Source organism: Benincasa hispida, chromosome 4 (assembly GCF_027475165.1).
Source record: "Benincasa hispida cultivar pf3 chromosome 4, pf3_genome.v1.1, whole genome shotgun sequence".
NCBI lineage: Eukaryota > Viridiplantae > Streptophyta > Magnoliopsida > Cucurbitales > Cucurbitaceae > Benincasa > Benincasa hispida.
Genome location: NC_143481.1, coordinates 10,148,265 through 10,292,443, shown reverse-complemented (window position 1 = coordinate 10,292,443; position 144,179 = coordinate 10,148,265). Strand labels below are relative to the sequence as shown.

General features: G+C 34.8%; 3 protein-coding genes, 1 non-coding gene and 1 pseudogene across 4 annotated transcripts; 4 read left to right on the top strand and 1 right to left on the bottom strand.

The window, feature by feature from the left end:
* The first annotated feature begins 56,081 nt into the window (after positions 1-56,081).
* Positions 56,082-59,791, top strand: LOC120075345 (uncharacterized). The gene is made up of 2 exons (XM_039028647.2): positions 56,082-58,871; positions 59,247-59,791. The coding sequence occupies exons 1-2, from the start codon at positions 56,201-56,203 to the stop codon at positions 59,627-59,629; spliced, it is 3,054 nt and encodes a 1,017-aa protein (XP_038884575.1). The 5' UTR covers positions 56,082-56,200; the 3' UTR covers positions 59,630-59,791.
* Positions 59,792-83,121: 23,330 nt separating this feature from the next.
* LOC150036468 (uncharacterized) lies at positions 83,122-91,462 on the top strand (annotated as a pseudogene).
* TRNAG-GCC (transfer RNA glycine (anticodon GCC)) lies at positions 83,186-83,256 on the bottom strand. Its single transcript has one exon. It is a non-coding gene; the product is annotated as a tRNA-Gly (tRNA).
* A 24,510-nt stretch (positions 91,463-115,972) lies between the features above and the next one.
* Positions 115,973-120,451, top strand: LOC120075290 (uncharacterized). Its single transcript, XM_039028514.2, has 2 exons — positions 115,973-118,708; positions 119,942-120,451. The coding sequence occupies exons 1-2, from the start codon at positions 116,035-116,037 to the stop codon at positions 120,286-120,288; spliced, it is 3,021 nt and encodes a 1,006-aa protein (XP_038884442.1). The 5' UTR covers positions 115,973-116,034; the 3' UTR covers positions 120,289-120,451.
* A 10,908-nt stretch (positions 120,452-131,359) lies between these two features.
* On the top strand, positions 131,360-133,740 carry LOC120075959 (putative cyclin-A3-1). Its single transcript, XM_039029720.2, has 8 exons — positions 131,360-131,959; positions 132,097-132,329; positions 132,427-132,502; positions 132,588-132,664; positions 132,785-132,818; positions 132,911-133,060; positions 133,138-133,272; positions 133,362-133,740. The coding sequence occupies exons 1-8, from the start codon at positions 131,609-131,611 to the stop codon at positions 133,425-133,427; spliced, it is 1,122 nt and encodes a 373-aa protein (XP_038885648.1). The 5' UTR covers positions 131,360-131,608; the 3' UTR covers positions 133,428-133,740.
* Positions 133,741-144,179: the final 10,439 nt, after the last annotated feature.

Sequence of the window (144,179 nt, the reverse complement as noted above, 5' to 3'; positions counted from 1 at the left end):
ATTATAACGTTTATAAAAGAAATGAAGTAAATTAAAACCAATTATTGCATGTTAAAGCATACTTAGGTAAGTTATAACGATTATAAAATTACCTAAAGTAGTGACATGCTTCATCTAGTTCCATTTCTTTACTTAACATACATAACACTTATATACTAAAGTAATGAAATAATTAATAACATACATCCATGCATGCATTCAAACGACACATATTATAACATTTATAATATAAGTGATGCATGACTATGTTATTAATGCATGCAAATATATATTATAACATTTCTATTATATGATGCATGAGCATGCTATAAAATTTAATCATGCAACTATATATATAACATTTATAATATAAATGTTGCATAAATAATGCATAACCTATAGTGGGAATTTACTATATGACATACATTGACATATAATTATATACCCCTGTTGAGCTATAGAGGGGACCTTATGAACCTATAGATTGAAACTCCAACAGTACATGAATAATCAATGAAATTCCTTTAATTAAATTATTCAACATCCATTAACTGTCGGTCACTCCACCAAAGATCGACAACTGCACTCTTGCACTATAGATATATTTCTGTGTCCACTAAATATAACCAGTCAATAGTGTGATGACCCTTTCACAAATTGCTCATAAGTACAATGAGACCAAAATTACCGTTTTGCCCCTCTAGTTACATCTAACACTTTAAGCACCACTAACCCCCCTAATGAACAATAAGTCATAGTCCAACTATGATCAAACCCCTCTCGGTCCAAAAGAGGGTGTGACGCCACATTATTCAAGCCCCGAAATCATCCTTTAAGGGAGCAATTTATCTACTTACCCCGACATTAGGGAATGAGTGAATTTCGTCTTTTGTAGCTGTGTTCCCAATTCCCCAATCCAAACAAATCCCCAAAACGGTAGGCTTATTGAGTCGACGATCTGGCCACTCTCACCCATACAAACCAAAGGACCATCTTCATAGGCAGGAGTTCCCAACTCACTCAAGATTCAGTCATGTCACTTATGGTCATCCTAGTAAAATGTAAGTCTCTATTATTAATGGTGTTATATAAGGAGACTAGTCATTTCGTGGTTCGGTCTTATACAAACTCTTTTGTATAAAATACCCCCCGCTCACATGTCTCCACATGAATGATCAGGATCAGATCATTTGTAGTACTTTACAACAATTGTAACATCTACAAAACAGACCGTATTCGTAGTGTCACTAGGATAAGGTACCTAGCCTTATCCATTTACTACAGATCATTGAGGTTATCACTTAAACATGATCCACCTGTATGTCTCTACATATATGTTTAGCTAAAGAAGATAACCTTGGATGTTAGTTTATTGGTTTGTGAGTTAATGTTACTAAATGTTGAATAAAACATCTCATATTTTATTAAATAAATAAAAAGTTTGTACATTACAATTACAAACTACAAAACCCACGAGTTTTAGGGCATCAACTCCAACAAAAACAACTACTAAACAATTGAAGAAAAATATTAGCAATCAGTAGGCAATCAAGGGACTCAACATTATTCAACAACAAAATAGGTAAACAAGATAAGCCTCCTCCAGATAAGCCTTTGTTAATATTTTACCAAACGATGAGGACTCATTTTTATGGGGACTAAATTCTAATTAAAATTAGAGACTAATTTTTAACTTTGTCTAAATCATAAAGACAAAATTTGCAATTTAAACCAGAAATATATATATAAGAGCCTATATAACACTGGTTCCACCATGTACATGGAAAACTAAAACAACAATATTGGCTCACTCTATTTCAAACTCAATCCCAATTTGTTCAAAATAAACAACAATGAACTCAATTAGGCATCAATTCATTTCAATCAACAATACAATGGGTACCAATTTTAATGTTTCACTTGCCAAAGAATAAATACATATAAATGAGAGAGTATATTTGAATGGAGTGAGAATCATTTCACACTTCCTTTGAACCATTTTTTTTTAGCCTTTTTAATCCCATCAGTTTGTGGACTAAAAAATATTAAGGGGAAAAAGACACTGGCATAGTATAATCATATCCAACTTCATTTCAACTCAATACAAACATATATCTTAACTTAACTCAATTACCGGTAAGAAAACTATAAATGGTGGAAAAACAATCCAATCAAGACAATGCATGCATGAAATTGAAGAACTATTTGGCAAAAAACATATATCTTAACTTAATTTAACTTCCAACTAATGCAATCAAAGAATTACTAAGAATCTTAACAATAAATTTAAATGCATGCAAAAAATGAGAAGAATGAAGCTTTGGGTAGAAATTTAAAAATCTAAAAATCGCACATCATTCTTCTTTGCAACTTGAAGCAAGAACAGCGACCCTAAGCAAGAAAATTGAAAGAGGAAGAAATTATAGGAGAATGAAGAAGAAATCAAAGAAGAATTCGTTGAAGAAGAAGGAATCCGTTGCAACAAACCCTAATATTTTATGAAAGTGAAAAAAGTTAGGTGCGAAGAGATTTTCAATCGTGGGGGTATTTTCGACTTTTATTTATTAATCTATTAGTGAAATTGGGTTGGGCTTATGTATTTTGCCTTTTTTGAAAATCCATATAATTGAGACTATAGGCCTAATTTTAATAATCTTTTTTGACATGGCTGCAATTGATCTAATATTAAACACTATAACAAATAAATGTTTGAAATAGTAATATTATATTTAATTATATCTTTTTAATAGTATAAAACACCAACTATTATAATTGGAGCCTAAACATGAAGTGAGACTATAATAACCCACTCCATCCACTTGAAGTTGGAGGTCCAAACATCCCGAAAAATTGTGTAGGATGGCCAAAACGAAACACTCAATTAGAAAAATGATCATTTTTTTAATTGTATGATTTATGATAAAAAAAAAATGATGTGTAGGGTTCATCGCTATACTTTATTTCCCTATTTTACCTTCATAAAATCCCATAGTAGCTTCAAAAGTGGAGGGTGTATACCTCTCCACAAATTTAGGTAATTTTTTTGGGTTTTTAAATTTGTTCAAGTAGATTTTGTTGGGATTTGCTTGTTTACTTTTTGTTTTTTAAATATTAGGTGCGTTTTAAACCCAATTAAAATATTTTTGCTTTTTATTAAAAAAAACTTCTAGTTTTATCCCCTTTTTATGATTGACTCTATCATTGTTGACGATAGATTATTATTATTATTATTGTTATTGTTATTGTTGTTGTTGTTATTATTATTATTATTATTATTATTATATATCTAATGAAAAATTGACTTTTTAAGATTGAATATACTGCTAGTCTTGCGTGAGATCGTTAATGGAAGTGGGATTGTTTGATCTTGATCATTGGATTGACATTCTCAAAATAAATTCAAACTTAAGGTATCTATTATATATTTTTTATAAGGGCTTACAGATTGATTTGGGGTGTTTTTGCATAGTAATTTGTGAAATTTCTAAATCAATGGCGATTGGAATGAAAGATGAGTCAAAGATTTTAAGGGAATTGGAGTTTCTATGGAGGAGTTGTAGAGGGGAAGGAAATGAGAGTTTGTGAAGGAGAAAGGCTATATTTGGTGGTGGTGAATATATTGTACAGAGTAAGTAATATGGGAAGTTAAGAAAGAGAATAAGTTGTTTAGATTTTGGCATTGATTTTAGGTTTTTAGTATAGAGTATTTGCCATATTTGGTAGATGGTTTTTAAGATATAGTATTTGCATTTGCAGAATATTTCAACTATTACAAGTATGTATGTGAGATTTAAGTTATTTTTAGCATAAGGGGTATAATAAAATAAGATAGATTCTTGATATTACAACGTATTTGCTTGGTCTAGACTAACGAAGACCATAGCCAATATTAGTATTTGTGACAACATATGACAAAAATGTTTATGAGTATAAGATATTTGTGAGGATTATGAGTCAAAGATATTTGTGGGGCTCAATAGGTCCATTTGATAATTATTTCGAATACCATATATTTACTTAATTTGTGTCTAAGTTTTGAGTTATTAATTATAATTCTTGACAATTAACTAGTGTTGAAGGAGAAATTTTGGACCAATCACAAATTGCCACGTCATTTACTAAATTAATGACCAAATTTCAAATCATGAAATTTGTGACCAATTAAGAGTGAACATATGTCTTGAATTGAAGTTGAAGACAAAGTTCAATGATGCACGTGGTTTCATCGTGACCGTTGAATCAGATAAGATTAATTTGGCCAAATTTGATATTATTATTTGGGTTAAAATTAAACTAAGCCCAAAAATAGGTTGAATTTGACCCGAATGTCAAATCAAACCCAAATCCAATTATTTGGGCCGAAAGGCTAGGTCCATGAACCAACCAAGTCCAAACCCATGGGCTAACCAAGCCCAAGCCTATCAGAGAGCCCTATAAATAGATGAGTTCTTCTCATTTCAAAGGGTCAACAATTCTACACTCCAGAGAGCTTAGAGAGAATTCTCTACAATTAGAAGACTCTTTGACTCCTGAAGCTGACCATGCTTGAAGTCTGAAGCCCTTTGAAGATACAAGCATTTTGACCACACTTGAAGACTGAAGTCCTTTGAAGATACAAGTATTCTTCCAGGACGCCAAGCTCAAGAACATCAACATGCTCTGCTTCTATACATTAAGCGTACGCATTCAACCGAGAGAGAATTAGAGGATCAAGTACTAGAGATCGAACCACATCGCATTAAATCAACATCAACATCAACACCAACTCAAGTTCAACTTTACAAAATAAGTTTCTCTAGAAGCCTCATGTGAACACTAATCCCCTAGAAAGATCAACAAGCCCAAAGGCCGATCATCCAAGAACATCAAAAAGTCTAAAGGCCGATCCTCCAAGAAGATCAACAAGCCCAAAGGTCGATCATCCAAGAAGATCATCAAGCCCAAAGGCCGATCACCTAAGAAGATCAACAAGCCCAAAGGTCGATCATCCAAGAAGATCAACAAGCCAAAAGGTCGATCGTCCAAGAAGATCATCAAGCCCAAAGGCCGATCATCCAAGAAGATCAACAAGCCCAAAGGCCGATCATCCAAGAAGATCAATTAGCCCAAAGGCCGATCATCCAAGAAGATCAATTAGCCCAAAGGCTGATCATTCAAGAAGATCAACCAGCTTAAAGACTATAGCTTATTATGAAAGCATCAAAATATTATGTATTAGAGATTGTACTCACTTTCCACAAAATTAATACAAACACGAAGTTCAAGTTCTACGAAATAAATTTCTCTTAAAATCTTGTGCGAACAAATTAAGCCCAAAGGTCGATCATCCAAGAAGATTAATAAGCCCAAAGGTCGGTCATTCAAGAAGATCAACCAGCTTAAAGACTATAGCTTATTTTAAAAGCATCAAAAGATTATGTATTAGAGATTGTAGTCACTTTCCACAAAATTAATACAAATACAAAGTTGAAGTTCCACGAAATAAATTTCTCTTGAAATCTCATGCAAACAAATTGGCACACCCGGTGGGACATCTCTACCTCTCATCTCTCTCTCGTCATCTAAGTCAATAAATCTATAAATGGCACACTGATGTAGTATAAATCTATATCGGAGAAAATCCCTTGTTCGACAGCTATCTTTCTGCTACTGATCCATCAGATAAAGAATTGCAATCTGATGTAGTATATGTCATGGTGACTGACATAACAGCTGAGTCAGGCTAAAGTATCCACCGCATACCATTCGTAAACGAATGGTCAGGCTGAAGTGTCCAATCGAGAAATTAAGCTGATACTTGAGAAGGTAGTAAGGCCTTCACGGAAAGATTTGGCAACAAAGCTTGACGATACGTTGTGGGCATACCGGACTGTATTTAAAACACCAATAGGTATGTCCCCATATGCGTTGGTATTTAGTAAGGCATGTCATTTGTCTTTGGAGCTGGAATATAAGGCACTGTGGGTGGTAAAGAAGCTGAACTTTGATTTGAAGAAGGCAAGAGAAGCACGAAAAATGCAACTGGTCGAGCTAGAAGAATGGAGGATTAACGCATATGAAAATGCGAAGATTTATAAAGAGCGCACCAAGCGCTAGCATGACAAACGCATGCGCGGTAAGAACCTCCAAGTCAAGCAAAAGGTCTTACTCTTCAACTCACATCTGCGGCTCTTCCCGGGAAAATTAAAGTCATGTTGGTCCAAACCGTTCATAGTTAAACAAGTATTCTCGCATGGCGTGGTAGAATTATCAAATGATGACGGAACCAATATATTCAAAGTTAATGAGCAGCAAGTAAAGGCATATCACGGGGAAGGATGGCATCGCCAAGTCAACTCCGTGGAATTAAAGAACTTTCAATAAAGAATGAAGTAGGTGGTCCCTGTGTTATCAAATGATCGCAATTCATCAGGGACACAAGTTTTGGGAAACATCAATTCTTCAATTCTTCTCTACTATTCAGAACTCTCATTATATCTTTTCAGTCTTTATCTATCCTTATTTTATTTCTACAAAAAAAAATGGAGATTGCGATAACAAATTTAATTTTTTTTTTTTTAAATAACTTGACCCTCTCTCTATTTTTCTTGCAATGATCGAGGCGCTGTATTGCGGAGATGTTACGCGAAGAAGCAACTTATCTCACTTCATCACCGTAATCTAAAGAAGAGAGATCGCCGCAAAGATGGATGCGTCAATACACAAATGCGGGCGACAACGTAAATTTGGGGGGTGTACTCTTTCTTATCTTTATTTCAAATTTTGCATGATCACATCGCATTTTAGCTTTAAATGTCTTATCACCACATCCTTTTTTATTACCACAATCATGTGACATAGATAAATTTAATAAGTTACCGCCTGTTGTTTCTTTGCCAAGTATGATTTCAATGATGAAAAACATGCTTCTATTTCTTTCATATGCACTCGAGCCATCTTAACCTTAAGATAGTCACCTCATAAAATATTTCTAGAAGTTAGGGGTTTGCTAGCTTTCTTTCAAACTCTCTTAACAACGCATTCTAAGAACATCGCATGACTTATATCAATCTTTTGGCAATGAGGACATTGCCGCATTTTAAATTTGAAGGTGAGGCATTTATTTTCGACGTTGCTATATTTCTAAAAAAAAAAAATTTGAGAATAACAACTCCACTGTCAACGCAATGGGAAACCCATATTGATAAGAGTTAGGTTGTGAAATGCACTTACTCGTAGTTGGATGTTCGCATGACACACGTGGGGGCAAGCCAAAACGAAAGTAAGTCACCAGGATCAATGCATAAATAAATGACCGCAACTCCACTGCCAAATAGGTATGAGTTTAGTCTGAGAAAGAGCACATTGCTCGTAGTTGGATGTTCGCATGACACCCGCGGGGGCAAGCCAAAACGAAGGCAAGACACTTGGATCAGCGCTAGGTCAGAAAAAAAATTAAAAATTATAATAATGTCAAGAAATATGCAAGGATAAAATCAATTGACACCCCGGTGGAAAATTTTCTTTTTGAAATAAATCATGCGATGTTCCGGAAATTAGTAAAGTCCTTTTGAAGGTTAAGCTTGCAGTCCTTAGGTCTTAGAAATTTTTTAAGAAGAGACTCGAATAAGACTTAAGGAAACTTTGGTATATAGGAAAAGAACATTGCGGTTGACTTGCTAAAGGAATCTTTAGCTTATGCTTGAAGACAAGCATTGTTTAAATTTTAGGGTGTGATAATGGGCAGAAATGCACATTATCATAGTGCTAAGTTCTTAAACAATGTTGGATTGTGTTGATAAAACCTATTAAATTGCGTCCATTAAGCATCAAATTCATAATATTGCGGTCGCATGCGTTCATTGCATAGGAACAGTTGATTTTAGTGTTTTTATGTAGAATATGCATTGGCGCAATGCAAGAATTGCGATCATAGGAAATCATTGGTCGAGCGTAGCATCACCGCAAGGCTTTGCGATGATCGGGTTCACAAATATTCGCTCGAAAAGGATCGCTGCAACTTGGTCAACGCAACATGGTAGGCGCATCTAGGTGAAAGGCTAATTAATCGCGATGGGACAGAAAATTGATGACAGTCGAATCCGAATTAAGTTGACAGCCGATAACAATCACAAGTACATTCAGATTTTCGGTGACAATTATTCGTTACATCAGTCAAGAATTAAAGTCGTCCCATCTGTACAATCATGAAAGAGAAGCCGCCTTTCACCATGGATGCTTTATAAATACCAAGGGTGACCTTCAGAAAAGAGGTTAACCAGTTCACGAGTTCAGCTATTCTTTGATCCACAAGTTTGTAGTTTTCTTTCATTTTAAGGTGGAGCAAGAGAAGAGTGTTGACGCCAGAGATCGCTCAGGGCAACTCGAGAGAGAACCTTGGGGTGTAGAAGTAGAGAGCGGGCCGACTCTTGCGAAAGCGAGATTATCTTTTGAGCACGAGTAGAAAACAATGTAAAAGCCTGGGCAGCAAGAGATTGCTACCAGGCCCCTTTATTCTATACTTGCATTGTTATTTTGTACTTCATCTTCATGAAGTTCTATTTCTATATCTATTCACTCTCTTAGCACGCATGAGTAGCTAAACTAGTCGAATGGGTTGAGAAAAACTAAGCTAACATGACCTAGGAAGTTCTTTGCTTGCGATTGTCTTGTTTTATGTTGTGCCAAATACCCTTTAGAGCTACTCGAGAGAGAGTCTAAAGAAAGAACCTAATGACTCGAGAGAGCTAGGTTAGAATCTAGACTCAAGAAAGTAAGTTTAGAACTGCATAAACAAGAGATAGGGACTTATAGATGTCAACCTGCATCGCATGCATCCTAGAGATGGGAATGATATTATGTGATCGCCTTATTTGTGTATGTGTCATTTCGTCATCGCATAAATAAGAATAGAGGCTTATGTGTAGGTCCTATAGACTTAGCGCATATATCACATGTGTTCTAACCTTAGAAGCCTTGGCATTCGCACTGAGAGGTGGTTTACTGTTGTATGCATGTTGCATGATCACATAGCATGAACGCATCCTAGAAAGTGTTAGCCGAAACTTTTCTCAACCCGTTCACCGCATACTCATTGCATCTTCCGTTTACCAACTCTTTTCAAACTCCGCCGCATTTATTTATTTTTCATCAATGCAAACAACAAACCCAACAATTTATTTATTTATCCGGTTATCGCAAAGTTTTTCCTAAAAATTAACAACGCAATCTGTTTTCACAAGTTCCTATGATCGATCCTGGACTTACCAGGAAACTCAGAGGAATTTACATTTGGATTCCGTTGAGGAAACTTGAGTGCACAACGCAATTTCATCAATGCATATCATCCACATTTCCACTTCATAAAACCAAGCATCAAGTTTTTGGTGTCGTTGTTTGAGACTTCGGCAAAATAGAGTGCTAACGGTAATTTTTCTGATTTCTTTGCAGACTCTCAATCTCTGGTGAATTACGACTCGAAGATTGAGAGGACATTTAGAAGGAGACTGACAGACCGCCAATACCAACCACAATCAGATAAAGAAGAGATGGCAGAGCAGCCTGAAAATGGAGCATCAAATGATAACAATGTCATGGCGAATCCAATTCTGTTGGCAAACGATCGTAATAGGACCATTTGGGACTATGCATTGCCAAACCTCTATGATTTCTCTCCAGGAATCATGAGGCCTGCCCTCGACGGAAGCCGATTCGAAATGAAGCCAGTGATACTGAAGATGATCCAGACTGTAGGACAATTCGGAGGAAGGCGTGGCGAAGACCCGCACGCCCACCTCTAAAGCTTTATTGAAATCTGCAATACTTTTATGCTCCTGAACATCTCTGTCAAAGAAGTTCGACTAACGTTGTTCCCATTTTCTCTCTGTGGTCACGCTAGGAAATGGGCGTATTCTCTCGAGCCGGGAAAGATCACTTCTTGGGAACAAGTCGTGGAGAAATTTATGAAGAAGTATTTTCTACCGACTGAGAATGCCAGACGAAGGAAACTTATCACACATTTTGATCAAGACATGGACGAATCGCTCAGCGATGCTTGGGCGAGGTTTAAGAGGTTGGTCCGTGACTATCGACACAATGGGTTGCCAGACTGCCTTCAAATGGAAATTTTCTATCATGGTTTGAATCTCACTTCACAGACCGCTGTCAATGCTGCAGTCGCTGATGGTCTGCTTGATAAACCATATGACGAGGCATTGGATTGCATCTCTAAGAACCATGAAGATTGGAGAGAGAGTGACCAGAGATTGAGACTCAAAGACATAGACGCAAGTAATGGTGCTATTGCTTCACTACAAAACCAGATGACCGCAATGATGAATTTGATCCAAGGAATTACGATCAGCAGTCCAACACCACAAACTGGGCAAATCAACGCAATCAATCAAAATACCGCAAGGTGTGTGACTTGCAATGATGGGCATGCGATGGAAGATTGCCCCAAAATCCACAATCTGTCCACTTTGTAAAGAATAACCCTTTTTCGAATACCTACAATCTCGGGTGGAGAAACCACCCCAATTTTTCTTGGAAGAATCAACAACAAAATTTCCAACTTGTAGCGTAGGAAGAAGGGCCACCAGGATTCTTCCCACACAAAAATGGTCAAACGAGCAATCAAGCAAGTAGCTCACCACCGCAATCCTCTTCTTTGGAAAGCCTACTAAAGCAATACATAGAGAAAAATTAGACCGTGCTTCAAAGTCAGGCTACGTCCATCTGCAATCTAGAATTACAGATGGGCCAGATTATGAGTGAGCTGAAGACTGGACCGCAAGGGGCTCTGCTAAGTTCAACTGAACTTCCATGCAACCCAGGGGGATCAGGTAAAGAGCAATGTCAGGTTGTGACATTGCGCAATGGGAAGACTGTGGAGGGAGAAAAGAAGGAGCTTAGTAAAACAACTTCCATTGCAGTTGAACCTGAGATTGTGGTGACGCAAGAAGAAGAAAGAGAAAAAGAAGCAGTAGAATCGGAGGTGCGTCGACCTCAAAGCCAACTGAAACGGGAACCGTGAAAGTTCAGTTACCCCCTTTTCCGCAGAGACTAAGGAAGAAAAACAACGAGGAGGTACAGTACCAACGCTTCTTAATATTCCTTTCAGTGAAGTGATTGAGGAAATGCCTGCCTACGCCAAGTTTCTGAAGGATATGGTAACTAAGAAGAGGGGGGCTGGAAAATTTGCCATGGTGGCATAAATGCAAAGTTCCAAATCAATAATTCCACCGAAGATGAGCGATCCTAGGAACTTTACTATTCCTTGCTCCATAGGAGAATTGTACATTGAGCAAGCCATGTATGACCTGGAAGCCAGCATAAATTTGATGCCTCTGTCAATCTTTAGACAATTGAATGTGGAGCAACTTGTGCTCACAATAGTGACTCTCCAACTGGCCAACAGATCTCTGGTACATCCAAAGGGAAAGATGAAGGATGTGCTGACAACCATTGACAAATTTATCCTGCCAGCTGACTTCATCATTTTAGACTATGAGGCCGACAAAGATGGCCCATCATTCTGGGGCGACCTTTTCTATCAACGGGTCGTGCCCAAATTGATGTGCATAAAGGGGAAATCACTTTAAGTATCAACGGATAGAATTTTAAGTTTAATATAATTCATGCCATGAAGTTTCTGGATGAAGAAGACCTGCATGATTCAGATGATGACCAGAATGTGATTGAAGAAGAAAAGTTTGATGAAGAGAATGAAGAAGAGGATGCCAGGGCATCCGTTGCTGCCTATAATACGATCACAACAACAAGAAGTACGGAAGAAGAAATGATCGCAAAGTAAAAAGAAGAGCCAACAGAAAAAGATCAAAGAAAAACAACGCAACCTTCCCTAGTAGAGCCACCAACTCATTTAAAATATGCATTGTTGGGGCAAAATGAGAAGCTGCCAGTTATCATTTCCTCTACGCTCAACGAAGACCAAAAGAATGCGTTGATGTGCATTCTTAGGAAGCATGTGCGATCAATTGGCTGGACTCTCGCCAACATTAGAGGAATTAGCCCTGCGTACTGCATGCACCACATTCGTCTTGAAAATGACCACAAAGCAACAATTGAACATTAACGTAGACTCAGCCCTATGATGAAGAAGGTCGTCAAGAAGAAGATCATTAAATGGCTAGATGCGGGCATTATCTATCCCATAGCAGATAGCACGTGGGTCAACCCCGTGCAGTGTGTGCCAAAGAAGGGCAGAATTATGGTAGTCCCGAATGAAAAGAACGAATTAATACCGCAAAGGACCATCACTGGATGGCTCATATGCATGAACTACCACAAGTTGAATGCGGCCACAAAGAAAAATCATTTCCCTTTGCCATTCATTGACCAAATGCTAGACCGTCTAGCTGAAAATGATTTCTACTGCTTCTTGGATAGTTATGTCGGATACAATCAAAGTATGATAACTCCAAAAGATCAAGACAAGACCACATTCACCTGCCCATATGGGACATTTTCTTTTTGCCACATGCCATTTGGCCTCTGCAATGCGCCAAGCATGTTCCAAAGGAATGATGGCCATCTTTTCAGATTATCTCGAGGACTCTATGAAAATATTTATGGATGACTTCTCTGTTTATGGGAACACTTATAAGTTTGTTTAGCCAATTTGGAAAAGATACTGAAAAGATGCAAAGAGACGAATCTGGTGCTCAACTGGGAAAAATGCCATTTCATGGTGAAGGAGGGCATAGTGTTTGGACATAAGGTCTCCCGGGATAGGTTGGAGGTGGACAAAGAAAAAATCGAAGCAATTGAAAAGCTTCCACCTCTAACAAGCATGAAGGCTGTACGAAGCTTCTTGGGGCACGCTGGATTCTATAGACAATTTGTCAAAGACTTTTCTAAAATAGCACGACCACTGAGTGCGTTATTAGAGGCTGATAGAAAATTTGAGTTTGACAACAACTGTCTCAACGCATTCAGAGTTTTGAAGGATGCGCTGATTACCGCACCCGTATTGATTGCGTCGAATTGGACATTTCCTTTTGAAATCATGTGCGACGCAAGTGGGTATGCGATGGGAGCAGCTTTAGCGCAAAAAAGAAAAACAATCTTGCATCCCATCGCATATGCAAGTAAAACATTAAATCCTGCTCAAACTAATTATACCACTACAGAGAAAGAGCTCCTGGCGGTAATTTTTGCGTTGGAGAAATTTCGAGCATATCTGTTGGGAACAAAGGTACTCATCCATACTGATCATTCGGCAATAAAGTACTTAATGACAGAAGGACGCAAAGCCGAAGCTGATTAGGTGGGTTCTTCTCCTTCAAGAATTTGATAGAGAAATAATTGACCCAAAAGGGACAGAGAATCAAGTTGTGGATCATTTGTCTAGACTGGAAAATCCTGAGGTTAACCGTACCGAGTCGGAGGTGAGTGCCGTATTCTCAGATGAGCAGCTGTTCCATATAGAAGAATTAACCTGGTATGCAGATATAGTCAGTTATTTGGTTTGCGAGCAATTTCCTGAAGATTACACCTACCACCAACAGAAGAAGCTCAAACATGAATGAAGACATTATTATTAGGTGAGTCGAATTTGTATAAAAGAGAGGCAGACCAGATTCTTCGAATATGTGTACCAAATGCTGCTCAACAACGCATATTATCGCAATGTCACGACTCACCATATGGTGGGCACTTTGGAGGGCAGCGCACTGCAACCAAATTTTTGCAGAGTGGATTCTTTTGGCCTACATTGTTCAAGGATGCAGCTGACTACGCAATGAAGTGTGATCGGTGCCAACGCACAGGTAACATTTCATGGAAACATGCAATGCCAATGAACACTATCTTGGAGCTTGAATTATTCGATGTATAAGGGATTGATTTCATGGGACCATTCCCTTCTTCGAATGGGGAAACATTACATTTTATTAGCCGTCGATTATGTCTCCAAGTGGGTAGAGGCAATAGCATGTGCCACAAGCAATGCGGTGGTCGTCTCCTAATTCCTGAAGAAACACATTTTCACTCGTTTTGGCACTCTCTATGCCATCATAAGTGATGAAGGGTCCCACTTTGTCAACCATAATATCAAGGAGCTACTGCGCAAATACAACATCCTCCACAAAGTGGCCACCACATACCATCCGTAAACGAATGGTCAGGCTGAAGTGTCCAATCGAGAAATTAAGCTGATACTTGAGAAGGTAGTAAGACCTTCACGGAAAGATTGGGCAACAAAGCTTGATGATGCGTTGTGGGCATACTGAACTACATTTAAAACACCAATAGGTATGTCCCCATATGCGTTGGTATTTGGTAGGGCGTGTCATTTGCCTTTGGAGCTGGAATATAAGGCATTGTGGGTGATAAAGGAGCTGAACTTTGATTTGAAGAAGGCAGGAGAAGCACGAAAAATGAAATTGGTCGAGCTAGAAGAATGGAGGATTAACACATATGAAAATGCGAAGATTTATAAAGAGCGCACCAAGCGCTGGCATGAAAAATGCATGCGCGGTAAGAAACTCCAAGTCGGGCAAAAGGTCTTACTCTTCAACTCACGTCTGAGGCTCTTCTCAGGAAAATTAAAGTCACGTTGGTCCGGACCGTTCATAGTTAAACAGGTATTCCCGCATGGCGTGGTGGAATTATCAAATGATGACGGAACCAACATATTCAAAGTTAATAGGCAGCGAGTAAAGGCATATCACGGGGAAGGATGACATCGCCAATTCAACTCCGTGGAACTAAAGAGATTTCAATAAAGAATGAAGTAAGTGGTCCCTGCATTATCAAATGATCGAAATTCATCAGGGACGCAAGTTTTGGGAAACATCAATTCTTCAATTCTCCTCTACTATTCGGAACTCTCATTATATCTTTTCAGTCTTTATCTATCCTTATTTTATTTCTAAAAAAAAATGGAGATTGCGATAACAAATTTCATTTGTTTTTAAATAACTTGACCCTCTCTCTGTTTTTCTTGCAACGATCGAAGCGCTGTATTGCGGAGATGTTACGCGAAGAAGCAACTTATCTCACTTCATCACCGCAATCTAAAGAAGAGAGATCGCCGCAAAGATGGATGCGTCAATACACAAATGCGGGCGACAGCTTAAATTTGGGGGTGTACTCTTCCTATCTTTATTTCAAATTTTGCGTTTTTAGTTTTAAATGTCTTATCACCACATCCTTTTTTATTACCACAATCATGTGACATAGATAAATTTAATAAGTTACTGCATGTTGTTTCTTTGCCAAGTATGATTTCAATGATGAAAAACATGCTTCTATTTCTTTCATATATACTCGAGCCAACTTAACCTTAAGATAGTCACCTCATAAAATAGTTCTAGAAGTTAGGGGTTTGGTAGCTTTCTTTCAAACTCTCTTTACAACGCATTCTAAAAACATCGCATGACTTATATCAATCTTTTGGCAATGAGAACATTCCCGCATTTTAAATTTGAGGGTGAGGTATTTATTTTCGACCTTGCTATATTTCTAAAAAAAAAAACTTTTTGAGAATAACAACTCCACTGTCAACGCAATGGGAAACCCATATTGATAAGAGTTAGGTTGTGAAAGGCACTTACTCGTAGTTGGATGTTCGCATGACACACGTGGGGGCAAGCCAAAACGAAAGTAAGTCACCAGGATCAATGCATAAATAAATGACCGCAACTCCACTGCCAAATAGGTATGAGTTTAGTCTGAGAAAAAGCGCATTGCTCGTAGTTGGATGTCCGCATGACACCCGCGGGGGCAAGCCAAAATGAAGGCAAGGCACTTGGATCAGCGCAAGGCCAGAAAAAAAAATTATAAATTATAATAATATCAAGAAATATGCAAGGATAAAATCAATTGACACCTCGGTGGAAAATTTTCTTTTTGAAATAAATCATGCGATGTTCCAGAAATTAGTAAAGTTCTTTTGAAGGAGCTTGCAGTCCCTAGGTCTTAGAAATATTTTAAGAAGAGACTTGAATAAGACTTAAGGAAACTTTAGTATATAGGATTTGAACGAAGTATCCTTGAGAAATCTAGGAAAAGAACATTGTGGTTGACTTGCTAAAGAAATCTTTAGCTTATGCTTGAGGACAAGAATTGTTTCAATTTTAGGGTGTGATAACGAGTAGAAATGCACGTGATCATAGTGCTAAGTTCTTAAACAATGTTAGATTGCATTGATAAAACCTGTTAAATTGCATCCATTAAGCATCAATTTCATAATATTGCAGTCAATGCATTCGTTACATAGGAACAGTTCATTTTAGTGTTTTTATGTAGAATATGCGTTGACACAATACAAGAATTGCAATCATAGGAAATCATTGGTCGAGTGCAGCATCACCGCAAGTCTTTGCGATGATCGTGTTCGCAAATATTCACCCGAGAAGAATCGCCGTAACTTGGTCAGCACGACATGGTGGGAGCATCTGGGTGAAAGGGTAATTAATCGCGATGGGACAGAAAGCTGATAACAGTCAAATCCGAATTAAGTTGACAGTCGATAACAATCACAAGTACATTCAGCTTTTTGGTGACAATTATTCGGTGCATCAGTCAGGAATTAAAGTCGTCCCATCTGTACAATCATGAGAGAGAATCCGCCTTTCACCATGGATACTCTATAAATACCAAGGGTGACCTTCAGAAAAGGGGTTAACCAGTTCACGAGTTCAGCTATTCTTTGCTCCACAAGTTCGCAGTTTTCTTTCATTTTAAGGCGGAGCAAGAGAAGAGTGGTGATGCCGTAGATTGCTCAGGGCAACTCGAGAGAGAACCTTGGGGTGTAGAAGCAGAGAGCAAGCCGACTCTCACGAGAATGAGATTATCTTTTGAGCACGAGTAGAAAACAATGTAAAAGCCTGGGCAGCAAAAGATTTCTACCAGGCCCCTTTATTCTATACTTGCATTGTTATTTTCAGATAGGCTCTTCCCTCTGTTGTCACAAAGATTTTTGACTTAGCCGGGTACTTCATCTTCATATTTATACAATGGAAGTTCTATTTCTACATCTGTTCACTCTCTTAACACACATAAGTGGCTAAACTAGTCGAATGGGTTGAGAAAAACTAAGCTAACATGACCTAGGAAGTTCATTGCTTGCGATTGTCTTGTTTTATGTTGTGCTAAATACCCTTTAGAGCTACTCGAGAGAAAGTCTAAAGAAAGAATCTAATGACTCGAGAGAGCTAGGTTAGAATTTGGACTCGAGAAAGTAAGTTTAGAACTACATAAACAAGAGATAGGGACTTAAAGATAAGCTCTATTTGTCAACCTGCATCTCATGCATCCTAGAGATGGGAATAATATTATGTGGTCGTCTTATTTGTGTGTGTGTCATTTCGCCATCGCATAAATAAGAATAGAGCCTTATGTGTAGGTCCTATAGACTTAGCGCATATATCGCATGTGTTCTAACCTTAGAAGCCTCGGCATTCGCACCGAGAGGTGGTTTACTGTTGTATGCATGTTGCATGATTGCATAGCATGAATGCATCCTAGGAAGTGTTAGCCGAAACTTTTCTCAACCCGTTCATTGCATACTCATCGCATCTTCCATTTACCAACTCTGCAACAAACCCAACAATTTATTTATTTATCCGGTTACTGCAAAGTTTTTCCTAAAAATTACCAACGCAATCTGTTTTCACAAGTCCCTGCGATCGACCCTGAACTTACCAGGAAACTCAGAGGAATTTACACTTGGATTCCGCTGAGGAAACGTGAGTGCACAATGCAATTTCATCAACGCATATCATCCACATTTCCACTTCGTAAAACCAAGCATCAGGTATCAACCTCCAATTCCAGCAGTTCGATGGAAAGAGCAATCCGAAACAACAAGTTACTCACTTCACTGAAACCTGCGAAAATGCAGGAACTAAAGGAGACCAGTTAGTCAAACAGTTCGTCCATATCTTGAAAGGAAAGACTTTCGATTGGTATATTGATCTAGAGCCAGAAGCGATTGACAGTTGGGAACAGTTGGAAAGAGAGTTCCTCAACCGCTTCTATAGCGTAAGGCACACTGTTAGCATAATGGAGCTAACAAACAAAAAATAGCGGAAGGGAGAGTTGGTCATCGATATCAACCGATGGAGAGCTCTGAGCCTAGATTGCAAAGATACACTCACTGAATTATCTGCAGTGGAGATGTGCACCCAAGGCATGCACTGGGAACTTTTCTACATTCTGCAAGGGATAAAGCCTCGTACATTTGAGGAGTTGGCAACACGAGCTCATGATATGAAGTTTATCATCGCCAACAGGGGAACTAAAGATTTGCTAGTCCCTAAAGAAAGAAAGAATAAGGAAGAAATTAAGGGCACTGAAAAGATTATGAGTAATGCCACAAGAGAATCTATGGTCGAAACGGGGATTTGCAATGTTTGTGCGACAATGAAGTGATATATGCGATCGTAGACAAATTAAGATTGTGAAGTGCTAAAGAGTAAAATGCGATGATAAATGAACAAATAGGTAAATAAATCTGAAATTGTGCAAGGTGTGCGTGAGTGAATGAGATGGCAAGTCTTGTGGATAAAAACACAGAGTGAAAATGGGTTAGGGGAAAATATTATCGCAAGTTTGTCAATCTTGTTGAGGACGCAACTAAGGTTTCGTCTTCCCTTAGCTTACACCTCTTGGTGATCGCCTTCGTCACCATATTTCTATGATGATAGGGATGAATGTTTCCAAACGTAAGGTTGTTTCCATCTCTAGAAATACTTCTTCCTTTAGTTAACATATTCTATCAACCTTCTTTCGAGAGGTGGATTAACATCTTCACTTCTGCTCTCGCAGATGAAGATGTCATTGAGCATACGTTAAATAAACTTAGCTGACTTCTTCAACATGGATTGACTCACTCGCTCAATCCTTCCCCCACACCCTGGAGGTTTAGTGACTCATGGTGAAAGAAATGAAGGATGAATGCATAATGGTGAACATAGAGATGAAGATGAACATGATAGTGATATTAATTGGTAAAGATAAAGCGTTTGTTACAGAGATATGAATGAAAGACATAAAATAAACAACAAACGATGAACATAAATTAAGAACAGTCAAGAGCTGCGTATCAATGTCTTGGTACGGATCCCGATCAGAGCTGCTTGCTTGCCGGCGCGATAGAGGAATGAGGTGGAGAACTTCCTTCTCATGAGAGTTCTTGGGGGAAGAATGTTCCTTGCACAGAACTTCTTTTTTGTCTATTTTTCCGTGTGTTCTCCTTGTGCTGAGTGTTGCTATTTATAGACTTTAGCACCTCTTGCCTCAGTGGTCCTGCTCTGAAAAGTTAGTTTTTCCTGTCGAGGCTTGGTGGGAATGTCCACTCTGCTCCACGTTCCATTTTTCAGGCTGTACATCAGAAAAAGTTGTACAATTTCAGAAATTCCTGAGAATGCGTTGATCTTTTTTTCCACGAGCAATCGTCGCATGCAGTGATACCTATTACCTGCAAAACAAAGGTTTGGGCATCCTTGTTGCCATCGCAATGCGGTCATCGAGTGTGTTTGCTATACTTTACAATCTTTGTGGTCCTAAGCCAATTTTACTACATTCAACACAACTTTTCCTTCCTATTGCCGCACATTCTAAGTAAGATGATATAAATAACTTGTATTTCTACCAGTTATCAAGGACTTTTGAGTCTATAGTCATTCAATTCCAACAAAAAATTCTAATAATAGATTTCCAAAGCAAAGCAAAGATGATCCTATTGAAGATGACAATGAAAGATGGATAGTTGTGACTCATCGAAAAAGAAGACAGTCAAATTCCACCCAAAAGAGTCGCGCTTCTATCAAAGCTATAGAAGAAGGAACAAGACTCATAAAAAGAAAGGGAAAAAAGAGGCATGGAAGCCTAAGCCTGCTAAGGAAGAAGACGAAGACTTTCCTCAATTTCGACGACCGGTAACTTTGGCAGAATTTCTCCCAAAAAGCTTTCTTAATAATCATTCAGAGGAAGTATTAGAAGTTATTGGATGTCATGCCGTTAGCATAGTGAAAGTTGACAACAACCATATAACTATTAAAGAAGTCAATGATTCAAAAGAAACCGAGCAAAGAGTTTCTATCTTCAATCATATCAAGCCTTCAATTACTCGATTTCCAGTCTTTCAAAGATTGAGTATGGCCACGATAGAAGAAGGAAACCAATGTCCAATGTCTACTGCAACTCAAACTTCAACTTTCAAAAGGCTAAATATCTTCACATCAAAGAAAGATCGGCCTTCAACATTTTCTTATGATCGTCTCAAGACAACAAGCGATCAACATAAAGGAAGGATAAGATTTTTGAAGGCAACATCATTTCATGAAAAAAAAAAAAAAACAACGAAAAGATTCACAGTCGTGTTTCTTCACACATGAAGAGAAAATTGTATGTTGATATAAATACAGAAGGTTCCCTGATAGTGAAGCCAAGACTCATCATATTGATGAATCCTACAAATAAAGAGGATGATCAAAGCCATGATGAAATAAGAGCTTCTGAAATTTAAATGTAGAAGCTCTTTATTGTAAGAGCCTAAACTGCATGGTGCTCCTGGCCTGCATGAGCTTAAAAGGTGAACGGCCCAAAAAAATCTCTTTATTAAACTACGTTATGACTTGATCCCTGTCATTGTAAAGGGTACGTAGGCAACTTGAAAAAAACTCCAAGTTCAGTCCAGCAAACAAAAAACATTTAAACTACGTCATGACTTAATCCCTTTCTTCAAGGGTACATAGGCAACTTAAAGAAATTTAAGTTCAGTCCATAAAAAAAGAGTACCACAATCACCCTACGTATAACGCTACATGACAGATTGAAGATGTTCATCCCTGATGGGGGCAACACAACAAATTGAAGATGTTCATCACTTTAAGGAGCTAACATAGTAAATTAAAAGCACACACTTGGAATGGCGCTTTGATTCCTCTTCAAAGTCAAGTTCGAAGGCTTCACCACTTCCTCTTTGAAGCCAAATTTAGATGTTTTGTTTCTCCCTCTTTGAAGTTCAAGTTTGGTGTGACTTCCCTGCTTCCCCTAAAAAATATTATTCCCTACAGCTTCATTCCTTCTCTAAAAGTTGTTGCAGTTCTACCTCCTCTACAAAGATGTTGGCACTATTGTTTCTTCATCTTCAAGTTCAAGGATCAGGCTGTTGCTTTGATGGTTGCACTGCTATTTCTCTATCTCCGAATTTATAGTCACACTGCAGCTTCCCTGTCTCCAGGTTCAAGGGTTTCACTATTGCTTCTACAACTCTAATTTTGTTGGTTGCATTGATGCCTTTCCATCTCCAAATTCTATGTTTGCATTGTTGCTTCTCTGTCTCCAAGTTCAAGGTTTGGATCGCATGCCCCACCATCTTCAAGTTCATAGGCTTTGTCGATGTTCCTCCATCTTCAAGTTTAGAAGTTTCGTCAATTTTCCTCCATCTTCAAGTTCAGAGGCTTCTTCGATGCCCATCTACAAATTCGAAGGATTCATTGATGCTCCTTCATCTTCAAGTTTAGAGGCTCCATTGATGCTTCTTCATCTTCAGGTTCAGAGGTTTCATCAATGCTCTATCTTCATGCTCAAGTTTGGAGGCTTTGCAATGCCATCTTCATGCTCAAAGTCGCAAAGTCAAGCCTACTACCAAAGATTCATTAGTGCTTTTTCAAACTTAATTATGGAGAATTTGTCGATGCTTTGTCAAACTCAAGCACGAAGGTCTCATCGATGCTTCTCCATCTTCAAGTTCAAGATCAGTGTACAGGGCTCACTTCCATCTTCAAGTTAAAGATTTGTGTGCATGGCTCCGCTTCCATATTCAAGTTTAAGATTGGTGTACAGGGCTTGCTTCCATCTTCAAGTTCAAGATCAGTGTACAGGGCCCACTTCCATCTTCAAGTTCAAGATTGATGTGCATGGCTCCGCTTCCATCTTCAAGTTTAAGATCAATGTGCATGGCTCCACTTCCATCTTTAAGTTCAAGGTCAATGTGTCTGGCTCCGTCCATCTTCAAGTTCAAGGTCGGTGTGCGTGGCTCTGCTCCATCTTCAAGTTCAAGGTCGGTGTGCATGGCTCGACTCCATCTTCAAGTTCATGGTTGGTGTGCATGGCTCGATTCCATCTTCAAGTTCATGGTTGGTATGCATGGCTCGACTCCATCTTCAAGTTCATGGTCGGTGTGCATGGCTCGACTCCATCTTCAAGTTCATGGTCGGTGTGCATGGTTCGACTCCATCTTCAAGTTCATGGTCGGTGTGCATGGCTTGACTCCATCTTCAAGTTCATGGTCGGTGTGTATGGCTTGACTCCATCTTCAAAAGTCTCCATCTCCAAAGCCTGGCATGGCTCGATTCATCTCCAATGTCTGGCGTGGCTCACTTCATCTTCACAAGTCTGGCGTGGCTTCATTTAATCTTCACAAGTTTAGCGTGGCTCATTTCATCTTCACAAGTCTGGTGTGGCTCGCTTCATCTTCACAAGTCTGGCATGGCTTCGCTTCATCTTCACAAGTATGACTCAGGCACGACATCATCTCCACAATTTAGGCGCGACTTCACTTCATTTCCACAAGTCAAGTGCGGCTTCGCTTCATCTCTAAAATTCAAGTGCGACTTCGCTTGGAAGAAAAAAAGGGAAGTTGAAAAAAAAACAAAACAAAACAGAAAAAATCAAAAGAAAGAAAGAAAGGAAAAGAAAGAAAGAAAGAGAGAGAAAGAAAGAAAGAAAGCCGAAAGAAAGAAAAAAATGAAGGAAATTTGAAAGGAAAAAAAAAAAGAAGAAAAAAATGGTGGAAAAAAAAGAAAGAAAGAAAAGATCAAAAAAAAAAAAAAGAAGAAGAAAAAGAAAGAAAATGTTGGAAGAAGAAGAGAAAATGAGAGAAATGAAAGTGTAAAAGAAGAGGAGGGGATAAGGATAATGAAGGGGTTTAGGGTCCTGTTTATAGAGGTTCCAGGTTTAGTAACAAATTAGGAAATTCAAATCAAATAAAGATTTAATTTAAAATATTAGATTTTTGTTAGATTTCCTAATTTGATTCTATCCTAATCTCAAATTAAATTTTAAAAAATTAATTTAAATAAATTTCCTATTTATTTTAATTTTATTATATTTTGTCATCAAATATATCTTAAAAAGATTAGGACATATTCTAAATTTTATTCAAAATAAAATTAAATTGGGGATAAAATTTGAATTTTTTTCTTAAATTAAAAATTTGGCCATAATCTAAATTTCATACTAAATTCAAATTTCTAAGTTTTTATCTCCTAACCAAATTAAATTGGAGATAAAACTCAAAAAATTCCCTTAAATTAAAATTAAAATTTGGGCATCTTCCAAATTTGATATCAAACTCATCTAAATTTAGGTTCTTATCCACATTTCCAAATCAAATTGTAGGAAAGATCTAAAATTCATCCCAAATTAAAATTTGGTCATATTTCAAATTTTATTCAAAATTCAAGTTGTCCAAACTTGTTTTTATCTTCAATCTAAATAAATTGTGGATAGAAAAATCTCGATTGATTTTTTATTAAAATTTGGGTATATCCCAAATTTTATCTCAAATCCAAATGAAATTGGAGTAAAATCTCAAATTAAAATTTGGCCATATTCCAAAATTTATCCCAAATTTGAGTTAAACTTATGTACTAAATTCATAGTTTGACTAACACACTAATTGAGGTCAAATTCAAGAACATATATATTTGAATTTTGATTCCAACTTTATATTTTTCGAGATTCATCCACCCATATATGTGCATAAATCTCGAAAAGGGGCATTTATTGAAGGAGAAATTTTGGACCAATCACAAATTGACATGTCATTTACTACCAAATTTCAAATCATCAAATTTGTGACCGATTAGGAGTGGACATGTGTCTTGAATTGAAGTTGAAGACAAGGTTCAATGACGCACGTGGTTTCATCATCACCGTTGAATCAGATAAGATTAATTTGGCTCAATTTGATATTATTTTTTAGGTTAAAATCCAACTAAGCCCAAAAATAGGCTGAATTTGACCCAAATGTCAAATCAAACCCAAATTCAATTAATTGGACACAAAGGCCAGGTCCATGAATCAACCAAGCTCAAACCCATGGGCTAACCAGGCCCAAGCCCATCGGGATGAGTTCTTCTCATTTCAAAGGGTCAACAATTCTACACTCCAGAGAGTTTAGAGGGAATTCTCTACAATCCTGAAGCTGACCACTCTTGAAGACTGAAGTCCATTGGAGTTACAAGAATTCTGAAGACTGAAGTCCTTTGAAGATACAAGCATTCTGAAGACTGATGTCCTTTGAAGATACAAGCATTCTGACCACGCTTGAAGATTAAAGTCCTTTGAAGATACAAACATTTTTCCAAGACTCCAAGCTCAAGAACATCCACATGCTCTGCTTCTATACATCAAGCATACACATTCAAACTGAGAGAGAATCAGAGGATCAAGTACTAGAGATCGAACCACATCGCATTAAATCAACATCAACAACACCAACTCAAGTTCAACTCCATTAAACAAGCTTATTGAAATTAGGATATTTGTAATAATAGTAGAATAAGAGAAAAAATCTAAAAATATATTATATCTTTAAAATATTTGCAAATATGGATGAGTTGACTACTCAATCTTTGAGTTTTTTTTTAATTTTCAATTTCGCCCTCTCTTGTCTTATCTTATTGTACACATTTTTTTAGTCTTTTTATTTTATTTCTCTTCTTCAATTTTTATTTCTTCCCTCCCTATTTTCATTTTTCATTTTATTTTCTTTCTCAGTTTTTGCTTCTTCTCTTTTTTTTTTTTTCTTCTTTCCTTTATCTGATTTTTGCTTCTTTCCTTTATTTTTTATTTTCTTTCATTTCCTTCTTTTTTTTCCTTTCTTTTTTTTTTAATTTTCTTTTATTTCTTCGGTTTTTGCTTATTCCTTTTTTTATTTTTATTTTCTTTCTTCAGCTCTTACTTTTTTTTTTTCTTCCCTTTTCCGATTTTTACTTCTTCCCTTATCTTTTTTTATTATTTTATTTACTTTTCTTTCTCCGATTTTTTTTCTTCTTCACTTTCTTTTTCTTTTTTTAGTTTTTCTTTTATTTGTCCAGTTTTTGCTTCCTTTTTTTTCTATTTAATTTTCTTTCCTTTTTTTCAGTTTTTTCTTATTCTCTTTCTCTTATTTTTAAAATTTTTCTTTCATTCTTTTTCCCCTTTTTTTCACAAGAATTATGAGGCTGGGTTCCATACGCAAGACTTGAAAATACTCAATTCATAAGTGACTTAACATCAACAAGTCAATCATCAAGTATTGATTATTATAACAAATAATAAATATAAATAGCAAATGAAAGTCTATCAGTGATGACCACTAATATTTTCTATCATTGATAGCTTAATCTTTGATTATATTTTCGTAGTTAATAGTCACTTATAGAAATCTATCATTGATTGCCAACTTAGTGCATTTAATTAATAAAATTGAATCTCGATCTAAAATGTAAGTGGAATGCCTAGAAGTTATCACTAATAGCATATTTATCAGTGATTGAAGCTATCATCGAAAAGAAAAGAGACTTATAAATGTTTGGGAAGGACAAGAAAGAGGCAAAAAGGTGTTTAGTGGCTATGATTGATAGAAACTACTACTAATAACATGTTACCAATGAAAGAAGCTAATACTAATAGCATGTTATCAATGATAGAAGTTATCCGATAGCACGTTATCGGTGATAGAAGCTACCACTGATAGCATGTTATCGATAATAGAGAACTATCACTGATAGCATGATATTAGTGAGATCATTGATAGCATCTTATTAGTGATGTTATCAGTGAAAGAAGCTATCACTGATAACCACAATATGAGTGATGTTTATCGAGTTTCTTTCAAAGGTGATAACCAGTTATAGAAGTCTATCATTGATATCCTTAAGTGTTAATATTTCAAGGTTGATTCTAATTGATGAAAGTCTATCAGTGATAACGACTGATAGCTGCTATCAGTGATAGCCATAATAAAAGATTATTAGTGATAACTACTATGATAATCAAAGTTGTTGGTCTTCTTTCAAAGTTGATCACTATTTATAAATCTATCATCGATAGTCACTGATAGCCTTAAGTAGTAATATTTCAACGTTGATTCCAATTGATGAAAGTGAATCAATGATAGCTACTAATAATTGATAGCAGATTAAAAGCTAATATTTCAAGATTGTATTAATTTTTCTCGAATTGAAAGCTATCGCTGATAGCTGCTATAAATGATAGCTTTTAATTTGAGAAAATCGGGGAGAAGCGAACAAAATGGTGGCCAGGCATGGATTTTCTAGTCTTTTACCATTTTTTGTTCTATATATGCAATTATTTTATCCTTGTACTACATATTCTATTATTTTGGGCTTGAATTCTATTTATACAACTAGCCCTTGAAATTAAAGTTATTTCATTCATTTTATTTTTATTTTAATGATTAAGCTTATTTAAATTTTTTGGAATTAAATTATTTGAAGAATATATACTTGGTTGGTAGTCTTGAAATTTGTTGATTATTGATTGGTGTGGTTCAAGTGTTATTTCATTAATTTTATGTTTTGTTCCAATAATTAAGCTTCTTGAAATTTGTTGATGTTGGAATAAAATTAGTCGAAAAATATGTACTTGGTTGATAGTCTTGCTTGGTGTGGTTCAAGTATATATCAAAATCCTTTTCTTTCAATTATATATAAACTAATTTGGTCGTACTTGGATGATTAAGTTTGATTGGTGTGGTTCAAGTGTTATTTCATTAATTTTATGTTTTGTTCCAATGATTAAGCTTTTTGAAATTTTGAAATGTTGGAATTAAATTAGTTGAAGAATATATACTTGGTTGGTAGTCTTGCTTGGTGTGGTTCAAGTGTATATCAAAATCGTTTTCTTTCAATTATATATAAACTAACTTGGTCTTACTTGGTTGATTAAGCTTAATTGGTGTGGTTCAAGTGTTATTTCATTAATTTTATGTTTTGTTCCAATAATTAAGCTTATTGAAATTTGTTGATGTTGGAATCAAATTAGTTGAAAAATATGTACTTGGTTGATAGTCTTGCTTGGTGTGGTTCAAGTATATATCAAAATCCTTTTCTTTCAATTATATATAAACTAATTTGGTCGTACTTAAGATGATTAAGTTTGATTGGTATGGTTCAAGTGTTATTTCATTAATTTTATGTTTTGTTCCAATGATTAAGCTTCTTGAAATTTTGAAATATTGGAATTAAATTAGTTGAAGAATATATACTTGGTTGGTAGTCTTGTTTGGTGTGGTTCAAGTGTATATCAGAACCAATTTGTTAATGTTTTAGGTCTTATTGTTGATTATGGTTAAATTTACAAGCTTACGGTTACATACTTTTTCCTTGTTATTGTTTGTCTTTTTTGTAGATTAAGTTGCATATTTTACAATCATGAATAAGTCATGGATGAAAATGAATAGAATGTCAGCTGAGTATGGTTTAGGGGTTGAGATGTTTATTAAAAATGGTCTACAACATTCAAATATATCGAATGTCATGAGTTGTCCATGTTTGAAGTGTGTGAATGTAAAGACTCTAAATGTGAACATAATAAGAGATCACTTTTTTTTTAATGGTATAGATCAAAGTTATCAGACATGGATTTTTCATAGTGAATCATTACCGATTAAGAGAAATAATGAAAATGTGTCTGCTAGTGAAAGAGACAAAGTGGATGAGGATGATGTTGATGTTGATGACATAATTGGAATGTTTGAGGCTGCATACAACTATTTTAATGAAAAACCGATAATTTTGAAGAATTATTAGATGATGCGAAGAAACCATTGTACCCAAATTGTAAAGCTTTTTTCAAAATATCTACATTGATAAAGTTATATAATTTGAAAGCTAAATTTGGATGGAACGATAAGAGTTTCACTGAGTTGTTGGAATTAATTCATGACATATTACCTAGTCATAATGAAATTCCAACTTCTACTTATGAAGTAAAAAAGATGTTGGGTACTCTTGGAATGAAGTACGAGAAGATTCATGCATGTAGCAACGATTATTGCTTGTTTAGAAAAGAACTCTTTAATGCAAATGTATGCCCCATTTGTGGTACTTCAAGATGGAAACTTCATACAAATTTAAAGGAAATGGCTAAGAATATCCCAGCAAAAGTCATGTGGTATTTCTCCCCAATTCCAAGTTTGAAAGAATGTTTCAAAGTAAGGAAACATCAAGATTATTGACATGGCATGCTAAAAAAAAAAAGAAACAGATGGTTTATTAAAACATCCCAAAGATGCCCTATCGTGGAAAAAAATAGACAACTTGTGGCCAGAGTTTGGGTCAGAACCTAGAAATCTTTGTCTTGCTCTTTGGGCAGATGGGGTAAATCCACATGGAGATCTTAATAGTAGATATAGTTATTGGCTAGTGATGTTAGTGACGTACAATCTACCTCCATGGTTGTGCATGAAGTGAAAAAAAAATTTATGTTGACTGCACTAATATCTGGTCCTAAACAACCGCAAAATGACATAGATGTTTATTTAGCTCCGTTAGTAGATGATTTGAAAAAAGTTTGAAAAGATGGGGTAGAATGTTGCGATGCATATGAAGAACAATGTTTCATGCTTAAAGCTATTTTATTATAGACCATTAATGATTTTCTTGCTTATGGTAACTTGTGTGGTTGTACGGTTAAAGGATATCATGCATGTCCAATTTGTGGAGAGAAAACTTCATCTGCTTATTTACCAAAAGGGAAAAAGATGGCATATCTTGGGCATCGCAAGTTTCTACCACGCCATCATCCATATAGGAAACAAAAGAAAGCTTTTAATGGCGCACATGTATTAGAATTTGCTCCAGAACTATTGAGTGGGGGGAGAAATTCTTGCAGAAACAAGTAAGTATCAATATTCATTTGGTAAGAAAACTATCAAGGAAAAGAACAATGGAGATAGCCCTTCAATTTATTGGAAGAAAAAATCTATTCTTTTTTAGTTAGAATACTGGAAGTATCTTGACGTGCGACATTGTTTAGACGTGATGCACATTGAAAAGAATGTATATGCAAATCTTATTGGCACATTGCTTGATATTCCTGGTAAAACAAAGAATGGAATAAAAACTCGATTAGATTTGGTGGAACTGAACATTAGATTAGAGTTAGCCCCTCAAGTAGGAGAGAAAAAAAATCTTTTTACCTCCCGTATGTTATACATTAACATGAGTTGAGAAAATGAACTTTTGTAAGATACTATCAGAAATTAAAGTACCTGAAGGCTATTCATCGAACATTCAAAGTTTAGTGTCACTCACTTGGGCTTCTTCTTTAATGCTATATGTTGCAAGGAGATCAATTCATCTCAGTTAAAGGGTATGTAAGAGGATATAGTTGGCACTCTATGCCTCTTAGAGAAGTATTTTCCACCATCATTCTTCACAATAATGGTACACCTTGTAATGCATCTCGTAAGAGAAGTTGAGTTTTGTGGACCTGTTTATTTGAGGTGGATGTATCCTTTTGAACGATACATGAAAGTGTTGAAAACTTATATACGGAATAGAAATCGACTAGAAGGATGTGTTGGAGAAAATTATATTGCCGAAGAGACTATAGAGTTTTGTTCTGAATTTGTATCCAGTGTTAATTTTATTAGGCTAAACTCATCAACAAAGAAAGCGAACTCAAACATTGATAGAGCATTGTCAACTGCTTCTTTTATTAAACCAAGTAAGGATGAGTTGGATCAAGCTCATCTTTATGTTATTCAAAATGTAAATGATGTGCTTCCTTACGTTAAGTATGTAGATCTCCATCTTATTCTCGTTTTAGGTTACTTGATTATCCAATGATCTACTAATTTTTTTATTTATAATAGGCAACATATGGATATTTTGTCTAAGCTCAATTCTGGTAAAAGTAAAAGTAGAAAGTGGCTTCAAGAAGAGCATAATCGTACATTCAGTCGGTGGTTGTCCACACGGGTAATCTCTAGAGGCCTACTATTTAATGTATAATTAAATATTAACTACTAAACTATTATAAAATATATTGTAGGTTGCACTAGCTCTCAAAGTTCCCAAAAATTCCATATAGCCTTCTTTAAGATGGATAGCTAATGGACCTTGTCCAACTGTGGCAAAATATTCTGGATATGTAGTCAATGGTTACTACTATCACACAAAGAATCATGATGATATTAGGAGGGTTCAAAATAGTGGAATTAGTATAACGGCTACCACAATGCAAGTCTCTAGTGCTAAGGAAAAAAGTCTTGTCATGTCAAATATGACCTTTTATGGTGTAATACAAGAAATATAGGGGCTTGACTATAATGGATTATCATTTATTTTATTCAAATGTAATTGGGTTGAGAATGGAAATGGAGTCAAAACAAATGAGTTTGGGTTTACTATTGAGGACCTCAATCGTATTGGACATAAATCAAATCCATTTATTTTAGTCTCTCAAGCAAAACAAGTCTTCTATGTAAAAGACCCCACAAATTCGGGTTGGTCAATTATTTTAACATCTCCACAACGAACAACTAAAGATGATTTTTATGAAGATGAAATAGGAGATATGCTACAAGAGTATGGTTATGGAGATATGCAAAGAATGCCCAATGTTGATACATCTATTGAGATTGATATACAACATCCACATACATTAAAAATGATTGTGAGGGTAGATGGGTTGATAAATAATGTATTAAACATAGTATGTCATTTTATATGGTTATGTATTTAAATATTAAGATTATATGTTTTTTGTGTGAGTAATTTTTTTTTTTTTTTTTTTTTGTAGAGTGACATGGAAAATTCAGCAAGTAGCAGCGAGGATGATAGAAATATGATCCCACAAAAAACTAGTAGAATAAGTATTCCATGTGGCCCAACTACTATGTCTGAGTTGGCACAAATAAGAACATATGGGCAACGGTTGGCCCTTGATTATATGAACATGGACAACCGATTGGATTTGGTGCAAAGAAGATGCAAAGTTATATAGGAGTTTGTGTTCGACAAAAAATACCTATAACGTATAATTGGAAAAAAATTTCAAACCATCTAAAAGATAAACTTTTTGATTGTGTAGCGGTATGTTTTCTAAAACTTTAATTCATGTGCATAGTAATTTATTAGTTTATTGTTTTCTACTTTTTTCATTGTGCAGATGTCGTTCGATGTGGACTCTAAGTTCAAACATGGTATACTCATGTCTGCATCTAGGAAGTTTCGGACTTTCAAGACCACATTGACTCAAAATTTCATACTTCCATCTAAAGATGAACCCTCAGTCTTGCAATTTCCAACCCAACAATATTCTCATATAGAGCAAGCTCAGTGGACATCGTTTATTAATGAACAATTGAGTGAAGAATGGGATGTAAGTCATTCTAAATAAATATCAATATTATCATTGTTTTGATAGGTAACTTCAACTAGATTTGTTGTACAAGAAATCAATCGTATTTAAAAAGAAAGAAAGTCGAAATGTGTATATAATCATCACATTTTTCGGAAGGGTTATGCAAATCTTGCCCAAGAATTAGTAAGTTTTTTTACTTAAATTAATTATTTTATTCTAATATATTTATGCTAATTAAATATGTATGTTCATGTAGAATATATCGAGTGATCCTTCTTATCGGGAGACTTTATGGAAAGAAGCACAAAAAGGAAAAAAAATAATGAATACTTTGATGAAGCCACTCGAGAATGTGTCAATCGAATTGTAAGTTTATATTGTGCAAAGTTTAAGATGGCATATATATAATGTCTGAAACTTGTGATGATATAGATATTGTGTGAAAATTATAATATGTTTTACAAGATAAATGGGTCGAAGTCTATGAAGGTGAAGATGTTTTGACCAAAGCATTGGGTACAGATGAACATTGGGGACGTGTTAGAATAGTGGGTGATTTTGTTTCCCATTCCCAATATTTCAAATTAGTAAAACCAAAGTCCTCAGTGAGCCAAGAAATTGAAAGAAGCTCTAATGAAAAAAATATTCGACATGGTAAAGTGTCAAGAGAAAGAACTCATAGCAGACAATCTCATCAGTCTAAATCATCTGTTGGAAGTGTAGCACAAAGTGCATCTGAAGAAGAAGATACTGAGAAGATGTCTAAAGAAGATTTGGAGGTAATTTATTTGTTGTGACTTTTAAATTTTAATCATATTATGCTTAACCATGCATGACATTAGTTTTTTTTTTATTTGTTAAGGGACACTATGCCACTTGGCTATAGGAACTGTAGATAATATTGTTGTAGTAACTACATCATTTGATGATGATGTGTCAATTAAAGTTCTAATTGACATTGTCATGGGAGAAGATTTGCCAATACCAATTCTTGTAAAGGAAAAAATAGAGTTCTTAAATCCAAGCAATGAGCAACTTTGTAATATGGCCTTGTGAACTTGTAATTATGGTTGACAAGAAAAAAGTATGCCTCTTTTTCAATAAATTAGTTTGGTTATTTATTATTTTTCATACTTTGAATTTTTGTAACTTTGGTTATGGTAGGACTATTCAATGATTAAGAGCTTCGGCCATTCCTCCAAATATATAGATACTAATGGTACCATCAAACTCTTGAACGGACATGCCATGCATAATATGAACGATGTAGACATGATCCTATCAATTTGAAAGAGCATATATTTGGAAGAGACAAATTTGTTTATTTAGGCTGTAATGATTTGATCCAATATTGCAATATGGTTGAAATAGATTATATGTGTATTTTGACATACATTGCGTAAGTATTACTCATCTACATTCACTCATGTATATTTTGTTTCATGTTTAAATAATAACTTTTCCTTTGTTTAGGTATCTGTGGGATGAATGTGGTCGTGATATTACGAAGAATTTTTTTATAATTGATCAAGCAAGAATATCGCCACATGTGAAGTCTCAAGTTATTCGATCTAGAAATTTAGCCAACCAACTAGACTTGGCTAATTTGGACCAATTAGTCCTTATTCCATATAACATAGGGTAAGTAAATACAAGTTCTTTAGTTATTTTTAATTTTCATTATACGCGTACTAATATTTCAAAATTGTTGCTTATTATAGTTATCATTGGATATTGATTGTAATCAATCTACAAGAAAATTGTGTTTATATTTTGGACTCTATTCGAAGTAAGGTTCAAGAGAATTTTCATGGAGTTATAAATATGTAAGTGTGATTGAACTTTCTTACCTCTTAATTGAAGTATTTATGTTTAACTAATGTTTTCAAACTATTTAGTAGATTGAAAACATGGCAAGCCAAGCACATCTCCAACACCATCGGTCTTCTCCAAAATGGAAACCTGTAAAAGTAAATTTGCATTCATTTTTTAACAATTTATGTTCATTCAAACGTAAGAATAACTTTTTTCAACTTCTTTATATGCAGTGCCCCCGTCAATTAGATTTTGTAGGATGCGGGCACTATGTGCAAAAGTATATACACGAAATAGTGCATAATCCTACTACTCTCATTACTAGCCTCGTACATAAATTATTTATTTTTTATATACTAGCTTTAATTTAATAAATGATGTAAATTTATGTTGAGTTTATCTTCTTTTTTTTTTCTTTTTGTAGTTCAATACAAAAAATGCATATACCCAAGAAGAGATTGATGTAATTCGAACCCAATGGACAAGTTTTGTTGGCCGATTTGTGTAAGGATGTACTTCTTGTTTTTTGTCTTAATAGAATGTAAATGCTAACTTAGAATGAATCTTGACGAGTTTTGAGTAAAATGTGCAAGTTTAGAATGAATCTAAAGTACTAATCGTTGGTTAGTGGATAGACGAATTGTTATCTAACCATGATCTATTTATTGGAAGATTTATATATAGTTTTTTTGTTTATGGGGTATTTGGTGTAAGTATTCATGGAAGTACTAAGTGATATTTGTGAATGAGAGAAATGATTATTATAGAGGTGGTTGATAATTATAATTATTATTCTATGAAAGTGTGTTATCGATATACAAATATTGGTTAGTGTGTTTATTTCATATTTGATGAGTACTTAAAGAATGGATTGGAAATATTAATTCTTGTTTGTGGATAAATTATTATAGAAGTGTCCTTCATTACAAGTAACTTTGTATTTAGGTTTGTGGTAGAGTATTTTGTTCTGTCTATTGTTATATTTCAGGTTTGAGTTCAGTGAATTCATAGATGGAAGACAAATATTGTTGGCTTGCCATGCAAAATTTTTTTATTTTTTAATAAAAAACAATGACGAACATTTCCTGACCCAACACGAGAAATATATTATCGTTTTTAACTTTTTGACCGATATTAAAAATGGATTCGACAATGAAATTTAAAAAAACGGACAATAATTGAAAAAAAACGGACATGAATTCTGGGCTTCAATGTCAGTTTAAAGGGTTTCAATGGATTCTAGGCTTCAGTTGACAAACAACATTAAAGGACTTTAATGTCGGTTGCAACCGACATTAAAGATAGTGTTATTAAAGCCCTGTAATATCGGTTGCCTTTAATGTCAATTTAAAATCGACATTGAAGGCTTTTAATAACACTATCTTTAATATCGGTTGTCAACCGACATTAAAGCCCAGAATTCTTGTAGTGAATCTAAATCAAATTTTACACAAAAATGTATAATTTTTCGACTTGGTTTTAGTTCAACAGTATATGAGGTATAGAGGTTGGCATCTCTAGTCTTTTGGTTAAATGTATGTCTAAAATAATTGAAAATTCTATTCAAGTTGGTTTTACTCTAGTTTTTCAATTTTATTATTTGTTAACTTTAACTTTGATAGTTGTTACGTGTTACCTTACACTTAGATCACTTCTCATTTTTTTTTTCGTTTTTTTTTTTCTGTTTTATAATTGTGAAACTATGTTCAATAATTTATAAGATATATTCTTACAACCAAGTTGAACAGTGATAAATTCATTAAAAGTAGTAGACTTATTCAAAGATCAATCTTTTTCATTAGTCGGGTATAATTTTGTTCAAAACCTAGAGTTTCAATGAAGTTAGGGGCTCACCAACTTCTTAAGTTGGTGTAAAAAATTCAATTTTAATAGTAAACATTATTGAAGTTGTACATTTATAAAATAACTCCATCTTTCTATTTTATTATACTATTTACATTTACCAATGTCGACCAAGTGTTTTGACAAAGCTTATCTCATCATCTAAATATAAAAGATATTTTTTTATTGGGCTCTTTAGTTATTAAAAAGACTATATGAGTGGCCTTTTGACTTATTAAGCCCAAATATTCAAACATTTGTACTTCAAAGTTTTTTTTTAGACCAGCAGCTTAAAATTGTGGGTATCTGCATCTCAGTTTTTCAGAAGTTACTGGAAGCAGTTTTGTATGTCTGAAATCGTAGGTTTCTGATTGTTGAAGGTAAAAGCGTGCAAACTGAAAATTTCTGGGTTTATAGCCTCTTTTTGGCTCTGGGTATTGACATGGTAATTTCTTAGTTTGGTGGGAGAGTTGCTGAATATTGTTTGATCTCATCTGGTTCCTTCTGGGTTGTATTTTGTTTTTGAACATTGAAGTTAATACAAAAGTATTCATTTTGCAGGGTAGATGTAGACCACACTGATCGAACCATTCTAAATATTTGTGTTCTTCTCTCTACTCTTCTATTTTGATTTAGTTTGTGGAATGATTTAGATAGGTATAAAAAACTGATGTTTGATGTTTGCTTTACTGTTTTACATATAATAGTGGGTTTTATGAGGTTTTTCACCTCAAATGGTATCGGAGCTGTGGTTGATAAAGTTTTTCATCTCAGACTTTGTAAGTTTCAGTTTGTGTTGGGCAGCCTGTGAGTATTCTGTTTTTTCACTGTTTTTTTATCTATGGTCTGAAATATTTTGATTGACAGATTTGTTCGGTTGGTCAGGCTGATTTGTACTGTTGGTTGGGCTGTTTTGTATACGTTACTGGCTAATCTGAATTTTTGTTAGATTGAATTGTATAATTTGTTCTGGGTTCATCTGAAATTTTTCGTTAAACTGGTTTTTTATCATTTGTTTGAGCTGATTTGTTGATTATTTCCTTTATTGTGAAATTTTATATTGTATTTATTGTATTATATTTGTTGTGATTATTCTTTTCTTATTTGTAGTTCTTTCCTTATTTGTAATTGGATACTTCTATTTAAGAAACTCTTTCCTCCTAAGAGAAAAAAGACAAAAAATATACTTTTCTACTTAGTATCAGAGCTGCAAAGGGTTTCTTTTACCTAAAAACCCTAATTTTCTGAAACTCTATTTTTTGTCAATCTCGCCACCAGTCGTTCACTGCCGCTTCACCGCCGGATGTAGTGTGATTGGACATGCTAAGATGATTGATGGTCTCTATTACTTTGATGATGTTTCTGCTAGTCATAAAAAAGTTCAAGGCTTGAGTAGAGTCTATTTTCCTTCTATTAAAGAAACTATAAGGCTTTGACATCGTAGATTAGGGCATCCAAATTTCTTTTATTTAAAATATCTGTTTCCTGATTTATTTAAAGGAGTTGATTGTTCAGTTTTTCAATGTGAAAGTTGCATTTTTTGCCAAACATCATCGATCCACCTATTTGCCTAACCCGTACAAGGCTTCATCACTTTTTCCTTAATTGATATTGATATTTGGGGTTCGTTTAAAGTCTTAACTCATAGTGATAAGCATTGGTCTGTTAGTTTTATAGATGACCACACTCGTCTAACTTGGCTTTATTTGTTAACAAAAAAGTTAGAGGTAAAAGAGGTTTTTGTCCGGTTTTATAATATGATAGAAACTCAATTTCAAACTAAAATTTGAATTCTTCACTCTAATAACGACTTGAATATTTTAATGCACAATTAACCATTTTTTTGCAAGATAAGGGTATTTTTAATCAAGCTACGTGTTGTGACACGCCTCAACAGAATGGCATTACTGAGCGAAAGAACGGACACTTACTTGAAGTTGCTCATGCCCTTATGTTCTCTATGAATGTTCCAAAATATTTATGGGGCGATGCCGTTCTCACAACTACATATTTGATCAATTGAATGTCGTCTAAGGTTTTGAATTTTAAGACTCCTTTGAATCACTTCAATGAGTTTTTTCCTAATAACAGTTTGTTTTCTAATTTACCAATTAAATTGTTTGGTTGTATTGCTTATGTCCATACTTTTCCTCTTCCTTAAACTAAGCTTGATTCTCGAGCCAGTAAATGCATTTTTATAGGCTGTCTCTCATAAGAAAGCTTACAAATGTTTTGATCCGTTAACCAAAAAGTATTTTAAGAGTATGGATGTGTCTTTTTTAGAAAATCAACCTTTTTTTTGCCCAAATTCTCCTCAACGGGAGATATCAAACCTGGAAGATGATTTTCGGGACACTTCATCTTTCTCAAACATCAGTGGTCCTGATTCTAGTCCTTCGATGCCAAATATGGAGAGTTCTTCTTCAAGGAGAGAAACACTACAAAATGACTCTACTAGTCAAAATCCTGAACTTCAGGTTTATACTAGAAGAAACTTGACTCAAAGAGATCAGGCAATTGACTTATCACATGACCAATCAAATACTCCGAGGAATGATCCTGAAGATCCAGGTATTAGACACTCTACTTCTATTTCTCCTAGTTCTTCATCTCCTTCTAATTCTTTACCTGATGTCTCAGATCTTGATATTCCAATTTCCCATAAGAAAGGTATTCATAAATGCACCAAATATCCCATTGAAAACTATCTTTCTTATCATTGCTTGTCCGATTGTCATAAAGTCTTCAGATCCAAAATAACCAACCTTTTTGTTCCAAGGAATATATAGAAAACCCTAAATGATTTAAATTGGAAATTAGCAGTGATGGAAGAGATTAATGCACTGAAACAAAGTTGCACATGGGACATAGTCGAACTACCCAAAGATAAGAGAACAGTAGGATGTAAATGGGTGTTTACTATAAAATGTAAAGTTGATGGTAGTATTGAAAGGTACAAGACAAGATTAGTTGCCAAAGGATTCACTTAGACCTATGGCATTGATTATGAAGAAACATTTGCTCCAATAACTAAAATTAATTCTATTAGAATCCTCTTGTCTATTGCAGTTAACTTTGATTGGCCTTTTTATCAACTTGATGTCAAGAATGTCTTTATCAATGGAGATCTTGAAGAAGAGTTTTTTAAAGACTTGTCACCAGATTTTGATGTGGATCTCAGAATTAACAAAGTGTGCAAGTTAAAGAAATCATTATACGAGCTTAAACAAACTCCTAGAGCATGGTTTGAACTGTTTGGAAAGGCAGTCACAAGCTATGGATTTAGTGAAAGTCAAGTTGATCATACTATGTTCTATAAACATACTGGAAGTGGTAAGTTGGTTGTTTTGATAGTGTATGTTGATGATATCATTCTTACAGGTAATGATGAGACATGACTGAATATCTTGAAGAAAAATCTTGCTAATGATTTTCAAATCAAGGACCTAGGAACCTTAAAGTATTTTCTAGGCATGGAGTTTGCTAGGTCTAAAAGTGGTATTCTTGTCAACCAAAGGCACTATATTCTTGACCTACTAAATAGGATAGGTTTACTTGGTTTCAAGATAGTAGAAACTCCTATTGAGAAAAATATAAAATTGGTAGCTACAACTAAAAAAGAAGTAAAAGAAAAGGAAAAATACCAGAGACTTGTGGGGAGACTTATATACCTCTCTCACACACGTCCTGACATTGCTTTCGCAGTTAGTATGGTAAGTCAGTTCATACATGCTCCTGGGGTAGTTCACTTTGAAGCAGTTTATAGAATCTTGAGATATTTGAAAGGTACTTTAGAGAAAGGTATATTATTCACGAAGCATGGCCACCTAAATGTTGAGGTTTATACTGGTACTGATTAGGGAAGTAGCACGACTAGCAGAAGATCTATTTCGGGTTATTGCTCTTTTGTTGGAGGAAATTTGGTTACTTGGAAAAGTAAAAACAAAGTGGAGTTGCAAGAAGTAGTGTTGAAGCAGAATTTAGGGCATTAGCTCATAGTATATGTGAGGGCATATGGATAAGAAGACTATTGGAAGAATTGAATTTCTCTCAAACAATGCCCATATGCGTTTATTGTGACAACAAATTAGCAATTTCCATTGCCCATAATCTAGTCCTTCATGATAGGACAAAACATATTGAAGTTGGTAAACACTTCATAAAGGAGAAGATTGATGCAGGAATAATATGCACTCCCTTTCTTCCGCAACAGAGTAAATTGCAGATGTGTTAACTAAAGGTCTTCCAAGATGGCAATTCAACAAGTTGATTGATAAACTAACGGTGAATGATATCTTTAAACCAACTTGAGGGGAGTGTTGATTATTTCCTTTATTGTGAAATTTTATATTGTATTTATTGTATTATATTTGTTGTGATTATCCTTTCCTTATTTGTAATTGGGTACTTCTTCTATTTAAGAAACTCTTTCCTCCTAAGATAAATAAGATAGAAAATTATAGTTTTCTACTTGATCTAAAATTTCTATTTTGGTTGGTTTGTATTTTTTGTTTGTTGTTAAAATCCCAATTACGGCGGCTAAATTTGAATTAGATAAATTTGATGGAAAGGGGGATTTTGGCCTTTAGATATACCAGAAACATGGCATGCAGATTAACCAAAGAATAACAAGTTGAGATGGAAGAAATAGTTTATAGCACAATGATCCTTTATTTAACTGATAATGTGCTTCAACAGGTTAATGATGTTGAAGATCCAAAAGAATTATTGACCAAGTTGGAATCACTTTATTCAAGTAAATCTTTTCCAAACAAGATTTATTTGAAAGTGAGGTTCTTTAGATTTATAATGCAATCATCAAAATCCTTAGAAGAAAACTTAGATGATTTCAACAAGATATATGTAGATCTATCAACTATAAGAGTAAAACTAGATAATGAAGATCAAGTTGTTATTCTCCTAAATTCATTATCTGAAAGCTACAAAGAAATTAAGGTTGCAATAAAGCATGACAGAGATTCATTGACTTTAGAAATTATCTTAAATGCTTTGAGATCTAAAGACCTTGAAATCAAAAATGAGAAAAAAGATGTTGAAGCTTTAGTGGTTAGGGGAAGATCGGAATCTAAAGGAAAATCACAAATGAAAAACACTAAACATAGTTCTAAATCTAAGAGTAAAGAGAAGAGAAAATATTATTATTGCCATAAGGAAGGCCATTTGATGAAAAATCGCTTCAAATTAAAGAATAAGAAAAAGGAAGATGAGAAAAATGAAGAACAAATTGCTGCAAATGTGCATGAGTGGTATGATTCAGCTGGAGTGTTAACTGTGTCTGAGAATGCAGTTAGAGATAAGTGGATACTTGATTCGGTATATTCCTATCATATGACACCTCATAGACATTACTTTCAAGACTTTGAGAAACTTGAAGGTGAAGGTTTTGTTGGGCAATAATCAATATTGTCTTGTAAAGGGTATAGGATCTATCAAGTTGAAACTCTTTGATGGAATGGAGAAGTTCCTGCCTGATGTTTGGATTGTTCCTGATTTAAAGAGAAACTTTGTTTCTCTTGGACAACTTGATAAAGAAGGTTTTACTGGCAAGTTGGCAGGGATGTACTTATTTATAAAGGTTTTCTTTTAGAAATCAAGGGTACACTTAGAAACGACCTGTATATTTTGAATGGATCCTCATATGATGCTTATTGTGCAAATGTTGTTTTAGGACCATGTGATTTTTTAAAAAAAAAAAAAATTATCCTTTGGTGCAAGAGAATAGCTCACGTCTCTTAAAGAGTCTTAAGTGAATTACACAAATAATGTTTGTTTGGTAATTTCAAGCTTTCATAATTACCTTTATGTGAGAATAGTACTCTTGAAAAATCTACGAGAGTGAAATTTTCAAAAAGCACATAGTTATCCACAGGGATACTAAATTATGTTCATTCGAACTTGTGGGGACCACCAAAGATTACTACCATCAGAGGAGCAAAATACTTTATGAGTATTATGGATGGTTTCTCAAGGAAGTTGTGGGTGTTTACTTTGAACAATGAGAGTGATTCATTCGAAATCTTTAGACATTGAAAAATCCTAGTTGAAAATCAAACCAGGAAAAGAATTAAGGTTTTGAGAATAGATAACAGTCTAGAATATGTAAATGTTAGTTTTGTAAATTTTTGTAAAGAATCTGGCATTAAGCATCATCACACATGTCCTTAGACACCACAACAGAACGGTCTTACAGAACATTTCAATAGGACTCTGCTTGAGAGGGTGAGATTTATGCTTGTAAATGCAAAGCTTCCTAAATGTTTGCGGGTGAAGTTGTATCTACAACAACATATCTCATAAATAGTAATCCTTCATTGCTTTGAATATGAAAACTCCTCAAGAAGTTTGGTCAAGAAAGCCTCCAAATCTTATTCATTTGAAGGTGTTGAAGGAAATCGGAATCAAGATTTCCACGAGCAGTGGAACAAGACTATTCAAAATTACAATCATAAATGAACAATACATTTACAGTCGACTTCAAACAAATGGTTATATAATTCATACAGAGAAATTACAGCATGAATAAACTTAAATGAATAGAGATCAAACTGTACGCACATACGAGGATGCGTCTCCACGCTCCATTGCACGACTGCTCGAACAATCAGCAACCTCGAATGCTCTATCTACACGACCGCAACACAACACGAACACTTCACGCTCGTCCTCAACAATCTCCTCGGTCACCATCTCCTTTGCAACATTAAACAGCCTCCACAACACCACGAACAACCTCCAGAAAACCTCGACGGTGTCGAGTTGAGTCTGACACCACCAACAAGGTGACCTTGGTATTCTCGGTGTGAGAATCCAAAGGGTGGGCTCTGTTCAAACTTGGTATGAGGCAGACGAACGGAGGAAATACAGATCGTGTATACGACTAGGCAAGTGGGAGATGGCAGAGACCTATCATATAGGTCGATGCCCAATCATTTAAATAAAGCTAAGCGATCGTCTAGCAAAAGCTATGCGATCATTTAGCTCGTTCTGTCGCCTACAGAATCTACACGATCGTTTACCTTGGGCCAACGATCGTCTAGCAAAACTATGTGATCGTTTAGTAAATACTGCACGATCGTTTAGCTCTACTCTGCATGATCGTTTAGCTTGCCTAGTCGTCATTTAGTAAATCCGAATTTACCTGACGACTTCATGAGTTTCTTTTGCGCGAGAGAAAAACTCAAAACCTTTTCAATCTTTTGTTTATAAAAACTTCTTTTTGAAAATAGGAAACCACTTTCCTTTTAAACTCACGGTTACCATGATCCAATAACCACCCACTACTTTGGTTATTTAAAAGGAAAAGAATTAATTATCCAATAATTAATATTATTATAAACATAAATGATAACCAATTTATCATACTATATAACCTATAGTTTTAATATTTCATCTCATGAAACACATAAACCATAGTTCTTTTTCTATTCCATGGTACTTAATGTAAATCTCATTTACATCAATCCTTCACTAGATGTATCTCATACATCATACCAATTATATCATATATAATCACAATACCTATTGTCAATTTGAACATTTCAAATCAACAACAAGAACTGATCCTCAACTAAATCCATTGAGCTACTAAGGGAACCTCATGGACCTGTAGCTCGAAGCTCCAACGGTACATGAATAACTGACTAAACTTTTTAGTCATAGGATCCACCATCCGTTAACTGCCAGACACTCCACTAAAGACTAATAGCTGAACTCTCCTTACCACAGATATATTATGTGTCCATCTTAACCAATGAGCAATGCAACAACCCTTCACAGATCGCTCATAAGTACAGTTGGGCCAATAACCGTTATGCCTCTATAGTTACATCTGTCTCCTTAAATACTACTGATCCCTCTAATGAACATAAGTCATAGTCCTATTATGACTAATTCTTCTCTTCCAAAGAGAAGTTGTGGCCATTCTGTTCAAGCCCCGGAATCAGCCCTTAAGGGAGCGAACTCTCTACTTATCCCTACTTTGAGAAAGGAGTGAATTTCATCTTGTGGAATGAGTTCCCAGCTCCCAGATCAGACAAGTCCCCAAAAAGGTAGGCATGTTGAGTTGGCAATATGGCCACTCTCACACATACTAATCAAAGGATCGCCCTCAAAGGCAGGAGTTCCCAAAACACCCAGGATTGAGGTCGTGTCACCTATGGTCATTTAGGTGAGATGTAAGTCTCTAGTATCAACGGCGTTATATACAAAGTCTAATCATCTCGTGGTCCAGGTCTTATACAAACTCTTTGTATAGGACACCCCCGCTCCACGTCTCCACATGAATGGTCAGGATCTACCATCAGTAGTAGTTTACAATACTTGCAAACTTCTACAAAGTGAGCCGTATCCGTAGTATCACCAGGATCAGGTATCCCACCTTAATCCTTATACTACGGACCTATTTAGGTTATCACTTAAGGCATGATCCACTTGTATATCACATATACATGCTTAGGTTCATATACGATAACCAATGAGCTTTGTTTATTGGATATGAGTAAATGCCAAAATTAAATAACACTTATTTCAATTCTGTCTGGGATCTTGTAGATCAACCGGAAGGGGTAAAACTCATCGGTTGCAAGTGGATCTACAAGAGAAAATGAGACCAAGCTGGTAAGGTACATACCTACAAGGCTAGACTTGTGGCAAAAGGGTTTACCTAAAGAGAGGGGTTAGATTTTGAAGAAACCCTTTCTCCAGTTGCCATGATAAAGTCTATTAGAATACTTTTGTCCATAGCCACATTTTATGAAATATGGCAAATGGATGTCAAGACGGCTTTTCTGAATGGCTATCTTGAAGAAAGTATCTATATGTCTCAACCAGAAGGGTTTATATAACAGGGTCAAGAGCAAAAGGTTTGCAAGCTTAATTGATCCATTTATGGATTAAAATAAGCTTCTAGATCCTGGAATATGAAATTTGACGCTGCGATCAAATTTTATGGCTTTGAACAAAATATTGACGAACCCTGTGTCTACAAGAAAATCGTCAACAAAATTGTCGCTTTTCTAGTGTTGTATGTTGATGATATTCTACTCATTGGGAATGAGGTAGAATATCTAGCTGACGTTAAGAGATGGTTGGCTTCACAATTCCAAATGAAATATTTGGGAGAAGCACAGTATGTTCTTGGAATCCAAATAGTTCGGAATCGCAAGAACATAACATTGGCATTATCTCAAGCATCTTATATAGACAAGATGTTGTCTAGGTATAAAATGAAAAATTCCAAGAAAGGATCTTTACCTTTCAGGCATGGAATTCACTTGTCTAAGGAGAAGATTCCTAAGACACCTCAAGAGGTTGAGAAGATTAATCGAATTCCATATGCATCTGCAGTTGGGAGTTTGATGTATGCAATGTTGTGTACTCGTCCCGACATATGCTATGTCGTAGGAATTGTCAGCAGATTTCAGTCCAATCCTGGTCATGACCATTGGACTGCTATTAAAAACATTCTCAAGTATCTTCGGAGAACGAGAGATTATATGTTCGTGTATGGTTCTAAGGATCTGATCCTTACTGGATACACCGAATCTGACTTTCAGACCAATATTGATTTGAGGAAATCAACTTCAGGTTCAATATTCACTCTGAACGAAGGAGCAGTTGTATGGAGAAGCATCAAGTAGAGTTGTGTTGTGGGCTCCACAATAAAAGTTGAGTATCTTGCTGTTAGTGAATCGGCAAAAGAAACATAGTTGGTCCATTTATGAAGACCCTCTCGGCTAAAGTGTTCGAAGGTCACCTAGTAGGACTACGTCTACGAGCTTTGTATCACTAAGGTAAGTGGGAGAATTGATGGGTATTGTGATGCCCTAGCTTATTGTATTTGTACATTTTATTCTCTCCATGTAAACTCAACATTGTATATATTTGTATGTATTGATCCACTGGAGTTTTAGTCCAAGTAGGAGTATTGTTGGGTTTTATGTCCTAAAAACTCGCAGTTTGTAAAATGATAAACATTTTCTATTATCAATATACTTGTTATTGATCTCATAAATTGTATGAAAGTCTAAATCTAATAAACTAAGACCCATGACTATCGTATGAGTACTTGAACTTTATGTGGAGACATAAAAGTGGATCGGGTTAGAGTAAATAGTCAAAATGATCTATGGTACATGAATGAGGTTGGGTACCTTATTCTGGTAACACCATTGGATGCGGCATACTATGTAGTTGTTACAAAGAGTTGTAAAGTACTACATACGATGTGATCCTAATTCGTACATGTTATGACATGAGGAGTGGGGGCGTCCTTTGCAATTAGTTTGCATAAGATCAGGACTAAGAAATAAGTCAATTTTACTTTTTAACGATGTTTACTGTTTAAGACTGACTATTTTACCTAGATGACCTAGATAACTCGATCTTAATCTTGAGCTAACTATGAACTCCTGTTTATTCGAGATTGCCCTTAGATTTGCATAGTTGAGGGTTGGCTCAACAGCGCCGGCTCAATAAGACTCCCATTTCAGGGGTAAGACTGGATAGATAGCTGGAGACATAGGGTGAAGGACAGAGTTCGTGCCTACCCGATTTAGGGATAGGAGAAAGGTTAGTATTGAATCCAGGTCTTGAACAAGGGGCCCCACCCTCTCATTAGGCTGAGAGAGTTTGGCTTGGTGATTGGATCACAAACCAATTGTTCATTAGAGGATCAGTAGGGACTTGAGAAATAAGACGTAATCTCGGGGGTAAAACAGATATTTGACCCAACCGTTATTACAAACAACCTGTGAATGATCGACTTGCTGATTATGGTTAAATCATGTGAACATAATATATTTACAGTGAGGGGAGTGCAACTATGAGCTTTAGTGGAGTGACCCATTAGTTAACGAATGGAGATTAATTTGGTCTAATAAGTTTAATCAATTAATCTCGGATCGTTGGAATCCATGATCTGTAGGTCCACAAGGTCCTCCTACTAACTCGTAACGAACTAGCTCTAGAATAGCGTGATAAGTTAATTTGAAACGTTCAAATTATAATTAAGGGAATTAGTGATTATATGAGATATAATTATGTTTAATTTTAGAATTAAACGGAATAGGAGAATTTATATATTTAAATATGATTTAAATATATAAAGATGGATATGTGTTAAAATTAATTTAATATTTGATATTAAATTAATTAAGTTTTATTTAATAATTAATTTATGAAATTAATTAATTTTTCATTTTTAAAATAAAATAGATTTTTTAAATCAAAATTTTATTTTTAGATAAAATCAAAAAAGGAAAAGAAAACTAAAACAGAAAATGGAAATATGGGTTTTTCCATTATCCATCTTTGAAGTACCTCACACATGAAGCAACTATTTGCCTTGTCTTCTCCAAGCATGAGTTGCAACTCATGCAGCTCTTCTCTTTGCATGTATGAAAGATATCCAAACCTTGAATAATCATCTATGAAAGAGATGAAGTATTCATACCCACCTCGAGCTCTAACACTCATCGGACAATAGAGGTCTGAATGTACAAGCTCCAAGGTTTCCATGGCTCTGTAACCTTTTCCAGTAAAAGGTCGTTTGGTCATCTTGCCTTCGAGGCATGATTCACATACCAGCAAGGAGTTTTCTTCTAAACTCTTTAGAAGTCCACTTTGCACCAAATTCTCAATCCTATTGAGGTTGATGTGACCTAACCTAAGATGCCAAAGATGGGCGTTTTCCTTTGGAGAAACCTTTGGTCTATTAGTTGTTGTTGTCGTACTGAACATTTCAGTGTAATGACTAACGGCCTTAGTACATATAAGTTATTTCCCATTGAACCATAATCAATCTCCATTCCATTCTTGAAATAAACAATTTATTCTCAGAAAAGGAGACGGTATAGCTTTGTTCAATGAGACAAGAAACCGAGATTAAGTTCCTCTTAATATGGGGAACTACAAAAACATTATCCAGTAACAGATAACGTTTCTTGTCAACAAATAACTTCAGCCTACCTACAGCAGCAGCTGAAATAACCTCACCAGTACCAACTCGAAGAGTCATCTCTCCCTGTGGCAACGTTTGCTAGGAACTAAATCCTTGGTAAGAGAAACTGACATGATTGGTGGCACCTGAATCAAGGATCCAGGCAGAACCATCATTCTCTACCATACATATCTCCAAGACCAATAAATCATATTTACTGTCTTGTCTCCTCTTTTGGAGAGTAGTGGGATGAGGGTCGTTTGCCACGAAATTCATTTCACATGATTCTTTCAACTATAAGTAATCGGTCAATTTTAAAAGCTTTAAACGAAAATACTAACAAGTTGCTGAAAAGAAAAACACATTGACCTACATTAGGTTTTAAGCAAATGCACGTTGTAAAACAAAACAACATCCAATAAGGTTTTAGCAAAACTAACAAGAACCCCGTATGACATCTAGTTTTGCAATGAAGCTTCAAAGGTTTAGGATAAAAGCCGTCGAAGGGAGGTCAGTTATCCCTCCTTTGAATTAAGAAGTTCTCAACCAATCATTAATACCAGAACAACTCTTGTTCCTATAACGACAAGCCATCATTGAATTGGCCAAGAGATCAGTAACTTACTTAACAATCTCCCGTAAGTGTGACCCACCATTTTAAGCCCTAGAGGTCCATCCCAAAAGGCCAATCCGAAGGGAAAAATCTGATTGGGGTAAAACCTAAAGTGACCCTATCCATTTCTAGAGTTCACCTTGATATTGACCAACTGCACAAAACCCATCTGAAGGGGAATGCTCTGAAGGCGACACGAGGGCATATAGAATGATCTCACGGTGTAAACCAATGACAGAGACCATAGGACGTGTTGACACATACCCTTCACCCACTTACTATAAATACTCTCTCCGTCCACCTTGATATTGACTCATGCAAACACCATCCGAACGGGGGATACATCCTGAGCATCTCGAGGCCAAGCATAAATCTCACGGTGTGAACATACAGGGAGAAATGTGAGTGGAATCATAGACATATCTGATACGCCTCTTTTTCCCACTGAGTATTTTATAATCTAGGGTTTAGCTTACTTAGAAAAAATAGGCTAAGGATTTTAACTAAGTGACTTTTAGGTTTTCCCAAGAGTAACATTTATCTTGGATAGCTGAACAACTTTTGATCATCATCCATTAAACTCTTTAACGGAGTCTTTGACTAAAATGTCGCATGCTTGTTGAAAATCTATCTAATTCATCTTTCTAGGTAGATTCCTAGGTAGGGGTGTTACGTTTCCGTCAACTTAAGAACCCAGCCTAGCCAGAACCCGCCTTAGACAAAAGGTCCCTTATAGATAGGTTTACAACAAATTTAATCTTTTATTCCATCCAATTTAATCCTATTAAACCGATTTTAAAAGATTAATCTAGGTTGCTAAACTTTTTAGAACCATTTGCACTTAGGTCTATCTCAATTCAATTTTAAAACCCTTTTAAAAAACTTGAGTTCACCCTAAGCCCGCATGCAACTCTGAATTATTGATTTTAGGTCTAATTTCTTTTATAACACTTATAAACGGAAACAACCACAATGCTAAGCTAACACATGCAAGGCATTCATAACGATTATAAACAGCCTAAGTGTCATGCTCAATGCATTGTCCATTCATTGCTACTTCTTTTATATAACGCTTAACAAAACCGCAATGAAACAAGCAAAATATGCTTCCATTCACCCTTAGACTATAACAATTATAATAAAAGGATGATGCATGATAATGCTCACTGCATGCAAAATACAACTCTTATATTTCATGATGCATGCGTATGCTTTCAAGTAATGTCTTCATGCTCGATTATAACATTTATAATACATGATGCATGAGTAATTGCACAACCTAAGGTGGGTTTTTAACTATATAACAAACACTTTGGCATATAAGTACCATACATCACATGTATAGGCAATAAGAGTTGATGAATCGGATAAAATTACCTTAAAACACAAAAAGGAAAGCTAACTATTACAAAGACAAGGAGTCTCAAGTTCAAATAGGCGAATTGGGTCTTGAACTGCTCGGCAAAGCATCGCTTTTCCTACCATCCATCGTGTACTAAGCACCCCATGATCGTCTATACGATAAAACAAACACTTCCTTCTATCGCCTACCAGCGCTCCAGAGTTAAACAATCGTTCAGCATTTACTATACGATCATCTAGAAAAATCCAAATGATCGTTTAGCTATTACTACACGATCCAACCAACGCTTGGTCTTCTTCTTTGTTGAGAACTGCATCGCCATGCGCCGAAGCTTCATCACGAACGACTCGACAAACTCGAACTTTTCGAAATACAGACTTGATTGCAAAGTTAATTCCGTCCAAAAACATAGGGCCTTACAGTTAACACTTTGTAATACTGAAAGCTTTAACAAAAAAGCAATTTAAACCTGAAACATTCATCATATTCATCCACAAATGCAGAAAACGGTTAACCACAAATGCAGAAACCCACCGCGACTGCAAAATGCATTCAATTCAGATCTGTAATTTGGAATATCAGAGAACTTGGCTTTGATACCAATTGAAGGAAATCGGAATCGAGATTTCCATGAGTAGTGGAACAAGACTATTTCAAATTACAATCATAAATGAACAATATATTTACAGTCAACTTCAAACAAATGGGTATTCAATTCATACAGAGAAATTAAAGCATGAATAAACTTAAATGAATAGAGATCAAACTCTACGTATATATGAGGATGCGTCTCCATGCTCCGTTACGCGATCGCTCAAACTATCAGCAACCTCGAACGCTCGATCTACACGACCATAACAAAGCACGAACATTTCACGCTCGTCCTCAACGATCTCCTCGGTCACAATCTCCTCCACAACAACGAACGGCCTCCACAACACCACAAACGGCCTCCAGAAAATCTCGACGGTGTCGAGTTGAGTCTGACACCACCAACAAAGTGACCTTGGTATTCTCGGTGTGAGAATCCAGAGGGTGGGCTCTGTTCGGACTTGGTATGAGGCAGACGAATGGAGGAAATACAGATCGTGTACACGACTGGGCAAGTGGGAGATGGCGAAGACCTATCGTATAGGTCGATGCTCAATCATTTAGATAAAGCTAAGCAATCGTCTAGCAAAAGCTATGCGATCATTTAGCTCGGTCTGTCGCCTACAGACTCTAACGATCGTTTACCTTAGGCCAGCGATCGTCTAGCAAAACTATGTGATCGTTTACTGCGCACGATCGTTTAGCTCGCCCAGTCATCGTTTAGTAAATCCGAATTTACTTGACGACTTCGTGAGTTTCTTTTGCACAAGAGAAAAACTCAAAACCTTTTCAATCTTTTGTTTATAAAAACTTCTTTTTGAAAATAGGAAACCACTTTCCTTTTAAACTCACGGTTACCATGATCCAATAACCACCCACTACTTTGGTTATTTAAAAGAAAAAGAATTAATTATCCAATAATTAATATTATTATAAATATAAATGATAACCAACTTATCATACTATATTTATTACCTATAGTTTTAATATTTCATCTCATGAAACATATAAACCTTAGTTCTTTTTCTATTCCATGGTACTTAATGTAAATCTCATTTACATCAATCCTCCACTAGAAGTATCTCATACATCATACCGATTATATCATATATAATCAAAATACCTATTGTCAATTTGAACATTTCAAATCAACACCAAGAACTAATCCTCAACTGAATCCATTGAGTTACCAAGGAGACCTCATGGATCTGTAGCTCGAAGCTTCAACGGTACGTGAATAACTGATTAAAATCTTTAGTCACGGGATCCACCATTCGTTAACTCAGGCACTCCATCAAAGATTGACAGCTGAAATCTCCTTACTACAGATATATTATGTGTCCATCTTAACCAATGAGTAGTGCGACAACCCTTCACAAATCGTTCGTAAGTACAGTTGGACCAATAACCATTATGCCTCTATAGTTATATTTGTCTCCTTAAGAACCACTGATCCTTCTAATGAACATAAGTCATAGTCCTACTATGACTGATTCTTCTCTTTCAAACAGAAGTTGTGGCCATTATGTTCAAGCACTAGAATCAGCCCTTAAGGGAGCAATCTCTCTACTTATCCCTACTTCGGGAAAGAAGTGAATTCCATCTTGTGGATTGAGTTCTCAGCTCCCAGATCAGACAAGCCCCCAAAAAAGTAGGCATGTTGAGTTGGCAATATGGCCACTCTCACACATACTAATCCAAGGACCATCCTCAAAGGCAGAAGATCTCAGAACACTCAGGATTGAGGTCGTGTCACCTATGGTCGTTTAGGTGAGATGTAAGTCTCTAATATCAACGGCGTTATATACAGAGTCTAATCATCTTGTGGTTCAGATCTTATACAAACTCTTTGTATAGGACACCCCCGCTCCATATCTCCACATGAATAGTCAGGATCTACTATCTGTAATAGTTTACAACACTTGCAAACCTCTACAAAGTGGGTCGTATCCGTAGTGTCACCAGAATCAGGTATCCCACCTTAATCCTTATACTACAGACCTATTTAGGTTATCACTTAAGGCATGATCCACTTGTATATCACATATACATGCTTAAGTTCACATAAGATAACCAAAGAGCTTTGTTTATTGGATATGAGTAAATGTCAAAATTAAATAACACTTATTTTATTCATTGAAGAATGTGTATCTTTACAAAACAACGAGACTCCAGAAGAATTAGGACACCAATCCCAACAGGTGTTTGGTTGTGCAGCATATACACATGTTAGACAAGACAAGCTAGAGCCACGTGAAAGGAAATGTATCTTCCTTGGTAATCCGTCTAATGTAAAGGGTTATAGATTATGGCTTCTACAACCAGGTGAGGGACAATGTATTATCAGTGGAGATGTAAAATTTGATGAATTGGATATGCCTTGGGAGTTGTCAGGTAGTATGAGTTTTAAGAAATTTATTGACAATATATCTTCAAACTCTTTTGAGATTGAGTTGGGAAAAACACACATTGTTGGATCTTCAAGAGAACAATTTGTTTCGAATCATAAAGCAATAGGGGTTGATGATCAGATGACTAGTGAACTATCTATTGAGCAACCTGAGTCTATGAGTACTGAAGATCATCAATCACAATCTAGTTTGGTTGACTACCATTTAGTTAGAGAGAGACAGAGAAGATTTATTAGACCACTAGTGAGATATAACAAAGCAAGTTGTGCAATAGAACAGGAGAAGGAATCGGCTCATGTCTTAAATTGTGATGAAATCTCATTAAATCATGAACCTTCCAATTTTGATGAAGCAATGCAGTCTAAAGATAGTGATAAATGGTTAGTTGCTATGAATGAAGAAATGGCTTCACTGGTAAAAAATGAGACTTAGGTGCTAACAAAAAAACCATTAGATCATAAACTTGTTGATTGCAAATGGTTGTATAAAGTAAAACCTAATATTAGTTGTGAAAATAAACCTAGATTTAAAGCTAGATCGGTTGCAATGGGTTTTAATTAAGAATATGGATTGATTATATGGGGTTTATTCTTCTGTTGTAAGACATTCTTCAATTCGTGTTTTGTTGTCTTTAGTTGCATATTTTAATCTTAAGTTGGAGCAAATGGATGTGACAATTGCTTTTTTACATGGAGAATTAGAAAAAGCAATCTATATGTCTTAACCACTTGGTTTCATTGAAAAAGGAAAGGAAAAATTGGTGTGTAGATTGAAAAAGTCACTTTATGAACTTAAACAATCTTCAAGACAATGGTATAAAAAGTTTGACACTTTTATTGTTAAATCTGGATTTTGCAAAAGCGATTATGATAGTTGTGTTTATGTTGAATATGTCTCGAAAGATGTATATGTGTTTTTGTTATTATATGTGGATGATATGCTTTTGGCTTCTCTTGTATATTCTGAAATTGTTGAATTGAAAGCCGAGTTATGCAGAGAATTTGATATGAAAGACTTAGATCCAACTAGAAAAATTCTAGGTATGAAAAATGTTAAGGACAGAAATACTAATAAACTCATAATTACACAACAGGGTTATCTTGACAGTGTGGTTAAGAGGTTTAATCTTGATATTACAAAGCCAGTGACTGTTTCGTTAGCCTCTCATTTCAAATTGCCAAAATTTCATATCAGCCAATAACAGATACAAAATTTTCAGTTATGGCAAAGGTACCTTACTCTAATGCAATAGGATGTTTGATGTATGGAATGATATGTATTCGAGCCGATTCGTCTTATGCAATGAGTGTTATTAGCCATTTTATGAGTTGTCCAAGTAAAAGTCATTGGAAAGCTATAAAATGTGTAATCATGTCTGTAAAAGGTACTAGGTATTATGGTTTAATTTACACAACTAGTGATTCTAATGTTCAGTGTTTAGAAGGTTTTGTTAATACTGATTTTGCTTCAGATTTAGATAAGAGAAGATGAACAACTGGTTTTGTATTTAAAGTGTTTGGCAATATAAATAGTTGTGTTACAGAAAGAACCGAAGACAAAGAAGTTATAATCAGTTTATCGTTGTCACCTCTTTCTGTTTTGTTTGTTGTAACCACCAGAGCTTCTTCCAAGAGCCTGTATAAAAAGAAAACCAATGATAGAATAACGAGAACGAGAGAGAGAGAGAGCAAGACATTCATTCTGTAAAGAAGTTTAAAGAAGAAGTAATAAAAGAAACTCTCCCTATTTGCACAGTGGACGTAGGCCTTTGGCTGAACCACTTAAATACTTGTGTTCTTTCTTTCTCTATGATCGTCAAATTTTTACTTAAGTATCGTGTACATGATCGCTTAGCTCTTCTTGCATCATTTACACGATTATCTAGCTCCTCTTTTCATCGTTTATACGATCGTCTAGTTCTTCAGCTATCATTTGTACGATCGTATAGTTCCACTCAACTATCGTCTACACAATCGTCTAATGCTTCTTAATATTGTTTACATAATTGAACTATCATCTAGTTCCTCAGAGCTTCGTCTACACAATTGAGTTGTATTCAGGTAAACGATTGAAGAGTTTTGAAGCCTAAAGGATACAGTCTTCCCTGAGTCTTGAAGTGAAGTTGACCGTTTATGTTGAGTAGTTTGGACATGCAAACAAGGAGAATTATAGTTATCTGGGGCCACAAGTTGGAGACCTTCTCTTCAATATGTGGTAGCTTTATCTACTACATAGTAGGAATATGTTGCCTTATGTGGGTATGTGAAAGAAGCAATTTGGTTGAAAGGGTTAATATTTGACATGTTTGAAGAGATAGCAGAACTTACTATTTAATATGATAGTCAGAATGCTCTTGCACTTTCGAAAAATCCATTATACCATGATAGAACCAAACATGTTGATGTGAAGTTTCATTACTTGAGAGATGAAGTGAATAAAAAGACAATGAAGCTTGAGAAGATTGCATCTGAAAATAATTTTGTCGATATGTTTACAAAGTCTTTATTAGGAGCGAAATTTGAATTTTTCTATGGCCTACTTAAGTTAAGGTAACTAATGTTGCTTGTTTGTGATTAAAGTCCAAGGTAAATCAAGACTGTGTTTACATTTTTATGTGAAGATACACTTGATTCAAGCTCATCTTCTCATCTAATTTACATCTAAATTTAAAAGATCTTTTTGTTGGGCTTTTTAGTTATTAAAAAGACTACGTGAGTAGGCTTTTAACTTATTAAGTCCAAATGTTCAAACATTTGTACTTCAAAGCTTTTTTGAGTCCAACTGCTTAAAATTGTAGGTTATGCATCTCAGTTTTCAGATGTTATATTTTGTTCTTGAAGATTGAAGCTAATACATGAAGCTAATACAAGAGTATTCATCTTACACCATAGATGTAGACCATATTGATCGAACCACTATAAATATTTTGTATTTCTCTCTCTACTCTCTTCTATTTTAATTTAATTTGTGGAATAATTTAGATATGTATAGAAAGTGATGTTTGCTTTACTGTTTTATATATAAGCAATGGGTTTTTTTTTGAAGTTTTTCACATCAACCAATAAACTCTATCTTCATCCTTATATCTACTTTTTACCTTTGTCGAATAACTCTATCTTTCCTTCTTAATTTACTTTTCACAATTATCGAAGAACTCAATCTTATAATTATGAACTTGAACCAAAATTAAATTTATTAGCTCCAACATATTAATTTCAAATTTATTAATCTCAAATAGTGGGCCAAATTTATTAATCTCAAGTAGTGGGCCAAACTGAGTATGTTGTAGACTTTATTTGTTAAAATTAGTTGTTAGTCACCAAGTTGTAATTTAACCTAAATAACTTGCATAGAAATGCTCAAATTCTTTTCTAAGAACAGTAAAGAATTTCCAACCATAAACACAATCTTTTCCTTAAATCATAAATTGGGTCAAAAACAAAACGCACTCAATTTTCTTCAAATCTTATTTTCTCAGTCACCGATTGCAATAAACAGCACGGGTGAAACAGCACTACCTTTCTTACACATCCAATATTAATCGAAGGCTTAGGTGGCGTGTTTGAGAATCCAAACACATGTTTGGGTTGAATTTAGGAAAAAAAATATTTTTCAAAACAATATTTTTATTAAAAATCTTTTGATAAAAAGATTTAAAATAAAAGTATTTCTAAAATCTGTCAAATACTTTAATTCTTTTCAAAATTAATATCTTGAAAAACTAAATTAGTAGTACCATAATTTATCCTAGCAAATTAAAAACTCTTTACCAATTAACTAAGGACTTGTTTGGAATGGTATTTTACTGGTTTAAAGAATATTATTTCAACACTTAACAACTTTTTTTGGAACTTTTTTTATATAACAATAATAGAAATGGGGATCGAATTTTCAACTTTAAGAGGAAAAATGTATGTGAATTAATTGATTTTTTTAAAACTATTTGATAAGTCATTCTAAACGAATTTTAATTAGTCACATAAAATGGTTGGACTTTGGACTAAACTTCAATAGTCATATTGTGACAATAACCGTTGTAGAGTAATTCTTAAATCTCACGCTTCTTAATAATCACCACCATAAGTTAAAAGAAATGACTTGGTCTTGGGCATAAAATTCACACTGGAAGTTCTCATCTTCAACTATCATGCTAAGCATTTTGACCGTCAAATGGTGCCTTCTCTACTGAATCATCTTTTTCAAGAAGCTGGGCCCTCCATTCATGGCGAACTCTACACTATAAATTCGTTCATTCTCTTCCGCCATTCAAGTCCAACCATCCAGGCATGGCTTCTCACTCCACCCACTTCCAATTTGCCATTTTCACTGCCATTATAGCTTTGAAATATTCTTCATTTCCGGCCGTTGTGTCAGCCACTCTGAATCTTGACACAGACAAACAAGCTCTGCTTGCAATCAAGTCTGCATTTCAAAACATTCGGCCTCCAAATCCCCTGTCTTCCTGGAGTAACGATCAAACTTCATCTCCCTGCAAATGGGTCGGCGTTAGCTGCACCAGAGATGGCAAACGAGTTGTTGGCTTGAATCTCACCGGCTTTCAACTCTCCGGCTCCATAGATCCTCATCTTGGAAACCTTTCCTTCCTTCATTCACTCCAACTTCAAAGCAATCAAATAACAGGGATAATCCCACATCAAATCACCAATCTTTTTCGCTTGAGAGTTTTGAATATGAGTTTCAACACTTTACAAGGCCAATTACCCTCCAACATCAGCAAAATGGTTGATCTTGAGATCCTTGATTTGATGTCAAACAAAATCAATGGGAAACTCCCTGACGAGCTCAGCCGCTTGAACAAACTCCAAGTTCTGATTTTGGCACAAAACCAACTCTATGGTGAAATTCCACCATCTTTTGGTAATCTTTCTTCCCTTGTTACCATAAATTTAGGCACAAATTCAATAACTGGCTCCATTCCCACCCAACTGGCTGCCATTCCAAACTTGAAGCACTTGATTATCACCATTAACAACCTCTCTGGCACTGTTCCTCCTGCCATATTCAACATGTCTTCCTTAATCACTCTGGCCTTAGCCTCCAACCAACTTTGGGGAACATTTCCCAAAGATATTGGAGAAAAACTCCCAAATCTTTTAGTATTCAATTTTTGTTTCAACAAGTTTACAGGAACAATTCCTGAGTCGTTGCATAACATTACAAGAATACAAGTCATACGGTTTGCCCACAATTTACTTGAAGGGACAGTCCCACCTGGTCTCGAGAAGCTTCACGATCTCTTAATGTACAACATTGGATACAACAAATTTGTGGGTTCAGATGCAAATGGAGGCCTCAACTTCATCACCTCCTTGACAAACAGCTCTCGCCTTGCCTTTCTAGCTCTTGATGGGAACAATTTCGAGGGTGTGATTCCGGATTCCATTGGGAATCTCTCCAAGGATCTTTCTAAGTTGTACATGGGAGAGAATCGTTTTTATGGGAATATACCTTCCACCATTTCTAATCTGCAGGGGTTGTCTCTCCTGAATTTGAGTGACAACTCGTTATCAGGTGAAATCCCTTCTCAAATTGGCAAATTGGAAAAGCTTCAAATGCTTGGTTTGGCAAGGAATCAACTTTCTGGTAGAATTCCAACTTCTTTGGGTGATCTTAGAATGTTAAATCAAATTGATCTGTCAGGAAATGATTTGGTAGGTAACATACCCACCTCTTTTGGGAACTACATGAATCTGCTTTCCTTGGATTTGTCCAAAAATAAGCTCAATGGACGTATTCCAAGAGCCACTCTTGCCTTGCCTGGTTTAAGCAAGGTTTTGAACCTTTCCAATAACCTTTTCAGTGGGCCACTTCCTGAAGAAATTGGATCTCTAGAAAATGTTGTTACTATTGATATCTCTAGTAACCATATCTCTGGTAATATTCCTCCTTCAATTAGTGGTTGCAAAAGCTTGGAGGTATTGATAATGGCCAACAATGAATTCTCAGGTCCTATCCCAAGAACTTTTAAGGATCTTAGAGGCCTCCAGCATCTGGATCTCTCCTCAAACCATCTTTCAGGCCCCATTCCTAATGAACTTCAACAACTAAAAGCTCTTCAAACTCTGAACCTCTCTTTCAATGATCTTGAGGGAATTGTTCCAATAGAGTTGGAAAATATCACTAATCTTTACTTGCAAGGCAATCCAAAGCTTTGCGATGAACTCAATCTCTCATGTGCAGTGACAAAGACAAAAGAAAAGGTGATTAAAATTGTGGTCGTCTCTGTTTTATCAGCAGTGTTCGCAATATTTCTTATATTTGGTACTGTGGTTTACCTCATGAGAAGAAAATCAAAGGATAAATCATTCCAATCAAGTGAATTGCTAAAGGGGAAGCCTGAAATGATCTCGTATCGTGATCTCTGTTTGGCAACTCAGAACTTCAGCCCAGAAAATCTGATTGGAAAAGGGAGCTTTGGGACTGTATACAGAGGCTATTTGGAACAGGGGATTGCCATTGCTGTCAAGGTTATTAACATGGAAAGGGCTGGTTCTGTGAGGAGCTTTCTTGCAGAGTGTGAAGCTTTAAGAAACGTAAGACATCGAAATCTCGTTAAGCTAATCACTTCCTGCTCCAGCATAGACTTCAAACACAAGGAGTTTCTTGCTCTGGTTTATGAGTTTCTGAGTAATGGAAGCTTGGATTCATGGATTCATAAGCATAAACTTCATGCAGACGGAAGTGGGTTAAATTTAATTGAGAGATTGAACATTGCCATTGATGTTGCCTCTGTGTTGGATTACCTCCACAATGGTTACGATGTTCCAATTGTTCACTGTGATTTGAAGCCCAGCAACATTATTCTTTCGGAAGACATGACTGCAAAAGTTGGGGATTTTGGGTTAGCTCGTTTACTGGTGGAAGGAGGAAATAACCAGTCTTCGTCCATAACTTCCAGTCATGTCTTAAAGGGTTCCATTGGCTACGTTCCTCCAGGTTAGCTGACATTAAAGCTTTGTTTTTTTTATTCAAAAGTTAAATTTAAAATATATTGCAAAAGTCAAACATCATAGTGTAACATGATAACTCACGAGCAAAATAACTTAAAATCAAATAATAATAATAATAGAGATGGAAAGAAAATTAAATACGAACCCAAAAAAGAAGATAGAGACATTTGTAACTTCAATACAATATTACCTATTCTTTAGTTTATGTGCTCAGTGAAAAAATATTCTTCAATTACGACAAAATCCTTATCTAATAGATTTCATCTTTAGTAACTCATGTAAAACCTACTATTCAGTTTAACTTGATATTTTCTAGAATTTTTTACTCTAAGCAAGCAAGTTCTCCGTTTTGATAATGCAGAATATGGAGTGGGAAGAAAGTCTACAACAGCTGGAGATGTGTACAGTTTTGGAGTAACATTGATGGAGCTATTTACAGGGAGATGTCCAACCTATGAATATTTTTCAGGAGATCTCAATTTGATCAAATGGGTTCAATTGGCTTATCCAAAGGACATATATGAAATAATGGACGCTACATTATTAGAGTTGGGCACCAATTTATACTATCAAGAACAACAGATTGACTCAACTAAACAGTATGATTGCTTCGTTGATGTAATGGGCATTGGACTATGTTGCACTGCAGATTCGCCTGAAAAGCGCAGTTGCATGAAAGACGTCTTGTCGAAGCTCAAGACGATAAGAGCCACTCTTATCCAGCCTTCAAATGGGAATGATTGAGCCATGGAGTAAAAGCATCAATTGTGAGAGCCTTGAGAATGGGCGGTTTTTTATTTTAGGGTTTGAGAGTGAATGAATGATAGAATGATTATTCTTTTAGATGTAATCGCAAAAGTTGAAATTTACTTGGCCTAGTTTCAATAAATATTAAATTTACAAAAATCACTCCTAAAATATATTCGATAGTTGTAATTATATCTTCAAGCTTGTGATTATAAAAATTGACCTTTAAATTTATATAAATGTTAAAATTGGACCCTCAAATTTATACAAATTATTAGTTTCAATTGTACAATTTTTATAATCATGTAAGTTTGAGAGTCCAATTTTAACACTTATATAAATTTAAAGGTCAATTTTTATAGTGAATAGTTATTTTTTTTTAGATGTAATTGCAAACGTTGAAATTTACTTAGCCTAGTTTCAATAAATATTAATTTATTGTTAACCTTTAAAAAATATGCAATTTACAAAAATCACTCTTAAAATATATTCGGTAGTTGTAATTATATCTTCAAGCTTTCAATTATAAAAATTAACCCTTAAATTTATGTAAGTGTTAAAATTGGACCCTCAAATTTATACAAATTTATTAGTTTCAATTGTACAATTTTTATAATCATGTAAGTTTGAGGGTCCAATTTTAACACTTATATAAATTTAAAGGTCAATTTTTATAATTGAAAGTTTGAAAGTGTAATAACAACTATCATCATACTTCATAGATGGTTTTCCTATTTGCTAAAACTATCATCATACTTCATAGATAGTTATTCTATTTGCTTAAAAAAAAAAAAAAAGTATAGTCATACTAATTGATAAACTCTATAAACATAGTCGTCGTCATTCATTCCTTCTTCTCCTTCTTCTCCTTCTTCTTCTTCTTCTTCTTGCATAAAGCATGGAAGAAATGGACACGTGATATGTGTGTGGCATTGTATGAAGCATGGAAGAAATGGACACATGATGTGTGTGTGGCATATACCATTTGCATGAGACATGGAATGAAGCATGGAAGAAAAGGAAGAAATGGACACGTGATGTGTATGTAGCATGAAGAATATGGAGTAGATAGAGTTAGTGGAATTATGCATGATTGACACATGGCAAAGAGAGAAGTGAAATGATGATTCTTATGGAATGAAAAATTATGATGATTGAATGGAATGAGTGTGTTGGTATTGATGAGGCAAATGTTTAATATAATATGTGTGTTTGAAATGATAATAAAACTTTATGTAAATTGAAAGTTAATAAAAGAAGACTAAATTAGTGGTTGAAATTATAAAAATTGATAAAGAAAAATTGATGTAAATAAAGTAGGTATTGGAAATATGAATTTACTTGAATTGTTTGGGAGAAATGAAGAACTTCTTTATTTTTCTACACAAGTTACAAGTTCTCTTTATTTTCTCTCAAGGCAAAAACTAAAAAGATGCGGAAGGAAAAACTTGTGTCCCTAGATTCTGTTGGAAACGGCAGGGCCCTCAAAATGCCTAACTGAAAACCGTCAAGGCACGGCGGTCAAGCGAAGAGAAAAACCTGCAAAACAGAAACTCGTTATATGTTGAGTCGCGGAGCTCACTCTCTTTAAGATGTTTCGCGGCTCTGCCCAAGTATGCAAGCAGGTCTGAAAATTGCCATGTCGTCCCCAAGATAAAATAGCCAAATCAAGCCGATCGGAAATGCACCGTTACTGATCGGAACGTACACCTTTTCTAAAATCACTGCTCGGAAAGCTAAGATGGGGGAGGAGAGGAAAATGAAGTGGGAATTAAGAAAATGAATTCTTTGTCATGAACTGCTGAAGGCCTCGCCTTTTATAGGCCTTCAGCATCAAAACGGATCGTTTTAAAATTAATCAACGGACCGTTTTAAAAATTAATCAACTGACCATTTTAAAATTAATTAATGGGCCATTTTAAATATAATCAATGGACCGTTTTAAATATAATCAGTGGATAATTTTAAATATAAATTTGTACCCAACAATCCCCCACTTAGAAATTTAAACAAAACGAGAAGAGAGGAAAGATTTTCATCGAGCAGTTTCAGTCTATACAATACTGTGCATAAGCAAAGGTGTCTTACGACTTGAACCCTTACATAGTGTATATGATTCAAAATATACTAGAGTAACCCTTGGTTTTGAACTCTATCTCTAACAGCATCTCACACAAAGTGTTATTAGGGTGTAGTACGAAAGCCCGTGCTTTTAAGGTCTAGCACATGAATCCCGGTTTAGTGAATGCTCTAGAGAGTTTGCTTATAAACTTCATAGGAAGCGGCCTTCACTTCCACATTCACACAGGTGAGTCTATCAAGGGTACTCTTGTAGCTGGGTACCCCACTTGTCATTAAGTATAGATCTCATTAAGAACTGAGTTCAATCTTTCTTACGTTTCAGGATATCATGTTCAGACTTTAAGTCATAGGAATGGAACTCTGTATTTGGTTTAGCATGATTCACTATATATCACTCGTGATCAATTATTACCCGTTGAACCTGTTTCTTGGGATCTCTAATCTACAGGTTGGGTTTTCCTCACTGTGATTCATTTTTCGATAGGCATGAGTCCCATCCTTTCAGATGTTCTGAAAACCTTTTCTCTGGCCAGTCCTTTCGTCAAAGGATCTGCCAAATTTTCATCAATCCGTATGTGATCTACTCTAACTGCACCAGTAGTGAGAAACTCTCTAATGGTACTATGGTTACGACGTATTTGACGTCTCTTTTTGTTTTCATAACGGTTCTGAACTTTTGCGATTGTTGCAATACTATCGCAATAGTTCAATATGGATGGTACCAGCTTTTCCCATAAGGGAATCTCTGATAGCAGACTTATAAGCCAGCCTGCTTCTTCACTAGTTGTCACTAGTGTGACGATGGGCAGAAATGCACGTCATCTTAGGCCTTTTATTTAGAATTATGAGGGTTGTTAAGTAAAATATGCGGCGAATATGTTAAGAATTCATAAGAAAACGAGTTTGCATCGATCAGCATCAAGAATCTCAGCTAACCCACTATTATGCGTTATTATGCGTTCAATTGTCTATCTTTGTAGGTAACGCAGGAAGCAGGCGCATATGCGAAAGCCGGGCTATCGCAAAGACAACCGCCTATGGGGAATCTCCCAATCGCAAAGGCGAACACATACGTTCGACACATGGATGTTGCAGCCATCAACCACATGCGTCCATCGCATAGAAGTTACGGTCGTCAAGCGAATGTGGTCATCGCAGAGAAGTTGCAGCCATCGAGCGAATGCGGTCATCGCAAGGAGATTGCGGCTATATAATGATAACCATAGTAGAGGGATGAACGCAAGGTTGGTGAAATGCAAGCACCAACGTATACCTCGTGAGAATCAAAAGATGATGTTGACATTTCACCTACTACGCCGTTAGCAACAGAGATTCAGAAAAGGACTATCACGCTGTGAATGTCAGAATCAGAGCAAGTCTATTAATGTTGTCGTCGATCAAGCTCTATAAATAGAAGCCGATGAGCATAATTTCAAATCATCCAAGGTTTTTCGCCTGAGGCTCCCTGCCTTAGGGCGGATCCTTGTGATCCAGACGAAAGCGTGAGAAGATAACTTGAGAGTTCTTCATTTCCTTCATCCATTCCGAGTGACGACCGGAGCCTTCGCTGGAGTCAGAGCTCGAGAGAGTCTACTCCACCGCCCTTCCATGGCACCACCGGCAACCTTGACACACATCTGCTGGAAGCAAGACATTGCTTCCAGCTAGCTTTTCTATTTCTCTTATTTCCTTATATTGTATTGTATTACATTTTGGCTTAAGGAATTAATACATTTTGTGATCAATGCATTTCTATATTTCCTTCAATTCCATATCCATCTTCATTTACTTAGTATCCTTAATTTTCATTGCATCATTGAGTAAGATTGTTAGAGTATCGCATACTTAATCATGCGGCATAGGAATATGAAGCATGTAGCAAACCATAGGAGGTGTGCGTTGCGTGAATGTTGTGAGAAAACCTTAAGTGTGAAGTTGTAGCAATGTTTGTCTATAAGCGGATGCAATGCTTGTCTATGAGTAAAATCAGCAACAACTAACTGCCCGATAGGGTAAGTGGTTGGTCGCATTAAGCAATATAAGCAAGTGTTCACTAGGAATAGGAATAATCTTACATCATCCAGGTTTATACGATTACCTTGTCTTATGAGTGCATCATTCATCATTTAGGCATACTTGGGAGAGTAGTCTAAAAACCAAATCTAAGACTCGAGAGAGCGGATTAGATCGCATAAGCAAGAATGGGGAACTTAGAGATAAGCTTCATTTGCTATTACACAGTGTATGCACCCTACGGATAGGATATTGCATGCGTCCAGAAGTAGAATACGGTGGTATGTGGTCATCACGCTTATGTGTGAGAGATGTGAGCGGGTTATGGAGGCTTAGAAATAGGTTTCTCGACACTATCGCATATACATCGCATGCGTCCTAGAATTAGGCGCAAGGGTGTGTAGCATCCGTTGCTCATCACTTCCTGCGTTACCTACAAAGATAGACAATTGAATGCATAATAACGCATAATAGTGGGTTAGCTGAGATTCTTGTTGTCGATCGACGCAAACTCGTTTTCTCATGAATTCCTAACATATTCGCCGCATATTTTATTTAACAACCCTTATAATTCTAAATAAAAGGCCTAAGATGACGTGCATTTCTGGCCGTCATCATATTACTATCATTTCTGACTCCATCGTAGATTGGGCTAAAATAGTATATTTCTTGGACTTCCAAGAGACAGCTCCGCCAGCTATATTAAACACTTGTAGCCTTTGAATCATCCGAAAAAGAGTTCCAATCAGCATCGTTGAACCCTTCCGGGACAGTGGGAAACTTTTGATAATGTAATCCTAGGTTTTGGGTTTTCTTTAAATATCTCATAACCCTTTCTATAGCATTCCAATGCTCTTTACAAGGTCTGCTTGTAAACCTGCAAAGTAGTCCTACAGCATAAGCTATGTCAGGCCTAATGCAGTCGGCAACATATCTAAGACTGCCTATGATGCTCGCATACTCAGATTGATTAACACTGTCACCAGTGTTCTTGAACAACTTGACACTAGGGTCATAAGGAGTATAGACTGGTTTACACTCAAAGTAATTATATTTCTTTAGAATCTTTTCTATATAGTGAGATTGATCTAAAGAAATTCTCTTTTTAGACCTATTTACTTTTATGCCTAAGATTACACTAGCTTCTCCTAAGTCTTTCATGTCGAAGTTCGAACTCAATATTGATTTTACATCATTTATGACGTGTAAGTTCGACCCAAAGATCAATAAATCATCTACATATAGACACAAGATAGTGCAGAGGTTATTATCAAACTTATGGTAGATGCATTTCTCACTTTCATTGACCTTGAAACCTTTAAATAGGATAAGGTTGTCAAATTTTTCATGCCATTGCTTAGGAGCTTGTTTTAGTCCATAGAGAGATTTTTCTAATTTACACACCTTATTTTCTTGACCATGGACAACAAAACCCTCAGGTTGTTCCATGTAAATCTCTTCTTCAAGTTCACTATTTAGGAAAGCGGTTTTCACATCCATCTGATGTACTACAAGGTTATAAAGGGCAGCAAGAGAGAACAGGACACGAATAGATGTAATTCTAGTGAAAGGGAGAAGGTGTCAAAGAAATCTATGTTTTCTCTCTGTCTAAAGCCCTTCGCTACTAACTTGGCTTTAAATTTTTCGACAGTCCCATCAGGTCTAAGTTTCCTCCTTAAGATCCCTTTGCGACCTATTGTCTTACATCCTGAGGGTAGATCTACTAAGTGCCAAGTTCTATTTGACTTAAATGAGTCCATCTGATCATTTATGGCTTCTTGCCATAGGTTGCCATCTACTGAGGATAGGACAGCTCTTAGATCTTTATGGTCTTCTTCTACATTGTAGGTCAGGAAGTCATTTCTGAAATCTTTGGCGATTCTAGCTCTTTTGCTTCTTCTAGGTTCTGGATCAGTTTCCTCTCTAGGGTTAGGATTTCTAAATAGGGTTATACCATTTGAACCAGAGCCCACTATTCCTTGATTTAAAAGGAAACCTATCTTCAAAGTGAAGGATCTCATACCGAGAGTTCCATGAGCGAGCTTAGATCGCTCCGATTTCACAGTGACTGAAACATAGACGATATACATTCCATACTAACAGTTATGCATATTAAACTCACCAATGGCATACTCAGAATATAATAAAACATAGGGAAAAGAGATTCATACCAAAGGAAGACTGTCTTCATATGTGTAAACCCAAAGCAGCAGAAAAAACTTCCCACCGATCTATCAGCACCCGACGAGTTTTTCAACTATTACTGCACGATCCAAATGTACACGAACAAGGCCGCGGGGAGAACACCGCTACAAGGGGTACCCGAGTATCCTCGGCATCAAAAACCCAAAGAGTGGGCTCTGGTGAGTTTGGTAGAGGATGGAGGAAAAGACATCGTGTAGACGATAAGCGCGTGCGAGAAGAACTCTGCTATCGTATAGCGGAGACACTTATCGTATAGTAGAGCTACACAATCATTTAGGAAAAACTGAACGATCATTTAGGAAAGAGGTATACGATCGTTTAGAGAACGTGTGAACTAGACAATCATTTAGACGAATGAGCTTATATCGTATAGGCTCTCGTGATCGCTCTTTCACAGATTCTTTTTGGGTTCGGGCGATTAGAATGCACGACTCAATTATTTCATCAAATGAAAACGATTTTCAAAACTTTAACCCGCCGGTTACCATAACCTTCGCGGCCCCATCTTCCCACGTACGAACGTGGATTAATTAGTTAATTATTAAATAATTAATCAATTAATTTAATTAATAAATATAATTATATTATATTTATATCTTATAGTTTGATATCATATATCTACTATAGTATTTTTCCTCTACTTGATATAAATCATATTTATATCTAGTATCTCATACATTTAGCCAATTATATCATATATAATTAACCAGTCCAATTATATCATATATAATTGAACTTCTTCTTGTCAATTTGAACATTTCAAATTAACCCAAACACTGGTTCTCGACTTTATCCAAGCTATCCAGGTGACCTAATGGATTAGTGGCTCGAAGCTCCAACGGTACATGAATAATTGACTAAACTCTTTAGCCACGAGATTCACCATTGGTTAACTATCAGTGATTCCACTAAAGACCAATAGCTAAACTCTTCTTACCACAGATATATTTCTGTGCCCATTGGATATAACCAATCATGAATACGATGACCCTTCACAGATGCTCGTAAGTAAAGTTGGGCCAATTTACTGTTTTGCCCCTGTAGTTACATCTCACTCCTTAAGTACCATTGATTCCTCTAATGAACAATACAACATAGTCCAACTATGTGTGAACACCTCTCGGGCCAAGAGAAGGTGTGTAGTGCCACATCGTTCAAGCTCCGAAATCAGCCCTTAAGGGAGCCATCTATCTACTTATACCTCGGGGAAGGAGTGAATTCCATCTTGTGTAGTTGAGTTCCCAGCTCCCAAATCAGACAAATCCTCAAAATGGTAGGTTTGAATCGGCGACTTGGCCACTCGCACCCATACAAATCAAAGGACCGCCCTCAATAGCAGGAGTTCCCAACTCACTCAGGATTGAGGTCATGTTACCTATGGTCATTCTAGTGAAGTGAAGTCTCTGTCATGAACGAAGTTATATAACGAGATATTAACACTTCGTGGTCAGGTCTTATACAAACTCTTTGTATAGGACGCCCATGCTCGCATGTCCCCAACATGAATGATCAGGATCAGATCATCTGTGGCAAGTAACAACACTTGTGACCATTCCACAAAGTGGGCCGCGTCCGTAACATTACCAGGATAAGCTTTCCCTCCTATATCCATATACTATCAATCATTTTGGTTATCACTCAAGGCATGATCCACTTGTATGTCACCACATACATGCTTGAGTCACATACAGATAACCAAGGGTTTTATGTTTATTGGTTTGTGGTAAAGCAAATAAAATAAATAACCGAGCAAAACAACAAGATGTGAAATAAATATCATATATTAACAATCATAGGTGTTCGTATATACTGTTTACAAACTACAGGACATGAGACTTTAGGGCATCAACCCCAACACAAAGAAGTCGACATCATTTGACTTAATAATCACTTAGTTCACTAGATCATAGAACCTGTAGGCTTTTGATGACATGCAGAAATGCATGCCATCTTAGTCCTTTTACTTAAAATTATGAAGGTTGTTAAGCAGAATATACGGCAATCATGTTAGGAATTCACGAGAAAAAGAGTTTGCATCGATCATCATGTCGAATCTCAGCTAACCCGTTATTTTGCGTTAATTATGCGTTCAATATTCTATTTTTGTAGCCAATACAGAAAATGAATGCAAATGCGGAAGTCGGACCACCGCATAGATGACCGCATGTGGAGAAACACTCCATCACAAAACCGAACGCGTCGATCAACACATGATGTTGCGGTAATCATCCATATGCATCCATCACATGGGAGTTGCGCTCTTCAAGTGATTGTGGTCATCATGTAGAGTTGCGGTATTAAGCGAATGCAGCCATTGAATGATTACGGCTACGCGACAATGCAAACTAATGGGATCAATGCAAGGTAGGTGGAATGAACACATCAATGCATCTACCTCGAGAAAATCCAAAAGATGATGTTGACATTTCACCTACCACGCCGTTGGTGGTAGAGGTGCAGAAAGAACTAACGCGTCGAACGTCAAACTCAAAGCAGTCCAATTAATGTTGTTGGCGATCCAAGCTCTATAAATAGAAGCTGATGAGCAGAAATTCAAGTAATCCAAGGTTTTCGTCTGAGGTTCACCTATGGCGGATCCTTGTGATCCAGGTAAAATGCGTGAGAAGACATTGAGAGTTATTCACCTCCTTCATCCATTCTGAGTGACGACCGGAGCTTTCGACCGAAGCTAGATCTCGAGAGAGTCAGCTCCTCCGCCCATCCATGGCACCATCGGCAGCCTTGACGCACATCCGCTGGGAGCAAAGTTTTGCTTCCAGCCGGTCATTTCTTTTTCCTTTCTTTTCCTATATTGTGTTATATGACATTTTGAATTAAGGAATTAATACAATCAGTTTCAATGCATTTCTCTGTTCTTTTGACTCCATCTCCATCTCCTTTTCTTAGCATCTTTACTTTCATTGCAACACTTAGTGGGAGTGCTTGAGTATTACATACTTAGTCATGTAGAATAGAAATATGAAGCATATAGCAACCCACCGAGAGGTGTGCGTTGCGTGAGTGTGTGAGTAGCCTTATTTGCTTAGTGTGAAGCTGCTGCAACACCTGTCTATAGGCTAATGAATTGCTTGCCTATGAGTAAAGTCAGCAACAATCAACTGCCCGAGAGGGTAAGTGGTTGGACGCATTAAGCAATGTATGCGTTTTTCATTAGGGATAGTAACAACTTTGCGTCAACCAAGTTCAACGATTGTCTTATACTATGTATGCTTCATTCGCCCATTAGGGATACTCGGGAGGGTAGTCTAAGGGTAGGATCTAGGCTTGGGAAGGTCAGGTCAGAATCTAGGCTCAAGAGAGTCAGATTAGAACGCATAATATAAAAGATAGGAGCTTAGGAATAAGCACTGTTTGCTATTAACCCATCGCATACATCCTAGAGATAGGATACGATTGAGTGCGGTCACCTTGCTTTTATGCATTTTGCATCATCGCATAGGACAAGAGTAGAGACTTAGGAATGAGCTCTATGGACATTTTGTATTCAACACATGCGTCCAAGACTTAAGAGCACCGCATTTCCATTGGAAAATGATTTGCAGTGCATGAGTGTAGCATGATCGCATTGGCTTCCATTGACTAGGGTTTCCCTCGCAGTCACTCTTAAGGATTGCAATGAAAACATCTCCGCATTTTATCTATTTTCCCATACATTTATTTCATGTCAAGGTTTGTCGCATCTCTACCTTTCATGCATATTCTCATTGCGTTGTCTGTTAGATAGGAGTAAGAGTAGGATTAACTTAGCAACATCCCCTCCATCCTTTTATTTATACCGCCGCATGCACATCACCGCAAACATATAGTTACAAGTCCCTATGTTCGATCTCGGATTACCAAAGAAACTTACGTTGGAATTATACTTGTTCCAGCGCCAGAAAACTGGTGGCAGGACGCATGGTCATCACATACATTCATTAACACAATATCAGTCCAACGCATGACCATCAACGCATATCTTAGGAACATCAATCGCATAATGCTACCACGGGATTTTGGTTGTCGAGTAGAATTGACTTCTAATTTCCTGCCATCAAGTTTTTGTACTATTTAAGGCATAACCTATAAAGACACAGTCGTAAGCTCTACTAGTCAACTTTCTCCTTTTTAGGTCTGGAATCCTTACAAAGGCTAGACAACCCATGTTCTAAAGTAGGACAAGTTTGGTTTCTTATTCTTGAGAATTTCGTAAGATGAAGTTTTATTTTTAGATTTCGTAATTTTATTTAGGACATAACATACGGTAAGGATGATTTCACCCCACCAATAAGACGCAGCTCATGAACTAAGTAAAATAACAACTACTAGCTCAGCTAAAGTTCTATTTTTCCTTTCGGCTTTTTCGTTCATTTCAGAAGAATAAGGTGCGGTCTTTTTGTGTATTATTCCATGTGAGTTAAAGAATTCATTAAAACTATCCGAGTCGTACTCGGTTCCCCAATCACTACGAAGTCTTTTAACTTTTCTATTAAACCGATTCTCTATTTCATAAACAAAAAGTTTGAAGGCATCAAAAGTATCACTTTTGTTTTTCAGCAGGTATACAAAAGTAAAATCAGAGCAGTCGTCAATAAAAGTAATGAAATATCTTTTACTGTTCCTAGTCAATATGCCATCAAATTCACAGACATCAGAATGAATCAAATCTAGAGGCTCAGAATTCCTAAGTACAGATTTATGCGAAGGTTAGTAATTTTAGCCTGACTACAATACTCGCATTTATCAAAATCATTCGTGGATAACTTAGGCATCATATCCAGCCTAATCATGTTACTAATTAAATTCTTATTCACATGACAGATTCTAGTATGCCAAATATTCATAGAACACAGCATATACACAAAAGATTTCATTTTATTAAGGTCTAGATTTTATTTGAACATTCCCTCAGTTGCATACCCTTTCCCTACAAATACATTATTTTTGGAAATGGTATATAGGTCTACCCCTATAGTTTGAATAAACCCGACATTGTTTAGGAGATAGCCCGAAACCAAATTCTTTCATATCTCTGGAGTGTGCATAACGTCCTTCAACGTGAAGGTCTTCCCAGAGGTAAACTTCAGTTCCACCTCACCGGTTCCAGCAACTTTCGTGGAGTGATGATCTCCCAACAGAATATTCTTATCCTTAGTTTCAGTATAAGTTTTAAATAGACTAAGGTCGTGGCAGACATGGCGCATCGTGCCAATGTCTATCTACCACCCTTCACAACCACCGATCACATTTACTTCTGTGATCATGGCAACTAACGGTTCTTCTGTCAGGTTCGCCTGACCAGAGGACAATGCCTGTTCCTATAATTCCTAGCCATATGCCCAGGTTTATTACAAATAAAGCAGAGAAATTGTACCATTTCTCCTGAAGGGGGCTTCTGTTTTTTCTTTGGTTCTGGTTGCTGGAGCCACGGTTCTGACCTTTCCTCTTTGTCCCCTTAGGTTTTTGGTCAGGTTTTACCACGGCAGAGGCGGTTTCCTAGATACTGCGTTCACCTCTTCCCTCTAGTCCTGCTTCCTGGCTTCCTCCTTGATCCTTAGTCAAGTTATAAGACTCTCCAAGAAGAACTCCTTGGTCTTATGCCTCAAAGTGTTCTTAAAGTCCTTCCACAAGGGGGGAAATTTATCAATAATAACAGCAACTTGGAATTGTTCATCTAGAAACATACCTTCAGTAATTATCTCGTGGGCTATCTTCTGGAGTTCATGGAATTGGGCCTGCACGTATTTTTCATCTGTCATCTGGAACTTGAGATAACGGCTAACCGCATATTTCTTCGACTCTGCCTCCTCGGTGTCATACTTCTTTTGCAGGGCATCCCATACCTCATTCGTTGTCTTCATTGTATTATAGTAGTCATATAAATCAGTCAAACCACTTAAATTGAAATTCTTACATAGAAAGTCTTTCTTCTCCCAGTCAGTAACTTCTTTTATCTGTTGTTCAGTTGGTTCTTCTAAAGGGACGATCGGCTTAGCGCTGGTACAAGCTTCGGCAACTTTCTTGGCGGTGAGGAAGAACATCATCATTTGCTTCGACCGCTTGAAGTTCGCTCCTTCGAACCAGAATGGATGGTTGAGGTTAGATATCTCATTGTTGCTACTGAGGGCCATTGATGATGTGGAAACATCTTAAAATTGTTGGAAACTGTAGGGCCCTCAGAACACCGAACTATAAACTGTCAAGGTATGACGGTCAAGCGAAGAGCAAAACCTGCAAAACAGAAACTCGTTATAGGCTAGGTCGCGGAGCTTGCTCTCTTTAAGACGTTTCGTGGCTCTACCTAAGTGTTCAAGCAGGTTGAAAATTGCCACGTCGTCCTAGGATAAAATATCCAAATGAAAATCGATCGAAAATTCACCGTTACCGATCGGAACGTACACCCTTTCTACACTCATTACTCGAAAAGCTAAGATGAAGGAGGAGAGGAAAAGGAAGTGGGAATTAAGAAAATGAATTATGTGTCACGAACTGCTGAAGGCCTCGCCTTTTATAGGCACTCAACATCGAAACTGACTATTTTAATATTAATCAACGGACCGTTTTAAAAATTAATCAACAAACCGTTTTAAAATTAATTAACGGACCATTTTAAATATAATCAATGGACCGTTTTAAATATAAATTTTCACCCAAGAAATTCATACTAAGTCTCCTTTATAAAGATAGGAAGCTTACCATGCATTACATTGGGTGGACACGTTATAGGACACATGACTCCTAAAGTTTAAAAACCAAACATTTGTACTATACATTGAAACTAAAGTTTGACACGCATATAGCATTTTGTCTTCAATTGGATTTTGTCGTCTACTTATTTGGATCAGTGAGTTGAGTTGGCGTATGGATGTGACGCATAAAATTTGCAAATTCTTTGTCATCCTCTTCTTTTTGAATGTTGGATGTATTTTCTTCTTGATTGGTAGTGGATGGAGACGAAATTTGTTGAAGAATAATATTGAACTCTACTTCATTTGGTACTTATTCCATTGCTGCTATCAATCTTGATTTTTGAGTAAAAAATTGTTGATTCTTTTGTAGGTTTGATTTCATGTTGTGGAGATAGATGGAAAACCATTTTTCCACCACATGTTTTGAAGCAACAATTGTATTGAATTTGTCCCACCATTTGATTCGATATGATCGAGATAGGCGGGAGATGCCATTTGATTCTGTAATTGAATAATTCTAATAAAAGATCCATGCTAGTTGAAAGTAATTTGAAAAACGTAGAGTTAAGTCAAAAGAATTTAAGAAAATATTATTTGAAAAGTATTTAAAACTTTCAAGAATTGGGTATGGTAGGATAGCCTCATTAAGACCAAATATATCCCACCAATCATTAGACCATAATGGAAAATTTTGAATACATGTTTTGTCAAACATTATGAACCAAGAATGATTAAAATTGTTTAACCAAAACATATTGTACCAAGCATTTTGATAATCGATGTATGAATAAGTTTTTGGAGAAAATTGATGAGAAAATCTTTTTTGGGTATAAATACTTTGATTCCATTATGTTGGAGTTAGAATACGAAGAATTCTAACTTTTGAAAAGGCAATTCTATTGGGGTCCTCTTTATTCTTATTATGGGTGATTTCAATTGAGTCGGTATCTACAAGAATAAATTTATAGAATAAACAAGTTTTTTGTGGATTGTTTGGAATAAAATGGAAATTTGACGGAAATGTTTTTTGAATTGTTTCAAGCATAGATTTATCTATGAATTCTGGCTTAAGAGTTGTAATATATGACGTCTGGGTTTTATTATGGTAAGAGAAAGATGAAGGTGATCGATAATTAAAAGTTTTGTTTGAGGGTATAATTTCTGAATTTTCAGAATTTGAGTTTGTAATGGCTTGGATGTAAATGGTTGGAGGAGTGGATGACTCCTTAATTTTAATAGGGGAAGAGTTGATTGTTAAGACAGAAGGCCTTGAAGGGATGGAAGATCCCAAAATTTGAAATTTATTTGATAATGGCAATGCTTGAGGAGTTTTCCCTTTTCGATCCTCCATTATTGGTGATGATTCTCCTTTGAGAAATTGATACGCTTGAGAGTATGAGGCTTTGGTTTGTGGAGGTGTTGATCGTTGTTGTTGTTATTGATCACGGTCATGTTTTTCTTCTTTTTTCGCAGGTGAAATTCATTCATTTTCTTCTTTCTCCCTTTCACTCTCTTCTTTAGTCTTGCCTTGAAGAAATTCTCGAGTGAGGTAATCAGGAAGAGAGTTTGCACTTCCTTTTATAGCTTCAATTTTGAAATCAAAACAAGTACTGCTTGCCATCTGGCAAAAATTTATCGAGAAACCAAATTTTTAACATCCTTTTGTAAAACATATGTAGTTGCTTTGTAATCCATGCGTATTTAAAAAAATTGTTAATTAAATCACTTTGAAATTTGTTGGTACATAAAACAATTGATAAAATCTCTTTTTTGATGGTTGAATAATTTTTTTGAGATCCTAGCCAGATACTCGAATGATATCTAACTAGTTGCTCGTTACCATTGATGGACTGTATGAGAATGTCTCCATATCCTATATATGATGCATCTATTTCTACAATGAGTGATGCATGTGGATTGATGATGGATAAACATGTAAGACTCTTGACTAAACCTTTGATGGTTTTAATGATGCATGTATGTTAATGATTCATGGAGGGGGGTTTTTTCTGAGTCTTTGATATAGAGAATCACATGTTTGTCTTAAATTTGGAATAAAGTCTGATATATAATTTAAGCAACCTAAGAATCTTTATAATTGATTTTTATTGGTGATTTTTTGTTAGCAAATTCTATTGATCTTTGAATTGGTTTTATTTTTCCTTGGAAAATATCTAAGAACCTTATTTTTTTGTTGAAATAATTTTATTTTGGGTAAAGAAGCAACTAAACCATTTTGCTTAATTATTTTGTGAAATAATTTTAAATGTTTAAAATGTTGTTCTAGTCATTCATAATATTTTGAAATTCAGAAGGGGAATTTTTTTAGTCCAAACAGCATTACATTCCATTCGTATTGTCCAAATGGAACATTGAATATCGTTTTATATTTATCTTTCTCAGCAATTTGTATTTGCCAAAATCCAGATTTCATATCAAATTTTGAGAAGATTAAGGCATTTTGTATTCGGTTAATTAGATCTTTTTTGTTTGGTATGGGGTAATGTATCCATTCTAGGACAGAGTTTAAGGGTTTGTAATTGATTACTAGACAAGTACTCCTCATTCAATTTCTACTTGATTATTTACATAAAAAGCAGCACAACTTCAGGGTGATTTGCTAGGTCGTATGAGTCCCTTTTCTAGAAGTTCTCGAATTTCTTTATGGCAATGTTTTAATAATTCAGCGTACATTTGTATAGGTCTTGATTTTGTGGAATTTTTTATTCATGAAAATTTTTAATATATAGTAGGTTAACGATGTGTTGCTTTCTTTCCCAAAAAGCATTAGGAATTGTAGCACATATATCTTTTTCAATTAATTCTTTAAAGTGATTAATTTGATTTTGAATATAAGGGTCATCTAATTGTTTTTTGATTCTTGTATGACCTATTCTTCTTTTAGAAATTGTATTTGTTATGTCTTTGTTTTTATGGAGTTAATAGTTTTAAATATTGAGGAATTTTGAATAGAATTTATTAATTTAGTAGATATTGGATTTATAAATTTGAAAGTAATGTTTTGATTTAAAATTTTTTAATTTATTCCTTTCTCATTTATGAGAATGGATAAAGTTGAGATAGGAATGAGGTTCCTAATATTATTTCTTCATCTAAGTCTTTAACTAATATGAAGGTCTTTTTGAAATAATATCCTTGATTGCAGATATGTGCATTTGAAAGTTTGTAACGAACTTTGAATCGTTTACCATTGGCACCATGTAATTTTTCTGATGTTTTTTTAAAGTATTTGGTAGGTATTAAGCCTTCTCATATACAGTTTTTGATCTGCTCCTGAGTCAATTAAAACCTTAAAAGTTAAATGGTATTCCTTATTTATGACAAGATCAATAATAGAGTACCATTTTTGTATTTGAACTTTATTGATAAGATTGATAAATGATTCATGTGAAATTTTATCGGCTTTGTTATCAATGTCTATGTTTTCAGGATTTTCAGAAGTGGAAGGTTGATCAATTATTTGTTGAGTTTGAAGTAATAAGAGTTCGAATTTTATTTGAGAATTTTATTTTTTAATGTTAGAAATTTCTTCCTTTATTGTATTTATTTCTTTTGAATGTCAGAAATAGTTACTGGTTTTGTTTTTTATTCGAAGCGATAAATTATCTCTTTAAGATTATAATGTTGGAAACTTTGTTGTTGAGGTTCTTCTATAATAAGATCTTTAAGTTTTTCAAAATATTCTCTTTTAATTTCGGGGTCTTCAATTTGGCAAATGGCTTCAAAAAGAATCTCTTGGTCTCTTGAAATAACATTTATAGTTTGCTTGCATGTACAGTCTCGATTTGATTATCACCAAAGGATATTGATATTTCAGAATCAAAATTATCAGTATTTTCTTTTATTTCAAAAATTTGATCATAGGAGGATTCTTCATTGTCATCTGATGAGGAGGAGTCTGAATGTGTTAACAAATTTAATAATTGAACTTTTAAATCTTCATCTATTTCTAAACTATTAATTTTTGTTTCATGGGACAATTTGGAGCTATGTGTCCCTTTTGTCTACATTTATAACAAGTAATTTCTTTTCTTTTAGTAGTTTTGTAATTTTTAAATCTTATTTTTGGTTTTGATTTATAAGTTTGTTTGTTTTGATTATTTTGAAAATATCATTGGGTTCTATAAGGTTTTTAGTAAAATTTTCTTTTAAATTGCTTGGGTTGTTTCCGTGCTAAGGGAGCTTATATTTTCTCATAACCATATTGAACACAAAAAGATCCAAGTTCCTGTTTTTGCTTATGAAATTCATTTTTCATTTTTGCTCTCAATTTAAGGTCTGTGCATAAAGCTAAACCTTCATTGTTTATAAAGTTAATTAATTCACCGTAGGTTAGATTATCAAAAGGAATGTACCGTGATGAGTTTGTCTTATTGTTTGGCGTACTTTTTCAGCAAATAATTTTTGCAATCCTGAGAATAATTTTTCTTTCCAAAATTGATTATTGCAATCTGTGCGGGTGTAGACTTTTCTCAAGAAAACATCTTTATACCATCTGAAATCTTGAAGTTTTGGACAGGTAAGGTTGGAAAGAATTTCAGAACTTCGTTCTTGGAATTGAACGGGTTCTCCTATAAAGTTTTTGGTAATAATGTAAATAAAAGTTGCAAGGCATCTTGTGTTTGACTTATTCCTGAACCACTTGGTTCAACTTTAATGGCAGTTAGTATTTTTGTTTTGTCATTTAAAGATACACAATTATCCCACCATCCTTTTAAATTGCCATTGAAACCGGAAATTATCATTTGAGCAATTTGGTGGTCTGTATTTTGGTGTATTTTATAAGCAGTGGCTGCTAAGGTCGTTTCATGCATTAAATTTAGAATTTGATGTTCAGTCATGTCATCTATATTCTATTCATAGATGCCATTTCTGCTATATTGAGCCTAGGTTAATTGATGTATCTCTTCGTATTGCATATCAGAGAGAGATGGTCTGGAATAATAGTTTCTAAATTTTGGATACCTGGAATTTATTATCTTTTGAAGAGTGAGGTTATCAAATTGTTCTTCCAGGTTATTTTGTAAGTCATCAGGATTATCTTTTATTTGATTTTTACCAGAAGTTTCATTTATAGTATTAATTATTTATGTTGAGGTTGATGTATTAAATTCTTTTGTGGAATTTAAATTCAGGTTTTGTAATTGAAGGTTAATTTTGTCTAAAATATTATTAGATTCTTTACTTGAAAAATTAATTAATTTTAAATCTTTATCGGATATTTCAAAAGGTTTAAACAACGGTTTTGTCTTATTGATTAGATGAGGTTGTGATGGTTGACTTTTTGGCCCTTAATCTCAAATTAATTAATTTTAATTAATTAATTAATCAATATTCTGATGATAACAAATTCAATTTTTAATTACTAAAAATCTTTTGTTTTAATATGTCCATAGCGTAGAGCTCGGAACAACGATTCCAACATCTCTTGAATCACTCAAATCGAAGCTAAAACGAAGACGATATGACCGAAATAATTCTATAGAGAAAATACCGTGGTGGATGATGTGGCATAACCAGTCCATTTGCATGTAGACATGTGGTAGCATATTGGTTGAATGATGGATCATTAAGAGATTAACATATTATTTTATGTTTGTGTCTAACAGCTAGTTTTTTTACACATGGTATGTTTTTTATTTTTGGATTGACTTTAAAGAGAATAAATTTTAAAAAAAAATGAATTAAAAGAAAAATGAATTTAATATTATTTAATGTTTGTATCTAACGGCTAGTTTTTGGCACATGGTATGTTTTTTTTATTTTTTGGATTAATTTTAAAAAGAAAATGAATTTCAAAAGAAAAAGAATTTAATATTATATTTTGTTTGTATCTAACGACTAGTTTAGTTTAAAATCTCCACCATTGATTTTTCTTTTCCAAAATCTAATGATCCAAATTAATTGTGGTTTCTAAAAATTTTTACATCTCTATATAAACCATCTTCCTCCCCAAATTTTAAAGCAACAAATTTTACATTTCATAATCCTCCAAAACTCAAAAGTTCCATTGTTGCTCTCTCTAAGTTCCCAATTTTTTTCTTTTCATCTTATTCTCGAGAGAGTATTATTGTATTGTGAGGATAAACTTGTTAAGTGCTTAAACTTGTAAATCCACTCTAGTGAGAGTTATATTTTGTTCTTCAAAAATTCCAACATTTGTAAAGGTTTGATCCTAAACTGTGGAAAGGATTGGGTTTGCTCTTGAACCCGTAAAAGGAGCATGGTGTAACGGTTGGGCTCTAATCCGTGGAAAGAGTCAGAAAGATTTTATTCAAATTCCCAAGAGGCGCTTGGGGGTGGAGTGGGTCGAGTTTGACCGAACCACTATAAAAATTACGGTGTCTTATTCTCTAACTCTTTCCTTTTTATTTTTGCAATTAATTTAAGTAATTTATTGTGTGTTTTAGTTTATTCTTATTTATTTTCTAAAATTTGATAGAATTAAATTATCACATTTTTGTCATCTTATTTGTTGCATAAATTGAATTTTTCTTATTATTTATAAAAAAAATGTATTAATTAGGTTAATTAGGTTAATTTAAAAAAAAAAAAAGATTAATTAAACTCTATTCACCCCTCTACGGTTGCCATATTAATCCAACAATTGGCATCAGAGCGGATTGTTCTTCTTGAAATATTTATTTCTTGATAAACTTAATTATTTTTTAGCTATGGCAACTTTAGGTTTTATCCCTTTTACCGATAGTCAATCTATTACAAAGCTTCCTTTCTTTAATGGTACTAATTATAGTTATTGGAAAAATAGAATGAAATTTTTCTTGCTTTCTATTGATTATGATTTATAGGATATTGTTGAGGAAGGTTTTAAAATTCCAACAAAAGATGTTGATGGTGTTAGCACTATAAAACCTAAGGAAGAATGGTCAATAAATGAAAAGAAAGCATGCTCTTTAAATGCCAAAGCAATTAATTGTTTATTTTGTGCTTTGAATGAAGTTGAGTATAATAGAGTGTCTATTTGCAAAATCGCTAAAGAGATATGGGATAAATTAGAAATTACTCATGAAGAAACTAGTCAAGTAAAAGAAACAAAGATTGACATGTTAGTTCATCAATATAAAATGTTTAAAATTGATGAAAAATGAAGCTATTTTCGATATATTTATTAAATTTACTAAAATTGTCAATGCTTTAGAAGGACTTGGGAAAAAGTACTCAAATCTGGAGAAGATAAAGAAGCTATTGTGGTCTTTGTCTAAACAATGGGAGCCTAAAGTCACCACCATTCAAGAGGCAAAGGATCTCAAATCTTTCTCCATTAATGAACTCATGGCCTCGTTGTTGACGCATGAGATAAAGATCAAGAAAAACATGGAGGATGAGAAGAAAAAGAAAGAAAAGAGTATAGCTTTAAAGACCATCTCTTTAGAAGTTGACTCCCAAGATGAAGATGACCTTGATGAAGATGATGTTGCCTATCTTTCACATAAGTATAAGAACTTCGTCAAGAGAAAGAAGCAATTCAAGAAGCATCTCTCCAACCAAAAAGAGTCATTTTATATCAAATGACTCTTTTTGTTGTTTACTTTTGCTTCTTATAAGAATTTCATTTTGTATCAAATGGATGAGAAAAGTGCATTTTTAAATGGTTATATCATGGAGGAAGTTTATGTAGAACAACCTCTGGGGTTTGAAAGTTTTGATTTTCCTAATCATGTCTATAAGTTGAAAATGACTCTTTATGGCTTAAAACAACCTCCAAGAGCTTGGTATGTTAGACTTAGTAATTTCTTGCTTGAGAATGAATTTAAAATGGGTAAAATTGATACTACTCTTTTTATTAAGACTAAAGAAAATGATATGTTTTTAGTACAAATATATGTGGATGATATTTTTTTTTGTTCTACTAATTCATCTTTGTGTGAAGAATTTTCTAAGTGTATGCATAGTGAATTTGAGATGAGTATGATGAGAGAAATTAGCTTCTTCCTTGGACTCTAAATCAAACAACTCAAGGATGGTATTTTCATAAGTCAAGAAAAATACACAAGGAATTTGCTCGAAACAGCATATTTAGATGCAGCAGATAGGGATGCGCCTTATTCTTATCCTCTTTCTTCGGCTGCTTCAGTGAATGCTTCAAATTCAATGAAGGTAAAATTGCAAAAACTCCTATGAGCACATCTAATAAGCTTGACAAGGATGAAAAAGGTAAGTGTGTGGATATAAAAACTTATAGAGGTATGATTGGATTTTTACTTTATTTAACCGCTAGTAGACCCGATATCATGTTTAGTGTATGTCTTTGTGCTAGATTTCAATCTTGTCCTAAGGAATCACATTTACATGCCGTTAAAAGAATTTTTAAATATTTGCTTGGTACTATTGATTTAGGCTTATGGTATCCTATAAATGTTGAATTTAATTTGGTAGGATATTCCAATGCGGATTTTGCGGGTAGTTTACTTGATCGGTACTAGTGGGACTTGTCAATTTCTTGGTAGTTTCTTAGTTTCTTGGTTTAGTAGAAAGCAAAATTTGGTTGTCTTATCCACTACCGAAGCGGAATATATTGCAGTTGCTAATTGTTGTGCTCAAATTCTTTGGATGAAATAAACTCTTTGTGATTTTGGATTAAAGTTTGATAATGTGCCTATATTTTGTAATAATACTAGTGCTATTAATTTGACTAAAAATCCTATCATTCTAGGACTAAGCATATTGATATTAGGCATCATTTATTAGAGAGCATGTGCAAAATGATAATATTATTCTTGAATTTGTAGGCTCTAATAATCAATTAGCGGATATTTTTACCAAGCCTTTGAATGAAGAAAACTTTTGCAAAAATAGGCTTGAGCTCGGTATTAATCGTTGTGATGTCTCTTGATTTTATAATTTTACTTGTTAAATCTTTTAGAATGCATTTTGATAGAGGGAGATATGGAAAGCATGTATTAATATTCTTAGGGGGAGTTGTGCTAAATTTATGTTCATGTTTTTAAGGGAAATATTTATGTAGTTCTAAATTTTTCTTAATTATTCTTTTTGATGATTCCAAAGGGGGAGAAGTTTAAGAAAAATATGCTATAAATTTGTTATGATTTTGATTGTATTAATTAGGAGGAGAATTTATTTTTTTGAGTGAATTTCAAGAATGATCTTTATGGTGATATGTTGAATTTTATTATGTGCTACATATGGTTTACATGTATTTCAAGCTATTTTTCTTGAATGGTTTGTCTTCATCAAAAAGGGGAGATTGTTAGCTTTTTTGCCCTTAATCTCAAATTAATTAGTTTTAATTAATTAATTAATCAATGTTTTGATGATAACAAACTCAATTTTTAATTACTGAAAATCTTAGTGTTTTAATATGCCCATAGCGTAGAGCTCGAAACAACGATTCCAACACCTCTTGAATCACTCAAATCGGAGCTAAAACGAAAACGATATGACCGAAACAATTCTATAAAGAAAATACTGTGGTTGATGACGTGGCATAACCAGGCCATTTGCATGTAGACATGTGGCAGTATATTGGTTGAATGGTGGATCATCAACCTATGATGGACTTTTGATTTTTGGATTGATTTAAAATAAAAAAAATAAAATTTAAAAGAAATTTAAAAGGAAAATAAATTTAATATTATTTTATGTTTGTGCCTAACGGCAAATTTTTTTACACATAGTATGTTTTTTATTTTTGGATTGACTTTAAGAGAATAAATTTAAAAAGAAAATGAATTAAAAGGAAAATGAATTTAATATTATTTTATTTTTGTGTCTAACGGCTAGTTTTTGACACATGGTATGTTTTTTTATTTTTTTGATTAATTTTAAAAAGTAAAGGAATTTAATATTATATTTTGTTTGTATCTAACGACCAGTTTAGTTTAAAATCTCCAAATTAATTGTGGTTTCTAAAAATTTTTCTATCTCTATATAAACCATCTTTCTCCCCAAATTTTAAATCAACAAATTTTACATTTCATAATCCTCCAAAACTCAAAAGTTCCATTGTTGCTCTCTCTAAATTCCCAATTTTTTTTCTTTTCATCTTATTCTTGAGAGAGTGTTCTTGTATTGTGAGGATAAACTTATTGAATGCTTAGACTTATTAATCCACTCTAGTGAGAGTTGGATTGTATTCTTCAAAAATTCCAACATTTGTAACGGTTTGATCTTAAACCGTAGAAAGAGTCGGGTTTGCTCTTGAACTCGTAAAAGGAGCGATTGTGTAACGGGTGGGCTCTAATCCGTGAAAAGAGTCAGAAAGATTTTATTCAAATTCCGAAAAGGCACTTAGGGAGTGGAGTAGGTCGAGTTTGACCAAACCACTATAAAAATTACGAAATAATTTACACGAATTCCTATAATTTTAAAAATAATTTTATGATTTAAATAATTTTCCTATAATTTATTATTAAATAAAAAAAATAAAACGAAAATATTTTATATGAATCCCTTAAAAATCAGAAGGAAAAGGGAAAATACCGAAAAGTATTTGTCTCAATGGAAGTAAGAACTAACGGCCCAAAAGAATTTACACGTGGTTCAGCAAAAATCAAAGATAAAATGCACCAGCCGGGAATCGAACCCGGGTCTGTACCGTGGCAGGGTACTATTCTACCACTAGACCACTGGTGCTATTGTTGAGAGAAGAATTCTCAAAATTATACAAACTTTTTATCTTAATTTCATAACAAAATAAGATACGTAAATAGAAGTCATACATCATAGTGCATTGTTGTTTGGACTTCATATTCATTGATGAGCCATTTGGTTTAATGTTTTATAGATACTTGAGAATAAATGATATCTAGGAATAAGATATTTGAAAATAAGATGTCTGAAAATCAAAGATTATTATGTTTGATTGTAGGGGTGGATAGCAAAGCCGCTTAAACCGAACCGATTTATAAGAAAAACCAAAAAAATCAGTTCGATGCGGTTCGTTGGAATGTTAAAATCGAATTTAAATGGTTTGGTTCGGTTCTGAGATTGAAAATCGATTTCTAAACTAAACCGAACCGTTTAAATATAAATATATATATATATAATATTAATATATCAAATATTAATAAAAAAGTTTTTAAAAAAAACGAGCATTTCCTTTCTTCTACGCCCGGCCCTTCGTCTCTGTCTCGTTTCTTTCTTTCAGTTGTTCCGCTTTCGTTTCTTTCTTTCGTTTTTAGGGTTTATGGCCGTCGCAGCCCGCAACCGCTCTTCACTCTTCAGTTCGAGTCCGTCAGTCCACAGCCGCCGCAACCTACAACCGCTCTTCGTCTTCATCTTGACTCTTCACTCTTCATTTCAACTTCAGTTTGAGTTCAAATCTGAGTCTTCATCTTCGAGTTCCAAATCATTTATAATCTTCGTCTTCGAGTTCGAGTCCCAATCTTCGTCTTCGTCTTCGAGTTCGAAATCGAGGTTTCGTCTTCCCATCCATGAAACCAATTCATGAAACTGAACCGAACCGAATGGAACCAATTCGGTTCGAACCACACAAACGGTGCGGTTCGGTTCTATATATGAATAATATCGGTTTGAAGGTCAAACCGAACTGAACCGAACTGATTCCACCCCTATTTGGTTGTACATAGAAAGTGCTATCAGAATTTTGTGAACAAAAAATATATTTGTATTTAATTTATGAAATTAAGTATGACAATTTCATGGAATTGTAATAGATTAATTAATTAAATAATAAATATCATTCATTTTATCGAAGTTACTTAATTAAGAATTAATAATAATTTTAATTATAAATATTTAAAAATTTATTAATATATAATTAAAATTAACCAACTAATATGTTAAATGAACGTCATATTAATTATAATCTAATATTTAATCATTTTTATAATTAATTAAGTTCAACATGAGTATTTTTAATTTTAATTAAATAAGATAAGAAAATATATTTTAATAAATAAGTATATAAATAGTGAATAATAGATTAAAAAAATATGATATGATAATAAAGAATATTAAACAAAAATAAATTTTTATAATGAAAGATCAAATTAAAATTAATCTCAAATAATTGCTTGATTATAAAAATTTAAAAGAAAAAGTAATCAGTTATTATTATGATTGAAGATAAATTTTTGTACTAACTAAATTAATTCATCCTAGTTTACTAATTAAATACATTTTAAATATTCTTAGCTAATTAATTGATTTTTTAGGTACAAATTAGTTGTATTCATTTAATAAATTTTTATGGTAAAAATAAGTTTTATGGAAAATTTGTAGCAGGTATTTTTTTTATTATAACTAAATAAATATATATCCTTTTTTTAACACTAATGGCATATATAGAATATTTTTTAAAGATACGTTTACCTTTTTTTTAATTCCTAAAATAACATTCTTCTCCCATGTCTTCTTTTTCGTTTTGGATCTGTTTTTTCATCGTGCCGCTTCATCATTTTTTTTCATCTATTTCAACTATTCAGTCTGTCATTTCTTTTTCATCTATCTTCTTTTTGGTCGACCTAATGTGCGTTTTCCAGGTACGTCTTCTTCATTCTTCGTCACTCAATTTTGAGAGGAACGATCGATCAGTTTTCTACTCACGATTTCGTATTTCTACTCACGATTTGGTATTTCTTACTCATGATTTGAATTGTTTCATCCTTTTCTCGTGCGGTTCTTTCTCCCATGTCTAGGTCTTCTTCCTCAGTTTTTTATTCGATTTCTTCCAGGTTTTTTAAAATTTTTTTCATTTGTACTTTTTCAGGTTTCATTGATTTTAATCGAAGTATGTGATAGAATGTAGAAACATGCAACGGAAGCAATTAGAATCAATAAGCACTATAATTACATTTAATTTGAGTTCTAAAAGCATGCAAAACATAATTTTCAACAAGGGGTTTTCAAGAATATCATACCTTTGAAGAATCCTCCAAATCCGAGCTGCTCTCCACGAATTCTCCACTTCAACACCTCATTCGAACTACTAAGAGATATTCTCTAGTATTCTCAGCTTTGAATTTGAGAGGTGGAATTCAAGATTGAAGTGAATTGTGAATGGATTTTCTGAGGGTTTGAGTACTTGAGAGAGAACTTCAGAAATTTTTTCAAAATTCTACAACTCACCCCTCAATCCCAGAAAATTGAGAGTTTTGTTCATCAAAACCATGCAAGCACAGATTAGACACTTCAATTGGATAAGTTTAGTGGGCTAGGTGGAAGTGTATTATGAAAACACATCAAGATTTCTAAAATTTGGAAATCTCCACTATCAACCTTAATTTCAATCTTTTTATTTCTAATTTTAGTTAATTCAAAAATAACTAAATTCAAAACAAAATTCAGTTTCTGAAATTGAATAAAAATGAAAATTAATTTGATTTTAATTAATTAAATAAATTTAATATCAAATATTAAATTAGTCACACACCTAATTTTGAACATGAATTTTATTCATGTAATTGAAATTTAAATCAATATTTAAATATTATAAACTCTCCAATTTAGTTTAATTTCGATAAGTTAAACGTTTAATTATATCGAATATAATTCAAACACTAATTGCAATTTGAACACTTCAAATTGAAATCATTTCAAATTCACTCAATTTACCAATTCAAGGTATTCATGTTTTACAAGCTAATAGAAAGACCTTATGGACCTACAGATTATGAGCTTCAATGATTTGAGATTAATTGGCTAAAACTCTTTAGACCGGATTAATCAATATTCATTAACTACCGAGTCACACTACTATAGATCGATAGTTGCACTCTCCTCACTGTAGATATATTTGTGTCTACTTGATTTAACCATAATCAGTAAGTCGACCCTTCACAGGTTGTTCATAATAACAATTGGGTCAATATGCTGTTTTACCCCCGAAATTACATTTTGCTCCTTAAGTTCCACTGATCCTCTAATGAACAATTAGTTTGTGATCCAATCACTAAATCGGATCTCTCTCGGGACAATGAGAGGGTGGAGCCCCTCGTTCAAGATCTAGATTCAGCACTTAAGAGAACAACCTTCCTCCTATCCTTAATCGGGTAGGCGTGAATTCCATCTTGCACCTTATGTCCCCAGCTATCTATCCGATCTTATCCCTCAAATAGGAGGCTTATTGAGTCGACGTTGTTGAGTCAACTCTCACCAATGCAAATCTAAGGATAATCCCAAATAAATAGGAATTCATAATGTTGGAATTGGTATCCTAATTCTCCCGGTGGTCTCGTAATTTGTAAATATTTTGTATACACGTTATTAATAAAATAAATATTATTTTATAAGCATTTACGTCAATCCAATAAACTAAGATCCTTGGTTATTTCATATAATTTAAGCATGTATGTGAGACATACAAGTGGATCATGCCATAAGTAATAATCTAAATGATCTGTAGTAGATGGATAAATAAGGGATACCTTATCCTGTTGACACTATGGATACAGCCCGCTTTGTAGATGTTACAAGTGTTGTAAAGTGCTACAAATGGTCTAAACTTGACTATTTATGTGAAGAAATGCGAGCGGGGGTGTCCTATACAAAGAGTTTGTATAAGACCGGACCACGAGATGATTACTCTCTTAATATAATGCCGTTGATAATTGAGACTTACATTTCACTAAAATGACCATAGGTGACATGACATTAATCATGGGTGAGTTGGAAACTGTGCCTATGAGGGCAGTCCTTTGATTAGTATGGGTGAGGGTGCCCAGATTGCAAACTCAACAAGTTTACCTTTTTGGGGATTCGTCTGATTGGGGAGCTGGGAACTCAGCTACACAAGATGGAATTCACTCCTTCCCCAAAGCAGGGGTAAGTAGATAAATTGCTCCTTTAAGGGCTGATTCCGGATCTTGAACATAGTGGCCACACTCTCTCTTTGGAAGAGAGGACTCAATCATAGTAGGACTATGACTTATTGTTCATTAGAGAAATCAGTGGTACTTAAGGAGTTAAATGTAACTATAGGGGCAAAACGGTAAATTGGCCCAACTGTATTTACGAGCGATTTGTGAAGGGTTATCGCACTGTTGATTGGTCATATGGATACAAAAATATATTTGTAGTGCGAAGAGTGTAGTTGTCGGTCTTTAGACTGACCAACAGTTAACGGATGGTGAATCTCGTGACTAAAGAGTTTAGTCAGTTATTCACGTACCGTTGGAGCTTCAAGCTACAGGTCCATGAGGTCCCCTTGGTAGCTCAATGAGTTCGAGTTGAGAATCGGATTTTGGGTTGATTTGAAGTATTCAAATTAACAAGAGGAAATTCAATTATATGTGATATAATTGATTTGATGTATTAGATACATTAATTGGAGGAATTAACATAAATATAATTTATATTAAATACCAAAAAATATAAAATGAACTATAGTTTATATGTATCATATGATGAAATATTAAAACTATAGGTTATAAATATGATATGATAAGTTGGTTATCATATTTATTTATAATATAATATAATAATTAATTCTTTTTCTCTAATAAGCGAATTGAGTGAGAGGTTATTGGAAGTATGGTAACCGTGAGATAAAAAGAAAAATTAATTTTCAAAATTGGTTGTTGATTCATTTGGGAAAATCTAACGAAAAAGGCTATCAAGTAAAAAGTGTTTTTACTAAGCGATAGCATTAAGAGCATACACGATTGAGCTAAGAGTTGACTATACAATAGTTGTTCCTTTGATCGTTGCTACACGATCGAGTAGCAAAAGTCTATACAATAGGCTTCATCTTCTAAACGATCGAGTACATCGTCTATACGATAGACAATTTTCATTATCTCTCACTTACTCGATCGTATACCTCATGTCTTCCTCAATCCAAAATTATACAGAGCCCACAATTCCTGGATTCTCACACCGAGAATACCAATGTAACCATTGTGGTGGTGTTCTAAATTCGTTTGTGGATCGAGTTGGACTCAATTGTGTTTGAGGAGCATCTAGTTGTTCGTGTTGTTGGCTGTTCCGTTTGTTGCGTTTGAGTGCATCGTTGGATGCATTGGACAATGATTGAGGGATACTTAAAGAAGAGTTCTTCAAAGATACACATACTCTATCTTTTGTATCTTCTTGTAGCCTGCTGTAATTTCGATTTATGCATAATCTGTTTGTTTTCGTTTAAGTCTGTAAAATGTTTGTGTTCATTTTGAATGGGATTTGGAACGATCCACTTCTGCTGCTCATGGAGATCTCAGATTTTCTTCACATAGTTAGCTCAAGATTAAGATCGAGTTACCTAGGTCATCTAAGTAAAATAGTCAGTCTTAAACAGTAAACAATGTTATAAAGTAAGAGTGACTTATTTTTTGTCTGATCACACGCAAACTCATTGCATAGGATGCCCCCACTCCTCATGTCTGTACATGAACAAATCAGGATCACTTCGTTTGTACCACTTTACAACAAATTGTAGCAACTACAGAATGGACCGCATCCGATAATGTTACCAGAATAAGGCAACCTTATTCGTATACTATAAACCGTTTTGGCTATTTACTCAAACTTGATCCATCTTTATGTCTCCATATAAAGTTCAAGTATTTATATAATAGTCAAGGATCTTAGTTTACTGGGTTTAGTCTTTACAAGTGCAATTTACAAAATTCAATAACAACTTTATTGAAAAAATGATGAATAACATCTTTATTGATAATAGAAAATGCTTAACTTTACAAACTGCGAGTTTTAGGACATACAACTCAATAGTATGCTGATGTTAGTAGTCGATTTGATGATTTCTACACGTTTGATCTACTTTAATTTTTCCTTTCAGTCTTCATAACTTAATTTCTGTTTTATTTATATTTAGGTTTTTTTTTCAATCAGTCATGAACTTCCTATCACTGATATTAGTAGTCATGAACTTCCTATCGCTGATATCGTTAGTCATGAACTTCCTATCACTGATATTAGTCTACTGATGATAGGTACTTATCATAGTGTATCTATTATATTAGTCTATCACTGATAGATATTGTTTTCTATTTATTCTACTAGGCTATCAATGTTATGAGTTTAATTGTCGTTTCTTGCAGTGATTTAGAAATATGATTAAGTGTGCAGTAGTGGTGTTTTCATAGTGGACAGTGGGATGATAAACATAATTACTTGAATTATAAGACTAAAAGCGTATTGGTCAATGAGATTATGTGTTTTGAGAGTTTTTTTACTTTGATATTAAAGAAAATTCATTTGGATGTATCTATTTCTTCAATACAATTATCAATCTTATTGGATTTTGGTATCAATGACATTCAAATTGTGATTAAAATTCATGAAGATAATGATATTGCTTGGTTTTTTAATTTAGTTAAAGAGCAAAGTACAAGACCCCATGCCATTGATATTCTTTTAGAAGGAGTTTCCAACAGTGGAGTTGATCATTTTTTATGTGTTGTGTCTTCTTCTTCTCCTATTAATGATGATTTTAACATCCTAACGAATGTTCATATTAGTAGCTTGTCTTCTACATTTGATTTGAAAGAGAAGGATATGTTTGCTAGTAAGGAAATAGTATCAAAGTCCTTTAACTACATAGTTATAAAGAACAACTTTAAGTTCAAGACTGTGTGATCAAATTCTAAATCAAGTGTGTTGAAATGCTCACAAGAAGATTGTCAATGGTACGTTCATGCATCTCGTTATAAGGGTGGGGAACTATGGGAACTTAGGAAGTATATTGCTAATAACAGTTGTTCTATAAATGTTATTCAAACTTCTCATAGACAAGCATTTTTATCATTGATTGGTGATTGTATGATAAAAAAAATTTAGCCCTTGCGGCCGTTTGACTCCGGATGATATTATGATTCACATGCATACTAAATTTGGGGTAAAGGTTAGCTACTATAAAGCTTGGAGGGCGAAATAATACATTATGAAGTCATTGAATGGTGGTGCAAAGGAATCTTATGCCTTGATCCCATATTTTTTTACAAAGCTAAAAGAAATTAATCCAAGTTTGTTTTTTTCCTCTTATCCTTTATATATCATCAATCAAGCTTTCAATGAGTACGTAATCATTATTTGATAGACTTGTTTAACTGATATGGTCTATCAATGATATTGGTCTATCAGTGATAAATCTATTGTAAAACAACATGTAATTATTCTTTTATATATCTTTTTTTAAATCTTATTGTAGGTTCATTCACTATGAATGAAACTAATTCTGAGGGACATTTTAAGTATTCTTTTATGGCAATTGGATTATGTATTGAGGGGTGGAAATATTGTAGGCAAAAGATATCAGTTGACGACACCTTTTTGAAATGTAAATATGGTAGAACTCTTTTGATGGCGTTAACAATTGATGGTAACAATCCGATTTTTCCTCTTTCCCTTAGTATTGTAGACTCTGAAAATGATGCATCATGGAGATGGTTTTTTTATAATATAAAGAGAATTTAGGGGACCGAAAAGGTTTAGTTATTATATCTGATTGACATTTAAGTATTCCAAAAGGTGTTCAAAACATTTTTCCAACAGCTGGATATTGTGTTTGTTTGCAACACCTTTTGAGAAGTTTGAAGTTGACATATAAGGACTCTTCTATTGATAATATGTTTTTTTAGATGTGGAAAAGCATATACTATTGTTGATTTTGAGCTAAATATGAGATGGATGGAGGCTATATATCCTTGCATACAAGACAATCTTAGTAATGTTGGTTTTGAGAAGTGGGCTCGTGCATATTGTAGAAGGGGAAGATACCAGATGTTGACTACAAACATTTCAAAATGTTTAAATGCAGTTCTAAAAGAGCTTAGAGATTTACTTGTAGCATCACTACTCGATTCTATCAGACAATTACTTCAGAAATAGTTTTATGATAAAAGTAAAGTTGCATATTGTATGAAATCTAGTTTGATTAGTTGGGCTGATGGAAAAATACGAACATAACATCATATATTAAAAAGCTTCACAGCAAGAGTTACTTGTTTTCATGGGTAATATTGCACAATATTTCAGTGATTAAGTTCTATCAATGATAGACTTCTATCAGTGACAGACTCATATAGTTGGATCTTAATTAATTTCTTGTCTATGTGTCATTTTTCTCAGGTTAATGCAATTAATGATGTCGAATTTCAAGTGATTGATGGAAGCAATCACTTTATGGTACATTTAGATTCCAAATCATGTACCTATCGTGTTTGGGATCTTGATGAAATTCTATGTGCCCATGCACTTGCTGTTATTCGTGGACGCAACATGGATACTTACTCATTTGTTCATCAGTATTTTTTGACAAGTACCTTGATTTCGTGTTATTTTGGTTCTATTCGTTCAGTTAGGAACCATGCTAATTGGAAGTCTATAGGGATTGACATGAGTATATTACCTATAGTTGTTAAGCGTCCAGCAGGCCGACCTCGAAAACAAAGAATATTATCAATTAGCGAGCAAAAGGGTCAGACAAAGTGCAGTCATTGTCGTCGTGTTAGTAATAATCGTAAACCGTGTAAATTTCCACCATTTATACAATGATGTAACATTTACTATTAATGTGATCTTTATAGATGTAAATATGTAGGTTGCCAACATTTTTACAATGTTGTAGGGTTTGCTATTTTTACCATTGGTTTGATTGTTATATTGTTCATACAAACATAACATTCTACTTGAGAAATATAAAACCTTTTTTTTCCTATTTTTGTCAATAGTAATACATTCAAATTTGATTCTTATTCAATGTGAAGTAATGTCACTTAAAGTACAAAATATAGTCCTTTGAACTTTTTCTCAATACAAAGTTCAAAATTTTCCAACATACTTTTATAGAATAAAAACACAAAATCAAGTACATATGAAAGAAAGTACCATCAATTTCAAGTAATATCACTATGCTTTTTACCACCGATATTGGTCTATCATTGACATTGATCTATCACTGACCACCCATTACATAATACAAAGAATTTAATTCTTAGAACTTTAAAATAGAAAGCACAAAGGGACATAATTTGCACTGATTCAACTAACGATCCAACAATTTTCTATACTTATATGACAAAATGAACCACATATGAAGTTATTGTGATTAATTTCAAGCAATGTCGCTGTGATTTCTATCACTAATATTTAATTTGCATTTATTCAACTAACAATCCAAAAATTTCCTATATTTATATGACAAAATGAATTACATATGAAGTCTATCATGGATCGTTTCTATCACTGATACTAATGTATCCACAAAAACTAGGGTATAATATCCCACATCCCACAATATTAAAGTACTGAAATATCCACAAAAACTAAGGTCTAATAGCCACAACATTAAACTAAGCCACAACTACATTATTGAAGGAACTTTTAATCTAAAGATCCAATGAGCGGAAGTAGATCGTTCCAAACCCTATTGTGAAAGAACAAAACATTGCCAATCAAACTACAACAGTTATGCATAACGAGTAAATTACAACATGCTACAAAGGTAAAAACAAAGGTATCGAGTAAACATAACTTTGAAGAACCTTTTCTTCTAGTATTTCCTTAATGAACTCAGTAACGTGCCCCACAACACTCATGCAACATGCCTCTGGAAAATCCTCGAACAGCAATGAGTGAAAATCAATCCTCGACCATCGAATAGAAACTTGACACTACCATGAGGCTACCTTGGTATTCTCGGTGTGAGAATCCAGGAGGTGTAGGCTCTGTATGGATTTGGAAGAGGGAAGAAGGAACAGAATGATCAGGTAGACGATCGAGTAAGTAGGAGAAGGAAGAAGTCTATCGTATAGACTTGTGTACTCAATTGTTTAGCAAGTGAGTCACTATTGTATAGTATTCTCGATCAATCGTTTATTCTCTCAAAACTATCGTATAACTTTATGCTATTTGTGTGTGGATTCCTCAAAAATGAAAAGAATTTTCACTTTTATCCATTCGGTTTCCATAAACTTACTAAAACCACCCACTAAGGTGGTTATTTGGAGAAAAACCGAAATCAATTATCTTATAATTAATTTATTATTATTAAATATAATAACTAATTTATCATATTATATTTATAACCTATAGTTTTAATATCACATCATATACAACATATAAACCATTGTTCTTTTCTCCTTTATGGCATCTAATATAAATCATATTTATATTAATTCCTCCAATCAAATAATGTATCAAATACTTTATATCAATTATATCACATATAATTTAATTAATTTAATTATATCATATATAATCAAATTCCTTCTCGTTAATTTGAACACTTCAAACTAATCCAAAAACTGATTCTCAACATGAATCCATTGAGCTACCAAGGGGACCTTATGGACCTGTAGCTTGAAGCTCCAACAGTACGTGAATAATTGACTAAACTCTTTGATCACGATATCTACCATCCGTTAACTACCGAGCAGTCCACTAAAGATTGACAGCTGCACTCTTCGCACTACAGATATATTTATATGTCCATTGGATATAACCAATCAATAGTACGATGACCCTTCACAAAGCACTCGTAAGTAAATCACTCGTAAGTATAACTCCTTAAGTACCACTGATTCCTCTATGAACAATACATCATAGTCCCATTATGAGTAAACCCTTCTCGGGCCAAGAGAAGGTGTGGTATCACATTGTTCAAGCTCCAGAATCAGCCTTTGAGGGAGCAATTTATCTACTTACCCCTGTTTCAGGGAAGGAGTGAATTCTGTCTAATGTAGCTGAGTTACCAGCTCCCCAATTAGACGAATCACCAAATTGGTAGGTTTGAGTCGGCGATCTGGCCACTCACACCTATGCAAATCAAAGGACCGCCCGCATAGGCAGAAGTTCCCAACTCACTCAAGATTAAGGTCATGTTACCTATAGTCATCCTAGTGAAATGAAAGTCTGTCATGAACAACGTTATATAACGAGACTAAACATTTCGTGGTCCAGCCTTATACAAACTCCTTTGTATAGAGCATCCCCGCTCGCATGTCTAATTCATAAATGATCAAGATCAGACCATTTGTAGCACTTTACAACATTTGTAACATTTATAAAGCGGGTTACACTCATAGTGTCTCCAGGATAAGGTTTCCCTCTTTTATCCATATACTACAGACCATTTAGGTTATCATTTAAAGTACGATCCACTTGTATGTTTTCACATACTTGCTTAAGTTACAACGATAACCAGGGATCTTAGTTTATTGGTTTTTGGTTAATGCAACTAAAATATCTCATATTTCATAGACTGAAGTTAATAAAATATCTCATATTATAAATCACAAAACTGTTTGTTCATACAGATGTTTATAAACTACAGAACCCTACGAGATTTAGGGCATCAACCCCAACAATATTACATCTAAGAGAGTTTTAGGTCAAAACTAGGCGCAATATCCTTGATTCTAGGAGGAGGTCTTGTTTGTTTTGGAGAAGCTTTATTTTTGTCTTTTGCATTCTTTTCTTCCTTTGCATCCTTTTGTTCTCTTGCAATCTGGTCATTTTAATTCTCCAACATCTTCTTTGACGGTTTAGGCTGTCTTTTCGGTCTAACATTTTTAGTATTTATCATTGTATTTGCCTTTTGTTGAATAACATGAAATGTCAATACTTAATTATAAGTTTATAAATATATATTGAGTCTATAAGTCATGAAGCAATATAGGGAATGTGATAATTGTTATACCTTCACTTTTTTTGCTTTGTCATGTACAATTTTTTTTTACCTTTTTTCATGTCCATTGACTTCTTCCTCCTTGTCTTCAATCTTTTGTAAATATTTTATATGAGTGTACCAATGCATAAAATTGTAGAAGATGTCAATATACTTTTTCCATATTACTGTTGGACTCTAATAAAAAGATGACAACATTCTATCAGTGAGAGAAATCTATCACTGATAGACTTTAATGAGCAGCACACTTGAAGTCTATAAAAACATAATAGCAATAGCCTACCATTTAACTAGATGGGTACCTTTTTTCCCTCAACAATAGTGGTTTCTTCTATTTCCTTCTCTTTCTCACGATTTTATTCATGCTTCTGTAGATATTAGTATATCATTTTTGTCAGTAAACTATATGTACTTTATATAGTCTATCACTAGAAAAAAAAAGTAAAAGAACTAGAAAGCTTTAATAATTTTACCTCATTCTCCTTGGCATAAGTAGTTGCATATTCAACTACTTTATCAATATTAGCATCAACATCGACATCTATCATTTCTAGACTCACAGATGGAGGACGATTCTTTTCAAAGGACACTTGAGATTGTCTTTCACTTTGACATTTGTGTGCAACCTTCTGCTTTACAATTTCCATTAGAGAATATAACAAAGTGAGAATCTCCGTTTGTCCTTTTTTAAGAACTTCAAAATCTTTATGTTGCCTTAAGACCTTCGACATCTTCTTCTAAAGAAGATATTCGTTCTCCAATCTTTTTATTTTTCTGCAACATTTTATCCTTCCTCCGATCTTTTTTTCTCCATCTCCATATTTTTTTTTTTTTTTTGAAGTATTCTGGTGTCATTTCTTCTTTTGATGCAACAATAGGAATTAAATAGAGTTGAAAACATAATATTTAATTAGTATTGTATGCAGAATGCCTTCTTTTTATGAGATTTGAAATATTCAGATAATCATAGGTAGGAATTATCAATGACATAGTTTAATGAGATCATATCAATGATATAGACTTATCACTGATAGACCCCGTTACTGATCGACCATTATCACTGATATAGTCTACATTGAAAGTATGTTATAAAGTGTTATAATATATAGTATGCATGTATAGGGTTTCAAATGTTTTAATATAAATGTTATATTAAATGTTGAATGCCTTTGATGTATGTTATGGATGCTTAGCATGTCTAAAATTTTTTAAGTTGTTATAAAATTGGGTTAAACATTTAAAACTCATAATAAAGATAAGTTGCATGCTCGCGTAGGTTAACCACTTGTTTTAATAGTTAAAATAGGTCGTTAGCTTGTAAAACTAGGGTTACAAACTCAATTGGTATATAATCCTGTCAAAGACTGGGGGTATTTAAGTTGACAGTTTATGAAACACCTCCTACCTGAGGATTATGGCTGATAACTTGTAGAAATACAAGTTATTTATACTGTTTTATTTAGATATTGTGGCTAAAAGAAATGTAACATCCTGATTTTTTTATTTTGTAATTAAGTTTTTTTATTATTATTATTATTGGTTGCTACTTGGATAAATTATATGAGATTTATGTTTTTTTTTTTTTTTTTTTTTTTTGCCAAGCTAAAATATGATTTAATTATTTGGAATTAATTGAATTTTATTTTGGCTTATATTTTGGGAGATTTGATTATCTATGGAGATAATTAAATGTGTATATTAGATTTTTTTTTTTTTAGGAAAAGGAAAATATATGTATAAGTATATATATATTTTGGGAGATAATTAAGGAATTTTTTTTTAAGGAAAAAGGAAAAGTTTAATTTGGTTATATATATATTTGTGGAAAGGTTAAAGAAAAGAGAAAAGGAAAAATAAAAAAAAAAAAAAAAAAAAGTAAATTTTCTTTTTTTTTCTCTCTCTCCAACGCAATCAGCCGCCCTTTTCTCTCCTTCTTCTTTTTTTTTTTCTTTTCCTTCCTGCCCTAGCCGCCAACACCTTCCAGTCATCCATCGCTTGTCGTCTGCCTTCCAGCCGCCGCAAGCAACGTCACCGTGACCTTCTCGCTAGCTTCGTCACAAACAGCTTCATCTCGTCGTTCCGTCACCGTCGCAAGCACCATTGTCTCGCCGCTGCGTCAGTCGATCGCTGCTCGCCTCACCGACGTCAGCCCCGTCGTCCAGTTTTACTTCTGCCACCGTTCACCCACCACTACCTTTTTTTTAGATTGGGTAAGTTTGGATTGTTTTGGGCAAGGTTTGGTGTTGAGTCTTTTTAAAGTGCCTCTTGGTGTTGGAAACGATCTTAGTGTTACCCTTTGTGTCGACTTTCAGGATTTGGATTTCGAGGCATTGCTAACAAAGAAAGGACCATTCTCTTCATTAAAGAGTTTCAGTTTTTGTAAGTTTTGTGTAAACTGGTTGGTTATTCTTTTGGATTGAGAGTAATAGTGGAAAAAAAATAAGCTATTGATTTTGGAATTAATTCTTGATCAGATTGGCTACTTGAATCAAGTTTTGGAATTTATCTTGGATCAAGCCACAACTTTGGGTTCATTCAAGTTTTCCAAAGGTTTTAAGGAATTATTTGCGTGGACTTTTGTGACCAAGTTGAGGTAAGTGATACTATTACTGGTGCCTTCGTGCCAGGCGATCTAGATTAGACGTTGACTCTGGAGCATGATTTTGTTTGATATTATGTTTTGCTAGTTGCATGGTGGTTACAAGTATTATGAGCATGTTAAAATTATAATTAGTACTGATATTATGTATGTGATGCATGAATAGACCAGTAGAGCGGTTTATTGTCTTGCCTTGACGCGTGTTATTACTATGTTTGACGGTGTGCCTACGGGCCGCTAGACATGCTGAGCCGACAGATTTACGTTCATGTTACTTTTATTTTCATTTTCATGTTTTGACGGTGTGCCTACGGGCCACTAGACATGCGTGAACCGACAGGTTAACGTTCATGTTATTATTATGTTTGACGGTGCCTACGGGCCGCTAGACATGCGTGGGTCGACGGGTTCACGTTCATGTTATTATCATGTTTGACGGTGTGCCTACGAGCCGCTAGACATGCATTTCAAGGCAAGATAGTACGTCTTTTGGTTTTCCTTTCGTCATCAAAAACTGATGTAACTATATGAGCCATGGGCTAATTTTATTTTCTTTCTTTGCTCATGGATGCATAGTCTGATCCCGGTAATGGGATTACTTACTGAGTATTTTATACTCAACCTTTATCCTTATTTTTTTTTCAGGTGAAGGCAAGGACACTCGGGCGACTGACAAGAGGAATCCGTGATAGTGCCAAAGGAACCAGAATTCGCTTCCGCATTTGACTGTTTATATTTTCGCATGTTTTGTTTTTATCCATTCATGGATTTATCATAATTTAATTAATTTATTTATCTATTTATTTATTCATTTTTTTTATAAATTGTTTCTTGTTAAAAAGGGATGCCCGGCTTGAACAATTTAAGATTTTGAGATATGTTAGAACTTTTTTTTATATACTTAATGCAGTTTAAGATTATGATTGTTTTCTTTAATTTACTTTATTTTCTTCAATGAGAATATTTATGCATGTATGCAGTAGCGATTCCCTTTTTACTAGTCCTAGAAAGTGGGGTTGTTACAGTTGGTATCAGAGCCTTTGTTTTGAGGTTCTATAGACTGACTTATTATGTAAATCCAGATTGTTCCTTTAGCAAAACGGATTCTTCGTCGTTTCCAGGTATGTCCTTTATGAAAAGTATTTAGAATAATATGCACTCGAGTTAATAGCATTTATGATTGTAATTGATGTGTTTTGTGCTAGTAAGGAAAGTAGCTAAGCAGTGGTTGTGAATAACTATCAGGAAAATGGTTCGTGTTAGGGGAAGAGGCAGTCATAGGGTTACCGGAAGGAGGCGTGTTCCTGTAGAGCAAAATCCTTCAGTTTAGGATCAAGATCCTCATGATGAGGATCCACAAGTTCAAGATGTACAAGTTCAGGACCCTTCGATACCAGAAGATTTCTTGTTGCCTAGGGACCCCTCAAGGTCAGGGTGACCACGAACCCGGACACAAAGTAGAGCTCAGCACACGGCCATGCCGCCACAGACGCAGCCCACCCCCATCGCTCCAGTAGAGGTTACCGATGGGCAGCCACTATTGGGGAAGCAGTTACATCAGCTATGTTGGATAAGGTAAAAGACATGCTGGATGAACGACTGGCTCAGTTTGCCCAGTTGCATCAGACACCACCAACACCACAGGATTAGGTGCCGCAAGTCCAAACTCAGAACATGATCCAGAACCAAAACATGTCAGGCCTTTTGGTGGAGGCCAAGCATTTGCGAGATTTTAGGAAGTATAACCCCAACACCTTCAATGGGTCACTAAAGGACCCTACCAACGCAAAATTATGGATATCCTCGATTGAAACGATTTTTCGTTATATGAAATGCCCAGAAGACCAGAAGGTGCAGTGTGTTGTTTTTATGCTTACCGACAAGGCTCAGATCTGGTGGCAGTCGGCAAAAAGGATGTTGGGTGTAGGAGGGGATCCAGTGACTTGGGAGCAGTTTAAGGAGCGCTTTTATGCGAAGTACTTCTCTGCCAACCTAAGGTACAGTAAGCAAAGGGAGTTCTTGGAGCTAAGGCAGGGACACAGGTCAGTGGAGGAGTATGACCAGGAGTTTGACGCCTTATCCCGTTTTGCCCGGGAGTTGGTCGCCACGGAAGCCATGAGGGTAGAAAGGTTCGTTCAAGTCCTAAAAGACAGTATACGAGGTATCGTGCGAGCATTCAAACCAACCACTCATGCTGAGGCACTTCGTTTGGCAGCCGAGGTGGACCCACAGTCAGAAGATGAGTTTTCACAAGTATTCGGGGCGGGACCTTCCTCAGGTCAAAAGAGGAAGGCAGATCAGAAGGCTTTCAAGCCTCACCCCCATCAGAAGGTTTAAGGTTCAGACAGATCGCTTCGTCATTTTAGGCAGCATGCTGTCGAGATGAGTACGGTGGAGAGGATGCGACCGGTGTATAGCTCGTGTGGACGACGTCACTGAGGTCGATGTTTGGCAGGCACCAGAGTTTGTTTTCATTGCAAGAAGGAGGGGCACTCGATAGATAGATGTCCTGCTAGAGGCACGTTCAGTCTTGGGAACCAGTTTGTAGGTCGTGATCAGAGGAGTTCGGGTAGGTCCCAGTATCAACAAGGTCGTGTTTACTCTACCACTCGGCAGGAGGCCGAGAAAACAGGCACTGTTGTGACAGGTATGCTCCTAATCTTGGGGCATCTTGCGCTAGTATTGTTTTATTCGGGTTCGTCCCATTCGTTTATATCATCACTGTTTGTTAAGCATGCCATGTTAGAACTAGACCCTTTACACTTTGTTTTGTCGGTTTCCACTCCGTCTGGAGAAATTATGTTAGCAAAAGAGAAGATAAAAGCATGTCAGATTGAAGTAGCGAGTCATATCCTGGATGTGACTTTAGTAGTCTTGAACATGCGGGATTTTGATGTGATTTTGGGCATGGATTGGCTAGCTGCTAACCATGCCAGTATAGACTGCTCTCGCAAGGAGGTGATCTTTAACCCTCCCACGAGAGCCAGCTTTAAATTTAAAGGGGCGGGGACCGTGGTCCTGCCCAAAGTGATTTCTGCCATGAAAGCCCAGAGGTTGCTTAACCAAGGTACCTGGAGTATCTTAGCTAGTGTCATCGACACTAGAGAACCTGAAGTCTCCTTGACTTCAGAGCCAGTAGTACGTGACTACCCGGATGTCTTTCTAGAAAAACTCTCAGTTCTGTCGCCGTATCGGGAGATAGACTTTGCTATCGAGTTGGAGCCAGACACAACTCCTATCTCGAAAGCTCCGTACAGAATGGCCCCAGCAGAACTGAAGGAACTCAAAATTCAGTTGCAAGAGTTGTTGGATAAGGGTTTCATACGCCCTAGTGTGTCCCTTTGGGGTGCGCCAGTGCTGTTTGTGAAAAAGAAAGATGGGTCATTACGGCTCTGCATTGACTACAGGGAACTAAACAAGGTGACTATAAAAAACAAGTATCCGCTTCCCAAGATTGATGATTTGTTTGACCAGTTGCAGGGAGCTACAGTGTTTTCTAAGATTGATCTTCGGTCGAGGTATCATCAATTGAGGATAAAAGACAGTGATATTCCCAAGACAGCTTTTCATTCGAGGTATGGGCATTATGAGTTCATCGTGATGTCATTTGGGTTGACGAATGCTCCTGCAGTATTCATGGACCTGATGAACAGGGTATTTAAGGAATTTCTTGACACCTTCGTGATAGTCTTCATAGATGATATTTTGGTTTACTCCAAGACAAAGGCGGAGCATGAGGAACATTTGCGAAAGGTTCTAGAGACCTTGAGGGCGCAACAGTTATATGTTAAGTTTTCCAAGTGCGAGTTCTGGTTAAAGCAGGTGTCCTTTCTAGGGCATGTGGTGTCCAAGAAAGGTGTATCTGTTGATCCTGCAAAGATCGAGGCAGTCACGAGTTGGTCTCGTCCTACCACAGTTGGAGAGGTACGTAGTTTCTTGGGGTTGGCGTGCTATTATCGTCATTTTGTGAAGGACTTTCCCCATATAGCCACCCCTCTGACCCGGTTGACCAGAAAAGGAGCTTTCTTTATTTGGAGTAAGGCTTGTAAGGATAGTTTCCAAGATCTCAAGAAAAGGTTGGTTACGGCCCCAATTCTCACCGTACCAAATGGAACAGGTGGTTTTGTTATTTACAATGATGCCTCCAAGAGAGGTTTTGGGTGCGTGTTGATGCAGCAAGGTAAGGTAGTTGCTTATGCCTCCCGCCAGTTAAAGAACCATGAACTAAATTATCCCACACATGATTTAGAGTTGGCAACTATTTTAAGCAAATCTGGAGGCACTACTTGTATGGCGAGAAGATACAGATTTCCACCGACCACAAGAGTTCAAAATACTTCTTTACTCAGAAGGAGTTAAACATGAGGCAGCGTAGATGGTTAGAGCTAGTGAAGAATTATGATTGTGAGATTCTGTACCACCCAGGAAAGGCAAATGTAGTGGCGGATGCTCTAAGTAGGAAGGTAGCCTATTCAGCAGCCCTTATCACCAAACAGAGTCGTTTATGTAAGGACCTTGAGCGGGCTGAGATAGCAGTGGTGGTAGGGGAAGTATCTGCGAAGTTAGCATAATTGTCAGTACAACCAAGTTTAAGGCAGAGGATCATTATTGCTCAACGCAGTGATCCTTACTTAGTTGAAATAGCGCAGTAGGTGAAGACGGGACAGGGTGGTGAGTTCTCCTTGTCAGCAGATAATGGTCTTACTTTTCGAAGACGTTTATGTGTTCCAGCAGATAGTGACCTCAAGAATGATTTGTTATGGGAAGCTCATAACTCCCCATTTTCAATACATCTTGCCAGTACCAAAATGTACCAGGACCTAAAACGTTGCTACTGGTGGAATAACATGAAAGTGGAGATAGCAGAGTTTGTCAGCAAGTGCTTGGTGTGTCAGCAAGTAAAGGCCCCAAGACAAAAGCCAGCAGGTTTTTTGCAACCTTTGAGCATACCGGAATGGAAGTGGGAGCATGTCTCGATGGACTTCATTGTAGATTTGCCACGAACGGTGAAGGGTTTTACAGTAATTTGGGTTATAGTGGATAGACTTACCAAGCTGGCACATTTTATTCCAGGGAAGTCAACATATCTAGTGAGTATGTGGGCTCAGTTGTATATGAAACAAGTGGTAAGATTGCACATGGTACCAGTGTCCATCGTGTCTGATAAGGACCATCGTTTTACCTCCAACTTTTGCAAGAGCCTTCAGGCAGCATTGGGTACACGACAAACAGTACGACTTTTCACCCACAAACTAATGGTCAAACTGAGCATTTGAACCAGACCCTGGAGGATATGTTACATGCTTGTGCACTAGAGTTTGTAGGGAGGTTGGACTTTCACCCGCATTTGATAAAGTTTGCCTATAATAATAGTTATCAGGTAACCATTGGTATGTCACCGTTTGAGGACCTTTATGGGAAGTGTTGTAGGTCACCCGTATGCTGGGATGAGGTTGGTGAGCAAAAATTACTAGGACCTGAGTTAGTACAAACCACGAACGAGGCAATATAGAAGATTAGAGACCAAATGTTGACGGCTCAAAGCAGGCAGGAGAGTTATGCTGACGTTAGGCGTAAGGACCTGGAGTTTGAGGTTGGTGGAAAGGTGTTTCTGAAAGTGGCACCTATGAAGGGAGTGTTGAGGTTTGGAAAAAGGGGTAAGTTGAACCTTCGTTTCATCGGGCCATTTGAGATCTTGGAGCGGGTTGGCCCTGTAGCATACCGACTGGCCTTGCCCCCATCTCTTTCTGCAGTTCACAAGGTTTTTCATGTTTCCATGTTGAGGAAGCACGTAGCAGACTCATCTCATGTTGTGGATTATGAGCCTTTGCATTTAAATGAGAACTTGAGCTACGAAGAAGAGCCCATTCGAATCTTGGCCAAGGAAGTGAAAGTTTTGCGCAACAAGAAGATAGCTTTGGTGAAGGTTCTTTGGCGAAATCACCAGTTCGAGGAAGCAACATGGGAATGCGAGGTCGACATGTGGATGCATTATCCCTAGCTTTTTCAGGATTAGAACTTTCGAGGACGAAAGTTTCTTAAGGGGGGTAGAATGTAACATCCTGATTTTTTTATTTTGTAATTAAGTTTTTTTTTATTATTGTTGGCTACTTGGATAAATTATATGAGATTTATGTTTTTTTTTTTGGCCAAGCTAAAATATGATTTAATTATTTGGAATTAATTGAGTTTTATTTTGGCTTATATTTTGGGAGATTTGGTTATCTATGGAGACAATTAAATGTGTATATTAGATTATTTTTTTTTAGGAAAAGGAAAATATATATATAAGTATATATATATTTTGGGAGATAATTAAGGAATTTTTTTTTTAAAGGGAAAAGGAAGAGTTTAATTTGGTTATATATATATTTGTGGAAAGGTTAAAGAAAAGAGAAAAGGAAAAAGAAAAAAAAAGTAAATTTTCTTTTTTTTTCTCTCTCTCCACATGCAAGCAGCCGCCCTTTTCTCTCCTTCTTTTTTTTTTTTCTTTTCCTTCCTGCCCTAGTCGCCAACACCTTCCAGTCATCCGCCATCCACTGTCTGCCTTCCAGCCGCCGTGAGCTCCTCGCCGCCGCAAGCAACGTCACCGTGACCTCCTTGCCAGCACCATCGCAAACAGTCTCACCTCGCCGTTCCGTCGCCACCGCAAGCACCGCTGTCTCGTCGCTACGCTAGTCGACCGCCGCTCACCTTGCCTGTCAGCCCCATCGTCCAGTTTTGCTTCTGCCATCGTTCGCCCACCACTGCCTTTTTTGGAGATTGGGTAAGTTTGGATTGTTTTGGGCAAGGTTTGGTGTTGAATATTTTTAAAGTGCCTCTTGGTGTTGGAAACGATTTTAGTGTTACCCATTGTATCGACTTTCAGGATTTGGATTTCGAGGTGTTGCTAATAATGAAAGGACCATTCTCTTCATCGAAGAGTTTCAGTTTTGGTAAGTTTTGTGTAAACTGGTTGGTTATTCTTTTGGATTGAGAGTAATAATGGAAAAAAAATAAGTTATTGATTTTGGAATTAATTCTTGATCAGATTGGCTACTTGAATCAAGTTTTGGAATTTTTCTTGGATCAAGCCACAACTTTGGGTTGATTCAAGTTTTCCAAAGGTTATAAGGAATTATTTGCGTGGACTTTTGTGACCAAGTTGAGGTAAGTGATACTAATACTGGTGCCTTCATGCCAGGCAATCTAGATTAGACTTATGAAGTTACTTGGTTGACTCTGGAGCATGATTTTGTTTGATATTATGTTTTGCTAGTTGCATGGTGGTTACAAGTATTATGAGCATGTTAAAATTATAATCAGTACTGATATTATGTATGTGATGAATGAATAGACCAGTAGAGTGGTTTATTGTCTTGCCTTGATGTGTGTTATTACTATGTTTAACGGTGTGCCTACGGGCCGCTAGACATACGTGAACCGACAGGTTAACGTTCATGTTATTATCATGTTTGACGGTGTGCCTACGGGCCACTAGACATACGTGAACCGACAGGTTAACGTTCATGTTATTATCATGTTTGACGGTGTTCCTACGGGCCGCTAGACATACGTGAACCGACAGGTTAACGTTCATGTTATTATCATGTTTGACGGTGTGCCTACGGGCCGCTAGACATGCGTGAGCCGACAGGTTTATGTTCATGTTACTTTTATTTTCATGTTTCATATTTTGACGGTGTGCCTTCGGCCGCTAGACATGCGTGAACCGACAAGTTAACGTTCATGTTATTATTATGTTTGACGGTGTGCCTATGGGTCGCTAGACATGCGTGGGTCGACGGGCTCACGTTCATGTTATTATCATGTTTTACGGTGTGCCTACGGGCCGCTAGACATGCATTTCAAGGCAAGATAGTACGTCTTTTGGTTTTCCTTTCGTCATAAAAAACCGATGTAACTGTATGAGCCACGGGCTAATTTTATTTTTTCTTTCTTTGCTCATGGATGCATAGTCTGATCCCGGTAATGGGATCACTTACTGAGTATTTTATACTCAACCTTTATCCTTATTTTTTTTTCAGGTAAGGGCAACGACACTCGGGCGACTAACAAGAGGAATCCGTGACAGTGCCAAAGGAACCAGAATTCGCTTCCGCATTTGACTGTTTATATTTTCGCATGCTTTGTTTTTATCCATTCATGGATTTATCATAATTTAATTAATTAATTTATCTATTTATTTATTCATATTTTTAAAAAAAAATTGTTTCTTGTTAAAAAAGGGATGCCCGGGTTGAACAATTTAAGATTTTGAGATATGTTAGAACATTTTTTTTATATACTTAATGCAGTTTAAGATTATGATTATTTTGTTTAATTTACTTTATTTTCTTCAGTGAGAATATTTATGCATGCATGCAGTAGCGATTCCCTTTTTAGTAGTCCTAGAAAGTGGGGTTGTTACAGAAAAGTTGCGTCGATAGTATAGAAATTGGCTAAGAAATGCGAAAATTATAAAATGTTGTCAATACACCCACTAACACCATTGCAATGGTAGAATAGAATGTTTAAGTTTCTATTTGCAGAAAAATAGTCACCGCATGCGTTCATGGCTCAAAGATAAAATAAACAATGCATCTCGTCACATTGCGCTCATCAATCAAGAATGAAGAAATGATCGATGCAATGACGGCGCATGCGACAATCGATCAAGAGCTCTAGCGATCAACACAATTTGGCTACACCTTGGTAGGACTTATTCTGACTCACTATAGTATCGTTGCAAAAATAATGAAATTTTGGGTACATTATTACTTTGCTAAAACATGAGTTTAAAAGTAATTCACTAATAAAATTTGTTTATTTTTTTTCAGAATGACAAGTTCTTTAGTACAACTATTGGCTTCTGATGAGTTCTGATAAACTTACAGGGGATAACTATGCTATATGGAAATCAAAACTAAATACAATATTGGTGATAGATGACCTGAGGTTAGTTTTAACAGAGGAATGTCCTCCCGTTCCTAGTTCAAATGCAAACCGAAATGTTCAGGATGCATACGACAGATGGATCAGGACTAACGAGAAACCCGTGCCTGTATTCTTGCCAGCATATCTGATGTATTGGCCAAGAAACATGAGAGCATGAGTACTGCCAGGGAGATTATGGAATCTCTGCATGGGATGTTTGGACAACCATCCTTCTCCCTGAGGCATGATGCAATCAAATATATTTACAACTATCGTATGAAAGAAAGGGCCTCTGGTAGAGAACATGTCCTAGACATGATTGTCCATTTCAATGTGGCAGAAGTAAGCAGTGTTGTCATTGATGAGAAGAGTCAAGTTAGTTTTATTCTTGAATCTCTTTTGAAAAGTTTCTTGCAATTTTGTACAAACATACTGATGAATAAAATAGAGTATAACTTGACTACTCTTCTCTATGAGCTACAAGCTTACCAGACCATCATGAGAGCAAAAGGACTGAAAGCAGAGGTAAATGTTATTACTGTAGAAAAAAGAGGATCATCCTCTAAAATGCCTGATATTGCTTCTTCTTCAAAGAGTAAGAGTATTCCAGTAAAGAAAAACAAAGGGAAAAGGAAAAATAAACATATTGGCAAAAAGGGTAAGGCAAAAGCTGCAAACAAAGGAAAATGTTTCCACTACAGCGAAGAATGGCACTGGAAAAAGGAACTGCCGAAAATACCTTGCGGAGAAAAGAGTAGAGAAAGCAAGACAAAGAAACTAGTTCCTTGTAAACTCCAAGTTTTGAACAGAGGAGAATTTCTCAGAACAACCAGTGGGAGATGCAGTTGTTGTTGAAAGATAAACTGGTTTACTTTTGTTATTGTAATGAATGTTATTTTATCTTTCGTAAAGACACATTGTATAAACCTTTTGTTATAAATGAAATGTTCATTAGCAAAAATTGTATTTGTTCTACCCTATAGCAACTTTTGTTAGAACCAACCAAGTTAAAATCCATTTGCAAATATTTAAAATTTAAAAACGGCTAGAAATCAATAAAGGCAAATAGTTATTTAACCTAAGTAATAAGTTTAGAATACTTGAAGAATTTAAGGTGTATAAAACTTATTAGGTAAAATAGATCCGAAATACTTTGATTGGATAAAAGTAAAGAAAATAGAGAGTTTGAGATTTCTAGGGCAATTTTGATAGATGAAATTCAGTGAAACTCTTTACACTTAGTTGCCTTAATTGTTTTGAACATCATTCAAATTTTAAGGGTTTTTTTCCCTGAAACTCCATATAAGATGTGGAGAGCTCATAAAAGTTGTTTATGATATGTAAAAGATGTTTACATAGTTCAGAAATCTGAAATAGATCGGCACATGTGTTAGTGTCTAAACCTTAAGTATTGGAATACCGTTCAAATAACATGCCTATTTGTAGGCAACTCAAAAGTAGTATATTTTTCAAGAAGATGAAAATCAAGTGTTTGTGTTGACAAAATACCAAATTTTCTATTAAAAATAAACGAGATCATCATGTATTATTTGTATTCCATAAAAACAAGTGTATATTAATAAGAGCTATTGATCAAAGATGATACTGTAACAAAAGTTGTTTAAACAGGTCGAATGCATCTTACTCGAAGAGTTAAGGGTACCTTGATGTAGTGGGAGGAATGTATGACAGCCTAACCATAATTTGAGTGGAAACTCAAGTCATCAAATCTCGGTGACGGTATCAAAAAACAAAGAGTTGTGAAAATAAGATGCATTCCCTATATAGTTTAATGAGAAATCCATAGTATACTAAAGTGTTTACAAAGATCCTCTCAGCTAAAGTATTTGAGGATCACCTAGTGAGACTAGAACTATGGGTTGTATAACCTAGGGCAAGTGAGAGAAAAACTCATGGGTATGTGATATCTAAGGATGGGTATGTGATGCCCTAATTTATTATATTTCTCCGTAAAACTAAAAAACTCAACATTATATATTCATATGTATGTTACCACTGGAGTTTTAATCTAAGTGGGAGTTTGTTGGGTTTTATGTTCTAAAACTCGTAGTTTATAAACAATAAACTTATTCTATAAAACAATAAAGTTGTTATTGAAGTTTGATTCAATAAAATTGTATTGAATATATGAATTGCTTATTTTAGAAATAAATCCAATAAACTAAAAGATCCACGACTATTATTACATGAGTACTTGAACTTTATGCGAATCAGGTTGGAGTAAATAGTCTAAATGATCTATAGTATACGAATAAGGTTTGGTGCCTTATTCTGGTACCACTATCGGATGCAGCCCACTTTGTAGTTGTAAAGTGCTACAGACGAAGTGTTCCTAATTCTTACATGTAGTGACATGAGGAATGGGGGCGTCCTGTGTAATGAGTTTGCGCAAGATCGGACCAAGAAATAAGTCACTCTTACTTTATAATGTTGTTTACTGTTTAAGACTAACTATGTCAAAACGATGACCTAAGTAACTTGACCTTAATCCTGAGCTAACTATGAACTCCTGTTTATTCGAGATTATCCTTAGATTTGCATAGGTGAGGGTTAGCTCAACAAGCCTCCCATTTCAGGGGTAAGACCGGGTAGATAACTGGGGACATAGGGTGCAATATAGAATTCACTCCTACTTATTTTTAGGGATAATAAGAGATTTTTCCCTTAATTGCTGACTCTAGGTCTTAATAAGAGGCCCCACCATCTCATTGGCCCGAGAGGGACTCGGTTCAATTGTTCATTAGAGGATCAGTGGGACTTAAGGTGCAAGAGGTAATCCTCGGGGTAAAACAGCTTTTTGACCCAGTCGTTATTACGAACAACCTATGAAGGGTTAACTTACTAATCATGGTTATATTGAATGGACATAATATATCTACAGTGGTGAAAGTGCAACTACGTGTTTAGCTTAGGAAGTTCCTTACAGATTTGGAAATTGTTCCAAATATGTTTTTGTCAATCACACTCTATTGTGATAACAGCGGGGCTGTGGTAAATTCTAAGGAACCTCAGAGTCACGGAAGAGGCAAGCATATTGAACAGAAGTATCATTTGATCAGGAAAATTGTGCATAGCGATGATGTAATAGTCATGAGATTGCGCCGGAGCACAACATTGTTGATCCATTTACAAAGGCTCTCACGGCTAAAATGTTCGAAGGTCATCTGGAGAGTCTTGGCCTATGGAACATGCGACACTTTGTCTAGGGCAAGTGGGAGATGATACTGAGGTATAGAGTATACCCTAGTTTATTGTATATTGTACTGTTTTTATGTAATGTACATTAGTCTCCCGAGGCATTATGACAAGTGGGAGATTGTTGGGATTGGTGTCCTAATTCTCCCGGTGGTCTCGTAGTTTGTAAACATTTTGTACACACATTGTTATTAATAAAATAAGTGTTATTTTATAAGCATTTACTCAATCCAATAAACTAAGATCCGTGATTATTTTATGTAACTTACGTATGTTTGTGAGACATACAAGTGGATCATGCCTTAAGTAATAACCTAAATGGTTTGTAGTAGATGGATAAAGGAGGGATACCTTATCTTGGTGACACTACAGATATGACCCGCTTTGTAGATGTTACAAGTGTTGTAAAGTGCTACAAATGATCTGATCATGACCATTCACGTGGATACATGCGAGCGAGGGTATCATATACAAAGAGTTTGTATAAGACCGGAGATGATTAGTTTCTTTATATAACGCCGCTGATAATTGAGACTTACATTTCACTAAAATGGCCATAGATGACATGACCTTAATCCTTGGTGAGTCCTGCCTATAAGGGCGATTCTTTGATTAGTATGGGTGAGAGTGGTCAGATTGCCAACTCAACAAGCCTACCTTTTTGGGGATTTGTCTGATTGGGGGAGCTGGGAACTCAGTTACACAAGACGAAATTCACTTCTTCCCTGAAGCAGGGGTAAGTAGATAAATTGCTCTCTTAAAGGATGATTCTAGGTCTTGAACATAGTGGTCACACCCTCTCTTTGGAAGAAAGGACTCAGTCATAGTAGGACTATGACTTATTGTTCATTAGAGGAATCAGTGGTACTTAAGGAGTTAGATGTAACTATAGAGGAAAAACGGTAAATTGGTCCAGCTGTACTTACGAACGATTTGTGAAGGATCATCGCACTGTTAATTGGTCATATGGACACAGAAATATATTTGTAGTGCGAAGAGTGCAATTGTCGGTCTTTAATGAAGTGACCCAACATTTAACGGATGGTGGATCTCATGACTAGAGTTTAGTCAGTTATTCACGTACTGTTGGAGCTTCAAGCTACAGGTCCATGAGGTCCCCTTCGTAGCTCAATGGGTTCAAGTTAAGAATCAGATTTTGGGTTAGTTTGAAGTGTTCAAATTAACAAGAGGAAATTCAATTATATGTGATATAATTGATATCATATATTAGATATATTAATTGGAGAAATTAATATAAATATGATTTATATTAAGTACCATAAAATAGATTAGAACTATAGTTTATATGTTTCATATGATGAGATATTAAAACTATAGGTTATAAATATGATATGATAAGTTGGTCATCATATTTATTTATAATATATTAATTATATGATAATTAATTCTTTTTCTCTAATAACCGAATTGAGTGGAGGTTATTGGAAGTTTTATGGTAACCATGAGATAAAAGGAAAATTATTTTCCAAAATTAGTGGTTGATTCAATTCAGGAAAATCTCACGAAAAAGGCTATCAAGTAAAAAGTGTTTTTACTAAGCGATAACTTTGAGAGCATACACGATCGAGCTAAGAGTAAACTATACAATAGTTACTCGTTGATTGCTACACGATCGAGTAGCAAAGTCTATACGATAGACTTTTGTTTTCTAAACAATCGAGTACATCGTCTGTACGATAGACAGTCTTCACTAGGGGCTTTTGTGGGGGTGACTCGGTAGTTAACAAATGGGGGTTAATTCGACGTAAAGAGCTTAGCCAATTAATCTCAGATTGTTGGAGTCCATGATATGTAGGTCCATTAGGTCCCCTACTAGCTCATAAATGAATAAGCCTTAGAATAGCATGATAAGTTAATTTGAATCTTTCAAATACGAATTAAGGAAATTAGTAATTATATGTTGTATAATTACACCTTTAATTTTGGAATTAAACGAGATTGGAGAATTGGTTAATATTTAAATATGATTTGAATACTAAATCCATGAATAGAGATTCATGGTGGTGGAACTAGTGTTGAATTAATTAGAATTAATTAAATTGTTTAATTATTATTAATTTTATTAGAAAAAATAATTTTGTATTAATTTTTGTAAAATTAGTTTTAGTTTTAATTTTAAGATTAAAAATTGAAATTGAAATTTAATTTTGTAAATAGTTTCAAAATTAAATGAAAAATGAAGAAAATGAGAAAATCTCAAAGTGGAATTTTCCCTCTTCTTCAACCTAGTAGCTCATTCATGGTTCCACTAATTTTACAGCTCAAATTCTCAAGCTTGAGCTAGAATTCATGCATAAGGTTTGTTGCTTGAAAGTCATGCAATATAAACTTCAGTTCTGAGTGGAAATCAGGCAGGCAGGCAAGTAGATGATTTTTTATATAAACAAAAAAAAGTGTTTGGAGAAATGTTCTTCACACGGCTAAAAAATCAGTTCTTCACCTCCATTTTCCCTAATTCAAGCTTGATTTGAGTCCCACAACTCAATCTAAGACTCCAAGAGAATAATAGGGAAGACCTTGTGATGGTTCACAATCAAAGGAAAAGGATATTGCAACTGAAGATCGTGATTCAAAAGGTACTTCAAAGGATAGTGTTGGAACTCTCTTTTTAGTTTCTGAGCATGCTGAATTTAAAGCAAAAATTAATGAATTAGAATGTTTAATGATCCTATTTTTCTTCCGCTGCTTGTTTCTGTATTCAATATTGATCTATCATTGATAAACTATGTTGCTGATAGACTCTTTTCCTACATTTATTTGTGCCTTTCAATAGATATAATACTTCTATCACTAATATTTGTCTATCACTTATAGACCAAATATCATTGATAGACTTTGTATCACATTAATAATGGAAAAATTAGAAACTTACATTTCGTTCCGAGAAGATGTTGTCATTAAGATCTTGCCAATCTTGTTACTTTGTTGTTTCCCAATTCAAGATTCTTGGATTTTTTTTTTTTTTTTTTTTTTTTTTTGCGAATCTCGCAGAAAGTTTAGAAAGTATTTCATATGCCCAATAAGCTAAAACTCGACACATTGCTATTTTTCTTTCATCACTGTAGTGACTAGAAAAATCGTTAAATGCACTATTCACATTTTCCCTAGTGATGCTAGTATCATGTCCAAAAAAAGCTTGTCTAAATTCTAATCCATTCTCTTCAGTTTCATCTAAAATATCTGGTATTCATCACAATTTAATCTAGTAATCAAACAAAAATCCCTCAACCCAAACTCTAAAATGTTACCTTCAATGTGAAAAGAATAACATTGTTATTAGCAGAGACACAATGTCTTCTAATCAAATGTGCTAGAAGTTGTAAAGGTACTTTGGACATTTTTAAACCTAGTAGATGCCTACATGGTCCTTTCTTAAACAAAGATAGATACGTAGAATCTAAACCCTTAATATGGTCTATCACTTCTATCTTGACATAAACTTTGACTTTCAAAGTGGAATTCCAACTTTATTTAGGAATTTTTTTGTCTATTTAAATAAATGTCTATAATTATATATCTATATAATAATAATAAAAGGGGGGATAAAGATAATATTTACCATCCGAAAAGAGGAAAAAACGGACTGATTTTTCTCAATCTTTTCGACCTTAGTTCCGTAAAATATATGTTATAAATATTCTAAATAACAACATAGAAATAGATATATAGTTAATTCTTCTTCTTTCTTTTTTTTTTTTTTTTTTGCTTGATGGTTCTTCATGTTCTAAGGTTCTTTTTGCCACTTTTTTTGTTGTTCGTTTTCCATAATTGTTTTTCAATTATATCTATTAGAATAGTAATAACCATTTCAGTCAACAAACTAAACACTTCAAGTCTATCAGTGTTAAACTTATCACTGATATGTTTCTATCTATTGATAGACTTGAAGTGGTGAAGTCTATAACCTTATCACTGATAGACTCTAATCAACACCATATTTGAAGTCTAAAAGCAAGCTAGCAATAGTCTATCGACTAAACAACAAATAAACATAAATGAAACTACAATTTTTCTTCATTTTCATGAAAAATAAATCCAACATGCTCCAAGTCTATCCGTGATACCAACCTATCAATAGCAGACTCTAATCAACAACAAAAAATAATAATAATAATAATAAATAGCAGTGATATTGGACATTTACTTACATGGCATGAAAATACATACAACATCCATTATGTATATAAGTGATAGAACTTATCACTGTAGACTCCAATCAACAATACCAAAGAAAAAAAAACAGTAAACTAATGCATTTATTTACTCATGAAAAACAAAAAACAAATACATTCTTCAAGTTTATTGGTGACAGAAATCTATCACGGATAGACCCCAAACAAAAGCACATTTGAAGTTTAAAGCACACAAACAATAATCAATCGACTAAATAACAAAAAAAAAAAAAAAACAGTCATGCAACTACGCTTTTTCTTATATTTGAAAAAAAAAAAACAATCATGAAACAATAATCAATTAACTAAACACATTTGAATGGAAAAGAAAACATATTCACTAGAAGAAGATTGTCGTCGATCTAAGGATATTTTATGGATGATCGGTAGGTTTTTTTATTTGCAGATGTTAGAGTTTTGAAGAAGATCGTTGGGTTAGGGTTTTTCAAACAAAAAAGGATAAAACTAAACAATGGATGGATGGAAACTTACTACTGGTGGATGTGAATTGAAATATCAATCTATACAGATCATCGATCGTTCTGGCGTGCTGGAAGAGAAATCAACGATGGGCTCGTGGAAGAAGTATACGTATTATCGTGGAAGAAGGATTATGGATGGTGGGTCATGGGTCATGAGCTTATTACTTTTTAGGGGCTTTTTAGTCTTTTTATATGTGTTGTATTCAAATTTGGTCATATTTATAATTTATTTTGGTTAATGCTATATTTACAAGTAGTTTGGCCCAAAAGTTTAGGTTTGCAAGTAACCTTATTTTATGATATTATTATTGATCTATTAAAATAAATATTTATATTAAATTTGTTAAATTAGTAGTAATTAATTAAGTAATTAACTATATTCAAAATGAAATCATATATAAAATGAAAAACGGGTGGAGAAGGGAAAAGAGAAAACCAATAGTTATGGAAGGAAATATAAAACACTTGTCTGTGATGTCTGGAAATAGCTTATTCTCAAGAAAATGTTGAAAACTGTGAAACAAACATAGATTCTGTATGTCAATGACAATTTCATGTAGAAAATCCTCCAACCAAACGATTCCTAAAGTATATTGGACTTCTAATATCTTATGTATAGGTTAGGACACCAAATTTTGCTATTTTTACAAAATGGAAGAGCACTTGTTACTTTTACAAATTTCTTCTGTTTTTTCCTTTTTTTTCCTACTTTTGCAAGTGCCAAAAAAAATATACATGTGAGGTAGAGAAAAGATAACAACAATAAATAAACTCAATAAAATTAGTAGAAAAAGATAGAAGGGAAAAGATAACAACAATAAATAGAAAAAAATCTTATTTATTCAAAGTACCTTTTTTTTTTCTCTCTGCCAAAACTCTGACCTCAAAGGCGATAATACAATGATAGTTAACTTCTTCTGGAATCATGCTTGGTTGGCATTGTTTTATTCATTTGAAAACTTAATTAGTTGACTTGACTTTGTATTAGATCATAAAGGAGAGGGGGGAAAACAAAGTCTCGCCCCTATAATCCTACTTTTGATATGATCTCACTTGTAATGAACTTTGCATCTTCTCTTCTCTTAGACGATAGAATTGACTTCCATCAATGGCGAACAAACAATAACCACAAGAACTAATCTTCTGATAAAAGCAATTCCAATTTCCAACTGAAAAGAGCAATCCTCTTATGATTGAAATGACTTCTCAACAACTACGAGCACAAATAAAATAGTAACCAAGTTGAAATTTCGAACTATTCATCTTCCCAAATTCAAAGATTGTGACACATTGGGAGGAAAAAAAAAACTAGTATTAAATGATATTTCAAACAAATAACATCAACATATCTATCCCATACAAATCCAGAAAGAGTTTTAATTTCCTCTTCAATCAAAATCAATGGCAATTTCGCCTCCTCCTCCACTGGTTCAGTTCATCTGTATTTTCATTTTAGCTTTCGAAGCTTCACCTTTTTTTACCGTTGGATCCTCCTCCTCCATCTCCAACCTTGAATCAGACAAGCAAGCTTTGATTTCCCTAAAGTCTGGATTCAATAACCTTAATCTTTACGACCCTTTATCTTCTTGGGATCAAAATTCATCTCCTTGCAATTGGACAGGAGTAACCTGCAATGAAGATGGTGAAAGAGTTGTTGAGCTTGATCTTTCTGGGTTAGCTCTTGCAGGGTCTCTGCATATGCAAATTGGCAATCTTTCATTCCTCAAATCCCTTCAACTTCAAAACAACCAATTAACAGGTCCAATTCCAATTCAAATTGGCAATCTTTTTCGCTTGCAAGTTCTGAATATGAGCTTCAATTACATAAGAGGTAGCCTCCCTTTCAACATCAGTGGAATGACAGAGCTTGAGATTCTTGACTTGACTTCAAACAGAATCACAAGCCAAATTCCACAAGCACTTAGCCATTTGACAAAGCTCAAAGTTTTGAACTTGGGACAGAATCATCTCTATGGTACAATTCCCCCATCTTTTGGGAACCTTACTTCTCTCGTAACCTTAAATTTAGGAACCAATTCAGTGAGTGGTTCGATTCCTTCTGAATTGGGTCGTCTTCAAAATTTGAAGGATTTCATGATTTCCATTAATAATTTCAGTGGTATTGTTCCCTCTAGCATTTACAACATGTCTTCATTGGTTACCTTGATATTAGCTGCAAATCGTCTTCATGGAACACTCCCCAAGGATTTTGGAGATAGTCTCCCAAATCTTTTGTTCTTCAATTTCTGTTTCAATAGATTTTCAGGGACAATTCCAGAATCAATGCACAATATGACTCAAATACGAATTATACGCTTTGCTCATAACCTTTTTGAAGGCACAATCCCACCAGGTTTGGAAAATTTACCTAATCTTCAAATGTATTATATTGGACATAACAAGATCGTTAGTTCAGGTCCAAATGGGCTTAGTTTCATCACTTCATTAACCAATAGCTCTCGTCTTACTTTCATTGCGGTTGATGAAAACTATTTAGAAGGTGCGATTCCTGAATCCATTGGAAATCTTTCTAAAGTCTTCTCAAGATTATACATGGGAGGGAATCGAATTTATGGGAATATACCATCTTCAGTTGGTAATCTTCGTAGCTTAACTCTGTTGAATTTGAACAAAAACTTGCTAACTGGTGAAATCCCACCTCAAATTGGCCACTTGGAGCAATTACAATTGTTGGGGTTAGCTAAAAATCAGATCTTTGGTAGAATTCCAAGCTCATTGGGGAACCTTAGAAAATTAAACCACATTGATTTGTCAGAAAACAATCTTATTGGGAATATCCCCGTTTCTTTTGGGAACTTCACAAACTTGCTTGCAATGGATTTGTCAAAAAATAAACTCAGTGGGGAAATACCCAAAGAGGCTCTAAATTATCCTAGTTTGAGTATGATTTTGAATCTTTCCAACAATATGCTAAGTGGGAATTTGCCTAAAGAAATTGGGTTCCTTGAAAATGTTGAGAAAATGGACATCTCTGAAAATCTCTTTTCTGGCAACATTCCTCCTTCCATTGTTGGCTGCAAGAGCTTGGAGGTATTAACAATGGCGAAGAATGAATTTTCAGGTCAAATTCCAAGTACTATTGGAGAAATCACGGGGCTTCGAGCTTTAGATCTTTCCTCCAACAAACTTTCAGGTCCCATTCCTAAGAATCTCCAAAACAGAGCAGTAATACAGCTCTTGAATCTCTCATTTAACGATCTCGAAGGAGTGGTTTCTGAAGGTGGAAGAGCCTACTTAGAAGGAAACCCAAAACTTTGCTTGCCTTCCTTGTGTCAAAATAACAAACCCCACAACAAAAGAAGAATCAAAATCATATCTTTAACAGTCATCTTCTCAACATTAGCACTAGTCTGTTTCACAATGAGAACTTGGTATCATCTGACTAAGAAAAAGTCAAAAACTTCACCGTCGTCATCAACTAATGAACTGATCAAAAGGCATCACGAAATGGTCTCATATGAGGAGATTCGAACCGGGACTGCAAATTTCAGTGAAGAAAATTTGTTGGGAAAGGGAAGTTTTGGGTCAGTTTACAAAGGGTATTTAAATCTAAATCAAATAGATGGGGGAGTTTTTGCAATCAAAGTGTTGAACATTGAACGAAGTGGGTATATAAAGAGCTTTTTGTCGGAGTGTGAAGCATTGAGAAACGTGAGGCATCGGAATTTAGTGAAACTGATTACATCTTGTTCGAGTATAGACCGTGAAGGAAGGGATTTTAGAGGTTTGGTTTATGAGTTTTTGTGTAATGGAAGCTTGGAGGAGTGGATTTATGGGAAAAGGCATCATTTGGATGGAAGTGGGTTGGATTTAATGGAGAGATTGAAGATTGGGATTGATGTTGGGTGTGTTTTGGAGTATCTTCACCATGGATGTCAAGTGCCGATTGTTCACTGTGATTTGAAGCCTGGTAACATTTTATTGGCGGAAGACATGAGTGCAAAAGTTGGGGATTTTGGGTTGGCCAGGTTGTTGATGGAAAATGAACCAAATCAATATTCTTCCATAACTTCTTCTCATGTTCTTAAAGGTTCCATTGGTTACATTCCTCCAGGTTTGTGCTTTCTCATTTTTAGTTTGCCAATGTATTTTCAAATTTAGATCGGAATACGTGTTTAATTTTTGAACTTTTATGTTTATGTTTATATCCATGAAAAGTATTAAATAAATTATAAATTTCGTGTTTACCACTAATAAGATTTTAAACTTGGAAAAGTATTTAACTAAAATATCAAATAAGTAGTTGAACTTTGACTTTTGTGTCAAAATGTTAGTAGCACAATTTCAATCATTTTAAAATTTAGTGAGTCGATTATATATAAAATTGAATATAATGTCAACTAAATCATTAAATTTCTAACTGTGTCTAATAGATTTGTAATTTTTTTTAATATCAAATAGGTTAATGACATATTAAGCCCAAAAATTTAAAAATTTATAAACATATTAGATACAAAAGCCAAAGTTTATCGAGTATTAAATATTAATAAAACTTTTAAAAGTTTAAAGATTTGTTTCATTTCAACTTTAAGAATTTCAAATAAGTCTTTTACTTTTAATTTTGTGTCCATAGGATTCCTGTCATATTTAATAATTTTTTAAAGAATAATTTACATTTTTGGTCTCTAGGTTTTTTTATTTCATTTAGTTCTTAAGTTCAAATTTGATGTCAATCTAGTTTCATAGGTTTCAAAATATTACAATTTTACTTCATGTTTCAAGATTTACATCTTTAACATTGATTTTTTTTCTAAATATTCACTTCTAATATTTGACGTTAATGTTTGTTAAGTATTTTTTAAGTAATTAAGAAGTAAAATTTGAAATTTAATTTTAATATCAATAAAAAGTAGCAAAACTTAATCAATTATAATTATTCTAAACTAGTTAAATATTGCCATTAAAGACGAAAAGTGATTATTTAGTTAAAGATCATGGTTAAAAATATAAATCAGAAAACCAAGAGACTTAATTGAAACAAAATTGTAGTATTTCGAAATCTAAAAACTAAACTGAAATCAAACACAATACTCAAAGATTAAAGGGATAACATTTTAAAATCTAGAAACTGAGAAAAAAAAATATATTTTTTCCTTATTTAAATTAGAAAGACTGTTATATATACGGTTAAAAGCTAAATGATTTATAGATAAAATTGAAAATTTTGAAACTTATTTGATTAAAAAATAGTGAAATTTTTTTAACTCGTGATTTAACAAAAATATTTCTGGTAAGTTAGAACTTAAGATGGAGAACAAAAGAATAATTATGCATTTTGTTGTTGCAGAATACGGTATGGGAAGAACGGCAACGGTGGCCGGAGATGTATATAGTTTTGGCATTACTTTGTTGGAGCTTTTTACTGGAAAGAGTCCAACCGATAAAGAATTTAGCGAAGAACAAAGTCTAATTAAATGGGTTGAATCCACTTATTTGAGAGATTTGATGCAAACAGTTGCTAATAATCAATTAAGCCTAATTGGCTTTCATTCCACTAATCAAATGGATTGCTTGATTGAAGTCATCAACGTTGCCATCTCTTGTGCTGCTCCTTCTCCTGATAAACGCATTACCATTAAGGATGCTCTTTTCAGGCTTCAAAATGCTACAAATTCCATGTTGAGAATGAATTAGGACTTTGATTTTCTGTTGTTATTAGCATATACTTCATTTTTTAATATTAAATATTTAAATCACTATATCGTATTTGTCGGAAAAATTACATTGTTGGTTGGAAATATAGGAACATATGTGCAATATACTAAATAGCCAAAAAAAAAAAAAAAAAAAAAAAGATTAGAGATTTATAGCGTGTTTGGAAGTAATTTTAAAATTATTATAAAAATTACGGTTGTCATTTTTCAGTGACATGTTTGAGAGTAAAATAGTTAGAATCACATTTGTCGTCTTCAAAATTATTCTGAAAATATTTTTAGTTTTATTAGTATGAAAAGTGCGTTTAAAAATGTAAAATTAAAATTGAATTGATTTTGAGTAATTAAAATTATATTTTAAAGTGATTTTGAAAATGACGTAAGAGAATTTCACCATTTTAAAATCATTTACAGACATGTACTAAATCTCTACAAGATATGATCTTAATAATTTACAATTTAAGAGTATGAAAAGTGTGTTGATAGTGTAAACTCGAACATTAAAGTGATTCTAAATGATTATTCTTATTAATTTTGAATATGACAAAAATGATTTTTAACATAAAATTACTCTCGAACATGTGATTAGTGGATATGCAAGGTCGTGCATTTTGTTTTCCCACTAAAGTGCTCATACACTTAAAATGACAGTTTGATCTAATTTCAAACGACCATCATAAGCAAGCAAAGAAAAAATATATATGGAAATAAAAAAACAAACAAGTTCAAATACAATTGTCGTCTCTTCCTTTTTATTTTCAAACGTCTAATTTTAATTTAAATATTTTTAATAAACCTTAAATTTAGACTGCATTTTAGTTTGTTGTTGATTAAAAAAATCTTTCCACTTTAACTTTGGAAAATATGGAAATGATTATTAATGATTAACTATTTCAATAAAAATTAACTTCAAAATCAATTTATTCAAAATATAATACTAAAATTGAACAAATCTTAAGTTATGGGTGTTCATGGATTGAGTTGAGTTTTAAGATCCAATCCAATTGTTCGAATTATAAATTTCTTTAACCTAAATAACCTTCGTTAAAAAATGAATACAATCCAACCTAATGATTAAATTTTGGATGGGACAACTAAACTTCAATTTGTATAATGAATTTTTTTATATATAGATTATTGAGAAATTAATTTTAAGAGTTGTTGTGAATAAATTATTCAAAATAAATAATGAAGTTAAATAAAACTAAAATCAATATATGTATAGATAATTGTATTACTAATAACAAAAAAAATACATTTTTAATTAATAATAAGTTTAGGTTGGTTTGGGTTATATTAGATGAACTCATAGACCAATCCAAACCATAAAATTTTCATCTATTTCAACCCAACTCAACCTAAATGAGTTGATAATCCAACTTAAACAGGTTGGGTTGAATTGATCACTTTTTTTTCGAATCATCGAGTTTTTTTAACACCCATATCTCAAGTTATAAATACTAAATTAGTTTTTTCTTGAGAGGAATTATTTTAAAAGACACAACTACTGGAAATATTTACAAATATAATAAGACAGTAGTCTATCGTGGTCTATCATAGATAGACAGTGAAATTTTGTTATATCGTGTAAATATTTTTTATCATTTTGTTATATTTGAAAACTAACATTTTTTTCTTAATCAAATAGAAAATTTATTTTAAAAGTTTTTTTTTCTTAGAGATCATTGGTTGTCCCTCATTCCTACCATCGTTACACTATGAAATAGGTAAAATTAGACTAATATCGTCCTTTTCAAAAGTATTTATAAAAATATTGTTGTTTGAAAACTATTTATCAAAATATTGTAGTTTTCTTTTTTTAGGTTATCGAGTTTTGAAAACTTGACAAAGGAAGTCAATTCTTCAAAATTCGACAAACCTAAGTCGAGTTTTGAAGATTCAACCTCCATTTTTTTAAATTTTTTTAAATTTTCTATTATGTTATTATTTAGTATATTCCACCTTACATTTCATTTTATTATTTTATTATTTTATTTATTTATTTTGAAACCATCTTTTTAACTTAACTCTAAAAAGAACAAATAAAAAAAAAAACAATATCTCATAAAAATAATAAAGTGTAGATTAAAATATCTCATTTATATAAAAATAATTACAAAAATCAATGTGCCCCACAAGGTGGACGTCGTCGTTTTCAAGCTGATTGTCGTCGTCGACTTCGAACTTGAGGTTACTCTGGTTCTTCTTGATGTTGCTCTCGCTCCATAATATTAATATTCATTATGCTCTCCACAACCCCGACCATGTCCAAGCACGTTTGAAGAAGATGGACCAGCCTTTGAGTCATAATGTCCTGAACCAAATGCTGATATCATCATTATCGGATTAACATAATCAGTTTGGCTTTGCGTCTGCATCATGGGAGCAACTCTTCCACATTGTGGCAACCTCATCGAACTCATTATCTTCTTCTCAAACAGGTTCTCTACTTCTAAGAGTTGGTGGAGGAACAATACATATATCGTACATATAATGTATCTCCTCCATATAGCTCTAGTTGTCACTGCATATAGCAAGAATTTGGTTCGGATCATTCGCAACATCACGGAGTCTACTGTGGTTCGATCTCTGTAAATTATAAAACAATTCGATAATATTTAAAATTAAATTAAATTGAAAATAATTAGATAATTTTTATTCATTTACCAGATGACCCACAGCTACTCCCGGATAAGTGACGTAGCGCCTTGTGATATTATTATACCAATTAATGTAGTCTTGAGTGACATCCCTATCAAACTGTTCAATAGAAACTCTCATTACAACAAACCTTGCACGATAATGTCATCGCACTACCAAATGTGCAACTTTTTCAAACCAATCTCCAGTCCTTAAGTCAATATCATGCAGTAGGGGTTCAATATTACAAGGCGATGGGACATCCTGCTGAAAACCGAATTATCCTATCACCCTGTCGGGAAGATGCCACTCACCAATGTGAAAACATGTAAGAGGACTTATCATCTGCCATATGTTTTGACTATTCGTACAGAAATTGGGCAAAGTATGCATAATAAGTTTGTAGGACTCCAAAGTAACCTAAATATTATATTGGAAAACATTAAAGACAAATATAATAAAAATATGTATAAAATAATCAATTTGGTTCAATGCTAAGTACCCGATCAGGTTGAAGCAGATCAAACATGTATCTGTACTAGCTGACTACATGTATGGTTGTCCTGGTCACACAAAATTTGTCTCTCCACCTAGATTTTGAATTAACTAGATCAGTCATATAAAAATTAAATTGAATTAAAATAACATACCGAGAACCATAAGCTCATCTAGAGAACGTCATTTACATGTTGTAGCTGTGAAGCCATTGTTGGAAATCGCTCCCAAACTCATAACTAACAGTGGGAGGAACATCAAGTGAACAAAATGACTTGATTTTTCAGAAATTAGACTTCCACCCATCATTTGTAGTATATATGCTCATGCATATCTTTTCCTCGTCTGCATCACCTGCGAGCTCACGAAATTGTGTCCCTAACCATATCAAACTTAACCTTGATCGTTTAATTTTTTCGACACGTGGGGTCACACCGAGATACAATTGACAAACTTGTGACCAGTCATCATACATTACTCCGGTGACCGGCTCACCGTCAACTGGTAACCTCAACAATACTTCTATATCTTGTAAAGTGTTAGTGTACTCTCTAATAAACATATGAAATGTATGCGTCTCATGCCTCCATCTCTCGACCAAAGGTTGTGATTAGATGCTAATCTAACTAAATAAATCCCAACCTGACAACCCCATAAAATCCAGATGTACGGAGCAGCGGTGGTATTCGAGGGTGGAGTGGGATAGTGCGTTGGACAACTGTCTCTCTAGACTGCAAGATATTTCGCCAGTAGTACGATCTTGCCATACAACAGATGATCGATGAATAGATTGGTCATACAAAACATCAGGATCAATAGGTTCTAGGTTTAAAGCCACGATCTGAAAGAAAAAATATTTATTTCTCAATTAAATAATGTACAATTTAATTAGAAGAATAATGTACAACTTTATAAATTGTAATAAAAAAATTAAATATACAATAAAAGTATCATCTACACTTAATTAAATATACATGAAAAAAAGTATTTATTTCTCAATTAAATAACGTACAATTTAATTAAAAGAATAATGTACAACTTTATAAATTATAATAAAAAAATCAAATATACAATAAAAGTATCATCTACACTTAATTAAATATACGTGAAAAAAAGTATTTATTTCTCAATAAAATAATGTACAACTTAATTAGAAGAATAATGAACAACTTTATAAATTATAGTAAAAAAATCCAGTAATCTTCATGCGGTACAGGTTGAAATTGAGAAGAGTAACATTCTTGACAATTTATAATAGTCCCCAATAAAATCTTCGTAGTTCATGTTAAAATGTGAGCAAACTGTCATAAAATGCGAGCATGGAATGTCGAACGCTTGCCACTTGTTACATAAATAGTACCACTCGAACCTGTTTAGCCTCAATATTTGAACATTCTTCCTTTAGCATTGAGACTATGACGGCCGGTCTTCACATGAAACACACCTTCATATCGATCGTATGACTGTACTTCATGTTTACTAGATCTTGCAGCCCATTTATTTATTTTTTCATGTGCCGTACCTAAATTTTTACTCCACTTAGTATTATAAATATGCTCGAAACAAGTTGTTAATATATATATAAACAAAATAATATTATCGGGTGTATTTATCTTGATGCTCCAAAGCAGCCCTTATTTCTTCTTTTCTTTTCTCGAAATAATTTACGCACTTGAAGAATGTTATGTGAGCAAAACCATTTATCGACAACATTCGAGCTCCTTTGAGGACGCCATTTATGCACTCTGATAGATTTGTCATCATCCACCCATATCTGAACCCCTCCATCATATGCTTGAGTCCATTGCTCTATACCAATATTGTAAAAAAAAACTCAGACAGCTTTGATTTATTCCTTTAATGTCTTCAATTGCTTTATTAAACTTTTGAATTTGAAACTGACACCCGGCATGATAAACATAATTTTTTTAGTGTATTAAATTTGTATTTTTAAGTTGCTGACGATATGTCATAAGCAGAAACGATGGTGAAAGTTTGGTCCCGTCCATCCATTTGCTGGATTATTCACTGCTGCGATGATGCTAACATGTCGATCTGAAATTAAACACACATTTTCGTGTGTTACAATTTCTCTCAAGTGTTTCAGGGGAACCATCCCTATGAGTCTGCAGACTCTTCATCTGCAACGAAGAATGCAAGTGGAAGAAGATGCCCGTTCGAATCAGTTGATGTAGCGATTAGTAATTTTTCTCGATATTTGCCATACAAGTGGGTACCATCTATTTGAATTATCGGCCAACATTTGTTAAAAGCTTCCATATAAGGACCAAATGCCCAAGATACAGAAGTTAGGATAACATGACCTTCGATAAGCATTTCTTTCACTTTTCACTCTAAACGTGTTCCAGGATTGGTCTACTTAACCATATACAGTCACCTGGGTAACAATTTGTAAGACTCATCCCAATCACCAAACACTTTAGCCAACGCTTTTCTTTTGCTCTCCCACACCCTATGGTAAGGAACATGATAACCAAACTTTGATTTTATGTCGGGCTGCAGTTGTGCCACGCTGATAGATGGTTTTTCTCTTACGGCATCACAAAACTTTAGTGCAATCATTGATGAATCCAATTGCACATGACTTTGACTCATTTCTGAATAAAAACATATATGTTGCTCATCATACTTAGTGATCTCGAACAAGCCATGCGATTTTTTTCTTTATTGCACGAAGTCTCCATTTGCAACCTTCTTCCCACCTCTTACACCGAATTGCCCAAATCGTCGTTGTCGATTCCACAACCTCATATAGTGCATGACATTTAATAGCAAAATATTTGACCGTGTGTTGTAGAATTTCATTGTCTTGACAAATCATCCATTTGGTATTGTCAACGTCCACAGGAGCTACAATTGAATCATGTTCTCGAATGCTATCTAGTACATTATATCCAAATCGTTGGATGTGTTGAAAGGTAACTCATGTTCACGACCATCAAAATCTAACTCTTCAAATTCATCGTCCATCTCTGTTCTGAAATCTCTATACTGATTGTTAGCCGTCATATCTTCATTATCACATAGCGATGCAACTGACTCCGGATCGGGATCAATACATTGAGTTGGATCTTCAAACTGACTAAATGGTGCATTCAAGTTTATATCCAACCATATCCTATTTTTATTTACATACAAATGCACTAAATTCATGAGTGTCATCACTATTGAGAACATCAAGTTCATAGCTTGTTCATTCGAATAGGGAATAACATAAACCTTACTGATCCTGATGGTTATAGATTAGAATGTCTATATATTATTTCGATTTGTTCCCATATCTACACTAAGTGACATCCCAATCATTTCAATGAATTGTTAAAATACAATTTCACTGTTCACATTTATGCTAAAACACCACTTGGTGGTTGGTCATAATCAATCCCATCAATACCCAAAAACAAATCATAATAAGAAATATATATATTTAAAAAAAAAATCACAATAAAAATCACATAAACTTTTTAAAACTATTTTTAAACATAACAATAAATTGAATTTTTTATAACTATTTTTAAACATAACAATAAAATAAACTTTTCAGAACTGTTTAAAATTATTTTTTTCAAAGTTAATACTAAAAAAATCAAATATCATAAGAAATATATAAAAAAATCACAATAATTTTGTATTAAACTTAAAATATTGAAGTTTTTAAACAATAAACATCAACTTTTTAAACATAACAATAAGATAAACTTTTTAAAACTATTTTTTCAAATTTAATACTAATAAAATAAAATAAAATATTATAAGAAATATATTAACAAAATCACAATAATTTTGTATTAAACTAAAAATATTAAAGTTTTAAAATTATAAACATCAACTTTTTAAACATAACAATAAGGTAAACTTTTTAAAACTATTTTTTTTCAAATTTAATACTAAAAAATAAAATATCATGAGAAATATATTGAAAAAAATCACAATAATTTTGTATTAAACTAAAAATATTAAGGTTTGTGAACATCAACTTTTTGAACATAACAATAAATTAAACTTTTTAAAACTATATTTTCAAAGTGAATACTAAAAAAATCAAATATCATAAGAAATATATTTAAAAAAAACACACACAATAATTTTGTATTAAACTAAAAATATTAAAGCATAAATATCAACTTTTTAAACATAACAATAAACTATATTTAAATACAAACAAAAATAAACAAAATATAAATAAAATTAATATGTTGGTATAACATAGTACAAATAAGATTAATACTAATAACAACTACTAAGATTAACACTAATAGAGAAAGAACTACTAACATCAATATGTAAATATTATTGAATTCAACAACTACTAAAAAATTAACATGATAGATCTGCTAAATATAAAAAACTAGTTATAAGTAAACAATAGACTCACAAATTTAACAGTGGTTTTACTTTTTTCCCCAAAGTAGCAATGACCTCTCTTTTCTTTTCTATTTTTTATCCGACAACAAAAATTATGAAAAAAAAATAAAATATTATGAGAATATGGATCAACAACAAAAGCTATAAAAAAAAATAAAATATCATGAGAATATACGAATTTTGTTAACGTTACCTCTTTTATATTATTTGTTTCCCAAACAGCAACAAAAACTATAAAAAGAATATAATAGTATGAGAATATGAACAAAATTTAAAATTATTTTTTAAAAAATAAAATTTTATATAGTAAATGTACAAACCTCACAATTTAGTGGACGAAGGTGGGGAAGAAGAAGATTTAGAACAAAAAATGGAGTGATTTTTTATAAGTTTTCAAAAGAGAAAAGATTCGGCGGAGAGCAATATTTTTCGAAGGAGAATAAGATAGGTAGAGAGCAATGAAGAAGACAGAGAACAATGAATAATGCAAAAGCAACTATGATTTGAGAAATGATAAGTGAGAACGGGGGAGGGGATTAAAAACTTGTAGGTCGAGTTTTCATGGGAATTAATTTGGTCAACAGAGAGTGTTGGGATTAAAGAGGTGGAACAACGACCGAGGGACTCTGGCGCTGATGGGACAAAGCTTATCCCCTAGACCTTTTTGAAGAAGGTTTTGTTACTAACATGTTGACTTCCATTGTGGGCAATTTATTTGGATTCAAGGCTCTGTGTGCTCTAGTCTGGAGGATTTGCGAATCTCTACTGCTTAGGTTAAAACTTTCCACGGCCCACCTCATGGTATCCAAGTTGAAAGAGAGTGTAGGTCGAGTGTTGAAGCTTCGACATGTCTTTCAAGTAGATTGAGGATTGAACCCTCGACTTCTTCTTTAATTATTTTAGGTCGAGAGTTCAACCCTCGACATATTATTTTATACATTTTTCCAACCTCAAAATCTTCAAAACAATAAAAAAATCTCTAAATACTTTCAAAACAACTATACTTCACTAAATACTTTTCCTAACCACAATATTTAGAAAAAAATCTCTAACCAGTAACTTGACATCCAATGTTCTCCATCGAATGGATTTTAGGGTGTGATGCACGCGCCGGCGCCAACAATGAAACTCGTCCTAAAATTGGACAAAGAAGGGAAGTAATTTGATGGTTGCCTCCCTGGCTTTTGGCCAGCCAAATTTTGCCACTTCACAGACTTACTTGCTAATAATGGCGGGTCCATTTTTATAAAGTTTCTAACATAAAACTCCTCAAATTTTCCCTCTTTTATTTGTGCCAATTTTATTAACAAAGCTTTATATGTAATCCAACGTTTTTTTTTTTTTTTTTTTTTTTTTTTTTTTTCCTTCCTTTTCCTTTTAAAATAAAGTGTTAAATTGTCAGTAAAATCACACATTTATTTCATCGAATTTTTCAATTTCTTTTTACAGTCGGATTAAAAAATCCAACATTTCATTTCGAAGTCGATAATACAAATTTACGTTAGTTGAGATGTACTCATTTTGACTTAAACTATTCAAGTTTAATAGTGGATTTTTTGTGTTTAAAAATAGAGTAAAAGATTTTACCACGTGGTAAGGTACTCTAAGTGTCACTTGTGCATAGTCGTTCTTGATTAACTTTTTAAAGTGGACCAACCAAATTTGGCACAAATCTAACTTTCTATATTAATTTTCAAAGGTCTTATGGGATGAGGACAATCACGCTATTTGTTGGACAACGTAGCCAAGGATACTCGGTGTCCAAACTCGAGTTGCAATAGGTTATTCAAAAGAATGAAACGTGTCATAGCTAGAAACTGATTAAGTGCTTACCTAAAGTGAACATGTGGTAAATCCATAAATGATTGAATTGACGTCATGACACTTTTTAAGTTCATTTTTCTTCCTAATCTCTTTCTTATTAAATTAATTAAAGATATATTTTCATTTTTGTTCTTCCTAATCATTTTTCCTCCCTCTCCTTCCATCTTCTGCCTTCACAATCATAATCAACGACAGTCATTGCATGTCAAATACTTATTTTCTTCATATTTCCCTCTTATTTTCTTTGTTGATTTCGTCGTCTTATTCCATCTCCTTCCTTTCTCTCATTTTTGATTCCGTACTTCATTTCTTCTCCTTTTATTACGTGCATACTTTTTTTTTTTTAAAAAAAAACAGGAATATTCATATCTAACCATGACATTTTTTTAATATTGTTTTTTAAATTGGTGGATCATGCATTTCTGTTTGAGAAATTTCCACAAATAGAAAAAAAAGCGAAACTATTTATATAAATTTGTGAATATTTTCCTTATTTTTCTATTTTTGAAAATCCCCCTCCCCCTCTAAATAATGAAAACGGAAAAAAAAAAAAGGAGAAAGGGAAAGGTGGAGAGGGACCTAAAATGAACAAATAAATAGTCTAGTGCCTAGTGACAGATAACGACGACAACTATGAGAAATGAAAAGCTTTAGAAGGGGGGAGAAAGAAGATGTAGAAAAATATTATTTTTATTAAATTAATAAATAAAAAAGAAGAAAATATTTGTTTCATACAAAATAGGTGTCAACTTCAACGTTCAATGATTAATTAACAAAAAAAAACCGACATAGTAACCTAGGTGCTATCAAAAGTAAATTTCAACACGAATGTATATGGATTGGGATTCGAGTGTTTTTTGGACCAACCCCCAAAGACATAAATAAAGTCTCAAACTCAACCCAACCCAACCTTTAAATTTTAGATCAAGTTGTCAGATTATAACTTTTTTTTTCTTTTAATTTAAAATATGTAACTTTATCTATAACATATTATTAATAACTAAAATATCATAAAATTCAAATACTAAATTTCTATGATATTTATTACAAACTTTAAACAAAGATAAATATCACAAAATTTTAAAAAGAAAGATATTAAAAATTCACAATCGAATCCATACCAATTGATCAAACTTTAAGCAAAGATAAATATATATACAAATGTATATATAACTTAGGTTGAGTTTGATCAATCTAATATTTTTTTTAATCAATATGCGACCCAATCCAACCTAAGAAAAATAGAAAAAAAGTTTAATCCAATCTAATTTAAGAACAAAATTAACCCAACCCAATCCATATGCTTTAGTTTGGATATTCGAATTGTTCGAATTGTCAAATCATTTGAAAATCCTTAAATTTCAATGTGAATTTAAAAAACAAAAAAAAGGGAAGCGTAAAATTGTTGATTTTGAGAACACAAAAACCCATATAGAATCCAATACAACCTAAACCATAGTTTAAGAACCCAAAAATGTATTTTTCTCATTAAATAAAGTTGCATGTTAGGGGTGCGTGAGCAGCACGCGCGAAGGGAGAGGGAGGATTGGCAAATCTTAAAAATTTTGGCAACAAAGCAATGGCGGGTCCATTTTCGAACCGCCGAATCTCCTAAAAAAAATAGGCTTAAAACATAGAAAGCCCGCGGAAACAACAAAAATCCCCCAATCCCCAAATATTAAAATTAAAAACTTTTCAAACCCCAAATTCCAAAATAATTTTGATACAAATTGGCTCTCTTTCTTGTTAGCGCCAAATGGGTTTTCTGCGTTTTTCACTTTTCAAAACACTGCAAAAAAAAAAATGGCGGTCAATCCTTTCCTCATCCCCATTACAAAGTCTCCCCCTCACAACTCCTTCAACTCACCCATTGCTCCTTCGATCTCTCTTTCTCTCTTCCGATTTCAATTTCCGACCATCAATAGCCAAGAGCGAAGGGCTGAGACCAAGATCCAATGGCCGCCACAGAGAACTGTGCCCGTGTCACTCGTGCTTCCAAGAAGAGAGCTGCGACGGCCGCCGTGGTCGAGGGTCAATCAGCTAATAAGAAGCGGGTGGTTCTTGGAGAGCTTTCCAACGTTCAGAATGTTAATGGGTCGGTGGCACCACAGAAGAGAAAGGCCAAGTCCCAGATGACAAAATGCAAGCCTAAGAAGAGAACGAAGACTGGTGTTGCTCCAACGATCAAGAAAGCGGTTGTTTCTGAAGATAATGATCCCAAGTTGACCGTTGATGATATTTTGGACGACCCAGAAATGAAGGGGCCTTATTCCTCGGATATTTATGCTTATCTTAGCAAAATGGAGGTAAATCCCCTCTCTCTAACAGATAATTACATCTAATTTTAGCTTTTTTCTCGTGCTATTTTGGTTTCTGATTTTGGGTTTTTGAAGAATTCTGTTTTCGTGCTTTTGGGGGTTTCTAATGGGATGATTTTCCTTAGGCGGAACCAAAAAGAAGACCGATTCCAAATTACATAGAGAAGATTCAGACGGATGTTAGTGCTAATATGAGAGGGGTTTTGGTTGATTGGATGGTAGAGGTAGCAGAGGAATACAAGCTAGGCTCCGATACTTTGTATCTATCCATCTCTTACCTCGATAGGTACCTATCCATGAATATCCTCAGTAGGCAAAGGCTTCAATTGTTGGGGGTTTCTTCAATGCTTATTGCCTCGTAAGTCCACCAAAAAGTGAATTATTCAAGTTTCTTCTTGTGGGGAGCATTGGATTATATGTTTCCACGATTTAATTCTCGACTTTGATTTGAACAGGAAGTATGAAGAAATCACTCCTCCACATGTGGAGGATTTCTGTTACATAACAGATAATACTTACAGAAGGGATGAGGTGAATATTTCCCTTCACATCTTAACATAAATCTAGATCATGTTACCGGATTATCAAAACTGAAATATGAGTCTGATGTTGTAAGGTTGTGAAGATGGAGGCTGATATTCTCAAGTCTTTGAACTTTGAAATGGGGAATCCTACTGCCAAGACATTCTTAAGGCAAGTATAAGTAAACTGCTGTTCTTTTTGTCTATTGGAAGTTGATATACTAATATGTGAATTCCATCATGGTGGATTTGATATTAACTTATTGTTCTTGTTTCTTTCTTATGTTTACAGGAGGTTCACTAATATTGCTCAAGAAGATTTCAAGGTAAGCCCCAATCATCTCTTTTTATCTTATCAGGGTCTAGCTGAGCTTGGAGTTTTCAATATACTAATCCCGATGTTTTATGCTTGAAACAGATACCAAATCTGCAGTTGGAATTTCTTGGTTATTACCTTGCTGAGCTTAGCTTATTGGACTATAATTTTGTGAAGTTCTTGCCTTCTATGGTTGCTGCTTCAGTCGTATTTCTTGCAAAATTTATCATCCGACCGAAGCTGCATCCTTGGGTAAAAGCTTGTTTCAATCCCTTGTTTATGTAACTATGAACTTGAAGGTAGTTTGCTGATATATAAATGAATTGCAGGGTCCAAATATGCAACAATACACTGGCTACAAGCCAGCTGATCTAAGGCCATGTGTCATTCTGTTACATGATTTGTATATGGCCAGAAGAGGGGGGTCTTTGATAGCTGTGAGAGAAAAATACAAGCTACATAAGGTAAGAAGTTTTATCCTCCTTAGTTATATAGAGCATTATGTAGTTAAAAGTTGAAGGTGCTAATATTTTTATGTTTCTGATTCAAACAGTTCAAGTGTGTTGCGATGATGCCTTCACCTCCTGAGATACCGTTTTCCTATTTCGAAGAAGCATAGATTGGCAAAAGGATCATTGATAGGTTTTACTTGTTAATTGAAGACATGATTTTGACACTCTTCTGATTGATTGAAAGAATTTTTAGGAAGATGGAAATTTGTTTTCGGCTCTTCAGCAGGCTCTTGTGATTTTGGTGCCTCAAAGATTAGGACCCATATTGTTAATATTAGTTGAAAGATGTTTCCTTTTGATTTTGACAAGTTGGGCATTTTGTAGTTTGTACTCCTTTTTACCTGTAAATTGGAAAGTACTTCCATATGAATAACAATAAAGAATGCATCCGTGGCCTTCTCTTTTCTTTAGAACAAGAAACACAACTCTTCAAGAGTAATGAACGCATCCATATTGTTAATAACATTTGAGCTTGAATCTTTGATGCATCTAGCACATCAAGTTGATTGAAAAGAGCACACTGGCAGTGAAATGAATTGAGGACAGTAAAATAAAAGATGGGAAGTGCAAAAGTAATAAAATGACTTGTCAAATAGAAAGTAGAGACAAATATTGTAACAACAAATAAAACTAATTGCAACAAAATAAGTAAAGGCACACATAAGTTATCAAGCTTGATGAAATCCACCTATGTTTGAGGGATAATGTGTTTGGGAAAGATAATTAATTATTGATCTTTTTGAGTAAGGTAGAATAAAACATATAGTCATACAAATGATATGCTCACTCAAATTGCATGGTTTGTTATTCAAGCTTCAATAGTCTCTTGGGATTTAATTTGTACTTAACAATGAAATCAAATTATAATCAATCAATGAAGCACAATTTAAATTAGCTCTAGACTTATTTATGCAAGGATGAGTTCAAAGCCTTTCTAATTAAGTTCTAATAGCTTGGAATGGTTTTAAATGACCTTCAATTTGTTTTTTTCCCTACATTGGTTCAACACAAAAACAATTAGATGTAGTATTTCAACTATGGTATTTGAAATTTAACAAACTTTAGAGCCTTAAACTTGCATTTATTTCACTTAAGGGCATTAGCTTTCACTAAAGATTGTAGTGAACTATACTCTTTCTTTTCTCGTGAGTGTCCTAATTAATCACAACAAGATAGCTCTTTCTACCCCTAGTCATGCATAACATTACAAGTTCATTTTTTTTCTCATGATGTTTTCTTTTTAGTGGATATTTATATCAATTGATTTTTGAGCAGACAAATAATTTTTTCTCCCTCAACAATACATTACAACCCAACTTGCAACACACTCTCTAGTCAGTGGGGCTTATTGGAGTACAACAAAAATGCAAGCTAAGTAATATGATTCTAAGCATGCAAAGCCTAATGTAGGCAGACAAATTTTAAGCGTGCATGAGAAGGAAAAAAAAATAAAAAAGGCTGAAAATCATGATTATTCATATTAAACATCATGTCATACAAATTAAAATCACAAGAGAGTGCGTCATAAACTAGTCATCATAAAGAACCACTAAACATGAGCAAATATGCATATAAAGCATATAAACAAAATTAACCCAACTCAGATACTCAAAGGCTTTGGCTAGAACATAGGCATAACTCAACCTCAACTTAAAATCTAACATTGTTCCCAATGTGATAAAAAATAGAAAACAAGGAACAAAATAAAAAGGGAAACACAAAACTTTCTTGAAATTCAGCACATGGATGATAGTGATATTTGACTCATCAAAACTATAATTCTCTCCATCTTCTCAAGGACAATTAAAACCTAAGGGTCAAGAAAAATTGAAAGAATAAAGCCCAAAAAAAAAATAAATAAATAAAAAAAATAAAAAATAGAAAAGAAACTTAAACTAAGAAAGCAATAAAAAAAATAAATCTTGGCTGCCTCTAGGTAGTGCAATTGTTTAAGATCAATATGCTCGACCTGACTCAGCTTTATCAACCATAACCATCACGAACCGTAAGACTCCATCTCCCACTGCCAACTTAGGAAGTTGGCTACTATCCTGTAAAATAAGAGTATTAGAATACATAGGATTAGTGGGGGAGGAAGAATCAATCATAATTTTTTTTTTCAATTTTACCTCGATTAATTTGTAAAGACCCTTTGTTCACATCGATGACATCCTTAGCTATCCTAAGAAAGGGTCTCTACAACAAAATAGATAAATCAGAGGGAAAAGAAGAAGCATTCACATCCAAAACATAACAATCAACCGGAAATATTACACCATTAACTCTAACCAACTTATTTTTTATAAATTCTAATGGCCTAATGATAGAGTGGTCAGTTAACTGCACCAAAATATCAGATGAGTGCAAGATATGAGATTAAAATTAATAGAAAACAAGATAAAAAATAATATTAATAGTGGACCTTATATCTAGCATGTCATGCTCATCTTTCCTAATGCCTATCTGACAAGGCATAGAAAAAAATTACTTGGGTCTTCCTACTTAATAGGTAAGTTACCTTAGATAACTACCTCCTGCTTGACCATCTCTCTTTCTCTCTCTCTCTCTCTCTTTTTTTTTTTCTTCCTCTTTAGAAACCTCAACACAAATCTTCTTGCCCTTTGCATTAAGGCTATTTCCTCTAGAAAATTGGACATATTTCATCTTCTCCTTGAGTGATCCTCCTTGAGCAACAACCAACATGCCAGAAAAAGGACGTAGGATATTAGCTTTTAAATTTAAAGGTGGATCAAATCTTATCCCACATCTTCTTGGCAGGTTGTCAATTTGCCTCTCAACATCCTTAGCTTTCTTTTCACTTACAACCTCAACTGGATCATCATCAGGCATATCGAGGCTCTCTATGCAACTCATGGCAAAAATGGCACTAATATTACGCACATTAGGCACTAGTTGGGAAGGAATTTTCTCATACTAAGTGTCCAACCTGTTGACCGTGTTGGCCAGCTGGGAGATCTGGGTAGGCATACTACTCATATGAGAGGTAGTAGTCTGCTGGAACTTCTTTCAGTTCTGTTGAATCTGCACGGTAGATTTTGCCATGCTCTTCGCTATATCCTCCAAAAGCATACCCAAACTGCTATGGACCTAGTGTCCTTGGTTGCCCTAGCAATTGTTGTTGTACACCCGACCGCCTTTATAATTTCTAGCAAAATTGACCTCAACAGCGAGCACTTGAGATTGTGTCTTTGTAGAGCAAACCTATTTCACAAGAGTAGATAGTTCAACAATTTCAACTATAAGTTCATTTACCTCTTGCGAAGATGTGGTTGAATGAGAGATGCGATCTCTGTTTCTAAACTGTTGGTTATTTTCAGCCATGGTGAAAACTAGTTCCATAGCTTGAGACGGGGTTTTGTTTACAAGTACTTCACTTGTAGCTGCATCAATATTACTTTTGTCTTACTGCAACAATCCCTCATAAAAGTAGTGAATCGAGAGGTGATCCGGGATTTGATAATAGGGAAAGCCAACGCAAAGGCGCTTGAACCTTTCCAAATACTTGTATAATGTCTCCCCATGCCCTGTAGGGCATTGTAAATCTCTTTCCTTATTCTGACGGCTCTAAATGTTGGGAAAAATTTATCCAGAAATATTTTCTTCATCTCTATCCAGGTGGTGATGCACCCTGTAGTAGATCGTACAACCAGTCCTTCACGTCATCCTTCAACGAGAACATGAAGGCTCGTAGATTGAGCTGCTCCTCATTACACCGTGAGGGCACATTCTGAAGGAACTCTTATCAATGAGGACCTATGAGCGGAAGCAAGAACGTTCCAAATTCATTGTGACAGAAATACGACATTCACAAACATACAATAAGTTATACATCTATAAACAAATTACGACATGCTTTTAAACATAAATAACAAAGGAATGTGAGACACACCTCTTGAAGAACTTTTCTTCCCTTGAACTCTCACTCTTGTCAAGACCAACAACTTCTTGCTGTCACTGTGATCGCCAAGTGAATTGTCCACCAAATCCCATTGTTGCTCACCACCGCACGTTCTTCTACACGAATTGGCAGTAATGAGGACACCACTACTCAGTAACCTTGGTATTCTTGGAGTGAGAATCCCGTAGGTGTGGGCTCTATTGGATTTGGTAGTGAGGAGGATGAAACTACGATCATTTACAACGACCAAACAAGTGGGAGAGATTTTGTGTCTATCGTATAGACGAGTGCTTGATTGTTTAGCAAATGGTGTACGATCGTTTAATAAAATGGGATTAATCGTTTAGGTGAAATCTCTCGCGTGCGCGATCGTTTAGAAACAACTATACGATCTTTTAGGAAATGTGCGCGTGTACATGATCGTTTAGGAAAACTCGAGCTATCGTGTATGCTTTCGTTAGCTAGACGATGGGCAGTGTACTAATTGTGAAATGATTGTCCGATCTTGTTTTTAAATGAAAACTATTTTCATTTTATCCTTCAGTTACAAAAACTGAATGCAACCTCCCACTATCTCGTACGGTTATGGAGAAAAACCATCAACAATTATCTCATAATTGTTTAATTAAAATTAAATGTAATCATATTATATTTATAACCTATAGTTTAATATCATATTATATGCAACATATAAACCATAGTCATTTTCTCCTCCATTAGATATAAATCATATTTATATCTTTTTCCTCTAATTAATGTATCTCATACATCATGTCAACTATATCATATATAATTGACCAGTTTAGTCATATTATATGTAATCAAACTTCCTCTTGTCAATTTGAACACTTCAAACTGACCCAAAAACTAATTCTCAACTTGAATCAATTGAGCTACCAAGGGGACCTTATGGACCTGTGGCTCAAAGCTCCAACGGTACGTGAATAGCTGACTAAACTCTTTAGCCACGAGATCTACCATCCGTTAACTGCCAGACGTTCCACTAAAGACTGACAACTGCATTCTTCTCACAACAGATATATTTATGTGTCTATCAGATATAACCAGTCAACAGTACGATAACCCTTCACAGATGCTCGTAAGTACAGCTGGGCCAATTTACCGTTTTGTCCCTGTAGTTACATCTAACTCCTTAAGTACCACTAATCTCTCTAATGAACAATACAACATAGTCCTACTATGTGTGGACACATCTCAGGCCATGAGAAGGTATGTGGCACCACATTGTTCAAGCCCCGGAATCAGCCCTTAAGGGAGCAGTCTATCTACTTACCCCTGCTTCGGGGAAGAAGTGAATTCCATCTCGTGTAGCTAAGTTCCCAGCTCCCAAATTAGACAAATCTCCAAAGTGGTAGGTTTGAGTCGACAATCTAGCCACTCGTACCCATGCAAATCAAAGAACCGTTCTCAAAAGCAGGAGTTTCCAACTCACTCTGGATTAAGGTCATGTTACCTATGGGCATCCTAGTGAAGTGAAGTCTCTGTCATGAACGACATTATATAACGAGACTATAACACTTCGTGGTCCGGTCTTATACAAACTCCTTTGTATAGGACGCCCTCACTCGCATGTCTCCACATGAATGATCAGGAATCAAACCATTTGTAGCAGGTCACAACACTTGTAATTCTTCTACAAAGTAGGCCGCATCCGTAGTGTTACCAGGATAAGGTTTCCCTCCTTTATCCATATACTACAGACCATTTTGGTTATCACTTAAGGCATGTTCCACCTGTATGTCTCTACATACATGCTTAAGTTACAACGATAACTAGGGATTTTAGTTTATTGGTTTTTGGTAAAGCAAATAAAACATCCCATGTTTCATAAACAACAGTGAAGAAAATATCATATATTATTACACCACAAGCGCTTGTTCAATACAATGTCTATAAACTACAGGACCCAACGAGTGTTTAGGGCATCAACCCCAACACATTCCACTACATACGATGTGGAAGTCCTTCAGGTGCTTGTGTTGATCCTCACCCGTATGTCCAGAAAAAGAAGATAGTAAGTGAATGAGACCAGGTTTTAACTCGAAATTACATATGGTCTTAGGGTAAGTGATGCAGAGGGGTTGTTGAGTAAGGTCAGGAGCTGAAATATCCTTTAGAGTGAGTTCTTTAGGCTACGCCATCATCTCTGGTTCAAAATCTTCTTTAGAACGCTCTTCTTCAAATGTGCCTTTAGCACAGATTTGCTCTTCTAATGATCTTCGTTCTCTAGCTTTTCTTCTTCATCTCCTTTCCTCCCTACCAAGCTCTATAAAATACAACAAAAAATTTCAATCCTAGGAGAAAGAAAAATTCAAGAATGAACAAAGAATCAAAACCACTTAAAAGAAGAATATACTTAGCTCCTCGACAACGACACCAATTTGGTCAGAGCGAATTTCGTCGCCTAAATTCGAACCAAATAATTTAAATGTATGCACTTAAAATAATATAGTAGTGGTAGCATGGGTCGAACTCATGGAGCCCACGAATTTCTCAATTAGGGGGTGTTTGATGGGTAGGTTAGAGTTGGGTTGGGTGGCTTGAAAATCCCACCCCGTGTTTGGTGAACGCTAAAATTAAAACGGTGGGTTTTAAACCCACCGTTTTACCTTCTTAATTTGTTCCCTCGTTTCATTCCCCATTTGCAGTGATTTAATTACCCTGCCCCCCTCTTTCTCTCTTCCTGTCACACGTTTTCATTAATCAGATCTCTCTCTCTTATCATATTCTCCCTTCTTTCGTTGTTCGACTTGTTGTCTTCATCTGATCTCTTTGTTCTCCTCCGCCTAGAATGGGTTATATTAATCTCTTCGTTTCTCTTCTTTGGTTTGTTTGTATATCTATTTTTTGTTTCTTTTTTTCTTGGTTTCTTTGTATGTCTATTCCTCTTAGACTTCTTTGGTTTCTTCTTAGATCGAGTAGATACAAATGCTTTTCTAGTAGATCTAACGATATTTCGGTAGATATAACCATTTTCTTGGTAGACCTAAACTTTTTTTTAGTATACATGGACGATTTTATAGTAGATGTAGTTTGTTTTTTCTTTTCTGCTGAGATCTAAATTTGTTTTCGATTACTTTGTTTGACGCTGAATATTTGTACGTTTTCCTCTTGATTTCCTCATTGAAGGAAATCGGACATGAGGATTTCCATGAGCAGTGGAATAATCGTTCCAAGTTTCATTCGTATATGAACATTAACAATTACAATCAAGAAACGAAAACTACAGGCTATGCACAAAATGAAATTACAACATGCTTTCAACAAGATCAAGGGAAAGATTATCATACCTTTGAAGTCCCATCTTCAAACACCATCGATCACGAATGCTCAAACAATTAGCAAGACCAATCACGAACGCTTGAACACTATGGCCACTACATCGCACGATCATATTGAACTCGAACACAGTGATCTCCAAGATCACAAACATAGTGAACGACCTCCAAAAACCTCGAACAATGTCGAGTTGAGTACGACACCACCACAATGGCTACCTTGGTATTATCGGTATGAGAATCCAGACGTTTGGGTTCTGTGTGGACTTGGTGAAGAGTGTAGAGGAACAATCTTGTAAATGATTGAGTAAGTGGGAGATGACAAGTCTATCGTATAGACGATGCCCAATCGTTTAGAAGAAGCTCTGTGATTGTTAAAAGCTCAGCGATCGTTTAACTTTCGGCCAACTGAGTGACTATCGTGTAGAGCCACTTCACGATCGTCTAATCTCTCTTTAGCTATCGTTTAGTCTGATTCACTTGACAACCAACCATGAGTAACTTGCCGAGAATAGAAACTCTCAATTCAACTACCTCTAAATTTAGGAGAACATTTTCCCTTTTGTATTATGGTTACCATGAAACCACCAATAACCTCCCACTCAATTGGTTATTAGAGAAAAAGAGATAATTATCCAATAATTAATATTATTATAAATATATATGATAACCAACTTACCATACTATATTTATAACCTATAGTTTTAATATTTCATTTCATGAAACATGTAAATCATAGTTTTTTTTTTTCTATTTCATGGTCATTAATGTAAATCTCATTTACATTAATCCTCCTCTTGATATATCTCTTCCACCACATCAGTCATATCATATATAATCGAATACCTCTTGTCAATTTGAACATTTCAAATCAACACCAAGAACTGATTCTCAACTTGAATCCATTGAGCTACCAAGGGGACCTTATGGACCTGTAGCTCGAAGCTCCAACGGTACTGAATAATTGACTAAACTCTTTAGTCACGGGATCCACCATCTGTTAACTACCAGGCACTCCACTAAAGACTGACAGCTGAAGTCCCCTTACCACAGATATATTATGTGTCCATATCAACCAATCAATAATGTGACAACTCTTCACAGATCGCTCGTAAGTACAACTAGACCAATAACCGTTATGCCTCTATAGTTACATCTAACTCTTTAAGTACCACTGATCCCTCTAATGAACATAAGTCATAGTCCTACTATGACTTAGTTCTTTCTTCTAAAGAGAAGCTGTGGCCACTATGTTCAAGCCTCAGAATCAGCCCTTAAGGGAGCAATCTATCTACTTACACTTGCATTGAGAAAGCAGTAAATTCCATATTGTGTAATTGAGTTCCCAGCTCCCAAATCAGACAAGTCCCCAAAAAGGTAGGTATGTTGAGTTGGCAATCTGGCCACTCCCAACCATACTAATTAAAGGACCGCCTTCAAAGATAGGAGTTTTAAAAACACTCAGGATTGTGGTCGTATCACCTATGATTGTTTAGGTGAGATGTAAGCCTCCAGTATCAACGATGTTATATACAGAGATGAATCATCTCGTGGTCCGGGCTTATACAAACTCTTTGTATAGAACACCTTCGCTCGCATGTCTCCACATAAATGTTAGGATCTACCATCTATAGTAGTTCACAACATTTGAAAACCTCTACAAAGCAGGCCATATACGTAGCGTCACCAGGATCAGATATCCTTCCTTAATCCTTATACTACAAACCTATTTAGGTTATCACTTTAAGGTATGATCCACTTGTATATCTCATATACATGCTTAAGTTTACATACAATAACCATGGAACTTTGTTTATTGGATATGAGTAAATGCTAGATAAAATAACTCTTATTTTATTCATAACGATGTGTATATATTACAAACTACGAGACTCAGGGAGAATTAGGACACCAATCCTAAAAATCTATCACTTGTCATAATGCCTCGGGAGACTAATGTACAATACAAGATAAATACATGTACAATATACAATAAACTAGGGCATACCCCAGTATCATCTCCCACTTGTCCTAGACAAGATGCCGCATGTCCCACAGACCCAGACTCTTCAGGTGACCCTCGAACACTTTAGCCGTGAGAGCCTTTGTAAATGGATCAGCAACGTTGTGCTCCAATGCGATCTTCGTGAATATCACATCACCACGATGCACAATCTCCCTTCAAGTGGTATTGCCACTCTATATGCTTGCCTCGACGATGACTCCGAAGTTCCTTTGAATTTGCCACAGCTCCGCTGTTACCACAATAAAGAGTGATAGGCAAATCTATATTTGGACCAACTTCAAATCTGTAAGGAATTTCCTTAGCCAAACAGTCTTCTTAGCTGCTTAACAAGCAACTATGTATTCGGCTTCCATAGTGGAGTTCGCGATGCATCCTTGCTTGATGCTTTGCCACACTACAACCCCTCCATTCAGAGTGAACACTGACCCCAATGTCGATTTACGAGAATCTCTTTCGGTTTGAATGTCAGTCTGTGTATCCTGTAAGGATCAAATCCTTATTCCCATACATGAGCATGTAGTCCCTCGTTCTCTGAAGATACTTGAGGATCGTCTTGACCACCGTCCAGTGATCAAATCCTGGATTGGACTGATAACAAATGACAATCCCTACTGCATAGCAAATGTCGGGTCTGGTACACAACATTGCATACATTAAGTTTCCAACAACTGAAGCATAGGGAAATCGTCTCATCTTTTCAACTCTTGAGGTGTCTTAGGAAATTGATCTTTAGACAAAAAAATTCCATGCCTGAAGAGTAACAAACCCGTTTGGAATCTTGTATCCTATACCTAATCAACATTTGATCGATGTACGATGCCTGAGACAAGACTAACCTCTTGTTCTTACAATCTCGAACGATCTGGATCCTTAGAACGTACTGTGCCTCATCCAAATTTTTCAATTGAAATTGAGCAGCTAGCCATTTCTTAATGTTAGTCAGATACCCAACATCATTCCCAATGAGTAGGATATCATCCACATACAGTACCAGGAAAGCTACTAAGCTGTTGATGATCTTCTTGTAAACACAAGGCTCATCAACTTTCTGATCAAAGCCAAACAACTTGACCGCGGTGTCAAATCTAATGTTCCACGATCTAGACGTTTGTTTCAACCCATAAATGGACCTATTAAGCTTGCAAACTTTTTGCTCTTGATCTAGTACTACGAACCCCTCTAGTTGAGCCATGTAGATGGTCTTCTCAAGACTACCATTAAGAAAGGCAGTCTTAATGTCCATTTGCCATATCTTATAATCATAAAATGTGACTATGGATAGGATTATCCTGATAGACTTGAGCACGACAACAGGTGAGGAAGTTTCCTCATAGTTAACTCCCTCAACCTAGGTATAACCCTTTACCACGAGTCTAGCCTTAAAGGTTTGCACCTTTCCATCTACACCCTGCTTTCGCTTATAAATCCACTTACACCCTATAGGTGTTACCCCATTAGGCAGATCCAAAAGCTCCCAGAAGTTATTGAAGTACATAGACTCCATTTCCTGGTTCATGGCTTTAAACCACTCATCCTTATCAACATCCTCTATTGCTTTCTTAAAAGACAATGGATCCTCGACCTCATCATTAGAATGACTTTCTGGGCTTCAGTT

Excerpts from the sequence above, each read along its gene's own strand:
- LOC120075345 (XM_039028647.2), top strand. The coding sequence starts at position 56,201 with ATGGCTTCTCACTCCACCCACTTCCAATTTGCCATTTTCACTGCCATT. Across the intron at positions 58,872-59,246 it reads CATTGGCTACGTTCCTCCAG|AATATGGAGTGGGAAGAAAG; the intron begins GTTAGCTGACAT and ends TTGATAATGCAG.
- LOC120075959 (XM_039029720.2), top strand. The coding sequence starts at position 131,609 with ATGGCCGCCACAGAGAACTGTGCCCGTGTCACTCGTGCTTCCAAGAAG. Across the intron at positions 132,503-132,587 it reads ATACTTACAGAAGGGATGAG|GTTGTGAAGATGGAGGCTGA; the intron begins GTGAATATTTCC and ends TGATGTTGTAAG. Across the intron at positions 132,819-132,910 it reads TTGCTCAAGAAGATTTCAAG|ATACCAAATCTGCAGTTGGA; the intron begins GTAAGCCCCAAT and ends TGCTTGAAACAG.
- LOC120075290 (XM_039028514.2), top strand. The coding sequence starts at position 116,035 with ATGGCAATTTCGCCTCCTCCTCCACTGGTTCAGTTCATCTGTATTTTC. Across the intron at positions 118,709-119,941 it reads CATTGGTTACATTCCTCCAG|AATACGGTATGGGAAGAACG; the intron begins GTTTGTGCTTTC and ends TTGTTGTTGCAG.